Source organism: Microtus pennsylvanicus, chromosome 1 (genome assembly GCF_037038515.1).
Source record: "Microtus pennsylvanicus isolate mMicPen1 chromosome 1, mMicPen1.hap1, whole genome shotgun sequence".
Classification (NCBI taxonomy): domain Eukaryota; kingdom Metazoa; phylum Chordata; class Mammalia; order Rodentia; family Cricetidae; genus Microtus; species Microtus pennsylvanicus.
In genome coordinates this window covers 73,721,413-73,835,279 of record NC_134579.1, presented here as the reverse complement: position 1 = coordinate 73,835,279, position 113,867 = coordinate 73,721,413, and the positions used below count along the sequence as shown (strand labels likewise).

At 45.5% G+C, this 113,867-nt stretch overlaps 1 protein-coding gene across 6 annotated transcripts; it reads right to left on the bottom strand.

Moving 5' to 3' along the window:
• Window positions 1-12,244: 12,244 nt before the first annotated feature.
• On the bottom strand, window positions 12,245-103,078 carry Abcc5 (ATP binding cassette subfamily C member 5). Of its 6 annotated transcripts, none has more exons than XM_075968841.1 (30): window positions 102,959-103,071; window positions 97,333-97,513; window positions 77,693-77,850; window positions 77,350-77,505; window positions 76,643-76,790; window positions 71,941-72,174; window positions 71,634-71,807; window positions 70,934-71,081; window positions 69,391-69,539; window positions 68,511-68,618; window positions 64,685-65,041; window positions 60,665-60,736; window positions 47,889-48,013; window positions 47,700-47,772; window positions 46,211-46,414; window positions 45,202-45,345; window positions 41,521-41,623; window positions 38,768-38,952; window positions 38,200-38,346; window positions 37,843-37,972; window positions 36,822-36,975; window positions 35,740-35,868; window positions 33,108-33,294; window positions 31,691-31,780; window positions 29,732-29,921; window positions 22,560-22,719; window positions 18,150-18,228; window positions 16,432-16,545; window positions 15,614-15,778; window positions 12,245-13,607 (listed from the first exon to the last, which is right to left on the bottom strand). In XM_075968841.1, exons 2-30 carry the CDS (start codon window positions 97,459-97,461, stop codon window positions 13,506-13,508), a joined length of 4,314 nt encoding a protein of 1,437 aa, XP_075824956.1. In that variant the 5' UTR covers window positions 97,462-97,513; window positions 102,959-103,071; the 3' UTR covers window positions 12,245-13,505. The 6 variants fall into 6 exon arrangements, with proteins under 6 accessions (XP_075824956.1, XP_075824967.1, XP_075824975.1 ...); XM_075968852.1 differs by lacking the exon at window positions 102,959-103,071 and adding an exon at window positions 102,553-102,695; XM_075968860.1 differs by lacking the exon at window positions 97,333-97,513 and having other exon boundaries at window positions 102,959-103,061.
• Between the last annotated feature and the right edge of the window lie 10,789 nt (window positions 103,079-113,867).

Below are 113,867 nucleotides of genomic sequence, written 5' to 3'. Positions count from 1 at the left end.
TTCCTCTAAAGTCTTGTAATAAACCAAGATGCCCTCTCTGAGGCATCCACATGCACTTCTAAGCGACTTCTACCTGGAGGACTGGGAAGGATGTTGCGTTCTACTTAAACTCAGCAAGGTGAAGTCACTTGCACAAGGTGGGAATTTCGTACTTCAAACCCAGGTCTTCTGTCTCCAATTCAGTGTTCTCTCTTCATGGCTGCTTCCAGCTGGGGCAGAGGAGGCCCAGAACCAGCACTAATAAATAGAACTCCTAACTAAGAGGAGACGTAGAGGAGCCCAGAGCCTGCCATGCTTGTGAGGTTCTAATTCAACCACAGAAGATCAGACTCTCCCAGGCTGCCACCATTAGACAATCCCTCCTGTGAGTAGCTGCATCCGGAATCTCTCTCCCAGTGCCGGAAGATACAGGGTCCTGGGGATGACCGCTCTTTCCTCTCTGCCTACAGACTTGGTCAACCAAGACCCATTTCCATGACATTAGATAAGAGCAGATATGGAAGATTATAGCCTCAAGCATGATGGCAGCGGAGTCTGTCTCTCACTGTAGAGGCCCCCAATCCATGTCCCCCACCAGGCACGAAGAGGATCAACAGAGGTGCCCCAAAGGCAGAGAGGTAGACAGAGATCCCTGAACTGATCCTCACCCACGCAAAGAGGAGCTATTCCAGTGCTTCTTATGAGTTCCAAGAACAAATACAAGGGTACTGACCCCCCTGATTGTGAAGTCTCCAGAGGAGAGAAGCCATTTCTGGAGAAGGGTTGGAGACCTGAGGAGTCCTAACTGAAGAAAGGACAAACTCAGACCGTATTTGGTTTGTGACCTTTATGGACAGTGCTCTCTTTCCCTCTCACACACACTCATCGGCACAACAACACCGACACGCAGTGTCCAGTTGTGTAGTTTGGGGATATGCCGTGAAACCGGCCAGCCTGCCCTGACTCAGTGGTGAGAATCTTCAGGGTGCCTCACTGGAATGCCAAACTCACTCTGGAGAAAAGGGAGCCAGAACAACAAAAAACTTCTCCAAGATGCTATGCACCAAGGTGTATGAACTCAGGGCTCAAAATAAAATTGCCTCCCCAACCACAGTCAGTCCTACCCACAGTGCTTCTGCTGTTGGAGAATTCCGGGGCTTGGGGGCCGGAGAGATGGCTCAGCAGTTATGAGTACTTACCCAGAGGATCTGAGTTCAAATCCCAGCACCCATATTAGGTAGCTCACAACTGCCCCTAACTCTGGCTTCAGGATATCTGAAACCCTCCTCTGGTCTAGAATCAGATTCTGAAAATGGACTGAACTACCACGTGCTAGACGCAGGATCAACGGAGCCTATGGCAAGTACAGGGCAAAGCAATGATGACTTCCTGCTTGGACAGCATAGTTCAGAGTGGTGGTCTCGGGGTAGGATGTGAATGCAGGAATGGGGGATAGTGTAGATCTTCCCAAGGTACCGTTGCTTCTCTCTTTCAAGACAGTGTTTCTCTGTATAGCCCTGGCTGTCTTGGAACTCGCTCTATAGACTAGGTCTGCCTCAAACTCTGATTCACCTGCCTCTGCCTCCCTAGTGCTGTGATTAAAGGAGTGCACTCCACCGCCTGGCAAACATTGCTTTGCCTAAAGACAAATGCCAGTATAAATGGTACATGGCTGGTCCAGCCCTGCATTCTCCACTCATGTGGGGAGGGATGGCCACAGAGGTGTTTTTATCTCCAGTGCCAAACAGTTGCCTGGCACTTACTAGATGTTCAATAATTTTTTTCAATGAATATTTTTCAGGGAGGGGACATACTAGGGGGTCCAAGTACTGGGAAACTAGGCGAGAAGAAAGTGGTGGAACAAGAAGTTAGGCAGCTGAGGGTCCTGAGGGCTGGAGGGAAGCCCAGTGGGGGCGGGGCAAAACACACAGTTCTCAGCAGAGGTCAGAATGGCTCCGGGAGAGTGACTTGCTAGATTCTGTCAAGGGCATAAAAATGAGCCAGACCAGGTCCCCAAACCTAGAAACCAACTGTTCTACGCAGTCAGTATATTCACCCCAAGTATTTTGTGTCCACAGGTCTACCGAGACGAAGCTGGGCCTGTCTCGACAGGGTGATGGGGCTCCCCTTCCAGAAGATGCTGTCACAGAGCAGTGGGGACCCTGTCCTCAACCTGGGCAGCAGCTGACTAAGCTCTACCAAGCTGAGTCACCTGAGAGGGAGGAAGGGATATCACCTGAACCAAGGGGTGATGCTGTGCCCAGGCCAGAGAAAGAGTCTGGATACAGAAAACAATCCACGGGAAAAGGGGACCCCTAGTCTCCTTCCTGGGACCTGAAAGTGACTTCAGCACAGATCTGACCTCGCATGACCTCAGGCTTTGCAGGTCATATATGCTAACATCAGTCATATGTAGAAGCAGACGAAACTGTAGATAACACCTAGTCAAGCCCTGGCTGACATCACAAGATCAAGAGCAGGCTGGACTTCAGGGTCAGGCTGTTCAGGCATGACTTCCATGGGCTTCACCATCTGCTGGAAGGACCGCCTGACACGGTATCTTCATCAAGTTTCATGCCACTTAAGTCACATTTGTAAAATAGTTGAGAAACTTCAATTGGTCAGCCCCAAAATGCTCAGGACAGGGTTTACCACACAGGGTTTACACAGATTTGTTAGCAGAATCCCCACAGGTTGCTGCGTACAATCTCCGGGACTGGCCCAGACATGTTCTGCTCAACATTTCACTCCCTTCCCAGATCTACAAACCCAGATCAGTACAGAGGATCCACTGGGAACTTCGAGTTTAGAGGTTGGGAAAGCGGCCTCGGTTCACCTATACCTACAGGAGCAGAGATCACAGATCATGGGTGACTGAGAGAGCCTGGGTCTACCGTTACACTGACAGCCTACTATACTTAGAAACAGGGTAGGAACTGCCTTGAAATATATCAAATTCAGCCAGGAATGGAGCTGCGTGCCTTTAATCTCAGTACTCAGGGGTTGAGGCGGGTGGATCTCTATGAGTTCAAGGCCAGCCTGGTCTCGTGTAGCAGGCTCTGAGCCAGCCAAGGCTACACAGTGGACACTGTATCAAAACAAACATGCAAACGAAACAAACAACTCAAATGTAAAGTTGAACCCTGTGAGTTCGAGGACAGCCTGGTCTAGAGTGAGTTCCAGGACAGTCAAAGCTGTAACACAGAGAAACTCTGTCTCAAAAAACTAAAATAAATAAACAACATTTTTTGTGAGAGTAGAATCCCTGACCAACCTGCATTTTTTTTCCCTTACAGTTTATCTGATGGTTCAGGACTCTGAGACAGTTCAGAGGCTGTAACTGTAATATGAAAAAGAAAGAGAGGGGACCTTAGTCAGGGAGGAGAGAGGGAAAGGGTAATAGTGATAACAGTTGGTGTGGGATAATTGTCTGTATTCTGTCAATCATGTTTTAAATAAATGCTGATTGGCCAGGCGGGAAGTATAAGCAGGTCAACCAGACAGGAAGTAGAGGCAGGGCGAGGAGAACAGGAGAATTCTGGGAAGCCCATTCCTCACAGTCCTGCCCAGATCACCAAAGAAGCAGGATGTGACCTGCCCTGCTGAAAAGGTATTGAGCCATGTGACTAGCATAGATAAGAAAAATAGGTTAATATAAGCTACAAGAGTTAATAAGAAGCCTGAGCTAATGGGTCAATCAGTTTATAATTAATGCAGACTCTCTGTGTGATTTTCTTTGGGGCTTACCGGCTGTGGGAACTGGGCAGGGCATAAACCCCAACAAGCAAGCTTCTCATGTTACAAATAGTGATGACATACAGTGCCTGGAAGTGGCTGCGTATGGAGCAGGGTATGATGGATTAGCTCAGTGGTACGTGTTCCTGGCGTGTGTGATATCAGGGAGTTGGAGGTGAGCGGAGGGCTGCCAGTCAGGAAGACTAGGTCAGTGGCACCACTAAAGTAAAGAGTACTGTTGAGATTCCTGGTACGTGGGACATACCCAGTGGGTCCCTCGGCAGCTAGTGAGGGGCAGAACTATGAGAAGCCACACTCACATCTAAAGGTTTGCCCCTGTACAGGAGAGGATACAGATATAGAAGCCAGGAAAGAACTTTTTTCCATAGAATGAAGCAGGAGCGAGGTAGGAGGGGAACCAAGAGAAGAGAGAACGAATCAGAAGAAAGTGGGTGTAAACTGTAGCAACAAGTGGCCTTTGAAGAGGCACCCTCTGACCCTGGAGGAGGAACACAGTGCCTAGCAACAGTGGTTTTGGTCTAGACCAGTGAGGTGAGCAGCGCTTTTGTAGTGACAGAGAGGTTCCACATCTGCGCCATGTAACACGGCAGTCACAGGCCATCTGTAAAATGACCGCTTGAAATGTGACAATTAGCCTGGCGGTAGTGACACTCAGGAGGCATAGGCAGAGACAGCCATATTTCTGTGAGTTCAAGGCGAGCCTGATCTGCACAATGAGTTCCAGGACAGCAAGGGCTACACAGAGAAACCCTGTCTTGAAAAACCAAACCTAACCCAAACAAACAAACAAAACTCCCACTCTCCCCCCCAAAAAAACTGTTGGAGAATATTGTTTTAAGGTGTGGTTTTTGTTTATGCTGCATTTGCTTAACTTCGTGAAGCTGTGTTACTGTGCCTGTCTAAAACACCTGATGGTCCTAACAAGAGCTGGCTGGCCAATAGCAAGGCAGAGCAAGGTCAGGCAGGGCTGGCAGGCACAGAGAATAAACAGGAGAAAGGAGGAGAGAAAGAGCTACAGGGGAACAAAAGGAGGAGGACTTGGGGAGGGGGCAGCCACCACCCAAGCCACCCGGCTACACAGCCAGACACGAAGAAGAAAAGAGAATGATAAAAGCCCCAAGGCCAAAGATGGGATAATTTGATAAGAAAAACTGGCAATAAACAAACCAAACTAAGGCTGGGCATTCATGGCTAAGAATAAGCCTTCATGTGTGATTTGTTTGAGAGCCAGGTGGCGCCCCCCCCCCCCAAAGCCAGAATAGTAAAAGGCCCAAAGAGTAAAAAACAATATACAACAAAAACAAATGTTACAATTTTGATTTTCATCCCTTGAAATGGGGTCTCCTAAGTAGCCAAGCTGGCCTGTAACTTGAGATGTCCTTGCCTCGGACTCCCAAGAGCTGGGACTGGAGAGGGGTACTGCCACATCTACCCAAGCACTGAATTATTATTATTATTATTACTATTATTATTATTGTTATTTTGGGTTTTCAAGACAAGGTTTCTCTGTGGCTTTGGAGGCTGTCCTGGAACTAGCTCTTGTAGACCAGGCTGGCTTCGAACTCACAGAGATCCGCCTGCCTCTGCCTCCCGAGTGCTGGGATTAAAGGCGTGCGCCACCATCGCCCAGCTATTATTTTGGGTTTTCAAGACAAGGTTTCTCTGTGGCTTTGGAGGCTGTCCTGGAACTAGCTCTTGTAGACCAGGCTGGCCTCGAACTCACAGAGATCCACCTGCCTCTGCCTCCCAAGTGCTGGGATTAAAGGTGCGTGCCACCACTGCCCAGCTTTTTTTTAAAAGATTTTATTTATTTATTTATTTATTTATTTATTTATTATATATACAGTGTTCTGTCTGCATATATGCCTGTATTCCAGAAGAGGGCAGCAGATCTCATTATAGATCAAGCACTGAATTTTTAACTTAAAGCCATAACAGCAAGCTCTCAAAGTTTCAAGACAGTGATTATTTATTTTTATATATTTATCTTTTATACTTTTAATTTTTATTAAAAATAGTTTTTTATACAATGTGTTCTGCTCATAGCGTCCCCTCCCCCAACTCCTCCCAGTTCCTCCCCACTTCCCCACCCACCAACTCCACACTCTTTCTTTTTCTCATTTGAAACAAACAGGAAACAACAACAAACCCAGAATAGGACAAAATAAACAGAGAAAAAAAAGAGCCAAAGAAAAAATCACAAGAAACACATAGAGAGAGAGACACACACTCTCACACGCTGAAATCCCATAATCATAATATATATGCAAAGGATTAAAAAGGAAAGTGCAGACAAAGCACCATGTTCACCTTTGTCCTATAGTACTGCACAGATAAACAGCCTCCAAAAGCTCCAGACTTCATTTTGTGTTGGCCTCCTACTGCTGAGCATGGGGCCTGCCTTTAAGTGTGCTTTGTGTACCCCGCGGTATCCTGTTGGAGCAGATGTCAGCTGGTGACCGCCTCTGGGTTAGTGATGGGGGTTTGTGCCTAATTCCTCTCTCTGCCCTGGGACCCCATCTGGGTTACACCTGTACAGGCCCTGTGCACGATGCCAAAGTCTCTGTGAGTTTATATGTGCATCTATCCTGCTTCCTTGGTTTCTTTCATCCCCACTGGCTCTTACAATCTTTCTGCTCCCTCTTCCATAGAATTCCCTGGGACCCGAGGAGAGAGATTTGATGGAGACATCCCAGTCAGGACAGAGTGTTCCAAGGTCTCTTACTCTGGGCACTATCCAGTTGTTAGTCTCTGTATTTTATCCCTTCTACTGCAGAAGCTTCTCTGATGACGGCTGAGTAAGACAGATCTTTGAGTATAGCAGAATGTCATTAGAAGTCATTTTATGCTGTGTTCCTTTTGCAAAACAGTAATATTTGCCTTCCCCTGGGTCCCTAGGCTATCTAGTCTCAGATTCTTGTCAGCCAAACAGTGCCAGGCATAGGTTCCATCTCATGGAGTGAGCCTCAAACCCAATCAGACGGCGGAGAGTTGACTGCACGATGTCTGTGCCAATATTTCACCAGTTTATCATTCAGGCAGGTCACCATCGTAGGTCAAAGAGTTTGGAGCTCGGTTGGTATTGACCTTTGTTCTCTGATAACATACCAAGTGTCTTCCAGTACCATGAACTGGATGGAGTTGGCAAGGGTGAAGAATCTAGGTAGGCATCAACTCGACTTCTCTTCTATCAAAGCCTTATATGTCAAAGTCCTTCATCCGTCTAAAGTTGAGTTTTATGCAGGGTGATAAACATGGATCTATTCATCTTCTACATGTAGCCATCAAGTATGACTAGCACAATTTTGTTGAGGATGACATCTTTTTCCTAGTGTATATTCTGTCTTCTTTGTCAAAACTTACGTGTCTATAGGTGTGTGGATTTTTTTTTTTTTTTTGGTTTTTCGAGACAGGGGTTCTCTGTGGTTTTGGAGCCTGTCCTGGAACTAGCTCTTGTAGACCAGGCTGGTCTCGAACTCACAGAGATCCGCCTGTAGGTGTGTGGATTTATATCTGGGGCTTTGATTAGATCTCATTGATCAATGTGTATGTTTTTATATCAATACTATGCTGTTTTTATTACTACAGAACCGTAGTACAACTTGAGATTAAGGATGGTAATGCCCCCAGCAGCAATTTTATTATTGAAGATAGTTTAGCTATCCACTGTGTGTGTGTGTTTCCATATGAAGGTGAAAATTGCCCTTTGAATTTTGTGAATCATGTTGGAATTTTGATGGGAATTGCACTGAATCCATAGATTGCTTTTGGTAGGATGGTCATTTTTACAATCCATGAACATGGGAGATCTTTTTATCTTCTGATATCTTCTTCAATTTCTTTCTTTGGTGTCTTAAATATTTGATTATACAAGTCTTTCACTTGCTTGGTTAGAGTTATCCGTGTGTGTGTGTGTGTGTGTGTGTGTGTGTACACATACTGAGGCTATTGTAAAGGGTACTATTTCTCTGATTTCTCTGCCTGTCATATGTATATAGGAAGACAACTGATTTTCTATGTTATCCTTGCTGAAAGTGTTTATCTGCTATAGAAGTTTACTGGTGGAGTTTTTAGGGTCATTTATGTATAAAATTGTATTACCTATGGATACTTTGACTTCTTCCTTTCTAATTCTAACACCTTTGATCTCTGGCAGTTGTCTTATTGCTCTAGCTAAGACTTCGAGCATTATATTGAATAGGCATGGGGAGAGAATACATTCCTTAGTGGATATATTTTTAAGTTTCTCTTCATTTAGATTGATGTTACCTGTGGGCTTGCTGCAAACTGCTTTTATGATGTTGAGGTATGTCCCTTGTATCCCCAGACTCTCCAGAACTTTTATCATAAGTGGTGTTGGATTTTTGTCAAAAGTCTCTTCTGCATCTGAGATGGTCATGTGGATTTTGTCATTCAATCCATTTACATGGTGGATTACATTTATCGCTTTATGTATTCTGAACCAACCTTGCATTTTTGGAATGAAGCCTGTTTGATCACGGTGGATGATCCCCCTCCCCCCATGTCAGGGTTTCTCTGTGTAGCCCTGCCTGTCCTGGAACTAGCTCTGTAGACCAAGCCAGCCTTGAACTCACAGAGATGTGTTTGTCTCTGCCTCCTAAGTGCTGAGATTAAAGGTGTGTGCCATCACCATCCAGCTTTTGATGTGTTCTTGTATTCAGTTTGGAAGTATTTTATTGAGAAAATTTGCATCTATGTTTACAAAGAAAACCAGTATGTATTTTGGGGGGTTGGGGTTGGGTCTTTGTGTGGTAGGTATTAGGGTAACTGTGGCCTTGTAAAATGAGTTAGCCAATGTTCCTTCTGTTTTTTTTTTTTTTGTAGTTTTTACTTTTTGAGGCATGGTTTCTCTATGTAGCCCTGGCTGTCCTGGAACTCACTCTGTAGACAAGGCTGTTGTGCAGCAATATTTCTGTAAACTGTGAAGATGTGTCACTCGGACTGGTTTAATAAAAAGCTGAACTGCCAATAGGTAGGCAGAATTTCCAGGCCTAGAGGACGCTGAAAAGAAGGCGGAGACACCAGGAGATGTGGAAAAAGCAGCATAGCACTACAGAGTAAAGACAACCAAGCCACACAAAAGAACACAGATTAAAAGATATGGGTTAATTTATGTTATAAGAGCTAGTTAGAAATAAGACTAAGATATTGGTCAATTAATAAGTCTCCATGTCAATTGGGGAGCCAATGGTCCTGACAAAAAAGTCTGACTACACTAGGTTGGCCTTGAACTCAGAGGTCCACCTGCTTCTACCTCCCAAGTGCTAGGATTAAAGGCTTGAGCTACCATGCCTGACTTCTGTTTCTATTTTGCAGAATATTTTGTGTATTATTGGCATTAATACTTCTTTAAATGTCTAGTATAATTCTTTGCTAAATTTATCTGGACCTGGACCTTTTTGGGTTGGGAGACTTAACTACTGCTTCTACTTCTCTAGAGGTTATTGGTCTATTTATTGTTTATCTGATATTGATTTAACATTGATAGGTGGTATATTGTTGTAAAAGGCTGCTTGTTTGTTCCTGGCTGCCTAGCCTCAAAATAACCACACAGAAACTGGATTAATTAAATCACTGCTTGACCTATTAGCTCTGGCTTCTTATTGGCTAGCTCTTGCATCTAATTTAACCCATTTCTATTAATCTGTGTATTACCACATGGCTGTGGCTTACCGGCAAGGTTCCGTCTCATCTGTCCCTAGTGGTGGCTACATGGCATCTCCCAGACTCCTTCATATTTCTCCCAACATTCAGTTTAGTTTTCCCTGGCTATCTTTATTCTGCCATGCAAAGGCCCAAGAGAGCTTCTTTATTCATTAACCAATAAAAGCAACACATATAGAGGACTTCCCACACCAGTATATGCCTTAAGAAATTTATCTACTTCTTTCAGGTTTTCCAGTTTGGTGGACTACAGATTTTAAGTACATCCTTATACTTGTTCTGTAGACTAGGCTGGTTTTGAACTCAGAAATCTGCCTACCTCTGCCCGGAATTAAAGGAAAGTGCCACCACAACCCAGCTCCAGTATCTTTTATGTAAGAACTTAGTGCTATAGTAACTTGCCTTTTAAAACTGATTTCATTGTGTCCCATAGATTTAGGTATGCTGTTTTCATTTTCTTTTAATTCTAAAAGTTTTTAATTTCTTTATTTCTGTCTAATTTTTCATTCAGTAGTGAGTTGTTCAGTTTTCATGAGTTTGTAAGCTTCCTATTGTTGACATGCAGCTTTAATCTGTGATGGTCACATAGGATGCATTTGAATTTTCAGATAGGTGTTATTTGAATTTTCTTCTATATTTTGAGACTGTGTCCAAGTATGTTGTCAATCTTGGAAAAAGTTCCATAAACCACTGAGAAGATATATTCTTTTATGTTTGGGTGAATGTTCTGTAAATATCTGCTAGGTCCACTCGATTTGTATCATTTAACTAGAGCATTTCTCTGTTTCGATTTTACTGGATGACCTGTCTATTGTAGAGAATGAGGTATTGAAATTTCCCACTATCACTGCGTGATAGTCAACATGTTTGCTTGATGACTTGTGTGCCTTTGTGTTTGGTGCATATATGTTTAGAGTTACTATGTAGTGCCTTTCCCTATCTCTTCTGATTAGTTTTGGTTTGAAGCCTATTTTGTCAGATATTAAAGTAGCTACACCTGCTGGTTAGGCCCATTTACTTGGAATATCTTTTTCCATCCTTTACTCCTGATGTCTCTTTAATGGAAATTAGTGTTTCTTGTCGGTAGCAGAAGGATGGATCCTGTTTTTGAATCCAATATGTTAGTCTGTGTCTTTTTATTGGGGAATTGAGACAACTGAAGTTGAGAATTATCACTGGCAGTTTATTGATTCTGTTATTTTGTTGAGGCACACAAATGGAATGCCACTACACTTTGTTGTCATGCCCCCCTGCTGGTCTGGGATTCTTTACTGTTGTGTTTTCTTGGGTGTGGCTAATCTCTTCAGGCTGAATGTTTTCCTTCTAGCATCATATGTAGACCTGGATGGGTAGATGGATACTGCTTAAATTTGGTTTCATCATAGAATGTTTTTCTTTACCCATCTACTGTGACTGAAATTTTTGCTGGATAGAGTAATCTGAGCTGGTGGCATCTGTGGTCTCTGATAAGAGTTTGTAAAACACCTATCCAAGTCCTTCTGGCTTTAGTCTACACTGAGGAGTCAGGTGTTATTTTAATAACACCTTTTTAATGCTTTTGTTTCCTTTTTTTAATGCTATTTGTTTCCCTCCTTGCAGCTTTTAATGCTCTTTGTTTGCTCTGCATGTTTAGTGTTTAATCACTATGTGCCGTGGAGAATTTCTTGTCTGGTTCTATTTAGTGTTCTACATGCTTCTTCTACTTTGATAGGCACCTCTGTTCTTTAGGTTAGGGAAATTTTCTCTATGATTTTGTTGAAAATATTTTCTGTGCCTCTGACTTTTTTTCTGTTACTATTATTCATAGATTCGGTCTTTCAATGTCCCTGATTTCCTGAACTATTTTAGGCTCAACATTTTCTTTAACTGCCATATCCATTTCTTCTGCCTTGTCTTCAATCCTGAGATTCTCTCTTCCAAATCTTGGATTCACTTGGCGAGGCTGTCTCTGAGGTTTTTGAGTAATAATGATATTATCTAAGTTCATGATAATCTCAACTTAGTGATTCTGTTTTGACTTTCATGTCCTGAACTCTTCATTTCATTTACAGACTTCATTAAGGTATTTATTCATATCCTTTTTAACATGTGAACATATCATAATGGCTAATTTTGAAATCTTGTCTTGTGCTTCAGTCATATGGTATTTCCCACAGACTGCTGTAGTAGGGCTGCTAGGTCTGGTGGAGACATACTGACTTGGGTGTTAATGACAGTATTTTTCTGCTGGTGTCTCAGCATCTGGGTTTGGGATGACTGTAATTCTAAGTGTTGATGTCTGGTCTTGTCTTTGTTGGTTGTTAACATTCCTTGGTGTCTGCTGCCCTCTCTGGAGCTCAGGAAAGTGTTGTGGTTTTGGTTTTTTTCTGAGTTCCCACCATGTCTGTCCACGTTGGGTCCCAGGTAGAATGTGTTTCTAGGTATTAGGGGTTGACACGAAGGAATGGGATGGGCTAGATGGGGGGTGTGTGTGAGGGCACTCAGAAAGGAGGAAAGCTGGCTCCACTGCAAGGTTTGGTAGAGTTTCCAGGGAGTGAAGTCAGAAAGGGAGGACAGAGCCAGCCTGTGAGTGATCTGCTACAAGGCTAGGGATAAGGCTGGGGAATCTGCCGGTGCTTCATTTGGTGGCTACACCGAGGAAGGCAGGCTGTAGAGCCGTAAGGCCCATCACACACAGCTGGGGGTATTTGGGGCCCTGTGCCCCCTGCAAACAGCCCTTTGAACATAATTGCATCAGCAGGCGCTAGAACCCAGGGCTCTAGTACTGCAGAGCCATTCAGAAACACCTCGCCCCCTCCCAGAGAACTATTTTATACCACGAGAGTTTTACAAATCCAAAATAATTTTATTCACTTTTTCAGATTTTTGCTTTCATAAGGTGTTTAGCAAACATGCTAAGGCGACAGAATGTCCAGTTGGTCACGACATGCAACGCTGACCACTTGACTGATGACAGTGGTGACCACACCCACCCAAGCTACGGGCCCCAGAGCACAAAGGGGGTCTGCAGGAACACACCAAACCACACAGCAATCAGCAACCTGAGGTAGGTCTCTTTACAGTACAAAAAACTTCTACACCAGTGAGGACACTGGCTAGCAAGAGCTGCTGAGGGCCGCAGACTTTGCAGAGGACACTGACGTGAGGAAGGACGGACCCCACAATCCTGAGCCCTGTCACTGAACTCTGGAGGTGTGGGATCAGGCAAAAGAAAATGCCACCTACAACAGCAGCAGTGGACCCTAGAGCTGGGAGAGCTCTGTGGTGGCCAGCGCTAGGAACCTGAAGCATGGGACACTGGGAGCAGTCTGGATCTTTAAAAACAACAGCAGGAGGAGGAAGGCAGAAGGAAGCTCTCCCCTCTGAGGAATGCTATGGTTCTCATTCCTGAGAGGGAAAGGGGCGGGCTTTGCCCCAACGCTCTAACAGAAACAGGAAGTGACAGCACAGGAAAGCAGGAGCCCTGAGAAGCCACGGTGCTCTGCAAGGCCTCCCACGGCTCAGCCGCACTGGGTTCCCACCGGGAAGTCCAAGGAGCAGGCCAGGAGGGCTCACTGCTGTCGCGTGTCCTCTGGACACCTAGAAAGCCCAGCACCGTGAACCGAGCAGCTAGAGAACGAAACACTGACTTTCAACAGCTAAGAGCAAAAACGAGATCTCTAGTGCAGTCGGCTGTACAAAACGATAGAAATGAACGTGCACTGCCCGTAGCACAGTGCTTGCTTTAATAGAAAATAAACTGCTTACATTTTTCCTGTAAATATAGGCTATTTACAGAATTATATATAGACATAGCTACACATATAAAGCTTCATTATAGGCCACTGATACATTTATAGTAATGGTTCCCTGAACCTCTTAAGAGTGCAATTAAGAACAAAAACTAAATTTCATTTACATGAATAGGGAATAAATACAATAATCAAAATATGATTTTCCCTAAAAGTGAAACACACCGCTAATCCTGAACTGTTGTGTGAGAGATAAAACCGGGAAAGGCAAGGTTTCAGCAGGACAGGATGAGGGGGTCCAAACCAGGAAGAGAATGGCGACGCTCTGAGGAGAGACCTCACGGATGGCCTGAGTCAGCCCTTGACAGCCACCTTGTTCTCTGCAGCAGCAAACATGGCATAGAACCTTGAGCTGTCGTTGGACAGAAGGACAGATGGGGTGTCGAACTCCACCACCTGCAAAGAGGAGACATGTCAGGTGTGACTGGCAACAGTGGCAAACCTCAAAGCCCTGGGGACAGGACAGAGGAAACTGAACTGGCCTACAGCACCCAGGGAGCGAGAGAAAGGTCGGAGAGATTGGATATGTGCTTCCTTCACACACAACCTAAGTCTCTCGCCTGGAAGAGTATAAAGAAACCCATCGGTACGGCTCTCTAATACAAACTACAGGGAAAGTGCAGCTCAGGCTGAAGGCAAGCTGATCTGACTCCAGTCAGGAGAGGAAGCACTCAGGATGCTTCGTTGGCAGGTAGAAAAAGGAAGCAAGGAACGAACACATCTAATGTCTGTTTTCTTGGTTTTTCTACCTTTTAAAAGAGTTGTGTTCTATTTAATCTCTACATCCACAAAAATAGCACTTCATATCAAAGTTATAACAGAATCTTAGTACAAGAATCATTCAAACAAGAATAAAGTCCTAGCTAGATTTTTGTCAACTTGACACAAGCTAAAGTCATCTGGGCGGAAGGAGCCTCAGTTGAGAAGACGCCTCCCTAAAATCATCCCTGAGGCAAGCCTGGAGGGCGTTTTCTTAATCAGTAATTAATGGGCCCAGTCCATCGTGGGCAGTGCCATCCCCGACTGCAGGTTCTAGGCTCTATAAGGAAGCAGGCTGAGCATGCCGTGTGAAGGAAATCAGTATGCAGCACTCCTCCATGGCCTCTGGATCAGCTCCTGCCTCCAGGTTCCTGCCCTGTGTGAGTTCCTGTCCTGACTTCCTTCAATGAAAAACAGTGATGTCAAAGTGTCAGCTAAATAAATCCTTTCCTCCCCAGCTTGCTTTTGGTCATGGTGTTTCATCATGGCAATAGAAACCTTAACTAAGACAGATAATCACAGAATATTAATGTTAAACTGACTACAATATAAGGGAAAAAACTTAACTTTAAACTTTCTTGAATCGGCTTTCAAGATTAGGCAGAACCCACCCTATCAATGCTTCGCTCAATATGTCCCACAAATCAAGAGAGAGAGTGGCATCGGGGGAGTCACTGGTCTGAGTTCAGTGACAACTCTTCTACCTTCTGTGGTCCTGAGCTCACCTCTAACACACAGAATTCTCTCTGCTTCTTCTCACTGTGAAGAACTACTGAGCACTGAAGATGAGACATAGGCTCACTGAGCATGCCAGACTACACACAGTAGAAGCAGATATTATGGTGCTATCACTACTATATTTTATAATATGGATATATTATAATATATATTGTAACAAGTTACCCACCATACATGGCTTATTTCACACACACACAAAGGTATTTATCCACATCATTGTACTTAGCAACTAGCTATTGTGCAAAGAACTACAACAGTGAGCATTAATGGGGGCCTGAGGGTGAGTGAGCCTGAGTCCCTTTCTTAAGAGCTCTCCAGGGAGGCGGAGCTCATACAGATGATGTCAGAGATCTACTATAAATGGATGAATAAGGCCCCAGGTGTTGTGGAAGCTTTGACATTTAAATCATGTCTTCTTCTAGGGACAAGCAGGTTTTTAAGCTGGCAGATGGAACAGTCGTGTGAAGACGAAGGTGAAAATGCAGGAAGGATACATAGGCAGTGGCCCCTTAGTGGGAAGTAAAAGAAGGCTTGGCTACGACCAGACCGTGGGAAAGCGTGGAGAAACTGGAAGAGAAGTTTGGCACCACCACATGGTAGCATAAAGCAAACCCAGGGTGGCTGCTGCTGTGGTGGCTTTGAGAAATTCTTGTGCACGTGACCAAGTCACTAAAGTGCAGGTGCTGTCTGGCCTGCCACTGCTTATAAGTCACAGCAGAATAAGTCATAACAGCATCACCCGAGGCAGGAGGACCCTGTCTAATCGACAAGACCCAGAACTAAGCTGCCATGGCTGCTATGTGAATGCCCAGAAACATGAAAATGACAGGCAGTCCCTCAACGACAGGAGCCTCTTTTCTTCCCAAGGGCTCAGGCCAAGCTGAAGCTCCCGCGGAGCCTAATACCTGTCCCTGGGCCAGCACCATAATCCTATCAGAGCCCAGAACTGTGTGCAGGCGATGGGCAATGGTCAGCATGGTGCAGTCTGCAAATGCTTCCCGGATGGTCTCTTGAATCAGTAAGTCCGTCTCTGTGTCCATAGCAGCAGTGGCTTCATCTAAAATCAGAATCTGCCAGGGAAGCAGAGGACAAACAGATCCAATTACTGCCTTAAGCATCCTTGTTAATCCCAGTTCCCTAAAGTGTATTTCAGTATTTAAATCCCATACTATGTACTATTACCAATTCATAGGGTTGCACATAGATGTGAAAATGCTCCTTGCTTACAATTCACAAAACCCATGGTTTGCTCAATTTCTACAAAAGGAACAGACACACATGTAACAGTGATCTAATCCAACACTCCCACATTCTCCGTGTTCTCCATGTCTAGGTTAGCTTTTCTGAACATCCTTGCCTGTTCGTAAAATTAAAGGTTCATGAGGAGTTCCACCTGATGAAGTCTCCTTCAGCCTTTAACCTGCTGGGTCTGCAGTTCTACAAGTCCTCATTAGCCAGAAACAAAGTCGACCTTGAATTCCAAAGGCTTGGGGGAAGGTGAAAAACAAGGGAGGCAACGACAGGGAATGTGCTCAACACACATACACATCCAAAAACTTGAGATGCCTCAAACCGGTATGCCAAGTGGTGATAAGATTAACTTAGAAACCGCTGGTCAGAAAGTACCACTGGGCTCAGAGTCCAGCGCCTCTAGGCAGGGCTGCATCTTAGGGCTCCAGCACCTCACCGCTGCCCACCTCATGAAACCTGCTGTGACTCTCACCTTACAGTGACGCAGCAGGGCCCTGGCGATGCACAACAGCTGCCGTTCGCCAACCGAGAAGTTGTCCCCGTTCTCCATCACTTCAGATTCAAGTTTCAGAGGTAGCTGGGCAATCTAGAGAGAGGAGAGGGGTCAGAAGTGTGAAGATACAAACCACACCTTTAGAGGAGAGAGGTCAGAAGTGTGAAGATACAAACCACACCTTTCAGGGGTGGGGCTCACACCTATAAGCTAGCACTTGGGAGGCTAAGACAGGAATACTGCTTAAGTTCAAGTCAACATGCACTATACAGAGAGACCCCATCTTAAACTGCCCCACCCTTATAAGGAAATAAGTTATTCTGAAGCAGATGAAAAAGAATCAGTCTGATCATCTGAAAGATCCATGTGGTCACATGTGTACCAGGACCTGTATTTTCTAGGGCCATTCACCTTTGCAATATACTGTTCTGTTGGTTTCATACAGTGAAAATATCCCAGAAATTCAAGATCCCATTGGATGGTAGGCCCTTATGTTTGGTTCTAAAAGTACAGTTTTGCATGAGATGGGGCCCTACTCCCAAAATCCAAAGTCTGGCCCACGCTGGGAGCCTTTTCTTTTTCTAAGCATCATGGAACCCATTCTTCAAATGAAATTGAGGCTACTCGATGGAAGATGGAAGCAAGGCTCACCTAACTGACCAGGGCAGTGGATACTAAACTCAGGATCAGTGGTGCCATCTGCAGACTGGGGGCTGGCAAGGGTCTTCTGGGTCGTTCCACTACTCCCTTAATCTACGTTACACCACATGCTACAGAATCAGCAAGAAATTACAGATCTTTTGTGTATATATGGATATTACACTATTTCTGTTTTTTGTTTTTTTATTTTTATTTATTTTATTTTGAGATAGGGTTTCTCTGTGTAACAACCCTGGCTGTTCTAGAACTCCTTCTGTAGACCGGGTTGGCCTCAAATTCACAGAGATCCACCTGCCTCTGCCTCCGCAGTGCTGGTTTAATCAAAGGAGTGTAATCGCCCCACCCGGCAGATGTTATACTACTATAATAGATAGAATTATTAAGGTCTGAGTAGCGATCATTAATATATTCTTAGTCAATGGAGAGTATGGGGTCAAATATGGCCATGCGCAATGTGGGAGGTGGGGCTGAGAGACCAGCTTTAAAACTTTATTAAATTTGTGTATGTGGGGTGGGGGGAGAAAGAGAGAGAGAGAGAGAGATTCTGCAAGTGTGGAGTCAGAATATCTGTCGGGTAGTAGAAGATATATGGGAAGTAGTTCTCTCCTCCCTCCAGGTGTATCATTGAACTTGAACTCAGGTGGTCAGACTTGTTGGCACATGCCTTTACCAGTGGAGCAACTCACTGGAGAAGACACTGATTTGGGGGATGCATGGGAAATGCCTGCTTAGAAGTGTTCTTCTCCAGACCTCCTGGAGGAGGAAGAAGGGATGACTGCTGGAGAAGAAGGAGCCAGACAGAGGAAGGAGCAGCGAGCAGTGCTCCCACATCCCAGCCCGCGATCCCAGCACAGCCCTCCCTCAGGTAGAGGGACAGCAGGGCTCCCACATCCCAGATCCCAGCACAGCCCTCCCTCAGGTACAGAGACAGCAGGGCTCCCACATCCCAGATCCCAGCACAGCCCTCCCTCAGGTACAGAGACAGCAGGGCTCCCACATCCCAGATCCCAGCACAGCCCTCCCTCAGTCACACTTACACATTCTTTCATGTGTGTCCTCTCTAGTGAGTCCCAGATCTGGTCTTCCGTGTACTGGTTGAAGGGGTCCAGATTTGATCTAGGGAGAAGTGTAAGAGAAATTGCTCAGAGGCCAGTGTTTAACAAACCACATTCCAGTGTCTGTCTGTAGTTAAACAAGCACACACAGAAAACTGGATTCCAACTCTAAAGGTCACAGGTGTCTCTCATGGAGTCACAGGACAACACCTGAAACTGGGGTCCCTATTCTATAAAATCTAAAGTCTTTGATTTTTAATGCAAAGAACACAAGTTGAGAAGAATTTATAAATACAGATATGAAAACACAAAAGAAACACCAGTATGTTTTAATTACCTTCAGTGACACCTAGAAACATGATATCCTTCAGATTCTCTTTCTGTACAAATGTAGAAAAATGCCTTCTTCTTCACTTTTTATTACTTCTTCGAGAATTCCACATTATGTGAAATAAACACCACACACACACACACACACACACACACACACACAGAGTGGGACTTTGTGCCCACCTTCCGTCTTCATACCTCCCAACTCCCTAAGGACCACACAACTAGGTGTGAAGAACCACTTAGCTCTTCCTTGAGACCCTCTTAGCTCAAGCCATTCCTCTCTGACACCCACTGACCTCCAAACCCTCGGCACCAGGCAACCCACAGCCATGCTTTCCTAAGATCCAGAGAGAGCAACAGAAACCAAGGAAAGGAACACCCAGCCAACAAAGACAAGACCAGATATCAACATCTAATTTCACCTTAATCATCCCAACCCCAGAGGCCTACACACGAGCACAAAAACGGGATCATTAGCAGCTGCGACAATATGTAGCCACCAGAATGCAGTGACCCTACCACAGTAGGCCCTGAGAAATGCAATACAGCTGAAGTCCAAGACAAAGTCCTCAAAATAGTAACGTGAATGTTCTTAAGGACCTTAAAGATGCTATGAATAAATCCCGCAATGAAGTCTGTGAGAACACAAATGCTTGAATGAAACAATGAAAACACTTCAAGACATGGAAGTGGATTTTAACAAAGAAATAGGTTAACTAAACAAGGTCTACAGTGAGATAAAACTGGACATGAAAGATTTAGGCAGTCAAACAAAAACCTCAGAGGTAAGCCTCCCCACAGACTACAAGGGATAGAACAGAGACTCAGGCACTGAAGACAAGCTAGAAGATAACGTTGGATCCAAGTATAAAAACATCCAGGAAATCTGGGACACTGAAATGACCAAAACTATGAATAATAGAGATAGAGGAAGGAGAGAAAAACCTAGGTCAGAGGAACAAAAGTATTTAACAAAATCATAGAAGAAAATTTCCCTAACCTAAGGAAGGAGGGCCCTACAAAAGTATAAGAAGCATGCAGAGCACCAAACAGACAGGACCAGACAAGAAAGTCCCCATGACACATAATAATCAAACATTATACACAGAGAATAAAGAAAGAATATTAAAAGCTGTAAGGGGGGAAAAAAGCAAATAACATAAACACAGACCCATTAGAATAACACCCAACTTCTCAGTGGAGACTTTAAAAGCCAGAAGGGCATGAATAGATGTTCTACAAACTCTAAAAGACCACAGATGCCAGCCCAGACTACTGTGCCCAATACTACTCACAAGATGAAGAAAGAAAAAACATTACACAATAAACCCAGATCTAAGCAGTATCTATTTATTTACCAATCCTGTTCTACAAAAGGCACTAAAAGAAAAACTTCACCTCTACGAGGTTAATCACACCCAAGAAAACACAAGTAATAGACAATATTACAATAGACACAAGTAACAGACAATGCCAGACCAGCAAATCCAGAGGTGGGGGGGTGGCCCACAACAACAAAATAACAGGAATGAATGAACACTGATCACTGATAACTTTCAATATTAATGGCCTCAATTCGCCAATAAAAAGAAATAAATGGACAGAATGGATTAGAAAACAGGATTCACCGTTCTGCTGCCACCAAGAAACAAACCTTAATAACACAGACTGACGACTGACATCACCTCAGGATAAAATGACAGAAGAAGATATTCTAAGCAAACATCAAAGCAGGCAGCATCACTTTAATATCTGCCAAGACAGGCTACAAGCCAAAACTAACCAGAAGAGATAGGTAAGGACAGTCCATATGTGGGGACATGACAGCCAGACCTAACCCGATGACAAGGTGTCACTGCCTGCTCTATCCCAATCAATTAGACACTTCCCCCAGAGTTCTCAGACCTGTGTAATAATTTACACACGTAACTCCCCTGTGATGGCTGAAGAAATTTAGTATGGTACCTTCTCAGCAGTTCATGGAACTTCTTTCAAAACTGACTACACACTTGGACACAAAGCAAGTCTCAACAACTACAAAAAATTCTAATAACACTCTGAAATCTATCTGACCACCATGGATTAAAGCTGGATATTAACCACAGAAAGTACACACACTCATGGAAACTGAACAGTGCACTGCTGAATTAAAAAAGAAAAAAGATAAGACAAAAATTAAGAACAAGAAAACTTTTCAGAACTGAAGAAAACATGAACAATGAAAAGCATTCTAAGAGGCAAGTGCATACAGCACTAAGAACCTGTATCAAAATTCAGAGATCTGCTGTTAACAGCATACCTGAGACCAGGAGGAGGCTGCAAGAAATAATCAAACTCAGAGCTGAAGTCAATAAAATACAAACAAAAAACAATACAAAGAATTATGAGGGGCTGGAGAGATGGCTCAGTGGTTAAGAGCATTGCCTGCTCTTCTAGAGGTCCTGAGTTCAATTCCCGGCAACCACATGGTGGCTCACAACCATCTGTAAAGAGGTCTGGTGCCCTCTTCCGGCCTGCAGGCATACACACAGACAGAACATTGTATACATAATAAATAAATAAAATAAATATTAAAAAAAAAGAATTATGAAGTGAAGAATTGGTCCCTTGTAAAAAATCAGTAAGGCTAATAAACTTTTTAGTCAAATTAAATAAAAGATGGAAAGAGAAGATCCAAATCAATAAAATTAGAAATAAAAGCTGGGCAGTGGTGGCGTACACCTTTAATCCCAGCACTGGGAGGCAGAGGCAGGTGGATCTCTGTGAGTTCAGGGCTAGCCTGGTCTACAGAGTGAGATCCAGGACAGCCAGGGCTTCATAACACAGTGAAACCCTATCTTGAAAAAAAAATAGGCAATTTTATCTTTGGTATGTTAACAAATTTCAGAAAAAAACATATTTGAGACTAAGCATCAAAGATAGAAAAAAATGTTAAATATATCAAACTATGTGCTTGCCAAAGGGAGACTCAGAAGCAGAAGCTCTGCTCATTGGTAGAGCAGGAACTTTGCAGAATCCTGGGTTTGAAGTAGGGATGAAGTAGAAAAGACCAACTCTTAGACACAGGTTCATTTATTCACTTGAAGCATTGATTGTACTGTCCATTGCCAAGCATGACTTCAGTTGCTACCTGGAACACAACGACCTGGAGAAATACCTGAAGGAATATGCCATTGCCCTTAGCAACCTGACCCCAAAAGCTTACTTATACGTGTCAACTGTAATATACAGCTTTGAAAGCCATGCATGCTTCTGTTGGCCAGCCTGCTGGCTCCACCTTGAGGTTACAGAGGCTAAGATGAGCAAGCAAACTGGACTTAGGACCCAAGCCTTCAGGAGCTGTCCTGGCTTTGCTCCTCCAGTGACATCGTTCTGCCACTCTGACGGGTGTCAAGAGTGCTTAATAGCTGGGCGGTGGTGGCGCACGCCTTTAATCGCAGCACTTGGGAGGCAGAGGCAGGCGGATCTAGGTCTACAGAGCTAGTTCCAGGACAGGCTCCAAAACCAGAGAGAGACCCTGTCTCGAAAAAAGCAAAAAAAAAAAAAAAAAAAAAAGAGTGCTTAACAGAGATTCCCATAATGGGCTCAGCTCCCCGGCACAGGAAGAAGGCAAGAAAAAGAAAGCTAGTTGAAAATGAAAGAAACGACGGGCGATGAGTGGTAGCAATGCAGGAAGGAGCTCTCGGCCCGCGGAGAGGTGGCGTGACAAGACGGGACACAGAGACTAATGGTGGCACCTACCATTCGTGCCCTTATCACTGGTTAGGCTCAGAACCTACAGTGTGCTTAGGAATTTACTCAGTCTACACCACAACAGGCCTTCAGAATATCTCCATTTTAGGGGTGAGAAAACAGACTCAAGAGTGGTAACTTGTGGAAAGTTCACGGGACAGAAATCTGAGCCACACCTCTCTGCGCTCTGGACCCCTGTGGCAGAGCCAGGGTGCACCTAACTAAGCAGCCTGTGGAGCAGAAGCATCATCACTGCAGAGAAATCAGACTCCTGAGGAACACTGGACCCAAGGACATGGGGTTTCCACCCCAGGGGACGGCTCTTACCTGACAGTGCCGCTGAACAGGACGGGCTCCTGAGGAATGATGGACAGTTTGCTTCGGAGGTCAGCCAGGCCGATGTCACTGATTCTCACTCCATCGATCTTGATGCAGCCTCCGGATAACTCCACCAGACGGAAGAGCGCCATCCCCAGAGAGGACTTCCCTAATGAGTCAAACAAGCAGGACCGCAGCTCTATGAGTGACTTCTGAAAGACAAAACTAGCTTACTGTGGAAGCTAATGTCAAAAACATCTGGAGTCAACGAAAACCTAAGCCGCTGGGCACCGAGGTGAGGGGTTTCTTGACTGGATCCTTTGAGGCAAGACCCACCCTAAATCTGGATCACACCTTTTGAAGGCAGCCCACATCAAAGGACATGGAAGAAGGAAGTATTTGCTTCTTTCTTGCCTTCCCTCTGGATGGCAAGTTCACCTGTTCTGCTGCTAAGACATTCCTTTGCCTGTGTTAGAGCCTACTTCTCAGGGAACTCCATGTAGACTGATGGCCATCTGAGACATTCAGCCTTGTGGACGGAAGAACTACCAGATTCTTGGCCTTCCTGTCGTTGCAGCCACTGTTGGACTAGCCAGACTACAGCTAATGCCACTCTTATTAACTGCATATATACAGATATCCATCCCACCAACTCTGTTCCATTAGAAAACCCTGACTGTACAGATTGTGATACCAGGAGTGGTTCTAGAGAAACAGAATTCTAAGAATAGATTTTTTTCTAATAATTTTTATCATTTTCATTTTATGTGCATTTGTGTATTGCCTACACATATGCCTGTGTGAAGGTGTTGGATGTCCTGAAACTGGGGTACAAACAGTTATGAGTTGCCATGTGGGTGCTGGGTACGGAACCCAGATCCTCTGGAAGAGCAGCCAGTGCTCTTAACCACTGAGGTATCTCTCCAGTCCCCAGGATGGATGTTTTAAGTATCTGGAATAGGCTATGCAATTTGCCAATACCTACAGTTACTGAAGGCTCTTCTAGAGGAATGGAGTGCAAAAAATTCATGGTGTGAAGCCAGGCAGTGGTGGCACACGCCTTTAATTCCAGCACTCGGGAGGCAGAAAGAGGCAGATCTCTGTGAGTTCAAGACCAGCCTGGTCTACAAAGCAAGTTCCAGGACATGCTCCAAAGCTACAGAGAAACCTTGTCTCGAAAAACAAAAAACAAACAAACAAATTCCGTAATGTGAACTATTTAAGTAACTTACTGGATTTACACAACTCCACCACCCCACTCTACACACAGACTTCCCATATCCTCCTCCAGGATCTAGCCTGACCACTGCAACCATGTCTTTTCTGAAACCTCAGATCTATTCTGGGTTCCACAAGCAGTGCAGCAGCCTAGTCCGGGGTTAAGATCCTCCTTACCTAATCCCCAAACCATAGGACTCTCTCACATCATATTCAACCACACAGACCTACCCATCCCCACGCTGCTGGCTGAACAGGAAGTACATACTATGTCAACACCAATCTCCTCTGCCTACCTGATTTCATTCCACCCAAGCCATTTCCAACTTCCAGACCCAACCCACTTCATCTTCTCCCCAAGCCTGCTTCATCTGCAAAATACTCAGAACTAACAAAATAACAAAGGAAGTCCATATGCACAGATCTCGTCATAGGAACACCAACAATATGAAAGATGAAGTCAGTGTCTCCTCTCCAAAATCCACCAGTCTTGCAGAAATGCTTGCCGGTGAGAACTCCCCAGGTGAACTACAGGACACAGACTTAGGAGGACAATCCTAACCTCATAAAAACTGAAAACAAGGGGAAAGAGCTCAATAAACACCCGAGTGAATCCCAAAACACAGACACAGGGCTGATGGAAACGAGGGGGCAATCTAAAACTGAGAGGAGATAGAAACACTGAAGAGGACACAAGCTGAAATGAGGACAGAATTGAAAAACCCAAAAGCCCAATAAGAAAATGCAAAGGAATCCATTACAAGGAGAACAAATCAAGCAGAAGACAGAACATCAGCTCTTGAAGATAAAACAGAGGACCTAGACCAAATAACGGATCTGTTTCCCTGCAGAAACAAAATCCACCTATCTGCAGCCTGTTAGAAACACATCCTGCCTTAGAGTAAAAGGATGAACAAAAGTATTCCAATCAGATAGGACCAGGAAGCAAGGAGGCATTACTACCTTTTTTTGTTTGTGTTTGGAGACAGGGTTTCCGTGTGTAGCCCTGGCTGCCCTCAAACTCAGAGATTCACCTGTCTGTTGTGTTTCTTATCGTATTCTAGTAATAAAGTTTGCTTTGAGTCAGAGGACAGACCTAGCTGACCAAAATCAACTATAGAGGTCTCAAAGGACTGAGGAGCCAGGAAATAGTAAGGCAGGGTGAGAGAAGCTCTCAGCCCTTTGGAATGAGGAACTGAAGAGAGAGGAGGTCACTGGTGGCTTCTTCGGCACTTCTTACCCTGATATCTGACTACTGATTTTTTACTGAGAAAGAATAATTAGATAAACACTTCACTTGCCTCTGCCTCCCAAGTGCTGTGATTAAAGGTACTGCACCACCATCGCCTGGCTGGCATTGCTAACTTAATATATGACAAAATGGACTTCAAACTAAAACTAATCAGAAGAGGACAAAGGGACACTTCATTCTAATCAAGGGAGAAATTAACCAAGATGACATCAATATCCCAAACATGCACCAACACTGTGTACCCAATTTCATTTAAAAAAATCTATTATTCAATTTAAAGACACAGATAAACATCGTCTATTAATAGTAGGTGATTTCAATATGTAAAAGGTCAAAGAAATCATGGAAGAAATAAATTTCCTGCAACTAAATGAAAATGAAAATATAACACAACAAAACTTCTGAGATACACTGAATAGTCCTATAAAAGAATTTTATAGCTCTAAGTACCTACATTAAAAATCAACCTTCCTCTGAGGCTCTCTACCTGTTGTGCCTTCTACATCGCCCCTTTGCCAACCATAAGAGAGGGGTCTCAGCCTCCAAACCCTTAACAGCAGTCTGAATGACCTCTGAAAGTGGACTAATGGACCATCCAACTCATTCCTCTTCTTGCTACTCTAGACATTTTCCTGGGACTGTGATGGTCAAATTTGGTTGTCAACTTGACTACATCTGGAATTACCTAAAACCCAAAAATGGAGGACACACTTGTAATGGATTTTTGCTTAAAGTAGGAAGATCTACTTCTAATCTGGATCTTTGAGGTAGGAAGACACACTTTTAATCCAGATCTTGAGGTGGGAAGACATATCTTTAAACCAGATCTAATCTAGGCCAGGCCTTCTGCTGGAAGCCTATATACAGTATATATACAGCCTATATATAGTATAAAATGACATGGAAGAAGGAAGCTCTCTTTTGCCTGCTTGTCCTTGCCTTGCTAGCACGTCCATTCCTTCACTGGTATTAGTCTCCTTCTTCAGGACTCCAGCATACACTGAAGACCAACCGAGATATCCAGCTTCATGGACTGAACAACTACTGGATTTCTGGACTTCCTGTGCACAGCCAGCCATTGTTGGATTAGCTGAACACAAGCCTGCAAATTATTCTAATAAACCCCTTTCAATATAGATTCTGTATTATAGAGAGATTCATTCTATAAGTTCTATTACTCTAATGAACCTTGGCTAACTCAGAACTCACAACTAAAGCAGCTGGGCTAAGGTGTTTCTTTGCATCAGTTAACTTCTGTCTCACTAGCTCATTTCAGATCTGCTTGCCATCCTTGAGGACCAACTTCATGCTTTGGCTGCTGCACTACTACTCCAAAATCAAAGGGGACTGTCTGACTTCTGCTAAGGATGGGATCTGTGCCCTCATCCAGAAACAATGCTATTTCTGTACCAACAAATCCAAACTGCTTCCAGATGGGTTCTAAAAACTTAGGCACCAGACAAAAATTCAGTGCACGCCTCCGTCTATGTATGGGCTTTTGGTTCCCTCTCACTCTGGCTCCTCCCCTTTATCGCTTCTTTCTTCCTTATTATTGTCATATACGACATGTTGCTGTTGTTTAAACTTTTTAATGACGTTCCTCTTGGATCAAATCATTGCCATTACTAGTTCCACATTAGGGCACTGGCTACCTGGCTAGGTCCCCTACAGGGTCTCCTAACTCTCATCTCATTTTACTCTCTTGTCTCGGGCCCCCGTCAATTGACTGTTTGCAAAGGTTTCTCTGGAGGGCATGAGGGCAACTACATAATCCAGCACAGCCAACAAGTAGAACCTACTCGTGCCACGTGAAGTCAACCCGACCTAGCCTTCCACAGATCCTGAAGACAGACCCCAACAACCCAACTTTGTCCCCACTCAACAGGAAACAGCATCCATCCCCCTTTCTTTCTGAGGCTCTCTGGGTCTGGAATAAAGGGCTAATAACCCAGAAACCTCAGGTGAGCCAAGAGACTCCACAAAGAAGCTTGTGGATGATAACATCTACAGGCAGTTGAGGACAGAGGAAGTTTCTGATGAGATCATCAAATATTTCCAACACTGAGCTGCAGATAGAATCTTCCACCCCCAAACTTCCCTTTTCTGCCTATGGAGCACCAAGCCCTCCATGCCTGGGCACACGCTCTCCACTACCCTTTACTGCTCTGATCGAATGGCAATCTGCTTCTCTAGAGTCCGTCTCCTTTTATCCACAAGTATTCTAGCTGGTTTTGTGTGTCAACTGGATACAAGCTGGAGTCATCAGAGAAGAAAGAGCCTCAGTTGAGAAAATGCCTCCATGAGATCTAGCTGATAGTGGGTGATGCCATCCCTGAGCTGGTGGTCCTGGGTTCTATAAGAAAGCAAGCCGAGGGGCTGGAGAGATGGCTCAGAGGTTAAGAGCATTGTCTGCTCTTCCAAAGGTCCTGAGTTCAATTCCCAGCAACCATATGGTGGCTCACAACCATCTATAATGGGGTCTGGTGCCCTCTTCTGGCCTGCAGGCATACACACCGACAGAATATTGTATGCATAATAAATAAATAAATATTAAAAAAAAAAAAAGAAAAGAAAAGAAAGCAAGCCGAGCTGGGCATTGGTGGCTCATGCCTTTAATCCAGCACTTGGGCGGCAAAGGTAGTTGAATCTAAATTCGAGGCCAGCCCTTGTCTACAATGTGAGCTTCAGGACAACCAGAGCTGTAACACAGAGAAACCCTGTCTTGAAAAATAAATAAAATAAAAAAAGAAAAAGAAAGAAAGGAAGGAAGAAAGGAAGAAAGGAAGAAAAAAAGAAAAAGCAAGGTAAGCAAACCAGAAAAAGCAAGCCAGAGAATAGCTCCCCGTAGCCTGCCATGGCCTCTGCATCAGTTCATGTATCCAAGATTCGTCTTTTTTGAGTTCCTGTCCCGACTTCCCTCAGTGGTGAACAGCAATGTGGAAGTGTAAGCCGAATAAACCCTTTCCTCCCCAACATGCTTTATGGCCATGGTGTTCCATCGAAGCAACAGAAACCCTAACCAGGACACCTGTCACCTCAATCAGCCCCATCTAACCACCTGCACCTGAAGAGCTTCACCATTCTTCTCTCTTTGTAGCGGACCTTAGGGCTGGAGATGGGGCTCCTGGGCTGGATGAATTACTATCCATGGGTTTAACTGTGCCCGAGTAATCAAGGCCGGAGAGCAGCACTCACTGCCAGAGACAAGGTGAGTGCAGTTACCATAACAGGCACCATAGGCAAAGCCACGTCCATAACGGCCTGACCTGTAATGAACAGCGCGCAAGCCAAGTGATTTTTATGGTGGTATGATCTGTATAGACCTTTGGTGTTTCTAAATATGAACTAGATAAGAAGTCTACTGCATTTCTGTTTGATCTGTGGAAGCAGAAAAAGTCTTGAACAAACGAAAGAAAGGCAATAAGGAACCTCAGCCTGTGAACAGACTAGTATTTTTCCTTGAATTAAAAAATCCTCCCTCCTCACCCTCCCTAGCAGCTGGAAACCTGCACTTAGGCCTGGCAGTTACTTAAGTCTTTACTAGAAACCTCATGCAGCAATCTTCAGTTATCTCCCTGAGACGGCTGGGGCACCTGGCCAAGGTAGCATGACGGGTCTCCTAGAAGTGAATGACGGTTACAGCACAGGGCCTAAGCACGGGGAGGGGATGTGCCCGTAACACAGGAACGCATTTCTAAGAATAAGATGATGGAAAATGCTTGACAAGAAAGCCATTTTGTTTTCTTTCTGTTGAGACAAGGTCTACACCCAAGCTGCTTTGAATTGGTAGTGATTCTCCTGCCTCAGCTTTCTTAGAGCTGAGATTACAGGTATGTGCCACCAGGCTCGGCTCCAGGTCAAGAAAACAATTTCTGCCTTCAAGGGAACACAGCCCCTTATCTACAGTCACATGCTTCTGCAAACAGGAGGCTACAGTGACATCTTACAAAGGCCTGATCACACATTTTGACTGCAATACTTACTATTCAGGAAAAATCAATAATGCTTCAATTCTTTACAAACTTGAGATAGTTAAATATAAATTATGGTACATCCATTAAATAGAATGGGGGGCACTGTGTTACATAATAATCAAGACACTGATGGTTCTAAAATAATAAAAAACTCAAAAAGGCCACAAAACCAGTGTACAAAACAAACATACTCTTTCAGAAACGTGTGTTAATAGGAAGTCACTAATAAGAGCCCCACCAACATGCCATTAGTGCCGATCTGCGGTAACCGGTTCTGGTGCCACCAGTGCTTGTCTGCAGTAACCGGTTCCGGTGCCACCAGTGCCGATCTGCGGTAACCGGTTCCGGTGCCACCAGTGCTTGTCTGCGGTAACCGGTTCCGGTGCCACCAGTGCCGATCTGCGGTAACCGGTTCCGGTGCCACCAGTGCCGATCTGCGGTAACCGGTTCCGGTGCCACCAGTGCCGATCTGCGGTAACCGGTTCCGGTGCCACCAGTGCCGATCTGCGGTAACCTCTCTTCTACTGTCCTTTGCCATGTGCTCCAGGTACTCTGTCTGAGATATAATGAGAAAGCACTGTGTGCCCAAGAGCAAACTCAGAACGGTGGTTTCCGAGACAATAAGGACTTGAGCATCAGGGATTTGGTTTGTGAAGATGAAAGCAATCTTCGACACACTGCCAAAGGTTAAATGTGGATGACTTCGAACACTTCTCCAGGACCAGTGCAGTCCTTACCTGACCCTGTGCGCCCCACGATGCCAATCTTCTCCTTGGGCTTGATGGTGAAGGACACTTTCTTAAGGACCAGTGGAAGATTTTCTCTGTATCGCATTTCTGCATTCTCAAAGGTTACTTCTCCCTCCTGGGGCCAGTCCGGGGGAGGAGCCTTGTTCTTGATTCTCGCAGGTGCTTCCAAAGACAGAGTCTGAGGAAAGAGTGGGGGCTTCAGATTCTTGTGGCGCAGCAGAGTTTACCAGAGAGTAAAAAGAGGGCAAGCATAGCAGCCAAGGCAGTTGCCACCATGCATGAAAGAATATGTTGCCAGTAAATGCTCACACCCTAACAACCAAGACAGAGACATGGCACGGAGCCACTAAGCCACGGTCTGCAAGTGCCAGCTGGCACAACACTGCCGCAGACTGAGGGAAGACCTAAGGCTGGAACACGAGGCCTTCCCACTCCCCAACACATTTTCATTGAAATTCATTGAATTTCATGAACTGAATACCACTGGCCTGCATTAAAACTGGAGTAAGGTAATTAACATTTATTGAACATATAAATATAATCCAAGAACACAGTCTGCACTTCCAGCTTGCCACCCACAGCGGTGTGACCTATGTGGGCCATTTCACCTCTCTGTGTTTTAGTTCCTCATCTTCAAGCGGCACAGAATGGATCTGGCCCTGGCAACCCATTCCTGCTTCCTGTGTAATTCTGTCAGAGCATCAATGCTCTTGTTTTAAAAATTCTTTGGCAAGCACTTTTTGGTTTCATATCGTTAAGGTGAAGAGCACCAAATTAGTATTTGGGGTGTGTGTGTGCTTGTGTGTGTGCTTGTGTGCGTGTGTGTGCGCACGCGCGTGTTTGTGTGTGTTGGGGTGGGGAATGGAATGTGACATGGCAAGCTGGAAAGACTGTGCTGCTGTGTGGCACAGGCATCTGGGTCATGTTGTGGAGCGGCACCAGGAAGGCAATCTTCAAAGGAATCACTGGTTTGAGCAGTGTCCACTGTCCACCGCTGTCTATCATCTTGCTCTCTCCAGCAAAGGCCTCACCAAGAGTATTTTACTCTATCCACACATGCTCTCCATAGACCACAACGTTGGGCAAAGCACCAGCTAAACATAAAGAACAGCTGTTACCAGGTCCATCACATAGCTATCTGAACTTTTTATGAGAACAGTCATTTGTTATGCTTGAGAAATATCTGCTAAAGCTGGGCGGTGGTGGCACACACCTTTAATCCTAGCACCTGGAGGCAAAGGCAGGTGGATCCCTGAGTTCCAAAACAGCCAAGGCTACATAAAGAAAACCTCTGTCTCAATAAATACAGACATAGCTGCTGAAAGAGAGAAAGGAAGAAAGGAAGAGAGGGAGAGGGAGGAGGGGGAGAGGAAGAAAGGGGGAGAGGGAGAGGGACGGAGAGAGGAAAAGAAAAGAAAGGAAAAAGATGAAAGAGTGGCCAGCAAGATGGTTTGGCAAAGCTCGACAATCTCAATCGGATCCCTGGAACCCACACAGTAGAAAAAGAGACCAATAAAGAAATAAATAAATGTTTAAAAATCTCCTAAGGATCCCACAAAGCCAGTACGTGCAGTAGGATCAAAACCCAGTGCCATTGTTCTTGACTTCTCAGCAATCCTCATTGTCCGCTATGTTCAGAGAGTCAGGTTTTATCCCATGCTTTTTCAGTCCCAGTCCAGCTGGCCTTGGTGAGTTCCCGAAAGAACATCCTCATTGTCTCAGTGTGTGGGAGCCTAGGCTGTTTGGTTGTTCACCTTACTAGACCTGGAAGGAGGTGGGAGGTCCTTGGACTCCCCACAGGAATTCCCTTTTCTATTCCAAACACGCTGTTGAGACTACTAATCCTCTTAAGTAGAGGTGAGGCAGCGGGAGAACGTAAGGCTCCTCTTCACCCATCGTCCATGACGGAAGGAAAAAGGACCCCAGAAGGGGCCTCCTCATCCTGACCTTTATGTAGTGGTTGATCCTCTCCACTGAAGTGAATCGGGCTTCTGTCTCGGATGCCAGTCTAACTGTAAACTGGAACAGTCCTGTTAACTGAAAGTGGAAAACAAAAACCAAGAGAAAGTGTATTGGTACAGGTCAGGCAACAAGAGAGAACTTCCTACACCGGCAGGGCCGCGACACACAGAACAGCCAGAGCTCACACATGCAGCGTGAGGTTTTAGGCCCAGGTCTTTTCCTGCAGTTAATACCATATCACTACCCTCATCAAATACAGTGAGTGCTTAGTGTACACACTCTCGAAGCCAAAGGCCGTCTAGCCATCCATTTTCTTTCCAGTAACACAGGTCTGAAGCAGTGTAACTTCTGAAGCACCTATGTGACCTCAGCCTGTTGGTGGCAACCAGAACAAATGGAAATTTCAGCCTGTGAACAACGACTGACAACACCATGAGGAAAGGCTGCACAACCCGTGCCCCTCAGACTGCTCACTGCAGGACACACAGGCGACACCAGGGCATCCACGGAGACGCAGTTCTTTGAGCTCATTTGCCTCATTTTTCTCTTTATGATATGAAAAAGAAGCCAGAATCACACAAGAGTACAGTAGTGTAATAAAAACCCGAGCGCCAAACTCTTAGTAAACAACCGCCAGTGTCGCTCACGTACACTTTGTCACTCCTCGGTTCCACCCCCAGACTACGTGAAGCGGAGTCCCCATATTCTACCACGGCATCTTTAAGCGTCTTCTAAAATAAAACAACTCTAAAAAATACAACTCCAATACCACTTTTAAAATTTAATAGAGATTACTATGTGCACTGATGTCAAAATATCTTTAAATAGTCAGTGGTCAAATTCTCAAATTTATCTTGAGCTATCTGAGGACCTTTAGCCATCACTAGGGATGAGAAGGTCTGTGCCTATAATACTGGGAACAGCAAAAGTCTAAACAGAGAGTAGATGTAAACAGCAAAAGGGGGATGGCATACACTCAGAAAACCAGAAGATGCCAGGGATGAGACAAAATCACTTTTAAATGTTTCTTTATGAAGATAACATGTATCTCCCCCTCCCTTTTTTGAGACAGGGTTCTATTTGACTGTCCTGGAACTCGTTATGTAGACAAGGCTGGCCTAAAATCATAGTGATCAGCTGTTTCTGCCTACCAACTTCTGGGGTTGAAGGCATATAGTTCTGCCAGGCAATATGGCATACACCTTTTAACTCAGCACTCAAGAAACTGAGGCAGGTAGATCTCCGAGTTTGAGGCCAGAGCAGTCTGCAGAGTGAGTTCCATGACAATCAAGACAACATAGAGAAACCCTATCTCAAAACAAACAAACACATGTATTTCATTAATATACATAGCAGATTGTTTTAATTCTTGATTCTATCCACTTCCAGCCCAGTCACTGACCTGCACAGCATAGGAGATGGCAAGGCCGGCGTAGGCTGGAGGAATCTGCCCATGCATGAGGACAATCATCAGCCCAGTGGTGGTGATCAGGGCAATGCTGATGAGGTCCAGCCGCACTGCCAGCCACCTCATTGCGCAAGTGAACAAGAAAAAAGGAGCTTGGTTGTCATCCAGTAGCTCCTGATACCTGTGGTGAAGAAAAAGAACAACAAAGGGGTGAATAAAATACCACATAATCTGATAAAATACCACCTTCAGTGGTGGCTTGACACTTCAGAGTGCAGGGCAAGTACTTTCTGGTTTTCAGCCAAAAGAATGACCTGCAAGTTTCAGAAACAAAGGCCTCACAGAAGAGGACATGGTTCTAGTGCTAGTTACCCTTTGAGAAACAATGAAACTCACTTTGAGGATGTTAGGGGGGCAGGTATGGGGTGCTGCCGTTAATCCCAGCATTTAGAAAGTGACAGCAGGTGGATCTCTGTGAGTTTGAGGTCAACCTAATCTAAATAGGGAGTTCCAGACCAGAGAACATAATGAGACCATGACTTAAAAAGTAAAAAACTAGGGGCTGGAGAGATGGCTCAGTGGACTGCTCTTGCAGAGGAACTGGGTTTGGTTCTCAATACCCACAAGGCAGCTCACAACCACATAGTTCCAGAGGACCTGATGCCCTCTCTGGCCTCCAAGGATTCCTGTACACACACCGAGTACATAAACTCATTCATTCAAACACACACATGGGGACACACACATGTGTCACATGGACACACACATGTACACGCACACACACACATACACACACGCACGGGCATGGACACACACACACAAAGAACATTAAAAGCGTCAGCATACATGAAGAAAAACATCTACTACATGAGAGGCATGGGCAGAGAGGCCAAATTCAAATGCCTGTGCTGAACTTTAAAGAAATGTTTTAGGTCAGGGATCATTTCCTCAAAACAAAAGGTTTCAAAAGCAATCAGCGGAGTAGTCCAAGATCAGGAAAAGGAAACTCTCAGAGCGACTGTAGGATCGATGCTGAGTCTGCAAACATGCTACTAACAGGAAGTTGTTTCCCAAGGCTACAGAGCCAAGATGCGGTGAGCTGAAGCCAGGCAGGAGGGAGACAGGCAGCATCCACCAAAGAGGGCACATGGCCCCACAATCACCAGGAGGCTTAGCTCCACGGGTAAGCAGAACTCTAGAGAGGAAGTTCTGCTAGGCATATGTGTTTAGCTTTTTTTTTTAAAAAAATCACTTTTCTCCTTACAGTAAAATACAAAATCTTCAGGAAAAAAAAATGCAATAAGAAGAAAGAACAGAAAATGTAGAATTCCAGACATTAACATTGTACCACTCCACCCATAAAAACACTCGTACAGTTCATTATCTTAAATTAGGAAGGCTTTTTCTAAGCCATTCAGAGTAATTTTTCCTACTCTATTTTCCTCTACTATTTTCATGAAAAATGACTTAATTTTTAATAGGCAATATACACACAAGTACACGTGCGTGCACACACACACACATACACACAAGAGAGAGGTTTTTTTCACGTGTCTATGTGCAGAGTCTGGGCATGTGTGTACATGTGTGCACATATATGATGTGGGATTCCCCTCTGTATGCTGTGAATATCATTGGTTAATAAAGGATCTGCTTTGGGCCTATAGCAGAGCTATAGGGGAACAGAGCTAAACGGGGGAAAACTAAACTGAATGCTGGGAGAAAGAAGGACAGAGAGAAGCCATGTAGCCCCACAGGAGAAAGACGCCAGAACTTTACCCAGTAAGCCACAGCCACGTGGCAATACACAGATTAATAGAAATGGGTAAATTAATAAATAGTCTGAGTTAGCCAATAAGAAGCTAGAGCTAATGGGCCAAGCAGTGATTTAATTAATACAATTTCTGTGTGATTATTTCTGGGCTAAGCGACCAGGAACTAGTGGCCTGCTCCAATACATGTATGTGCATATGTGCACGTGTGTGCACACGTGTGCCTGTGGAGGCTTCAGGAATCTTCCTTCATCTTTCTTTCACCTTAACTACTGAGGCAGGGTCCCTCAATCAAACCTAGAGCGTGCTGACATGGCTAGTCAACCTCACAAGCTCACTCTAGGATCTTCTGTCTTAGCCTTTTAAGTGGCTGCTATCCCATGCCCATCTGTCAATTACATGGGTCCAAGGGATCTTAACCCAGTCCTCGTAACTGTATAGCAACTGCTAGACAAGCTATACATCCTCCTCAAGTTTTAAAAGAGTCACGACAAAAATATATGTCAGTCTTTTTCTTACCAACCTCTGGGTACCCAGCTCCTCTTTCCAAAGATAACTACTGTTACTTACATAACCTTTCAGAGATATCTAATTGTACACACACACATATCCTAAAAGGCCAGCATGTCATACATCCACATTGGTTCTGGTCTGTGTTTCTGTTGTCTCATTTTCTCAGAAAAGGTCTTACCAAGTGGCTGAGTTTTAATCAGAGACAGTTGGGTTACACCAATAATGCCTTTTGGGATGAGTTTTCTGATCCCAAGCTCTGGCCTTGAATGGCCTCTCACGGCAACTCTAACAGTTGAGATACCGGTTCCCCTTCAAAGACTTCGGCCCCCACCAACACTTACCTGTGTAGAAATTCCTGCCCTTTGTTATAGGCGTGGATAGTGGCGAGGCCCTGTATGCTGGACGTGATGTGTGAGAGGAAAGGAGACTGTGTGATATTGTCCAGGCGCTTCAGCTCACGAATCAGGACCCTGCAAGAGAACAGGCTCTGTGCCATGGCAGGAAACGAGCAACCACGGCCTCCTCTCTGGCCCTGCGTACGTCCTGTTCACCTGGAGACCATGTGCAGAACTGGCCCTGCATACGTCCATACGTCCTGTTCACCTGGAGACCATGTGCAGAACTGTCCCTGCGTACGTCCATACGTCCTGTTCACCTGGAGACCATGTGCAGAACTGTCTCTGCATACGTCCTGTTCACCTGGAGACCATGTGCAGAACTGTCCCTGCATACGTCCATACGTCCTGTTCACCTGGAGACCATGTGCAGAACTGGCCCTGCATACGTCCATACGTCCTGTTCACCTGGAGACCATGTGCAGAACTGTCCCTGCGTATGTCCTGTTCACCTGGAGACCATGTGCAGAACTGTCCCTGCGTACGTCCATACGTCCTGTTCACCTGGAGACCATGTGCAGAACTGTCTCTGCATACGTCCTGTTCACCTGGAGACCATGTGCAGAACTGTCCCTGCCTACGTCCATACGTCCTGTTCACCTGGAGACCATGTGCAGAACTGTCCCTGTATACGTCCATACGTCCTGTTCACCTGGAGACCATGTGCAGAACTGGCCCTGCGTACGTCCTGTTCACCTGGAGACCATGTGCAGAACTGTCTCTGCATAAGTCCTGTTCACCTGGAGACCATGTGCAGAACTGTCCCTGTATACGTCCATACGTCCTGTTCACCTGGAGACCATGTGCAGAACTGGCCCTGCGTACGTCCTGTTCACCTGGAGACCATGTGCAGAACTGGCCCTGCGTACGTCCATACGTCCTGTTTACCTGGAGACCATGTGCAGAACTGTCCCTGCGTACGTCCATACGTCCTGTTCACCTGGAGACCATGTGCAGAACTGGCCCTGCGTACGTCCTGTTCACCTGGAGACCATGTGCAGAACTGGCCCTGCGTACGTCCTGTTTACCTGGAGACCATGTGCAGAACTGAGAAGAGGATGAGCAGAGGCCCCACTGACACGAGGAACCAGGGGAAGACTCCTGCAATCATCCCGACACAGAAGAACACCAGGATCACGTTTTGGATGAACATCTCGGCCTGGAATGGCAGGCGCACATCCACTGCAGAGACCATGAGAGAACAAGTTTAAGACTCTTGGGGCCCATGAGCAAGAAAAAGGGAACTAAATTATTTAAAAAAATAATAAGGCCCCATGAAACTTCTAAGGTCTGTGACAAATTAACAGTTTTATCGAAGACAAATGATCCCAGTTGCTGTCATTTCCTTGTTTCCATCATCCTGTTCTGGTTTACCTTTTCCTGCTCCTGCTAAACTCTCCCCTCTACAAAGTATTCTATGTGTATGTAAAATACTTGGAAAATAAACATGCAAAAAGGAAAACAATGATCGTTTATGTTCTTACCAACACAAGAAAAGTTTAAACATATATAAGCATCAAAAAAGTGTACAGAACCTTCAACAGCAACATCTACAAGTCTTCTGGGCTACTGTCCCTACACCCCTTTCTGGATATAACCGTCTTGGGTACTGACGGGTACCAACAAATGCCTTACAGCTGTGTGTGGAGTAAGACAAGGTGCATAAAACACACTGTTGTTTGCTGCACTGCCATCCCTCAGTGAAGGTCAGGAGTATGATGGAAAACTTTGAGGTCTGGTGCAGCAGAGCCCATGCTGCATGCAGAAAGCTCATCAGAAGCTGCAGCTGCATTCTGGGATTGAAGACCACCCTTCCAAAGCCCCTCTGCTAACTTGACCCTCTGACTTTATGTTCAGGTCAGATAGGCAGAATGAGAACTCAAAACATCCCTGATGCAGATGCCAGAACTTTGTTTGCACTCTCAGGAGCACAAAGCTGCACGTTCTCTTTATTTGGGGTAGGGTGGGCGTGGGTGGCACCCAGGAAGGCAGGAGGTGGTGAGCACTGTTGGACTCCAGAGCAGGAAAGAAAGGACCAGTGAGAGATACCTTCATCCATGTCTTTGGAAAACCTGTTGAGAATCCTTCCTGTTGGGGTGGTGTCAAAAAACTTCATGGGGCTCCTAAGGATCCTTCGGAAGAGCTCATCATGGAGCCGGGAGGAGGCTCTCAGTGTGCCCTGGGGAGCAGAGACAAAACGATCATGGTCCAGAGACCTGGGTACTCAAGGAAGGCCCAATTCCTCCTAGTGCCGGTGACCACTCTGCAGGACACCCATTCCCAACACTGGGGTCAGTACAAATGGTCAGAAGACACAGGTTGGGGCCACCCAACTGCATACAAATGCCACACCAAGCCATTCACATGATTTGGGGAGGGGTACGCATGGCCCACCCACTGGTATACCTTGACAAAGACGACTCCTCGGATGGCTTTCAAGATCAGCATGACTGCCATGGAGAGGGCGTAGATGCTGGCATAGTACTGCATGTACGGATTGTCCTTCATGCTGTCGCTCACAGAGCTTCTATTCCCTTGAAATACTGTGGTGTTCTGTTTGGAGGTAAGGCACCATGGGTAAGATTCCTGAGACACCTAGGTCATTTTCAGCTCAAGGACAGAAACGCAGGGAATGACCTAGGACCTGGTCATGGCAAACACAAAGAACCTACCTACTGTACATAGCTGTTGTACTTACTGACTAGCTCGACAGCCCCTGGGGTAGCCAGGGACTTTTTCTATTCTGTGAGACTACGTCAAACATCCTTTCCCCCATCTGCGCACATCCCTGCTCACTGCTTTCTCTCCTTCAAACTGTCTTTCAACTGACACACAAAACAAAGTCAGACAGATTACTGACGTTTCTAATGTTTCTCTTTAGCGGAAACTACGGGAGAGCCCTAAGAACAGTCAGGGGCTGGGGAAACAAGGCCACATTTCCAGACACAGAAGTCTCAGAAGTGAGTAATCTCACCCCACTTCCTTGCTTGATCCAGTAGCTCAACCACCAAGTGCTGAAGGCAGTGCTGCCCACATTCAGCATGAAGAGGACCATGATGACCAGGAAAGCCAAAGGGCCCCCTGCAGCCTGGATGTAGACACCATAGACTGACCAAGGCACCGAGCCTTGCCCTTTCTCTTCCACCTGCACAAGCTGTCCTGGGAAAGAGGGAAAAAGCATGACTTTAGAAGGGAGGAAAACTCTATAGGAAGCTGTGGATTCGGTGAAGCACTACACCCCGCCCAAACAATCCACCCATCAGAGTTTAGTCATAGAAACCAGCTTTGGTGGGCAGCAGGAAGACCTGATGGGCCTGGACCTAAGTTAACTAGTCAAGCTATAGCCAAATAATGAGGCAACTGGGTAAGTTACAGCCAGCACTTCTCTCGATAATCGCCTGAGCACACCGGCAGGGGTTTTCAGAACCTAAGGTCTGGAACTGTTCAATTGGTGAATCCTAGTTTTCCCCAACTGGACTCTATTCCTTCCCCTCCTTTGGGGCATTTCCCCTTTAATACGGCCTTCAATTCAAGTATATAACAACAGAATAACAGAACCTACAGCCTCAAAGATCAGAATTATCTCCTCTCTGGCTGGCTGTAGTGGCACACGCCTTTAATCCTAGCACTTGGGAGGCAGAGGCAGACAGATATCTGAGTCTGAGGCCAGGCTGGGCTAAGCGTGAGTTTCAGGACAGACAAAGCTAAACAGAGAAACCCTGTTTTGGGGAAAATTTTTTTTTTTACCTCCTATCAAAACACTCATTCATTGCACATTTTTTCAGCACTGTCTATAAGATGAGGCCACACAGTTTCCTGCCTGTCAGAACCACATTGAGGACAGTTGTCATAGTTTGGCGGACAGGCCGATGAAACATAGAAACATGTACTAAACGCAATAACAAAGCCTACTCCATTCCCCAGGCTGAAGGCACCAGGATTAGGCTGTTTTCTAAACTCTCACTGATGGCTAACATTATGTTTCAAGTTTAAATTACTGTGCTCAAGAAGTCTATAAGACAAAATTCCCTCACTGGGCTAAGGAGGGATGCCTCCTGGAATGCTAAGGCATGTTAGGAACCATCCTGGCTTGTACAATTTTAATGAAACTGTTGTTTACGCAAGAAAATGGTCACAATGTTAACCACTGCTTCCACCTCTGTAAACAAAGCTGCTCGATCAAGATAACCAGGACTCCTGCTTGACTTATTTTTTGCTAAGGGCTTGTGACCGCACTTAAACATAGTGTAACCTTCTGACTGCAGGATGCATGCCTGCACATAAATGGAATGCAACCACATGCTTCTTTGCCTTTATAAACCCCTGACTCTCTGAGACTTGATGCTACATCCTGGGAATCCTGCGTCTCAGGTGCAGCCCTAGCCGCCTAGTATCTAAATAAAAAGCTTCTTTGTTAAGATTATTCTTGGTCAGACTGGTGAATCTCTGAATGACCCCAGACCTTTGGATTCCAGGAAGAATAAAACCTCACACGATAGTTCCCCACCCAGGAGGGTAGTTACCCACACAAGCAGGGCTGCAACATGGAACAGAAGTGACCATCTGTAAAAAACAGACAGATCCCCTCAAGACCCAGGACAAGGATGGGCAAGAACCACTGATGAGGACTGAAGTTCTCCCTCTGTTTAATCGGAAAGCTTGTGTCAGAACTCTGAGGTGAACATGGCGTCACTCAGTATCTCTTCCCAAGGAAACCATGCTGAATAACATCCTTCCTTAATTTCATCACTACTTGGTATACTCGGAACTTGGCTGAGCCGTTAACTGTTGTTACCAGAACCCAGGCTTTTGTCCTAAAAATTCTAGTTATTAGGTAAGGAGGTTCAATGATCTCTTTACAATGGCATTTCCTCCTGATTTCAAAGGTGACACACGCTTCAAATTCACAAACATGACAATGCCTCCATTACAGCAAATAGCTTCTGAGACTCTCAGGAAGTCCGAATAGGAAAACTGACACCTGTACCCTCTCTGGCTGCTCTCTGCAAACAGCGCCAGGACCAGGTAACAAGCCTGCCAGTCCAGCACCAGGACCAGGTAACAAGCCTGCTAGTCCAGCACCGGGACCAGGTAACAAGCCTGCCAGTCCAGCACCAGGACCAGGTAACAAGCCTGCCAGTCCAGCACCAGGACCAGGTAACAAGCCTGCCAGTCCAGCACCGGGACCAGGTGACAAGTCTCACAGTCCAGCACCGGGACCAGGTAACAAGCCTGCTAGTCCAGCACCGGGACCAGGTAACAAGCCTGCCAGTCCAGCACCAGGACCAGGTAACAAGCCTGCCAGTCCAGCACCAGGACCAGGTAACAAGCCTACCAGTCCAGCACCAGGTAATAAGCCTGCTAGTCCAGCACCAGCACCAGGTAACAAGCCTGCTAGTCCAGCACCAGGTAACAAGCCTGCTAGTCCAGCACAGGGACCAGGTAACAAGCCTGCTAGTCCAGCACAGACTCTAACACAAGGCACACTGGACACCCAGCTTTGAATGGGATTTCAATTCAAGTACAGAGGCAACTGGAAGGAAGCAAAGAAAGAAGGCAGGCACCTGGGTCAGCTGTAATCACCTAAGCTGACCCCACCCTTTGTTGCAGAAAGGTCAAAGGATCAAAGGTTGTCAGGCTTCCCTTGTTTGGGCACACCCCAAGGCACACCCACCTCCACACAGCGTTGTTCCTGATAAATGACAAAACTCTCACAAACGTCCTTACCTTCCTCTGACTTCACTGCCTTCTCCTTCTTCACTGACCCTGGTTTGGGGCCCTTGTCTTGTGATTTCTTCTGTGAACCACTAGCTTCCTTTTTTGAATTAATCTAAGAACATTGAAAAAAAAAACAACTCCAGTCATAAGATGTTTATTCAGATGAAGGTCTACAGGATACATTCTAGAGAACGATTCACTGACTAGAAATATAAATAAAAAATACACCCAAGTTCTTATTTATTTTTGATGCCAGGCTTCTGTGTCTAGTTCACATTAACCCTGATCTATTCAGCCTCATGAGTGGTGGGATCACAAGCCAGATGCCATGTCTGGCACACCTACATTCTTAAGAAAGTCACCTACAATAATCTACATTAATTTCTTGTACTAACTCAATCCCTTCAATCTTTTGGGATCCAGGTTCCTACCTTGATAGTCCACTGACATTTATTCTCTACTAAGCCATTCAAGACCTAACCTCCAAAACAAGATTATGTCAATAATAATTAATATACAGTCAGTATATAATTATTAATAATATAATTGTATTAATAATATTGTTAATTTTCTATAATTGTTATATTAGTATAAATCATTATTAATACTATTCTTCAATTTCTCCCAGTGATTAAGAAGCACTGGGGTCACTTCCATTCCTGTTTCTGACCTGCCACTACTCACTCAAATCCATAGATGCCACCATTTCCCTCTGCTACCACAGAAGAACCCCAAACTTTCCTGCTTGCTTTTGCAGGATCTCTGCATTCTGGCCACGGGGCTGTCAATTCCCCCCTCATTTCACTGCTTCCCATAGCTCCCATTCTCCAGCTACTTGACTTCACACCATTCCTTAACCATAGTTCAAATTCCCACTGCTGTATCTTTGTCCAAGTTAGGTGCCCGCCTCATTCCAATCTCAGACATGGACGTCCCTATTCAGATGGGTCAAATATTACGCCCTCTGAAGGCAACTTATGTTCCTCTGCAATAAAGCTCACACTCCCCAGTACTCTTAGCACACTGCAGTATCTGGTTAGAATTAACTGCAAGCATGAAAGCACTGGTCTGCCCTGCGTTAACTAACTCTTGCCTTCCAAGGCAAGGATGAGTTCTCACACAGGGTTATCCACTACTCCGTGCCTACTGCCAGAACTACCGAGGACAGGGCACAAAGGTAATAAAAAAGAATTCAACAAACTGAATCTGAGGCAAAACAAACAAAAAACCACCAACAAAAAACCCTATTCAGTGCTCTCCAAGTTCCTTCTACATCTTTAGAAATTTTCCTCTGTACAGGTCACTGAATTCAATTTTACATGATATTATCATATCCCCAGCAGGCTTACCAACTAGACTTTCCAAACACACAATGGTCTGTACACTGTCACTTGCATTTTAAATAAACACTGATTGGCTAGTAGGCAGGCAGGAATCATAGACGGGGTGACCAGGCAGAAGTAGAGGCAGGGAAACGAGAATTCTGGGAAAAGGGAAGTTTCAGTCTGCAGTCATCACCCAGACACAGAGGAAGCAAGATGTGACTGCCTCGCCGAAAAAGGTACCAAGCCGGGGGGGGGGGGGGGGGGGGGCTGGAGAGATGGCTCAGTGGTTAAGAGCATTGCCTGCTCTTCTAAAGGTCCTGAGTTCAATTCCCAGCAACCACATGGTGGCTCACAACCATCTGTAAAGAGGTCTAGTGCCCTCTTCTGGCCTTCAGGCATACACAAAGAATATTGTATAAAGTAAAATAAAAAAAAAATAAATTTAAGAAAAAAAAGGTACCAAGCCACGTGGCTAACACAGACAAGAATTATGGGCTAGTATAAGTTATAGGAGTTAATAAGAAGCCTGAGCTAATAGGCCAATCAGTTTATAATTAATGTAGACCTCTGTGTGTTTCTTTGGGACTAAACAGCTGCAGGATCAGGCGGGGCAGAAATCTCTGTCAACAAGCACCAGCGTTCATTTAAAATACATTGTGCCACAGCACTACAGTGAAAATTTAAAACTATGAAATCCAGATAGAGCTGTGTCTAGGACAGAAGATAGGATTCTAAAATACTTACTTCACTGCAAGAGTAAATAGTTCCATCTGTGGATCACTTACTTGGGGACGCAGATACGTATTAATGGATGCAGCCACCTTAAGTAGTTAAAACGATGTGTGTGTCAGGGTGCACGTGTGGAGGTCAGAGGACAACTTGCTGGGTTCTGGGAGTTGAACTCAGGTGGCCAGGCTTACAAAGCCAGTGAGATTATCCACTGAAGCATCCTGCTGGCCTCTTAAACAACATTTGGAACGCATACTTCCCAGCTAAACATTCTAGCTGTTTGGTGTCTAGCTTTTGTTCCTTGGACAATTTCATATTTTAGCTTCTCTCCTTCATATTTTCCCCTCCAATTCTACAGTGCTAAGGTAATAATCTGGTGAGTGTAAAGCTCCCCAGAAGTCATGGCGGATCATAAAACTTAAACCTGAATCAAAGTGTCTCTATGGATGTCCCTGACTATCCCAGGAAACCTGGAAATCTAAAAAACTGCCCAACAAATCAGGTATGGACGGTTAGCTGCACTGCCTATGAAATCACAAGAGTGAAACACTGAGGTAAGACACGAGAGAGGGTCCCAGGTAATGCCCTGTTACTTCATGTCAGTCTCAGAATGACCTGGCAAGCAACAAGGCAGCCTGAACCCCAGTGCAGTCACCCTCAGGACTGCAGGAGACAGGGATGCTGTCAGGAGGGAAGCATGGCCTCTGAGGCCGCCCCACACATGCTGTGTTTGTCCTAGCTTGGAGCCGCATGAAGGCACAGGAAGCTGGCCTCTGGGTGCTGCACAGGAGGTATGCAGGTGCAGATACAAAGAAACCTGGGATCAAACCATCCACATGAGCAAGCTGCTCAACCCAGCTGAGCCTCAACTACTCTCTAAGGGAGAGAGAACCATATTTAATGTGGGCTTCACCTGTGCATGCTATAAATGTGTTTTATTACCACTGGTTAATAAAGAAGCTGCTTTGGCCTATAGCAGGGCAAAATACAGCTAGGCAGGAAAACTAAACTGAATGCAGGGAGAAAGAAGGCGGAGTCAGGCAGATACCATGTAGTCACCCAAGAAGGAAGATGTGAGGTAACAAAGCATGAGCCTCATGGTAAAATATAAAATAATAAAATTGGGTTAATTTAAGATATAAGAGCTAGCTAGGAATATGCCTGAGCCACTGGCCAAAAAGTATAGTAATTAATATAGTTTTTTGTGATATTTGGGTATAGGTGACCGGGAAACAAAAATTCAGTCTCCTTTTTACACATATTTGGCCATATATCTCTAATACAATGCCAATGGAACGGTATCTCAAGGACGTAACCCAGAGCACCTAAGTGCCAAATCAAGGTCCAAGACATCATGGGTCATTTCCAAATGTACACAGCATTTAATTCCTTCCTGACACCTCACCTGTACATGCAGAGAGCCTCCCACCGCTTTAACCGTGGTGGAAGGAATCTAGTTGAGACCACTTATTAGCACACAGTCTCTAAACCTCACCCTCATCCTGCTCTCCCACGGGAGAACGAGCAGGTGAGCACAGCACAGAGGTCTGGTCACGGGACACCACAGGCTCTTTCCGTTTCGCTGTCATCATGTCGTCCTGAGCAGAAATGAGACCACAAACCCAACAAACCTTACCTCAACCGGGGGTGTCTCTCCCAGCAACAGGTTATTAAAAATAGCAGCGTAATCTCCGTTTAAGTTCATCAGCTCCTCATGGGTACCTCTTTCTGTAATACAGCCTTCTCTCATGAAGATCACTTCATCACAGTCCACGAGGTACTGGAGACAATGGCAAGGACAACACAGAATTGCTGATATTCATGCAAATACACCCCAATAGCCTCAATCAGAGATGACTCGGCTGTCCCTTGGCAACACAAGGATATTTTAGATTGTCAAAATAAGGGGAGAGATACCACTGGTATAGAGAGTGGATCAAGACCTGACTGCACAGAGCAGACCACCCCAACCCCCATCACACAAAGAGTCACCAGTCTTCGGTGTTAACAGTCTCAAGACCGACAACCTCTGCTTTAGTTTACTGCACCCTATGACACAGGCCAGATAGTATTTCCTATGATTCTGAGGGTGGAGCTGCACAAACTTCCCATTAAATTTCTGAGGACAGTGGCACGGGCCAGCCTGGTCTACAAAGCGAAAGCCAGGTCAGGGATAGACAGTGAGACTGTCTTGTATCAAATAATTCAAATCCTTTCACTACATGCAGAAGTACACAGGTTTTCTAAAGCAACAAGGGACACTGGTCCGCCAAATTTGAACTGACAACTCAGACAGCGACAGTCCTGAGCAGACCCGAGATGATAGTCTTCACGGACTGATGGAGGGAAATGCAAGCTGCTTGGTGTCTTCCCTACAGACGCGACCACGATGCTTTCTACCAGACTAACCCATTCCCAACCACACTCTATGTCTAGCTGCTCTTCTCAGCCCTTTTACTTGCTGATCTACACGCAGAACCAGTATGTTCCAAGGACTCATGATTCAGACAGCCAACTCAAGTATTGGCACATTGGTCACGAGGTTTTTTGCGAGGAAATGAAAACACTAGGAATGTCTAGTTGTCTCAGAGCTAGCTGGCCCAAGCCCTCCTCTTTGTACCAGTCTAGAAGAGAAGGTACCATACCTGTAACTGGTGTGTAACAAACAGAACTGTCTTTGACTTGAGGTGCTTCCGGATAGCACTGTTGAAGATGTGGTTGCCTACGTGGGCATCTAAGGCACTAAGGGGGTCATCCAGGATGTAGATGCTTCTGTCACTATACAAGGCCCGAGCAAGGCTGATTCTCTGGCGCTGTCCACCACTCAGGTTGGCTCCTCGCTCTCCAATCTATGAATCCAAAAGCAAAGGGAAGCCCTCAAATCCAGAATGGTCATCTTTCCTCTCCCCTACCCAAACTGACTCGATCTTCCTAAGGACTGGAGGGGTCCCGTCCCACAACCATCTAAGTACCAATCAAACCTACATGTGGCTTTGACACTGCCCAGGTCACTCTCTTCCTCACAAAGTTTTCTAAGACAAAAAGTGGACCATTCTTCATCCCTGCCTAAAACCCTTCAAGACCCCTGAAAGAATCCAAGCATTTACATACAACCTCCCATTCCCTGAGATTTAGGACATGGACACTAAGAACCCACATGACATCATCCCTTTTTCTGCACTGTGCCTGCTTGACTGTGGTGCCACCTCTTCTGGGAACCTCCTCCAACTTCTTCTTACTCATACCCATAGACGGGGGCTCTTTTTATTTTGTGCCAACTTATCTGGGTCTCTTACCCCCTTACCTACAAGCTTCTTCTGCATACAAACCACGGTCCTATTCCTTTACAATTCCAATACCAGGCAAAATAAAACATGCTATCAATCAGAGATTCTAAAACTTGGTATGTAGTTTATTAAAATCGGCTGATTAAGAGTATAACTTAACATTGTACATTTCTAACAAGTTTCCAAGTGATGCTGATGACCTGATCTGGAGACCAAGATCTGAAAGCTTAGAAGCTAATTAAACTATTACTAAATCCCTCTGGTTTGAGGGTTTAACTGAAGTCAGCTCAACAAAAGAGCCAGACACAAGAGCCTGCTCAGGACAGAGGACGGAGATTTATTCTAAGGCTCTCCTTACCTAGTAGAAGGCAGATGAAATGAGAAAGAAGCTCAATATGTAATTGCTTTACTTGTAGTTTAAAAAATATTTACTCAATTCTTTCCACCACCCCACATCTCAATGGGGTCTCATATTATAGCCTTGGAACTTGCTATGTAGACCAGGCTGGCTTCCACCTGCCTCTGCTTCCCAACTTCTGAGATCAAAGGCATGTACCACCATGGCCTGTTAAAAAATATTTAAACAGAGCAAAACAAAACTATTTGGAATCCAAACGTGATATGCTTAAGATCTGCATGTCATGTGTTTAGGTATATTCACTAGTATTTAGGCTGACCAACAAAAAGCCTTTCTGGCATAACGCTTGATGAAAGCAAAATTCCCCGTGTGGTTCTCTCCTAGGAAACACTCTCATAGGAAGGGGTTCTGCCACATCCACGCAAAGTCCTCCAGAGCTCTTCCTACAAACTGCACTACGGTGGCCTGTCAGGGGAAGAAGGCTTGTACCTCGGTCAGGTCGCTGTTGGGGAGAATAGCCAAGTCAGGCCGCAGGCAGCAGCTGTTCAGCACTGAGTTGTATCTGAAGGACACAAAGTGACAGCAATCAGGGACGTGGTTACAAAGAGCCTCCTGAGAGGGGCTGCCTTCTCTGACACACAGCCAAAGGAAAGATGACAGAAACCAAACACGTCTTACCTTTCTTCATCAAACTCCTTGCCAAAGAGAATGTTGTCTCTCAGAGTGGCATTGAGGATCCAAGCCTGCTGGGCCACATAAGCAAAGGTCCCACTGACTGCAATGCTACCCTCTAGAAGTGTCATCTAGGGAGACAGACATCATCTGTCACAACACAACATTGCCCGAGCCAACACAGCACTTCACACCATCAGTGGGGATGAACGGAGCCTAAAGTCTGGACCACTTTTAGGATTTTTTGGACATAACTCCAGATCACACATTGCTCTAAAGAAAGCTACAGCAACAAAGAAAACGTTAGCCTTACTCACGTGAGAGGGGAGTCTAGCATAACTCACACGACTGCACACGCACCCTGCACTCCGCAGCCCATGGCTCTTTCACACCCTCTACCTGTAAATTCATCTCACTACGAAAGCACAACTCTAATCTTGGTTGTCAACTTGACTGCATCTGGAATAACTAAAACCCAAGCAGCTAGGCACACCTGCGAGGGATTTTCTTGACTGGAGCAGTTGCTGTGGGGGGACCCACCCCATGCTGGGCACACAGGCTGGGCAGCCCACATGAAAGGACATGGAAGAAAGCAGCTTTTACTTTTTGGCTGCTTGCCCACTCCTGCTGGGAAGTCCATCCAGCCCGCTGCTGAGGCACTACTTCACTGGTATTAGGACCTATTTCTCTGAGATCCTAAAACAGACAGAAAAAGAGCTGAATCCAGCCTCCTGGACTGAATAACTACCAGATTCCTGGCTTTTCTGTTGGGGACAATCATCGTTGAACTAGTAAAATCTCAGTCTGTAAGCTACTCTGAAAAAACACGTGTGTGTGTGCATGTCACTATGTTAACAAATCAACCGCCAAATGGTACCTGGTTTTCTGTTGTACTTATACTTGTTTATTCTCTATTGTATATACATTTATTCTACCTGTTCCTCCTAGAGAACTAAAATTAATAAAGATTGTGGTACCATGAATGATTCTAGAAAAAAAAGACGGTAAGGATGAATTTTTTTAAGTACATAGAGTGTAGGCTTTGCAATTTGCCAAAATCCTACAGTTATTGAAGCCTCTCCTAGAAGCAAAGAAAGCACTAAAGACTTATGGTGTGAACTACTTGACAAAGTTATCGAGGTAAGTTTGATTGCCCTGGTTTGATGTGGGAGTGTCATATATCAATCTGTTGATTTCCTTGGTTAAGCAATAAAGAAACTGCTAGGCCCATTGGATAGACCCACCCTTAGATGGGTGGAGTAAACAGAACAGAACGCTGGGAGGAAGAGGAAGTGAGGTCAGACTCCACAGCTCTCCTCTCTAGAGCAGACGCCTCAGGAGAGACGCCATGCTACCTGCTCCAGGGAAGACGCACACCATGCCCCAGCTCTGACCCAGGATGGACTTAGGCTAGAATCTTCCCGGTAAGCGCACCTAGGGGCGCTACACAGATGATTAGAAATGGGCCAGAGCAGTGTTTAAAAGAATACAGTGTCCGTGTAATTATTTGGGGCATAAGCTAGCCGGGCAGGGCAGGCGGCTGGGGTATTGGGGACGCAACCCTGCCGCTGCCCATATTACTACAAATGACGCCCAGACGTGTGGCTAACTGAGTCCACAAAAAACCTGAGAAGGCTTAAAAATAAGGGAGAGAGAGTTTAACACAGATTTTTGCTGTTTGTTGGTGGCGTGCTGTAGAGAGATTTCCTGATTCGGCAACAGCAGCAGAAAAAACGCTGTGTCATTTCAAAGCGTGGCTTCCTGGGGCTGTGCCGCCAGTGCAAACTCTGGCTTTATGTTTGTGTTCCCGCTTGGGATCAGAAGGAGAGTGCTCTGAGACCTTGATGATGATTCAGAGCTCCCCGCCTGCTCCTGGGCAGAAGGCAGAATCAGGCTTAGGCAGGCGGAAGAGCATGGCGGATTCCTGCCGCCATACAGAGACGTGTTTTTAGACTGCGCAGTGCTCTGCCTGTCAGATTTGGATGTTACTTGGATGAAAAGAATTTCTGCGCTGCACGCTCAGTCTCAGAATTAAAGTGCTGAGTGCCGCTCCTACCTGGTAGCCTCAAGAGGCTTCCTGACTCAGCTTTAGCTGCAAAACCCTGCGGCTCATTAAGAGGTCCTGCCACAAAACACTTAAACAGTGTTGATGAAAAGCTGAACACATGCTTTTCGGTTTTCAGCCGTAGCAGGAAAAAAGCTGTGCCGTTTAAAAATGCCGGCTTTCTGGGCTGTCCTGCCAGGGCAAACTCTGACTGTTTGAGGCAGGAGGGCCGGCTACCGAGAGAGGATTTGAGTGTTGTCTGTTGTAGCTCGCTGGCTGGCAGGGACCTTGCAGCCTGTACCTCAGCCGTGAGGCTGGAAAGCTAAGGAATGGACTGGATCTAGCTGGCAAAGCCACGCCTTTAGTCCTACTGATATTGCTTGGCAAATTAAAGGCTCTTGTCGTCAGAAAAAGAGAGATATACAGTAAAGAGAGATTCAAAGACAGGAAATTTCTGAATGGTTTAAAGTGTGTTAAAAATATATGCAGACTAAAAGTTAAAATTCTTAAAGCAAACTTCTGTGACTTCAAGGTGTGGTAGCACACGCCTTTAATCCCAGTGCTTAGAAGGCAGAGATAAACAGATCTCTGTGAGTTCAAGGTGTAGTAGTGTACGCCTTTAATCCCAATGCCTGGAAGGCAGAGACAGGCGAATCTCTGAGAGTTCAAAGACAGCCTGGTCTACAGGGTTATTCCAGGTCAAAGATATATGCTCAAAAAGCAAAAAGTTAACCTAGGAATGTCACAGCTTAGATTCTTAAGCGCCTAGTGATTTAAAGGTTTAAATCAAAACTGCTCCTGGATAGTAAAAAATTACAGATTCACAATAGGACAGATTCAGACCACTAAACGAGTCACACTGTTGGATGAATGTACGTAGGCTTGGGAGAGAGAAGAAAAAGAATATAGAGAATAAAGTTAATGGTTTAAAAAGAAAAAAGTAAAAGTAAAGTCTTTAAAGAGACAGAGTACAGATAGTTATAGATATAAATAAAAATAAGCCGCGTAAAGATGGAAAATTCACAGAGAGTCTGGATTATGTACATTGTGTTTTCTTTAAATTTTTTGACTGTGAAGGAGCTAAGTACAGAGAGATATTTCATTATATTGGCTGCCAAGCTAAACCAGAATGGATATAAGGGTATTACAATTTCAGAATTTGGGTCTAAGGATATGATGCTTTGGAGAGAGTCTTCTTTTGTTTTCACAGAGGATGAGACTCTATGGATTTCTTCTATTCCGATTTGGTATGATGGACCACGTCCTCCTGAAGGGTTGCTGTGAACATCTTCAGAAAATTGCCTTGCTCAACTGCCAACTGAGATAAACCTGGCACACAGGTTACACCCTAAATAATCTGATTAACAGCGCCCCCATTCAGCAGGAAGCAGTTTGGAGAGAAAAAACTGCGCCCATGTTCCCAAATATTGTTTATAAATGTTCTTTTACATTTAAAGGGGGAAATGATATAGGTATGAATAATTTGTATTGATAGAGATTTACGGTCAATTTTGCTATATGTATAAATGTTTCTGATGTAACTTTACTTGATAACTGTTTTGTTATATGTAATTTTGCTATGTTAAGGTTAAAGCCTTCCTTTTTTTGTTTAAACAGAAAAAGGGGAAGTGATGTGGGAGTGTCATATATCAATCTGTTGATTTCCTTGGTTAAGCAATAAAGAAACTGCTAGGCCCATTGGATAGACCCACCCTTAGATGGGTGGAGTAAACAGAACAGAACGCTGGGAGGAAGAGGAAGTGAGGTCAGACTCCACAGCTCTCCTCTCTAGAGCAGACGCCTCAGGAGAGACGCCATGCTACCTGCTCCAGGGAAGACGCACACCATGCCCCAGCTCTGACCCAGGATGGACTTAGGCTAGAATCTTCCCGGTAAGCGCACCTAGGGGCGCTACACAGATGATTAGAAATGGGCCAGAGCAGTGTTTAAAAGAATACAGTGTCCGTGTAATTATTTGGGGCATAAGCTAGCCGGGCAGGGCAGGCGGCTGGGGTATTGGGGACGCAACCCTGCCGCTGCCCATATTACTACACTGGTTCACCTACTGTGAGAAACAAGGAATCCAGTGACTCAACATATAAAGCTTTTGATAATCTGTAGAAGCTCAGGAAGATAATGATGCTGGTTGGCTGCTTCTAGCATCTCTGGGTAAACTGACAACGGAAAAGAATGACTTCTAGCACTGCAGGAAGCAGTACAAAGGAAAAGAATGAACCCTGAAAAAACTGACTGGTTCCAGATGCAAATACACAGTCTAAATGTTTCTAGTGTGCCCTGGAAGAGAATAGGAAGCCACAGAGTTATTACAAGACTGGCTGAATTACAACAAAAATCCAAGTCTCAGCCTTGGAGGCTATCCGTGGTTAAAGGGCACTGACTGGTGACTCCGAACACTGTTCCGAAGGATGTGTCTCATCTGAGGAAGCAGTCTCTCCACCTCCGCGGAGGATGCATCCCCACCTCAACCCGCTTTATTGTCCTTCTCATCTCTGCCTGGAGAATTAATCCTACATTATCTGCAGAGTGCCCAGTGACCTTCCCTGAAGGAGATGTTGGGGAAGTGTAGAGGAGGTGGGAAGTGTAGTCCGTGAGGAGGAACACTACACTACCAAATAGTTTAATGTATCTGTTAATTCGTTCAACACAAGTCTGGGGAATATGTATGGGATAATGGTGGAGAAGGAACATAAAACTGGATCAGGTTGCATTTTTCAATATGGACGGACTGAGGGAGACTCTCGGTTTAACAGAAAGTTTAAGAAGGGTGCCAAAAGTTCCTTCACTTGGGTCCTGAGCATTCATCATAAGATGGCCTGTTGAACAGGAGCTAGAGATGCCTGAGATCCCTCACTTATTGTTGATGGAGGATGTGAAGGCTCAGGAAATTGCAAGGCTAGAATTTTCCACTGTGTAAAATTTTAATCCTCCACAATGAGAAGGCCCAGAAGATATGCCCAGCACTAATGCTATAAGGTACAAAATGTTGAGGGGGGAGAGGGGTGTTAAAACCAAAGCCCCACTCCCCACCCCCACCCCGTCATGGTGTCACCTGCATCAGCAAAAAGATGCCCACCCTGTTGTATATAAAACCTGCTTTTCTGGCATTTTGCTCTTCTGTCACCCCGCCCCCCCCCCAGCCTTGGCAGTTTGGTCCCCAATAAACCTTTTTTTCTACCCATGGAGCGGTCTTATTGCACCTTTGCTTACAGGAGCAGCTGTGCACTTGAAGAACTTTGTCGTCACCGTTTTCCTTGTGGCAACCTTAGGACTGCAGAGGCTGCAGTTTAATCAGATGAAATGAACGCACTGGGCTTATTTGGGCCCAGGAGTAAGGGGGGGAGGGGAGCCATCTGGCAACACTGAATTGCCAGAGGTAAGGTGATTGTAGTTACTATATTGGCAGCCCAAGCAAAGTGACGGACATAAGAAATAGTCTGACCTATGACAGGCAGCACAGCATAGGCAAAGTGATTTTTTTATGGTGGCACAATTCACATGAATTCTTCAGTCTCCAAGAAAGAAATAGATAAAAAGTCTATCATGTTTTTGTTTGATCTGTATAAGCAGAAAATTCCCAACAAATTAAGCTCACATTTGATCATAGCAATAGGGAATCTTAATCTTAGTCTACGAACCAATTTCCAGATGTGAGCCAGTTTGCAAACCCAGAACCCTGAGAATGAAGAACAGCCAGGTCCTTGATTAGTCCGCAAGCTCCCTCGAGGAAGAATCCTGATAAAATATCTAGGAGTTTTACTGTTTAACTTTCCCCCATCCTTCCCCAGAGGGACCTATGACCTTTTACAGGGCAAACCATACGCTGGGAGAAAGGAAACAGTCAGACTTTCAGGTGTTATGGATACCGGTTCTGACTGACCCTGATTCTGAAAGACCACAAGAAATATTGTGGCCATGCAGTCTAAGTAAGGGCTTAGGAGGTCAGGGACTGATAGAGTCTCAGCTAATGTCAGGGTTACAGTAGGACAAACTCATCTTGTAGTTACTTCCCAGTCCCAGAATGTGTGACGGGAATAAATACAATTAGAAACTCACAGAATCCATGACCTGTGGAGCGACAGCTAGCCTAGTTGGAAAGACTAAACGGAACATACAGGAGTAGCCTCTGCCAGGGATAACAGTGGACCAAATCCATGCTGCATCCCTGGGGCAATGACATAAGAATGCGAAGATGCAGGGCTGGTGGCTCCCACACCTCTCTTTAATACCCTGTCTGGCCTATGCAGAACATGGAGAATGCCTGCTGACTTACTGAATGAAGGGTCCAGTAATACAGGAATATAAAGTTATAGACTTAGAGAAATGAGAACAGAAGCTAGCAGCTTTGTCAGGGACCAAAGGTTAGCGTTTTTACAATGGCTCTCTGCAGCTGCGGGTTAGATTTTTACAATAACCTCCTGCCACTAACGACTGACAACTGCCATGGACCAAAGTTAACTTTTAATAAAGGTTTGCATGAGACTCCTAGCATACATCCCATCCCATAAACTTTAACTAAACATTCCTACGTGACTTTCAGCTTCACAATGTTTTGTATCCTTCCCTGCTATGGGAAACGGTTGTGCCAGAAAAGCTGCCAAGTTCTTTGCAAACAGAATTCTCTGTGAAGAGTATCTGCAGGCTTCTGTAAACAACAATTTAGCTAAAACTTTGTTAGTGAAATTGTAAGTCTTAAAATGCACCATGTCTCTGTAACTTTGAAACTGTAAAAATTCCTTTGCTCACACCTAATGGTTACTTCTTACTATAAAAAGGGACATGGAGGGCTGGAGAGATGGCTCAGAGGGTAAGAGCATGCCTGCTCTTCCAAAGGCCCTGAGTTCAATTCCCAGCAACCACATGGTGGTTCACAACCATCTGTAATGAGGTCTGGTGCCCTCTTCTGGCCTGCAGGCATACACGCAGAAAGAATATTGTATACATAATAAATAAATATACTTTTAAAAAAAAGGGACATGGAAACCATCCCCACTGCCACAATTTCAGAAGCCTGAACTCTGGCTATGGTCCTAGGTAAGCTTTGTGTACCCCATGGGTGATTTTTGGAATTAAGTTTGCTTCTGGTTTCATAGACTTTGGTGGTCTGCCCCCCATTATTTGCATGCCCCCAAACCCAAAAGAAAACTTAATAGTCGTGACCCCTATTGCTGCTGCTATACCAGATGTAGAGCCCTGACTTGAGCAGATTGGACTCATGTCTGCAATCAGAACATAAGCTCTCTTTGCTGCTCTACCACCATGCCTGCCCACCTGCTGCCATGCTCTCCACCATGACGGCCATGGACTCCCCTCTAAAACTGTTGGGAGCAAGCCCCAAGAAACTCTGTCTTCTATAAGTTGCCTCGGTCATGATGTCTCTTCAGAGCACCAGAAAAGGAACTAAGATAGTGGGCCTATTTGGATTTGGAGACAGCACATCCTCACGTGGTGTTACTCTGCTAGCTCTGTGTGGGGCCTAGAACAGGAGAAGCCTCCTCAACAGGTCCAGGCTGCTGGGCAGGCTGCTGGGCAGGCTGCTGGGCAGGCTGCTCTATTGCATGGACCATATTACTCAACAGACAAGATGGTTCTTGAGGAGCCAGTGACTGACAGGGATGCTGGTTGGAGCCTTTGGCAGACCCCTGGAAGTGAATCACAGAGGAGTCACTTAGTATTTTGGAGCCAGGCTCAACCACCATCTGTAGACAACTGTTCTCCCTTGGAGAGACAGTCTTTTGACTGCTATTGGGCATTAGTGGAAAATGAACATTACAACGGATTACCCACTACCATGCAACTGAGCTGTGTACCATGAGCAGGGTGTTATCTGACCCACGAGCCATGAAGTATACGTGCACAGCAGCAATCCTTTACCAAACAAAAGTGGAACATACATGACTGGGCCTGAGCAGATCCTGAGAACACAACCAAGATACAGGAAGTTACCCACTGCTTCTGGTTTCTACTCTGTTAAAACAGTCTGCTCCCAGCATGCACCTACAGCCTCATAGGGTGTGCCCTAGATTAGCTGACGAAGGAAGAGAAGACGAGAGCCTGGTTTACTCATGGTTCTGCACATTATGCAGGTACCACTCAGAAGTGGACAGCTGAAGCATTACCACCTCTTTTGGCAACAACCCCAAAAGACACCAGTGAAGGGAAATCTTCAGAGTGGGCAGAGCTTCAGGCAATACACATGGTTATACATTCTGCCTGGAAGGAGAATGGCCAGAAGTGTAATTTACTATTCATGATCTATATCCAATAAATTGACTGGATGATCATGAACTTGGAAAGAGCATAACTGGAAAATGTTAAGAAAACGTTTAGGGAAGAAGTATGTGGACAGATCTCTCCAAATAAACAAAGTATGTGGCGACACTTGTTGTCACATGTAAATGCTAAAAAAAAAAAATGACTTCAGCAGGAGGAGTTCAATAATCAAGTGACAGGATGACCTGTCCTGTCAACAGCCAGCTTTGTCCCAGCTGTCACTGCCCAATGGGTACAGGAACAAAGTGGCCACAGTAGCAGCAATGGCGGCTATATGTGGTGGTCTGAATGGAAATGGACCCGAAAGGCTTCTATGTGTGACTACTTGGCCCCTAGTTGTGGAACTGTTTGGGAATGACTAAGAGGTGTGGCCTCCTTGGATGAAGTGTCTCTCCTCCAATGAAATTTTTCTTTGATAAGAGTTGTTATCTTTGTCATGTCTCTTCCCAGCAATAGAACACAGGTAAGACACTATGCATGAGTGGAACATCAAGGATTTCCACTTAGCAAGGTTGACCTGCCTACAGCTGCAGCTGCGCACCAGATCTGCCAGCAGGAGAGACCAACACTGAGCACTCCCAATACGGCAGGCACCATTCTCTGGGGTGACCAGCCAGTGTCCTGGGAACAGCTTGACACTGGACCTCTTCCTTTGAGGAAAGGGTAACACTCTGCCATTACAGAACAGAAACTCACTCTGGCTGTGATGTGGGAGGTCATTTGTCAATCTGTTGTTTCATTGATTAATCAATAGGAAAACTGCTTGTCCTGATAGGTCAGAAAATTAGGTAGGTGGCGTAGACAGAACAGAATGCTGGGAAGAAGGGAAGTGAGCTAGACACCATGCCTCTCCTCTCTGGGTCAGACGCCATGGATCTAGCCGCCAGGTCAGACATGCTGAATCTTTCCTGGTAAGACACCACCTCGTGGTGCTACACAGATTATTAGAAATGGGTTAAGCAAGATATGAAAGTTAGCCAAGAAGAGGCTAGATATAATGGGCCAAGCAGTGTTTAAAAGAATACAATTTGTGTGTTGTTATTTCAGGTCATAAGCTAGCCAGGCGGCTGGGAGCAGGAACGCAGCCCGCTGCTCCTTCTACATGGCTCTAGATTTGCCTTTCCTGTACAGGATGCTCTGCCGAAACCACCATCCATGGACGATACAATACCCATCTACACCATAGTATTCCACACAGCACTGCTTCTGACGAAGAAAACCTCTTCACAGTCAGAAGTAGGGCAGTGGATCCAGGTTCATGGAATTCACTGGTTTTTACCATGCTTCCCACCATCCTGAAGCAGCTGGCCTGATAGAACAATCAAACAGCCTTTTGAAGACACAGTGCCAGCTCAGTTGCAAAAGGCTAGAGGCCTGGGTTAAGGTTCTCCAGAAGCAGGTATATGCTTTGAATCAGCATTCAAGACATGGTACAGTTTTCCTATAACCAGAATCCACAGGACCAGGAATCAAGGGGCTGAAAAGGGAACAGTTCCACTCATCATCCCTAGTGACCCACTAGGTAAATTTCTGATTCTGTTTCTGAGACCTTCGGTTCTGATGGCCTGGAAGTTTTGGTTCCAGATGGTGGGGCACTCCTGCTTGGAGACCCAATAAACATTCTACTGGACCAGAAGTCTAGAGCCCCCACCCCCAGCCACTGAGTACTTCTGGCACCCTTAAGCCAACAGGCTGAGAAAGGATTAACAGTGTTAGGAGGAGTGATTGATCCAGATTACCGGAAGGAAACTAGATTGCCTCTCAACAAAGGAGGCAAAGAGGATTGTGGGTGTCTATCCATGCAGGATGGCAAAAGGCACACGCCCTTCAGGAATGAAAGTATGGGTCACTCCTCTATGAAAGTCAAGACCTGCTGAGGTGCTGTCTGAGGATGGAGGAAATGCAGAAGGAGCAGTAAATGAAGGTAGTCATAAATACTATCTAAGGCCATGGGACCGGTTGCTAAAACTTAGACTATCACTGACATGAGTGTTTCTATCTTGTTAAGAATGTGCTAGTGAGTGCATGTATACATCTACATTAAATGGTACTTGTGTTTTATTTCTTCGCCATGTAATGTAACCTGGACTGAAATAGTAACAGCAGTTACCACACTATGCTATGAGACACCAAAAGACCAAGCATTCCTCAAAGGATATTGCCACCTAGTTTAAAATAGTTTAAATTATGACCTAGTCATTGTGTTTTCTACAGAAAGTAAGCATGATGTGACTGTGTCAAGTGGACTTCCGATGGGTAATCTTGTTTTTCAGCTTGACTACATTGGAAGCAACCAAAACCCAAGCATCTGGGAGGGATTCTTGACTGGATCATTTGATGTGGAGAGACTCACTCTAAATCTGAATCATTTGAGGGCTGGAGACCCACTCTAGATCTGGCTTCCAACTTCTGGTGGTAGCCCACGGAAAAGGACATGGAACAAGGAAGCTTTTACTTTTCGCCTACTTGCCCTCACTGTTGGCAAGTTCATTCATCCCACGGCTGAGGCATTACTTTGCTGGTATTAAACCTGTTTCAGGATTCAAATGTAGACTGAAGGCCACTGAGACATCCAGCCTGGTGGAATGAACAGCTAATGGATTCTGACCCTTCCACTGGGAGACAGCCACTGTTGGACTAGCCAGAAGGAACACAGCCTGTAAGTCATTCTAATAAACACATACTTATATATTATGAATATATATATATATATATATACATATATATCCATTCTATCAGTTCAGTTCCTCTAGAGAACCCTGACTAATACAACAAGCAAGAAGGCCTTTTTTGAAGTTCCCTGTGGAGGGTGCCATAAAAATTTACAGCCAGAGCCACCAGGGGAAGGTGGCCAACTTATCTACCTGACTCATTCAAGATGTTGACTAGACCAGCTCCTTCTGTGAAGCGAGGACCAGAGAGGAAAGAGAATTCCAGGTTAGCTAGCAATCGACGTGAACAGCATTTAAATAAGGATTAGCAATCTTCCTTCCAACATGCAGAGGCTACACGACGAGCCATGGCTTTGATGTGTTTTCCATCAGAGCCTGATTTGAACTGATCCAGCAGTTTTGCCATGGTTCCTTTGACACCAACAGCAGACTTCTGTTCTGAGCTGAGGATGCTAACGCTGTGAAGCAAAGCCTCATTAATCAGTGCATGGAGTGCTTGACAAATAAGCCTGTCCGGGTGAACAGCATCGCATGCAGCGTGTGTATGCAGGCTTACCTGTCTACAGACTGACAAGCAATCTGCTATGCACAAACGTGTTCACAAGTCTACCTCTCCTGGCTGCTCGTAGCAACACTGTCAGCTAAGAGCTACACTCTAAAGAAAGGGTAGGGAGAGGGAATGACCAGCACTATCTTCCTCCATGTCAGACAGGCTGCCAGGGTTTGTTCCACAAAAGCCAAAACCTACTTGGTTTAAGCTTAACCACTGCCCAATCACCCCCAAGAAAATGCAGCATCTTGTAAGCATTTGTAGCATTAAGTAGCACTTTGAAAATGACCTGTCCTGCTCCCATGAGCCCCAGTGTCATCACAGGTCCTCATAGGTCCTCAAATCCGGCTGATTATGAGAAAACACCAAACAGGCTTTTGCTTTTTACGAACACCAACAGGATGGGAGTGTATAAATAATAAAGCAGAACACAGTCCTGTGCTCGAGGAGGACCACAGCACACCATGATGGCTGGTACCAAAAAAGACAAGGAAACTGTCCCCAATATAGAGGTCTCACTGTCCTAACACAAGTGAGTTTCAGAAGGCCCCATCTATCAGGAGGTAGCAAAAACCGCACGCCTATCCTCATCTGCGTCTAAGTAAGCGGGTTAATCCTTGTTTAAAGGCATGCAGGTACCTGCTTTTCTCTGATAACTGGGTTCCATGCACTCGGAGAATCTGCGCTCACCCTTCCTCCCTCCCTCACAGTACAGAAAGCATCTGAGAGGCCCCCTACACTCTTCACTCGCTGTCTCCTGATGTACTTGAGTATCTAGATGACTGAGCCTCTCTCTGGAAATGAACTCCCTGAAGGAATAACTACCGTGGCTGAGGGTCAAGTGACTGTGCTTCTGAATCCAACTGTGGTGGCTCCCTTAATCACTCTGCTGCGGCGGGCAGTGTGTGGTCATCTCTCTTCCCTGCTACTTCTACCCCTCCCACACCCACGGCATCCAGTAGCTACTTCCTGGATAAGAAAAGGCACTGGGAACAAATGACGCAGGTGCCGCATCTATTTGCCACTCATGTGGTATTTATTGTACTGTACCCCTTGCTGATAAAAGCTGATCGATTAAGAGGCACAGCATAGACCACTGTCCCACTGTCCCACTGTCCCCACCTCTACTGACTCTTCAGTAGTTGAGTTTGTTTTTCCTGAGACATCTGCTGAGCAGAGCCTGAGAAAGAAGCAGGAAAGACCAAGGAAATAACAAAAATCTTACCTGGCCTAAGATGGCTGAAATGAGAGAGGTTTTTCCACTTCCCACACTGCCGCAGATTCCAACCAGCTTGCCCTGGACAAAGCACACAGAGAGGAGGAGGACATCAAACTACAGCCACTCTTCCTACGAACTTCCAGGGAAGGTTAATCGCTATATACATCATTCCAGGGAAGGTTAATCGCTATATACATCATTCCAGGGAAGGTTAACTACTATCTACATCATGGTATACCACAGGCCCTTGGAGAAAGCCAGCCTCGGGCCTACTTTAAGTAGCCAAAGTTTTGGGTTTTTTTATTTTTATTTTTGTTTTCCCAAGGCAGGACACTTTAAAATTGTTTCATTGTAATCTTTCTCCAGAATTTATTTTCAGTAAGAACTATATGTATTATATCCCATTAAAATATAATTTTTATTCATTGTTTTACTATTTTGATTATTGTTTTGTTTTTTAAAGGGAGGGTCTCTCTATGTAGTACTGGCTGCCCTAGAACTCGCTCTGTAGACGGCTGGCCTCAAACTCACAAAGATCTGCCTGCCTCTGCCTCCTAAGCGCTGGAGCTAAAGGCATACACCACCACACCTGGCTCAAAATATAGTATTTTTATACATCAAGCTTTTCTGTGAAATATTTTTCAAAACATGAGGAGTATCTACACTATCAATACCCCAGAAAAGTAGAACACAAAGTCTGTGAGTTTCTAAGTAGACATCTTCAGTGTCCTCAGACAACCAATATCAAGACCCCAGCCTGCAGATGCCCAAGGTCTGTGTGTCTGTATACCACGTGTGTGTCTATATGCCACGTGTGTCTATATACCATGTGTGTCTATGTGCATATGGCTTGCACACACCCTCCTAGCAACTTTAAATCACCCCTAGGTTACGTATAACATATATAATACAATGGAAACAGTTGCTATAAATTGCTTAAGGAATAATGACAAGAAAAAGAGTTGTTGTGCTCACTATATACAGCTGCTTCACAAATATTTCTAACCGGTTGGTTTGGATATATAGGTTTGCAACCAATAGGTATAGAGAGCCAACTGTCTAAGAAAGTAAGACGGTAAGTCCCCAATCAGTAATGCTGTAAGTTTTCAAAGACCATTGACTTTTAAATGTCTTTTTCTTTTTATCTTATATGTATGTGCATTTTGCCTTCATGTATGTCTATATACCCCTTGTGTGCAGAGACCAGGAGAGGATGTCAGATTCCCTGGAACTGGAATTACACTCAGTTGTGAGCCACCTGGCTTTGCTGGGCATTGAACCAGGTTCTCTGGAAGAGCAGCCAGTGCTCTTAACTATTGAGGTACCTCTCTAGCCCTGGCTGTCCTGGAATTCACTATGTAGACCAGGCTGGCCTCAAATTCACGAAGATCCACCTGCTTCTGCCTCCGTAGTGCTGGGATTAAAGGTGTGCTCCACCATTGCATGCTCAACAGCTGACTTTTTAAGAGAACTACTTGCTTGACAGTCCTATGTGATGGTGATCAAGGCCCCAAGAGTGGGAGGCAGGGCAGGGCAGTAGGTGACTAGAATTCCAACTCTACCCACATCTGCTAATTGTGTGTCCCAATGCTCCAGAGCACCTGTGTCTCTGTCTCCCTCACTGGGCTCTGAGCACCGGAGGAAGGTTAGTCACTGAATCAAGTATTCCGTTACAAAAAGGAAGAGTAAATTCCAGTTGAAGATGAGAAGTCATTACCTAAAAGAGCTGACCAGTGACACTGTGGAACTGCCCCGACAATCAGGAACAGTTATCAAATAAGACGCTTGCTGCTAGGAGTGAAATGAAAACCGACAATGAGCTGTAAGTGATGAACTGCACTGATAGTTTCAGGTGACCATCAAGGACTGTCTTGCTAAGAGCAGAAAGCTTTCTGCTGTCTCCTTGTGTCTGCCCAAGGCACCACTAGTCTCCCCGATGCTGCAATACCCTGCTTCAGAGCCTCCTTCCAGCATAGGAGATGAGCGTTTCTTACCACCTCCGTCTCCATAACCTTTGCCTACAGACTCTTGCCTTTCTCCTGCACTAGAGGAGCAGCCCTTAGAGCTCTCCCCATCTCCTACACTACAGGAGCAGCCCTTAGAGCTCTCCCCGTCTCCTACACTACAGGAGCAGCCCTTAGAGCTCTCCCCGTCTCCTACACTACAGGAGCAGCCCTTAGAGCTCTCCCCATCTCCTACACTACAGGAGCAGCCCTTAGAGCTCTCCCCGTCTCCTACACTACAGGAGCAGCCCTTAGGGCTCTCCCCGTCTCTTACACTAGAGGAGCAGCCCTTAGGGCTCTCCCCGTCTCTTACACTAGAGGAGCAGCCCTTAGGGCTCTCCCCGTCTCTTACATTACAGGAGCAGCCCTTAGGGCTCTCCCCGTCTCCTACACTACAGGAGCAGCCCTTAGGGCTCTCCCCGTCTCCTACACTACAGGAGCAGCCCTTAGGGCTCTCCCCGTCTCCTACACTACAGGAGCAGCCCTTAGGGCTCTCCCCGTCTCCTACACTACAGGAGCAGCCCTTAGGGCTCTCCCCGTTTCCTTCCTTGTCTCTTTGCACATTCTTCTGAACCCAGCAGGTCATGTGTAAGTCACAGCTACCTCTGCAAATCCACCACCACCCTTCTTCCTCCGCGGGTGACGCCCGAGTGTCATGGGAGACTCAGCCCCACTGCTCTTTATCTTCATGGCCTGCTGTCATCTTCCACACTCCTTGTGCATCCAGCACACTCCTGATGGCAGCCTCTATGCTCCTGTTATGCCCACCCCATCACCTTTTTAGACAGGGTGTCACCATGTATCAGGCTGGCCTCAAACTCATAGTGATTCCACCTGAGCTGGGACTACTGACGTGTATCACCTGGCCTGGCTAAAACACTCTTCAGACAGAGCCTCTCCTTAGAAAACCAGTTGGAAACGCGAGCACAACAGTCGCTATCCCAGTCCTCATCACAGCCTGACACAGAATGTTCCACTTGCTTCTTTGTGTCTGTCCACTAGAATGGAAATGCCAGAGAGGGAGCTGTGACTGCGTAGGTTTTGCTGCTGGACTCTCAACCCTCCAACAGTATTTGATGTAAAGTTGGCACCAGGCGGTGGTGGCGCATGCCTTTAACCCCCAGCACTCAAGAGGCAGAGGCAGGTGGATCTCAGAGAGTTCGAGTCCAGCCTGGTCTACAGAGTGAGTTCCAGGACAGGTTCCAAAGCTACACAGAGAAACCCTGTCTTGAAAAACAAAAAACAAACAAACAAAGAAAGAAAAAGCTCCATCTGAGGCCTCTAGATGCAGTCATAGTCTGACTCTTAATTAAGACCTCAACCTGAAATCTCTGTTCCAGCCATGCTTTGAGAGTCCAGGGCTGTATTAGCTGAGCAAGCTGTATTAGATACCCAAATCATCTTTCACTTACATTTAAAAACAATCACAATATCGTTGTTAAGAGCAACACTGAGGGAGCTAGAGATGTGGCTCAGTGGTTAGGAGCACATGAAGCTTTCCTGAGGACCTGAGTCCAGTCCCCAGCACCTACATCAGTTGGCTCACAACCACTTGTAACCCCAGCTACAGGGAACCTTCACCGTCTTCTGGCCTCCAATGGCACCTACAGGTGGACATGTAAAATTATAAAAAGAAACAAGGCAGCACTAAGAATACCCTTTCCATGTGATGTACAACCTGGTGGTAATGAGGATCCCACACAGTTACAGCAGTGGCTATGGTAAGAACAGCTTACATAGAGCAGCCAGAAGATCACACAGAGCAGGGGCTTCAAGAGCCACGTTAGGGCTTCATCTCCGCATTAGTAAAATGAGCATCTCAGGAGCTCATCAGTTATTAATCCTGTTGCTCATTATCTACTCTTGATGCAAAACCACTCACAGCCAGAGTACTCTGCTTAGAGGGAGGGTCCTGCAGAGGGGGGGATGCAGGAGACAGTGGGAGTGGGGTACAAGCAGGGAGGGTCCTGCAGAGTGGGATGACGCAGGAGACAGTGGGGAGGTACAAGCAGATGGCTCTCACCTCTTCAACTTCCAGGTCGATGCTGTACAGCGTCCTCTGCAGGCGCGGGCTCCCTGTGTGGATTTGCTTGCCTTCTTCCTCTTCCGGACTGGGCCGCTCATCACTATCCAGAAGGAGGTGTCCTTTCTGCTCTGCCAGCACCGCCTGGTGCTCAGTGTGTTGCAGCTGCCTCGACTTTTCTTTCTTGCCCCTGGTAGCCCTCTTGTCTTTTTTCATTTTGGGGGTCAGCTTGGGCGAGTTCTGAATACTGGAGTGGGAGGAGTCCCATGCCAAGGTGGCATTTTTCATCTCTATCTTGATGTGAGGACTGGCCGGTTTGTTGGTTATCATGTGAACCTCTTCCATTAGAAACAAACTCTGATAGGAGTTGTGAGAGAGGTGCAAAGGTGAGTCACTGGATCAAGACCAGGGAGACAAGCTTATGGCGTACACTCACGTAGCAAAACACATCAGGCTATACAGTGGAAGGAAGCTGAAGAGCAAAAGGTAGCTCATTAGTGTAGCCTCACCTCAGGACTGACACGGGGTCTCAGGGCCTCGTCCACTGACCTAACCCCCTAGGCAAAGTTACACACGAAGGTATCCCTGCTTTTTCTGCTGGCCTAATGTGGACCGAAGGACGCTTAATAACTGACGGGGATTTGGAGTCCCTCATACGATCACTCGTAGGTTCCTAAGTGATGGCTGGGAAACCTCAGGGGTAGGCTGACCCTGTACACAGACCGTCACCACGCCATTGTCCTTCCAGACCACTTCTGTAGAGCGAATGCCTGCCTACTGCCCTCATCCATGGCCTGGCACCTATTGAGAGAGGCTGAACTGAGACGGGCACCAGCCTAATTGTTAGGCTTAGAAAAAAACCTAAGCTGAGGGCCTGCATGGAAGAGAAGGTACCTCCCTGAGAACCGCTTCATGGGAGGAGTGTAAGGCTCTTCTCGCCGCTCCTATTATTTCAGAGGGAGGAAATGGAACATCAGACAAGCAAGCATGGCCGAAGTTAGAGCTGAGATTCTGATTCTGGTTATACTCGGGCCCTTCTTAAACAAGGAATTTTTACAGTGCTCCATCACAGAGGGACTTTCAGAATTTTTTTTTTAATTTAACTTAGAACATTTTAAAATCTTTCGAGAAGAGATGGCTTGCAGGATGAGGACCCTGCTTACTCACTAAGTACCCCAACTTAAAGTTCGCAGGCACTATGTATGTAATGGAGTATGTCATTTTCCCTTTCTCCTGGATCCCAGAATCTGCTTTCAAGGAGAAGGGTTAAGCAAGGGTCTCGCTGAACTGAACAAGGACAGCAACAGACATGCTAACACAGATGGGGGTGGGGAGCCCACAAGGCCTCACCCCTACACAAGAACTATAGGTAACTAGGGAATTCTAAAGAGTCGAGACATAGTCCTTCTCAGGGAAGAGCACACTAACTGGTTATCCAATACCAAATGGCCAGCTCTGAACACACACATAAGTAACATTATACAGACGGACCAGGTTGCATTTATATATTTAGGAATATATATACATCACATATATACATAGACACATATATGCATACACATACAGACAGACATATATGTATATGACATATATGACAACAATGAAAAGAACAGGCCATAAATTTGAAAGAGAGCAACAAAAGATATATGTGAGGGTTTGGAGGAAGGGAAGGGATGGGGAAATTATGTAATTATAATTTCAAAAATAAAAGAAATAATTAAAAATAAATAAATCTTAAAAGAAAAAAGGGAGGGTCTCGTGTAGCTCCAGCTGGCCTCAAGCTCCCTAAGCACCTGAGGATGACCCTAGTCCCTGACCCTCCTGCCGCCACAGCTGGGACCGCAGTCTCTCGCCCTGTAAACCTCCATGTGTCCTAACCATCCCAACTGCCAAATTCCCACATTGCCCAGAGAACCTTCACTGCGGCTAGAGCCTAGGGGACACCCCATCTGTGAACAGCTATGGAATTCGCATATCCAGAGCCTTCTAAACACTGGGCTGAGGATGACATCAACTGTCCTGACACCTTCAAAGAACAAAAGCACATGTGGATAAAACGTCCTCCATTTCCTTCCCTAACATGTCATTAGAAGGATGAAGACACGCCTCACTAACGGTTAGGAGAAACACTGGTGCCTGTTAGTGTGCACAGCTTTCCCAATCCTTCCACCTGCTTCCCACAGCACTGACACACCGAGTCAGACACTCAGCTGTGAGGTACACCCGCCAGGACAGCTGTCTCAGACACTGCCAGTGCCACTTTCCACGAGGGTGCTGACCACTGTCACCACTTCCGAGTCCCTCAGTGGGGGGTCCACCGGTAGCCTCAGCAGCTGAACTGTGAGCGAGCAGCCAGCCTGTCCCAAAACAAGGCCCTCTACAAACCAAGGGAGAAAAGCCGCGCACTTTGGCTCATCAGAAAACTCAGGTCAGTGTGGAGGAGCGGGAGTGTTCACGGAGCTGCCAGATACCACACAACACACTGTTACACTAGGATTCCAGCCACACAAAAACTCCTTTTCCAGTATAAATATGCCTCTGCCACCTGACAATACATGCTCTCACTTAAGAGGAGAAACTTCAAAAACTAGGGGGTCACGAAAATACTTTTTGTCTTTATTTTTTTTATCCAAAACTTGAAAAAACCCATCCACTACCAAGGATACAGAAGCAACGGGGACCTTTGGTCAGAATATTCGCTTTCTTCCATGACTGGATACTGTGGCTTCAGAGAATCAAAGCTCTGACTGACATTAAATCGACCTCATGTGACTCCAGCTCCTGTTTGAGCAGCCCGGAAGGGGAGAGGAATACAAGACAGGGGTACACTCTGGAGGAACGGTTTTCTCATGCAAGTCACCTGGTTAACTGTAGAAGGCAACAATGGAGATAATCTCTCCACGCTCTACAGGGACACCCCGGTCCTTCCCCAGCCTCTTAAGGTAGTGACATCATCCTTCCACCCTCTACAGGGACACCCCGGTCCTTCCCCAGCCTATTAAGGTAGTGACATCAACCTTCCACCCTTTATAGGGACACCCTGGTGCTTCCTCCAGCCTCAGGCCCTGGAGCTTCACTCTCCACATCATCAGAGCTGCTCCTAAATTCACCTCGCTGGCCAAGGGCGATAGATCATGGGGAGTGAGGCCCTGTCAGTGAATTCTAGCTCACACGGTGCTTCTCCTTGTTTAGTAGTAAATGTTAACCATTTTCAAATCAATGCCTACTTCCCTCCGCCCTCCCAGCAGCTCCATCTTGTGTTACGCAGTTGCATTATTTGGAAGGTACACAGAACACAAAAGGTCTGGTAACTAACCACGCAAGGAAGAGAGCTGATACTTACTTAACTGTACTTCTCAACATGAGCTAGCTTTAAGACTATTTCCATGTCACTGTGTTCCCTGCCTCATGTAGTGGCAATCACTGGGTAGGAAAAAGAAATATCAAAAGGACTCAGCATAGCGACCAATCCAAGTGGCAGCAGGAACGAAGAAGGGGGTGGGGGAATCCAACAGCCACCTGGCTGTGCTGGTCTATGGTAAGCCACTTAAAGGCTGAATAAATGACAATATATGTCCATGTTGGGCCTGGCAGAAGAGTTCCCTCTGGAAAGGGAGCACCGCCTAGAACCAGGCCAATCAGGAGAGATAAAAATACATTCATTTTAAAAGGCATTACTCTTGTCCCTTAATTTGGTTGTCTCTACCAGCTCCTAGGGCAAACCAAGGTCAAATGCAGCTGGCCTACATGGACTCTTGGAATACAGGACGCAGTGAGCTGTGCTGAGGATAGCTCCTGATACAGGAGAGGGACAGCAACCACTTACCTTAAATCTGTCAACAGCAACAGATGCTTCAGAGAGGGACTTCACAGAGAATGGTGTGACTTTTAAAGCAAAAGTCATGGAATTGAAGACAGTCACCACTGTGAAGGCCTTAAAACACAAAAAGAGGTGAGAGCGAGCCTCGTGAGGTTATACACTAGACAAGGCGGCACCAGTCTCCTTTCGGGAGGCAGCAAGGCTGGAACTATCAAATGGTTACACTAAAATAACATGTTTTGTGTGTAGGGAGGTTCACAGGTATCACAGTGCATGCGTGAAGGTCAGAGAACAACGTACAAAAGCTGCTTCTCTCCTCCCCATGTGGGTTCAAGTGACTGGACTCGGTCACTAGACTTGGTGGCAGGTGCCTACACCCACTGAGCTATCTAGTCAGCCTCAATTACATATTTTAAAGTTTTATTTTTAATCGATGTGTATACATATGTGAACTATGTGCACATGAAAAGGGTGTCCTCAGAACGAAGAGGTGTCAGATCTCCTGGAACTGGAGTCTCAGATGGTTGTAAGCAGCCCCTTGTGGGTGCTGGGAACTGAACTCCAGACCCCTGCAAGAGCAGTACATGCTCTTAACCTCTAATCCATTTCTCCAGCTCACATTTGTATTTTAAAGGTAGGGTTTTTATTTTATTTTGAATGAGACTTTCACTGAAAATTCTTAATAAACATGAAATACAGGCTCTTCTGTAGTCCCAAAGCTGAACCCAAACACAGGCTGACTGAAAATTAGCCACACGATTTCTATATAAGGGGTAGCTCCTTATTCTTCCACTTTTCAACTTAAAGACATGAATGAAAAAGCCACCTAATTCTTGGTAGCAGTCCCGATGCAATAACAAGAGGATCGTACGCAGTGTCTCCTCACCTGCGCGGCTGTCAGGTGGAAGCCCAGGCTCATGTGAACAGAGAATGTCACCACGCTGGCAATCACCACCACAATGGGGGCCACTCCAACGGTGATGCTCTGAAAGTACCCTGCTTTTTCCAGTATCCGACGCTCCTCCTCTCGGATTTCTATGGAAAAGCAATCCATCTTCAAAGCAGGTCAAAACACACTTTGGGATATTGTTCTCCACCACCAAAGAAGAATCAGGTTTCAACTACATTTTTTTTTTAAAGACAAGGCTTGCTATGGAGCATAGGTTGTTCTGCAATGGAAATTTTCCTTCTGCAGCCCCTCAAGAGCCATGATGTTAGGACACACACAGGTTTTTAAGTGACTCTTCAATACCTATGATGGAAAAATATCAATTCTTTTCTATCAGTTCTTCAGGTTGGACCTAGGGTCACGTGTGTGAGGCAAGCATGGTAAAGACCAAACCCTAGGACTATCAATGCTATCATTACAACTGAGGTGGAAATGGATCAAGTCATCAGCACACTGGTCCACTGCCTTCTGGTTGGCATCAGTCTGCTGGGTTTCAATGAACAAACCCTTTACTTGCATTGACACCTGGCAGTTTTGCTTACCTTCTTACTATTTATTATTTGCTTTGGGATGCTTAACAGCCTTATAAAATCAGAATCCAGATAAGGTCCTGAAGGTTTAATCAATGTAACCAAACCAGCTGCCTTAGAATCAACAGAATAATTTTTATTCTACTTAAAATGCAACAAACTGTTTACAGCATTAATAGTCAGTTACTATGTCATTTCATATGTCATACATGTTCATTAACAGTCCTTTTTTACTAAAATTAAAGTTTATATATTTATGTTATATAGTTATATATTAATTACAGTATATATATATATATTAATTACACACACACACATACACACACACTAGTCTGAGGTATCTTTAAACTTCTTCTTCTTAAATGCCACTCTGTCCCTCTCATGTTCAGACCTATGTGAATGCCAGTGCCATGCTAGCACAGGCTAGTACTAGGTACATACTTCACATGCTGTGCCTGTACTGAACGTGAACGTGGGGATGGAGCCGGCACTGAGAACCCTGTAACTGTATCAATCATTTTAAAAGCTAACAAAACGAGTCCCTAGTAAGTAACAGAGGGAGGCACAGAGTCCAGGTGTCTTGAAGCCCAGGTCATCCCTCAAGATCACACACCTCTGGCACCTATGCACCAAGAGGCTTAAGAGCAGGGCTCTTGGCAATCGCCCTGACAGTGCTTTCTGCAATAGCTTCAGTCGGGCCAGAAATCAAGTACTGGGTAAGAGCTGGATTATTACAGCTCGATTGGTATTTAGCATTCTAGCTGGCTTGGGCAAAACTCAGTTTCCCAGGTTCAAACCCCTAAGTGCTCTTTACACATAAAAGATTCTATAGGAAGACACTAGACATCAGCGGTCTCGTTTCTAATGTGCACAGGAAGCAAAGCACATGAATGAGCAGCCCACGGAATCCAAACTCCTCGACTGTACACACAGGGGATCTGTAAACTCACTTTGGACACTCTGAGAAAACGCCTTGACCCAGGCATACATCTTAATAAATTTAATGTAGGTGAGAACTTCATTCATCTTCTGGACACGGTCATCTGTGGCAGCTACACACTTTCTCCTGAAATACGCAGTAAGCCGCGACACGAACATCTGGAAGGAAAACAGCACCTGGTCAAACAAGCACCTGCTCGGACTGCAGCACTACTGCGCCTGCCCCAGCAGTCTAAGTCGAGAGGGCATATAATCCTGCGCCGGGGCAAACCAGATTTCAGAGTGGTGCTGCTTTTTAATTAAAGGGACTTCCTGGGTTACAAAATATTTCATTCTCATCTCCTTGGAGGGCAATGAAGGCAGTTAACCATCTGACCTCACAGACAGTGAGTGCCACCATGGTGGAATCAGGACAGTCACGTCAGCATCAGCTACACACGGGGCAACTCAATTTGACGGCTCCTGTGCTAGGAGGATGCTAGGTTCAACTGGAGCCTTCTGCTCCACCTAGACACACACTGCTTTCACACAGCGCCTGCCTTTTATGTAAATGACAGCTATTTCCCCTCCAGCCCAAATCCTGCCCATATGAACGCAGCACTGCCCAGCACTGGACTTTTCCCATGAAAAGTCCCAAAGGATGTGCTCGGCACAAGCACTTTGTCCCCTGTGAAGAAGCGACCAAGATGCGGCTGAGAGAGGCTCACTCACCATGGCCGGATAAAAGAGGATAAAAACAGCTGATCCCAGGAAGCCTGTTGGTCCCAGAATGATTACATTATAAATCATGCCCAAGATGGCAACAACAGGTCCTCCGGCCAGCAAGCTGCCCACAGCGGCCGCCTCAAACATCCTCTGCCCATCATTGGAGCAGATATTGATGAGCTGTAAGACAGGACAAACAGTGAGGGACCCTGTAGGACACGGGTCATTGTATTCAGGAGAAAGGTCAAGGAAAAGAGGAACTCAAGCTGAGAGCTCGCTATGGGAACAAGGCACACACTGGTTCTGAACTCACCTCACCCAGAGACTTTTCTTTAATGTTCTTCAACTTCAGGATCTTCTTGAATGCCATAGTCAGGATAGCCCCCCGCAACCGGACGCCAGTTCGATAGTTCAATGCCCAAGTCAGCGCAAGTGACCAGGAGCGTACAACTTCTGTCAGAAAGAGGCCTAGGACTAACAGCAAGCTGTACTGCAGGTTAGACTCTGTTGCCTGGGTGTACTCCAAGAGGTGTTTCACCATGAAGGCCTACAGGGAGAAACATACACCACTGTCAACGTCCCCCATGGTAACCGCACACAATGCCACAGTGTTATGTTAGGTTAGAAAGAGCAGGCTGCTCCACGGCACAGTGATCAGCGTGTAAGCAAAGAAAAAACTGTGATGTTGGACCAAATATTACCGGCAACCTGCCCGCAGGTGCAGGACACAGGGATCATTTGCTTTACTCCTGAAGGGCGCCACCATGACCACTACTCTTTCTAATGTAACATAAACCTGTCCATGAGCTGAAATTAATTCTAGACACATGGTCATCCAAAGGTATATAATGACCTTACTCCAGAATCTTCACACAGGGCTACATTTCTTTAAATGAAATCAAGACCTTCCTCTTGACACGTGCTTATTTGATAAGAAGGAACAGTGTACCTACAGTTGTACGGGGAAGAGTGAGAAGTGCAAAACATCCCTGAAAACAAACACGGGCAGTTTAATAGGACAGAAGAGAGCAAACAGAGCAGACTAGCAAACTCCAGAGACCCTCCCTCCAGCCCTCCCCACGCCCACGCCCTCTCAAAAACAAAAACATGTTACCTCAGGTAGCATATGTCTAACACCACCTGCAGGGAGGGAAGACAGCCAGCCCCCAAGAACCACGAGTGCACCTCCAGCTCTACAGGTCCTGCAACGCCGGGGCACACACTCACACAGGCACATTCAGCAACAGCATTAAATACCAGCATGTGGGAAGCAATGCACTTTTATTGAAAATGATATAGATATATGTATAAAGATACCATCTTTAAAGAGCATCTCACAAACACTGTACAATAGCAGGGGCATTGGGAACATACAGTGGGAACATACAGAGTCATACAGGGATAGCCATCACACGGGCCGTCTGGCCTCCAAGTTGTAACTGTACACAGTAGAAATACACAACAGAGCCATGTCTGCTTCCAGAGTCTGACGCAGCATATCAGGCTGGCAGCGTTCATCAGATGGGAATCCTGATGCTGCCGTCAAGGAGATTCTCTAGCAATAAAGACCTTGCTGCTAAAGAAAGAAGATTAAGGAAAAAAAAGAAAGAAACTAAAAATCCCCTAACGAGATACCCTGCATAAAACTGCAGGTGCTGTTGGCATGCTAAGCTGCGAGGCGACACTCTGCTCCAGAGCACAGAATTCTTGGGCGGCTGGGGCAGGGGTACTGACATCCTTCGGAGTCTTTTCAAGTCCTGCTAGCCAAAACTGATGTTGGCAAAAACCAAACCAAACTATAACAAAATCCAAACCAATGCCCACCTTAAAGGAGAAAAGAAATTAAACCCATGTACCCATCTACTCTGGTTCCTACAGCAAGGAGTGCTGGCTGGGTCTGTAAGCTACTAACTGACATAGGGCAGAAGCCAGCTGTATCAACCAATCATCCTCAAGTACCTAACACTGAATTCCAGAACCCAGATTTTGGGTAATTCTTCCTGTCAGTTTTCCTGAAAGTAACTATCTACTAGATCCCCACAGTTAGGGTCATGTCAAGCCCCAGTAAATAAGCAACCTGATCAAACGGGGGATTTCAGACTCTAAGAACTCCTGTAATCCAATTCTACTCTCCCTCAGAACTTTGAGACTCGCTCTTTGGTCCTCACTGCACAGATTTACTAGCAAGATTGGCTTTTTTTCCAGTATGCATCCAAAATGTGGAACTGGGTCCCAAGGCCAAAGCCCCTCTTCCTCTGGTGAAGCAACTCAGCAGGGTGGCCTGTGGTGAAGCACTCTCCCACACACAGCAGCAATGAGGAGGTCTCCAAGGAAGGCCAGCAGGTGGTCTGGAAGGACTCGGCCCCTCCTAGACCTTTAAGGTGCCCCTTTCAGCACAGGATAAGCAGTTAGCCCGCCCCAACAGGGAGGAGAAGGGAAGGTGAGAGACAAAGGCACATTTATACTATGCAAAATTTTCAAAGGGGGAGAGAAAGAGGTAAAGAAATGTCCAACACAGGGTTTTAAAAAGCAATGACATTTCAAATGTGCTTGTATGGGAGAAATAAAAGCAGGTTTTCATGAAAAATCCAAACAAACTCAGTTTTGTTTTGTTTTTTTATAAAAAATAAATAAAAAGCCCTAAGTTTATCATTCAAATCTAAAGCAATTGGAGGGACTGGCAACTGCCAGCACAGCTGTCTTGCTGTGGGAAGCATTCCCAGGGAGCAAACGTTACCTTACCTGAGCTCTTGGAGAGATTCTGCCCAGCTTGACTCTCTCATTCTGACCGCAGAATACAGCCATCCTGAAAATTCTAAAGAACAGCTTCTGTCACTGGTCCCACTACAGAGACGCTCCCCCCACGTCCAGTCCTGACAGCATCAAGCGAGCTGTGGCCGGAGAGAGGCTGGAGGGTGGGAACTTACCTCTCCCAGGGCTTCTCACTGTGCTTTCCCCCATAAAGCCTGGAGCAGTTAGCACTGCAGAGGGCAGGCTGCTCTTGGAGGACTATGACAGGTGCTAACTCTCTGGACACAAACCCTAGGTGAGGCCCGGCCTTCTACAACTATCTTCGTCTAAGAAGGCCCCAAAACATCTCTGTAAATGGAGTGATCTGGCTCTTACAAAGTCTGGTAGCGTGCTAACATTATCATGGCCCTGACACCCTACTTAGAGGGCTGGTTGCTAGCGCTTTAAAAACCTTGGGCTATTTTTGAGGTCAGCATCAAATGACCACGTTTAAACACACACAAATACAACTTAGTTGTGTTTCATTTGTTCTGTGTATGACTACCAAGGCTCAATGAGACCTAAAAGGATGTTCCATGTTTGGAGCCTATAATTTAGGGTAAGATTTTGGTACGAACAGAACAAGCCAATCTGGAAATCATGCTCAAACAGAAAATGTGCAAAAATCTAATATAGGATGTTCCTCAAAAGGACCCAGGTCCACCTACAGGAGGTTTGCAGACCACTAATGCTGATTTCATTTTTCTTTTTTGTCAAAACCAGCCTGATTCTCTAATTTCCAGTCAAAAAAACTTATCAAGATTAGGGTTCCAAAGCAGAGTTATATTGTTTACACTTCCACATCATTTTCATAGAGAGACAATGGACAAGCCTGCAGCTTTCTCAGGCCATTGACCTTTCTTCCCAAAGGGCAGAGTGAGGTGTCGTGTGCTCCTGTCCTGGAGAGGCCCTGGGCTTTCTGTGGCCACCTAGAACAGTTGTCCAGGTCCGCACCCTGCCTGCTGCATCGGAAGTGAAAGATTAAGAACTTAACAGACGCCTGAGGGAGTGACCTCCACGACACCAAATTTCGTTTTCTGGAGTAAAGATTTAATCCCTAAAATCCCTGGCTTTTTGTTTTCGTTTTTTGTTTATTTGCTTGTTTTTTAAGAAAAGGGGAATTAAGAAAGCCCATTGTGATTGTATGGACAAACGCTGCACACTCTTCTACCTAGATGAAAAAACCTCTGTGACAGTCAGAGCAGCCACCAGCCCTGTAGTGAAACAATGACAGAAGCTCTTCTTGGGGGAAGCTGGCTCTAGGAAACATTTGCCATCTTAGCTAATAACAACATTTCAGTTACATGGTCCCTTTTATTTAAAACTTATATACAAGTGTTAGTTGGTCAATTAAAAAACCTAATACCAAAACTTTTATTTTTTAAAAGATCACACATTAAAAAGAAGAAGGAAAAAAAAGAACAGGACACTTGAAAGGTATAAATTAGTTTTACCTAGTCACCATGCATCTTAGACACATACTTACCCCACCATGAACCTCCAGCTTACCACACACGGAAACGCACATCTAAACAGTACTACTGCTCCGATGCCTCAAGGCAAATATGCAGAGAATGAATTCAATCACAGTCTCAAGTGTCAGGCAGCACAGCAGATGAGAGAACAGTGCCCTGAAAACTCCTCTCCAAAGCCCCCTTAGCTACTGCACTGCCTCCACATAGGCTGGGAAACCACACTGCCACCCAGTGCCTGCCACAGTTAACGCTATGCAAAACTAGAACCGACTCTTACAAACCCTGAGAGCCTCCAGCTTCTTCAGGGATCATTTCTTAGAGTCATTGAACATAGTAACTGTACCCCTAGGCACCTGGTATGTCACCAAACTTGCTAGCCCGTGCCACACAACACTCGGCTTACTCCCTCACTCACAGCCCTGCCGCGACATCTCCATCCTGACTGAGGCTGCTGCATCATATCTGCACACAGCCAACAGGCAGGTCCTATGCAGGCCCAGGACCAGCTCAGATTCACCCAGCCCCAGGAAAACAAGCCAGTGCTTTCTTCTCCTGCAGCCCTGTGTCCTCATCCTTCTAACTGACAAGCCACCATTCACGCCCAGATCCACTGACCCTCTTCAGTAGCCCTAGAAGGACCTCTGAGGCTGCTTATAGCCCAAAGGCGATCACAACCTCTGCAACAGAACAGGGTTAGCGCTGGCCATGGCTGGGCCCCTGAGATGTTCAGAAAGGATAGTTAGAACTTACTGGTCCACTGAAGCCAGCCAACTGCGTGATCATCAGGCACATGATGGACAGGATGAGCCTGGTGCGGCAAAAGATCCACACAACCCTTCGCAGGGAGGCGGCGGCGGGCCCCACTTCATTCAGCTCTTCTTGCCACAGTCTCTCCAGTCTTAACAAGGGCACAGGTCCTATGTTACACATCTCCCCAGGAAAGGACACACCCTTGACCCCTCCTGCCGTCACAGGCTTGGACGCTGCATACACAAATCTCTCCTTTACAGTTATACACACAGCCTCCATCTCGTAGAGAAAAAGTCCCTCCTGGCCTGTGAATATTCACTCCCAAAGGGGAGTGTTTGCGGTATAGAAAACAAGGAGAGCAGGAGCCGTTCCCACCACCCTTCAATAAAGTGTGCGGATAAGAACTTCCTTTCTCAAGGGCTCCCAACCCTTTCTGAAGGATCCTGTGATAGAACACAATGCTACGAACTAAGTTTTAATGAGACAACCACCAAAAATGTACTGTCACAAGGCAGCAACAAAATCTCCCTGCCGGCTCAGGAAGAGAAGCAGGGCTAAGAGAGAAAGCCCTTGGTTAAAACACAATTAGAGGGAAACAGAGATACGGAAAGGGAAAGAGTCCACAGGCTATCCACCCTTGGCACTTCAGACTCCACGCTGCTGGCCCACCCACCTAGCTCAGGCCTAGGTGGACCAGAGGCGCCTACCTTCTGCAGTTCACATCAGAAGACTCATACTTGGACAAAGGCCACACGTCCTCCATTAACAGCTCCCCCTTCTTGTACACCACACAGGCCAGAGGCGAGAGCCATGAAAACGTCATGAAGGAGAAAAGTCCAGCATTGTCAACTGGGTGCTCGTGCCTACGGAGAGAAAAATCCGACCACGAGGTGTCAGCTCGTACTGAGAGGCTGAGTGCTTGTGAACGGTAGTTTTTGGTAAATAGCTCCTGACAAATATTAGGGCTCCCCAGCTGCCTTCACGCTAGCCCAAGACTTCAAATGCACTTAGAGTGCTTTGTGCATGAATCACTAGCTAACACAGACTTACTTGGAAGTGGTCCGGAAGGGCTTCAGGGCACTCAAGCCATGGTGGTACTTTCCCTTGGTATGCTCCTCGTCCAGAATTCGGAGGTGAGAATGCACGGAGACATCCAGGGGAAGGCCCTCAACTCGGGCTGCTGTTTCTAGGGCATCTTGGCATTCCAACTGTGATGGGGAGGAAAATGAGTAAATACAGAAGAGAGGCAGATCCACCTGACTACAACTCAAAATACACCAGTAGCAAAAGACTCATCAGCAATGCAAAACCCCACAACATGGGTTAGACATTGACTCTGCATGCTAAGAACTGATTGAAGAGCATTTGAAAGAACACATACACAGAGACAGACACACACACACACATGCACACACACACAGACGCATATACACACAGACACACACATACATGCACACACAGAGACAGTCAGACACACACACATGCACACACAGAGACGCATATACACACACACATACACACACAGACACAGAGACACACACCACACATACACACGCACACACATGTGCACACACATACACATACACACGCACACACATGTGCACACACATACACACACACATACACACGCACACACACTGTTTTTGAGTCTTTGGGTTTGCAGAACTGAGTAGAAAGTAGAGTTTGCATATTATCTCCCATTCCTTCCATCTCTTCCTCCTATATTAATAACTTCCATTAGACGGCACAACTGTTACGAGGACAGGCGAATGCTGACACATTAGCTTACATCCATGCTACATTTGGTTCATTCTTGGTTTTATACATTCAAGGTTTTATATTTTTACCGCTCATACCTTGCATCGTGGCTAGGGACATAGTTCATGGTAGAATGCTTCCCTAGAATGCATGAGACCCTGAGTTTGAACCCTAGCATGGTGAGGGAGGGGGCTGGAACACAAAGGCCCTGAATAATTCCCTACCACACACAAAATAAATGATTTTTATTTATTTTTTTAAGATTTACTTATTGCCGGGCGATGGTGGCGCACGCCTTTAATCCCAGCACTCGGGAGGCAGAGGCAGGTGGATCTCTGTGAGTTCGAGATCAGCCTGGTCTACAGAGTTAGTTCCAGGACAGGCTCCAAAGCCACAGAGAAACCCTGTCTCAAAAAAAAAAAACCAAAAAAAAAAAAAAAGATTTACTTATTATATATATAGTATTCTCAGTATTCTGGCTGCATGTATGCCTGCAGGCCAGAAGAGGGCACCAGATCTCACTACAGATGGCTGGGAGCCACCATGTAGGTGCTGGGAATTGAACTCAGGACCTCTGGAAGAACAAGCAGTGCTCTTAACCACTGAGCCATCTCTCCAGCCCAATAAATGATTTTTAAAAATCAAATCTTTGATCTTCTGTTTCCCAACATACACTGGTTGTCAATCCTTGTACCAATAACAGCAAACTGTATTGCAAATTTTCTACTACAAAACTTCAAAGTCAGTCCCAATTAGACTGAGAGGGAGCATGTTCTGTCTCCTTCTCTCATTCTGATCACATTCTGACACTCCGGAGACTGCCCAGAAAGGTACACCTTGAATAGGGGGAGGGGGTAGAACAGTGACCAGCCAACTGAACTGCCATAGAGAAGCCAGCAGTTTGGATGGAGAAGATGCGCAGGCAGGAAAAGGCAGGGACTAGAGTGCGAGCTCTCTTGGCTCTAGGACAAGGGAGGAGGTGTGTCTCTTGCATCTCCAACCAAAAAGCAAGGCCAGCTCATTACTCAGCCTCTCTGAGTTAGTGGGTTTTCACCCCATCCTCTGACTCTGAATCTTAATGAAAATAGAACAATAGAGATTTAATTGAAACCTACATATCCCTGCGGTGGCAGAGCTGGGCCTGAGTGGCTGGCAGAGCACTGACTGAGGGGCTGTGGGGCAGCAGACAATAATTAAATTATCGGTAGATTCATGCACAGCAGCTAAGCCAGCAAACCAACACCAGCCGACACATGTTCTCATTTACTCCACCGGGCAGGTTACGCTTTTCTGGTTTCCTTTTTCTCTCTTGAGCAGTGACACAGTCACAAGTGTTTCCAGTGATTATGGTAAGATAACACAAAGCAGTCTCTAATTGTGTAAGGCCATCTCTTTTCCAAAACATACAGGGGCCACTCGAATATCAGAATTAAAAATGGTCTGTGCATAGGAGTAACCTGGACGCCTCAGCTGATCAAGTCTAACAGCCTTAATTCATAGACTAATTATCTACCTAGACAGTTAAATGGCCAGCACTGGGAAATCACACAGTTCTGGAAATACGTTCACTTCCTCTTGTCAGTGGCAAGTTAGACTGGATTTCAAGAAAACAATAGCACAAAATAGCAAACGAGTCAACAGTTCACTCTGACATGAAGTCTTCACGAACAGTGGACAAGGGAAAGAGGGATGACAGATGAGGGCGCGGGCGCATGCCTGGGCTCTGCACGGGAGGTGTACGAAGTCACAAGCACCCACAGCTGCAGGGGACAAGGGACACGAGAACAGCACTTCACAGTCATAGTGAATACCTGTCACATGGACTGAATGTTGCCATAAAGCAAACCTAAACATTATTAAAGACTGGCATCATACAGTGTGTGCAGTCCACTTTAATTGATTGATTAATTACCTTTTGCAAGCCCAGTCAGTTTCCCCTCCCTCCCTCCTCTCCTCCCAGCCCCTCCCACAACCCTTTCCACATCCACTCCTCCCCCTTTCTCTTCAGGAAAGGGCAGCCTCCCGTGTATATCCTCAGCCATGGCGTATCAAGGTGCAGTGAGACTAGGCACCTCCTCTCCTATTAGTCTTTATCACATTGTATTTCAGAGTTTTGAACAAAGACTACAAGAAAACCCCCATACACTCAGAAGTTACATATAAACGACACGAATTTGCAATACATCGATTTTGATGGGCCACAGCTAAAAAGAGCACAGATGGAACCTGTGATTGCTATAAAAATTGTTCTAAGGTAGGGGTGGATTTTCTGCAAAGGACCAGAGAAAATATATTTAGACTTTGAACCAAGAGACATTTATGTAAGTATCCCTTTTATGAAAAAAAAATTCTATGAAGTGTTTACTGGTAAGATTTGGGTTATAATAACAGTATTCTTTCCTTCTGCTGTTTTGTGTATTTTTTCCTTTCCTTTTGAAACAGGGTCTTGTGTATCCCAAGATGGCCTTGAACCCGCTATGTAGCTGAGGATGACTTGAACTTCTGATCCTCCTGCCTCCACTTCCCTAGTGCTAAGGAACCACCGTGCCTGATTTAAGAGGTGCTGGAGACTGAGCCCAAAGCTTCTGACACTTGAGCTACCAACTGAGGTTTTTTTTTTTTGTTTTGTTTTTGTTTTTGTTATTTTTTTTTGAGACAGGGTTTCTCTGTAGCTTTGGAACCTGTCCTGGAACTAGCTCTAGTAGACCAGGCTGGTCTCAAACTCACAGAGATTCACCTGCCTCTGCCTCCCGAGAGCTGGGATTAAAGGTGTGTGCCACCATCACCACCTGGCCAACTGAGCTTTTTTTTTCTTTTAATATATACCTACTAATAAGAAAAACTGATTTGTTTTATGACAAAGTCACATTTCACCTATCTGGAGTTTTTAAAAGTTGTCTCTTTTATTCTTTTATAGCAATCAATTGCAACTCACCTATTACTGCTAGAGACTTTACATCTTTATTCTCAAGTATTTTTCAATTTATGAGTATGTGATTTTAATTCTTCACATTCATATCTCAGAAGATATTAGAGAATTATTACATTTTTCTCTTGACATTTGTCCTTTACTGTATAACTGAGTCACGTTTCCATTTGGAAACTGTTAAACGGGTATTTTTGAGAGTGAGTGCTGTCAAATGTTTCTCTCCTGCCCACCTGTTCCCAAATATGGGGTGGCCACTTCCCAAATAATCGACTCAGAGGTTTAATATTACTTATAAATGCTTACTCTTATTACTAACTAGCTCTTACATTTTAAGTTAACCCATATGTCTTATTTACACTCTGCCACATGGCAGTACCTTTATTAGCATGGCACATTCATCTCCTGTTCCCTCTGCATCTGGCTGGTGACTCCTGACTCCACCCTTCCCCATCCCATCATCCTTAGTTTGGTTGCCCCACCTATACTTCCTGCCTGGCTACAGCCAATCAGCATTTTATTAAATCAATTTGAGTGACAAATCTTTACAGTGTACAAGAGGATTATGCCACAGCAGTGGAGGCTATAGCTCAGTTATTAAAATGCTTGCCATGCAAGCAGGAGTCTGATACCCAGCATCTACATAACCATTCAGGGATGCGGATGCATGTGTTTGTGTTCTCAGGCTGGGGAGGCAAAGACAGGTTGATCCCTGGAAGCTTGCTGGACAGTGAACCAGCAAATCAGCAAGCCCTAGGTACCAGTGAGAGACCTTCTCAAGACATAAAGTGAAAAACTAGGGAAGACAGCGAAGTTTGATCTTGGGCCTCCACACGTACATGCACACACATGTACACAGCACCCAAAAATGCAAACACATATAAGCATGTACACACACACAGGCTGGGTGGTGTAATAGCTCTAACTTTTTCAGAATAGTTTTTGCTATTCTAGTTTTTTGCCTTTGCTGGGAAATGCAATTCTAGAGTCAGTAAGTTTTATAAACATCTCCTGACAGCACAGCATCAGAAAGAGAGAATTCAGAATGTGTCATGGTCAGGGTGTCTGTTGCATAATAAAACACTGCCCAAAAGCAAACTTGGTGTAGGAGGTTCTTCTGTCTATGTGTTGCTTTCACTGGTTGAATAAAGAAACTGCCTTGGCCTTTTGATAGGGAAGAGCTTAGGTAGACATGGAAAAGAAAATTGAATGCTGGGAGGAAGAAGGCAGACAGAGAAAGATACCATGAAGCTCCTGCCTGAGACTGACGCTGGTTAGAATCTTTCCCGGTAAGCCACAACCTCGTGGTGATACACAGATTGGTGGAAATGGGTTAGATCTGAATGCGAGAGTTGGCCAAGATGAGGCTAGATATAATGGGCCAGGCAGTGATTTAATTAATACAATTTCTGTGTGATCATTTCGGGTATAAGCTAGCCGGGTGGACGCAGCCCGCCACTCCTCCTCCTACACAAACTAAGGAGAAAAGGGTGTATTTCAGCTTACAACTTGTAGACCATCATCCAGGGGAGTCAGGAAAGGAACTGAAACAAAGGCCGAGGAGGAGTGCTGATTACTGGCTTGCCCCCCACAGCTTGTTCAGCCTGCTTTCTTATAGTATCCAGGACCACTAGGCCAGAGATGGTGCTACCCACAGTGATAGGTGCCCTCCCATATCAACATTAATCAAGAAAATGCCCCAAGGCCTGCCCACAAGGAAACTTACTCAGTTGAGGTTCCCTCTTCCCAAACGACTAGTTTATGTCAAGTCTACATAAAACTAGCCAGCACAACTGACCCCCTGTCAATTTCACATCCCATCTCTCAAACCATAACTGCTCTTTTCTTGCTGTCCCTAAGAAGTCACTATCACAATGTAAAACATATTCCAAACTTTAAAGGTCCCACAATCTTTACAAATTCAAACACTCCAAAAGTTCAGTCTCTCTAATATATCCAAGGTCTCATAACTGAGCTCCTGTAAAATCAAAACTAAGTTAGGTACAAGTTTTCTTAGTCCAAGAGGGAAGAACTAGGCACCGGACAATCACACCAAAATCCAACAGCATAAGATTCAGGGTCAGATTTCTGGGACTCAGGATCTTCTGAGCGCCACTCCACAGCTGCTCCACACCTTGGTGGTCATCCCATAGCACTGGCATCTCCAGACTGTGGTCTCCTGATGTAACTGGGCTGTACCTTCACCTCTCTGGACTGTCCTCTGGGACTCTGACTGTCTCATGGTACCAAGCCTCAACTTCTCTCCATGACGCTTTCATTCCTGGGCCTTCTACTCAACTGAGGCTGTACCTTTACCAATTACCTCTCCTAAACTCTTCAGGACCACAAAGTGCCAAGCATCAGCTATTCTCCATGAACCCTTCATGTCTTCAAAACCAGTATCACCCAGATGACGCTACACATTACCAAGTTTAGCTTCCAGCGAAAGGTGCAGCCTTGGCCCTGAACCACGGCTTCTGTATACCGCTTTGAGGAAATACTCCCAGATTTCACCCCAGTGATGCTGTGCTCTTCTAATCACCACAAATTTCTCAGCTCCAGCTGATCAGAACTGATTATTCCAGCAAAGCAAAAGTTTCATTTTAATGCCTCTGGTCTCTTTAGTCAGCAAATATTTTTGGCTACTGCTGACGAGAACCACAGACTCTTAAAACTCAAAGTGTACTATGGCTTCAATGGAGTCTCTAAAGGATTCTCGAACATCTCTCTAAAGCTTCACAGGTCAGGCCTCCCTCGCCTGCATTGCTCTCAACGTTATCTTCCAAACTCCCACACAACAACCCACTGAGCTCTGAGCACTCAATGGCCTTCCTACCCCAAAGTTCCAAAGTTCTTCCATAATCTTCCCCAAAAACAATATGGTCAGTGTGTCACAGCAATAGCCCATTTCTGGTAACAATTTCTATCTTAGTTAAGGTTTCTGTTGCTGTGCTATAACTCTGACCAAAAGAAGGTTGGAGAGAAACAGGTTTATTTCCACTTAAAGCTTGTCTTCGTTACTATTCCTTTGCTGTGAAGAGACACCATGATCAAAGCAACTTACAAAAGAAAGCATTTACCTGGGGGCTTGCTTAGCGGTTCAGAGAGTGAGTCCATGACCATGATGACAGGGAACATGGTGCTGGGGCAGCACCTGAGAACTCACACCCTGATCTAGACAGGAGGCAGAGAGAGAGAGACAGAGACAGACAGAGACTGGCCTATGTGGAATTTAAAACCTCAAAGTCTATCCCAGTGATACACTCTGTCTTAGAGTTTTCTTGCTGTAAGGAGACACCATAACTATGGCAACTCTTACACAGAAAATATTTCATTGGGGTGGACTTTACAGTTGAGAGGTTTAGTCCATTACCTTCAAGGCGGGAAGCATGGTAGCACGCAAGCAGACATGGTGCTGGAGAAGGAGCTGAGAATTCTGTATCTGGATCCACAGGCAGCAGGAAGACAGAGCCCCTGGGCCTGGCTTGAGCACATGAGACCTCAAAGCCCACCCCAGTGACACACTTTCTCCAACAAGGCCATTTTCTTCAAACCACCACACACCTCTTCTTATAAGGACATACTTTCTGATGGGGGCCAAACATTCAAATTTATGAACCTATGGAGCCATTCTCATTCAAACTACCACAAAGCTTGTGGTCCATCATCTAGGGAAGTCATGACAGGAACTCAAGGAAGGAATCTGGAAGGAAAAACTAATGCAGAGGCCATAGGAGTGCTGCTTACAGCTTTGCTCCTCATGATTTTCTCAGCCTGCTTTCTTATAGCACCCAGGACTAACCAGCCCGGGCATGGCATTGCCCACTGTGAGCTGGGCATTAATCAAGAGAATGGACCACAGGCTTGCTCATAGTACAGTATGGTGGAGGCATCTTCTCAGTTGCGGCTCCCTCTTCCCAAATGACTCTAGCTTGTTGACATAAGATTAACAGCACAGTGTATCATCCACTAGTACTAAGAAGAAACTGAAACTGTTTCATTCTCGTAACCACAAATTCCCGAGCACCTATGATATTTGAGACTGTTCCTGATGAGGGGAAGAAAACTTGACAATTCTGATGTGCAAAACCCATGACCTTCATTTTCTTCACTAGCCTTTGGCTAAGAGTAATTATAAAATACCTACTGACGGTCTTTTTTAACCTATTAATAGAAAAGCAAAGGACCCAACAATTTTTTTTGACCCGACAATATTTTAAAATGCAGATTGCATGGGTTTTGTTTCTTTGATCACATTTAATGACTATTTCCATTCTTACAGAATTATGCTATTTCCTGTACAGGCAGATACCAAACTCAAAGAAACTTTGAAAACTTCAAAGAGAGTTGCCAGGCAAGGCTGTTTCCTGTTAAGTTTTCTAAGTGGCATCAGTCATTTGACAAGACGGCTAGGGTTTTAGAATGTGGACTTCTTGCAATCTGTCCTGACAAAGGCAAACCGTCATGGTTGAGATGACACTAATCCTCAATATCCTATGTAATAATAAAATATGAATAGGGAGTCCAATAGTAAAGGAATAGAAAGGATTCTTTTTATCTAAAAATCAAAATTTGCCACTGTTGCCTCACTTCTGTTACTCTTCCACAAACACTTGCCGAAGGGTCAGCCGTGTTGTGTTATTGGGCACTGTCCATGTCAGACAAGGAGATTGTGACGCAAGAGCCACTCCTCTGAGGGAAGGACACGCGGTCCTGCACCTGGGATCCACTCCTCTGAGGGAAGGACACGCGGTCCTGCACCTGGGATCCACTCCTCTGAGGGAAGGACACGCGGTCCTGCACCTGGGATCCACTCCTCTGAGGGAAGGACACGCGGTCCTGCACCTGGGATCCACTCCTCTGAGGGAAGGACACGCGGTCCTGCACCTGGGATCCACTCCTCTGAGGGAAGGACACGCGGTCCTGCACCTGGGATCCACTCCTCTGAGGGAAGGACACGCGGTCCTGCACCTGGGATCCACTCCTCTGAAGGAAGGACACACAGTCCTGCACCTGGGATCCACTCCTCTGAGGGAAGGACACGCGGTCCTGCACCTGGGATCCACTCCTCTGAAGGAAGGACACACAGTCCTGCACCTGGGATCCACTCCTCTGAAGGACACGCGGTCCTGCACCTGGGATCCACTCCTCTGAGGGAAGGACACGCGGTCCTGCACCTGGGATCCACTCCTCTGAGGGAAGGACACGCGGTCCTGCACCTGGGATCCACTCCTCTGAAGGACACGCCGTCCTGCACCTGGGATCCACTCCTCTGAAGGACACGCCGTCCTGCACCTGGGATCCACTCTTCTGAAGGAAGGACACACCGTCCTGCTATGTTCAGTTACCTGGGAATCTCACCAGATGTTTAGATTCTAGAAAGAACTTTGGAATGCTAACATGAAAAAAAAGAAGGGTGGAATAGAAGGGAGGGAGGGAGGGAGGGAGGGAGGGAGGGAGGGAGGGAGGGAGGGAGGGAGGGAGGGTGGGTGTCTGAAAGGCTACCTGTCTACTCTGAGTTGGCACACAGAACTCGGCCCGTTACTGAAATGTCAAGGGTTGCCTCACAAGCAGTATGGTCAGCATCCAATGCTGTATGATAAATCACTTTAGAGATTTTTGCCCATTACACTTCTCCTTAGAGTCTCTTATGATTAACAGTTGTGCTGGCTAGAGTCATTCTGGAAGGGAACCTCACATAAAAATGCCTCCACCACACTGTTCCATGGGTAAGACAGTGGAGCATTTTCTTGACTCGTGACTCATCGATGTGGTGGGCCCGACCACAAGGTGGTGCCACCCTGGGCTGGTGGTCCTAGATGGTAAAAGAAAGTAGGCTGAGCAAGCCAGTGAGCATGCACACTGGGAAGAAGAAATCAAGTCAGTCACACTGCCATGCCCACCTATCGGTGCAAGTCACAAATAAGGGCAAACACATAAGCCAAAGAATGAACGTGGTATTGGCATGGTAAAATAGGTATTTTCTGCAGTCTGTAAACTGGAATTGCCCCATAATGAGGAAGAACTTATAAGTTGTTGTGTAAGCTTGATTCGAAGCAAATCAAAGTGCCTGTCACACCATGTGGGGGGTCTCGATTTCAATTTGTTAATACCATGATTAAGTTTCAAAGGATTAAACTGCAAATGAATCACAGGATGAGGAACTACTTGGAGCTCAGTGGTTAAGAAAGTGGTTCTCAGCCTTCCTAATGCTGCAACCCTTTAACACAGTTCCTCATGCTGTGGTGGCCCCGACCAACCACACGATTATTTTCGTTGCTGCTTCATTAACAGTAATTTTGCTAGTTATGAACGGTAATGTAAATATCTACTATTCAACCCTTGTGAGAGGGGTCGCAACCACAGTGGATAACTACTGACATAGGGGTTGAGAACTGCCTTTATTCCATGAGATTTGGGGGTTCCCAGGGCAGTTAAACCAGGAGGCTTTAAAATTCCATCACTACCTGCATTTCACTTTGTGGAGACTGGTTGGTGTATCGAGAACAGGGCCCTATTACTCCTTTTAACATTCTTCAAGTGATGTTAATATGTAGTTTCAGTTTCACTTGAAAACTACTAATTGAGATACTAAAACTTGCAAATGTTGGTCTTTTTTTTTTAAGATTTATTTATTATGTATACAGTGTTCTACCTGCATGTATATCTGCATGCCAGAAGAGGGCACCAGATCTCATTGTAGATGGTTGCCAGCCACCATGTGGTTGCTGGGAATGGAACTCAGGTCCTGTGCTCTTAACCTCAGTCATCTCTCTACCCGTGTAAATGTTGGTCTTGCTGAAAACTCCTTCAGGATTTTCAGTTTTTAGATTCGGAAAACAAACACAACACTAAAATAGAACTTCCTTCATGTAGAAACCAGGGTCGAGCGCAGGTCCTCAGGACCCTCAGTTGGACAATCAGCCCAGGGATTCTCCCTTCTGTCTCCCTCGCTGCTGCTGTACCTGGCTTTTCACATGGGTACTGGGAATCAAATTCGGATCCTCACACTTGCAAGACAGGCACTTTACCTGCTGAGCTACCGCCCCAGCCAGGTTTTATCGGCACCCAGATTGTGTACCTACTTCTCAAAACCAAATAGAAGTATTTCTCTGACACAGACTAGCACACAAATCCTTTGGGCAATATTTGCTCCAAAAGCAAACGTATCTTAATGTCGAGTTCAGGGACCACAGTCTATACTGTTGACTTTGACCAGCCATCTAAGCTCCTTCTGACGGTCCCATACACTGGGCCAAACTGTCGGCAGGCAAAATTAACATTTCAAAGAGAAGTCGACAGCTCTGTCTGAGTCATCCAACCCCAGAAATACCACTTGGAGAAAATCACACCACTCCACTCAGGTCTGCTGATAAACCCTGTTGAGCCACACCCTCAGGGAGGTAAGGCTGCGAGGAGGAGGACAGTCTGTCTGGCCTAGACGCTGAGAGCCTGGTAAATTGCACACATTTGGAAGTGTGTGCTTCAGGCCTTCATGAGTGGACTTTGTCAGTCATGGTTTTCTATCATGTCTGCCAAGATCAGGTTGATTCTTTGAATGACAAATGCAGAAAGTAATCTGCTTGGTGTCTGAAATATGTTTTTACTGCACAGCCCAGGCTGGCCTCAAATGTGGGATTATCCTTATACCTCAGCCTTCCAAGTGTGAGGATTAGAGCCCACGTCCAGAATCATGAAAGAGTCCTGAATCATGAGAGCACAGTAACATCTAAACAGCTAACTCTGTCTTTTAAAACGGAGGAAGGAAAGCTTAGACAAGTTTAATTCTACGAATTAGCGGACTTCAGTGGACCTAAAGAACTGCACGTCAGCACATTTGAAGCGTACAGAACCAACCATTGCAAAGGCTTCTGGAGAGACCATTTATCTTACAACTGACACAAGACTGCACTAGCAGAAGCTACCAAACACAGAACCAAGAGCTTACCGAAAAAGTTTCCACTGGCCATTTGTAATTTCCAAGTTACCTTAATAAACAGTGGCGCTTAAAGTTACTTTAAGAACAGGAAGCTATGCCTGGTGTGGTGGCGCACATTTTTCTCTCCCAGCACTCCAGGGGCAGAGGCCACATCTCTCTGAGCTTGAGGCCAGTCTGGTCTATAGAGTGAGTTCCATCTAGGGTTACATAGTGAGACTCTGTCTCAAGAGAGAGAGAGAGAATGAATATCAAGCTCCTTCAAACAGTTTTCTTTTTCTGTGGGACTCAGTGAGCTGTGGATATAGACAATCAATCCCCAAGCAGTTCTCAGCAGCAGCAGCACTGTGGTCATCTCTGCCTGGAAAGCTGGGACCAGCACTGAGACCCGTATCTGATGCAAGGCCAGCTACCGTGTCATTCATTCCCAGCAAGCTTAGGAGACTCCTGAGCTTTACAGAGCTTACAGATGCTTACAGGGAGGAAATGGGATAGGGGAAGGGGTTCTTATACTCCAGAAAGTGTAAAGTTACTGCAGACCAAAACAGAGAAAAATGCAGAGATATAAAATACTAATTTTTATCCTGCTGTCCTTCCTAAACTGAGCTGACTCACGGGCAGCAAAAGCAGAACAAAATCTTTCACCCATAAAAGCTTTTAGGGTCAAATTCCCTAAAACTGTAATGTCATATGAAAGCTTTCTATTGTCTCTGGGTAGAGAAGAGATTTATTTTTCTGATATAATCTTACATACTTCACACATGTCTATAATGAGCCCCTATTTCTTTATAAATGGCTTAGAGTAATTTCTGTAAGAGATTAGACTTACTTATATCCTTAATCCCTAAATTACAACTTGAACTCACCAAAATTATCTTGAGCAGCTAACTATGGAAACTACAGCCAATGCTAAGAATCTGCCTTGGTGCTAAATGAAGATCCCTGGGTTTTCAGATTCTGACTTTGTGACCTCCCTAGGTAATGCAGAATACTCTGGCTGGAAGGACAGTTCCACCAATGAGAAAAGACAATACAATCATGACGGCATATGAGCCCTGGCTGGCTTCTGGTCATTTCCCACTCTTACCTTTCCTCAGGTACCCGGACTTTAATCTGCAACCATCAAGAAGAATCACCACACAACCAAAGTTCAGGAAAGCCCCCCCACACACACACACAGCTTTATCTTGCTCAGGGAAAATGTACAATGGCAGTCAGAGCCTAGGTGTGTCTTCTTAAAACTCTTCTGTCTCCATGGTGGGGAGCATGCAGAGAGAGTTGTCTTGAGACAACAACCACAGGCAGAATGAGAAAGAGCTAACTGGCCCACCATCACTGACAGATCTTCAATCCTCCCCAGACAGTTCTACCAACCGGGGACCATTCTCCTTCAAATCAACAGACTTACTAAATAAATGAAAACATCACATTATAAAATAAAATAAATCAGTACTGGGGAGGCGCAGAGTGCTTGCCTAACGTGTGCGTCGCCGCAGGCCGAACACCAGCACGTCAAAGCCACGCCTCAGAGCTCCCGGACTCGTACTCTCCACGTGCACACATGAACACACGCCAGAAAGGGCTGTGCTGGAAGAACCGTGCTTCAGGCTAGGGACAATGTGCAGCAGTGGTCCAGAGAAACCTACAGCTGAGCTCAGACAATGCCAACCAACACTCATGCCTAGACTCAAGGCACTGACCACGCAGAAGACACCACTAACACGTGAGAGTAAAGGATGTCCACTAAGACTCGGGCTATGTGTGGCAATCCACACAAACTCTATAGTTCTAAAGGGTACAAATTTTGACCCTATTATCTCCTAGTATCTGTAATAAACTAAAGATATTTAAATGTAACTGATTAACAATTTTCCCCGACTATTAAAAAAAATCTGATCACACAATACCAAGAACTGTGTGAAGGTGAAGGTGTCATCAGGGACATATCAGGTCCTCTCCAAGCGCTGTCCTGCTCCTTTCTGCTGCTGACGTCTGTTTGGCTCTGTGGTCTGCTTACATGTTAACTGGAGAAGGAAAGTCAGCAGTGGCCAAGAAAGTCTTCTTTTCTGATTAGAAAAACAAAGTGCATCTGCCTTTCGTTGTGCAGAGAGACTGTTCTTCATTTCTGATGAGTGCAGGTTAGACCAGCACCTAAGAACTCTGACCCAGAACTGCTCTCTAAGGACCATGCGGACCTGATGCGCACGAAGTTGTAGCAAGAAGCTGTGCTCTGCCCAATCGGCTAGCTGTTCAGGGTTTTGTTTTGTTTTCTTTCTTTTTAAAGTGTATTCTCATCCTTAAAAACATTAATATCATTTCAAGTCTGAAAACTTCTGTCATTACGCTGGCTCTGCCATGAGCAAACTGACATTGCTGACAAGATTCCAGTGCATGTATTTGGGAAACCATGGCTTTGACTGGAGGTAGCCAAGAAGGCTCGAGATGATATGTGTACTTCTAAAGACACTGAACTGCTATACACCATCATTATAATGTACTTACAAAAGCAAGCTGAAAAAAAACTGGTTTTATTGCTTAAGTCAAGACTAAGCAGAATTTTTTTAAAGTATTTCTTAAATATTTTAAGCCAAAAATGTCAAGAAAATCAGGAAAATAGCAAATTTAAGAGATTGGGAAACAAGAAAAGAGTTCCTGAAATTTGACAGACTTCCTACCAATCTTCTGTTTAAAAAAAGACTTCCTGACCAACTTAGTAAAGCTGGCTTCATTGGCAGTTCCTCTCATCGACAGAAGAAAAATCCAGCGAAGCCATTGCACACCCTAGCCAATCACTTCAACAAAATGGGGAGGATTGGACATTAGTATCATGGGTTCCAACGTTTCCTGTCAAAATCACTCTTCACACTAGATGTTAGCCATCGTTCTTCACACTGGATGTTAGCCATCGCTCTTCACACTGGATGTTAGCCACCACTCTTCACACTGGATGTTAGCCACCACTCTTCACACTGGATGTTAGCCATCACTCTTCACACTGGATGTTAGCCATCACTCTTCACACTGGATGTTAGCCACCACTCTTCACACTGGATGTTAGCCATCACTCTTCACACTGGATGTTAGCCACCACTCTTCACACTGGATGTTAGCCATCACTCTTCACACTGGATGTTAGCCACCACTCTTCACACTGGACGTTAGCCATCGCTCTTCACACTGGATGTTAGCCACCACTCTTCACACTGGATGTTAGCCACCACTCTTCACACTGGATGTTAGCCATCGCTCTTCACACTGGATGTTAGCCATCACTCTTCACACTGGATGTTAGCCATCACTCTTCACACTGGATGTTAGCCACCACTCTTCACACTGGATGTTAGCCACCACTCTTCACACTGGATGTTAGCCATCACTCTTCACACTGGATGTTAACCATCGCTCTTCACACTGGATGTTAGCCACCACTCTTCACACTGGATGTTAACCATCGCTCTTCACACTGGATGTTAGCCATCACTCTTCACACTGGATGTTAGCCATCACTCTTCACACTGGACGTTAGCCATCACTCTTCACACTGGATGTTAGCCATCACTCTTCACACTGGATGTTAGCCACCACTCTTCACACTGGACGTTAGCCATCGCTCTTCACACTGGATGTTAGCCACCACTCTTCACACTGGATCTTGTTAGCCATCGCTCTTCACACTGGATGTTAGCCACCACTCTTCACACTGGATCTTGTTAGCCATCACTCTTCACACTGGATGTTAGCCATCACTCTTCACACTGGATGTTAGCCATCGCTCTTCACACTGGATGTTAGCCATCACTCTTCACACTGGATGTTAGCCACCACTCTTCACACTGGACGTTAGCCATCGCTCTTCACACTGGATGTTAGCCACCACTCTTCACACTGGATCTTGTTAGCCATCGCTCTTCACACTGGATGTTAGCCACCACTCTTCACACTGGATCTTGTTAGCCATCGCTCTTCACACTGGATGTTAGCCATCACTCTTCACACTGGATCTTGTTAGCCATCGCTCTTCACACTGGATGTTAGCCACCGCTCTTCACACTGGATGTTAGCCATCGCTCTTCACACTGGATGTTAGCCATCGCTCTTCACACTGGATGTTAGCCATCACTCTTCACACTGGATCTTGTTAGCCATCGCTCTTCACACTGGATGTTAGCCACCGCTCTTCACACTGGATGTTAGCCATCGCTCTTCACACTGGATGTTAGCCATCACTCTTCACACTGGATGTTAGCCATCACTCTTCACACTGGATCTTGTTAGCCATCGCTCTTCACACTGGATGTTAGCCACCGCTCTTCACACTGGATGTTAGCCATCGCTCTTCACACTGGATGTTAGCCATCGCTCTTCACACTGGATGTTAGCCATCACTCTTCACACTGGATGTTAGCCATCGCTCTTCACACTGGATGTTAACCATCGCTCTTCACACTGGATGTTAGCCACCACTTTTCACACTGGACGTTAGCCAAAGGCCCAGGAGTGGTCAAAATCACTCACTCTCTCTTCTTCCAATTTTTCTTTTTCTTCCATTTTAAACTTAGTCAATCTCAGACTCCTCGCCGCCCCGGAGGTACCCCTCAACCTCTCCTATTCCTCCTTCTTCACCTGCCTCTGAAAGCAGACCCCAGCTTCTCCCACATGACGCTCCCTTTATTTATTCCCTCTCTCGCCTCTGTCTAGGGTTTTTCTAAGTTATTTCAAGACTGATACAAAATAAGAATATAGTTTAAAGAAAAAAATCTCTTCTCAGCCAGGCATGGTGATACACAGCTCTCAGGAGGCTGCAGGCAGCAAGTTCCAGGACAGCGAGCACTAGTACAAAGACCCTGTCTCAAAACAAAACAAACAAACAAAAACAGAAAACAAAGGAAAGTCTCTCCTCAGCTGGGTGTGTTGACCACAGGCCTGAAATTCTAGCACTAAGGAAATAGAGGCAAGAGTATCAGAAGTTTAGACCAGCCTCAGCTGTGCTCAGTGAGTTCAGGATTGGCCTTGGCTATGTGAGACCCTGGGTGGGGGGGCAGGGAAGGAAAACAAAAGTGAATTCTCAGAGGCAAGGTGGTGTTAGGCACCTCTAATTCCATTATTTAGGAGGCTAAGGCAGGAAGATCAAAAGTTGCATGCCAGTCAGGGATATATGATACTGTCACGCCTAGAGGAACAGAAAAGAGCAAGGCCTAGTAAGCACAAGCCAGATACTTGGGAGATAAATTCCAGGTCCACCTAGTAAAGGCTGAAGACAAGGGTAGTACTGGCCTAGCATGCAAGAAATCCTAGGGTCAATCTCAATACTAGGGCCAAAACAAAAGGAAACCTTAAGATCTCTGTATTAAGTTCAAGGCCAGTAGTCATTAAGGAAATGCAAACAAAAACCAAACTGAGGCTTCAGAAGCATCTATGGGATTGGTTAAAATAAAAATGACAACCACCCCTAATACGGGTAAGAACACACAGGAAAAATGGATGACTGCATGTATGTAGTGACCTAAGCACCCTAACAAAGAACACAGCAACTTGTGTGTGTGCCCACAGGTGAACTCACCTGTGCCTGAGGGTGGGAAAGTCGCCCTCTATTCTGTTTACTTTATTCATTGATTTACATGCAGTTATAGAAAAATAACAGCAAAAAAAAATCCTTCCATGCTTTTTTGGTTTCCCCAGTATCAAATCTTGCATAATTTTAGTCCAATATCACAACAGGATTAACAACTCATCTCCCCAACCCAAACTGCTGAACTTTTCACAAATCATTGGGCTAGACCACTGTCAATCCTGTAGTGGTTTTCATTATTATTTTTATATAATTGCATGCAAATTCAGTTATCTCAAAATTAGTGATTTTTAAAATCTCATTCATTTCCAATGGCTTCCTTATGCCCATAAAAAAAGGCTTCTTGGCATGGCAAGCAGAAATGTCCCCAGTGCGCCCTTTTACACACCCCATGCTATAGACAACTAATCTAAGGGCAGACCACACCGCGCACCACTCCTAAGTCTTCTGTGTGCCATCTCACTTAATCCTACTGCACAAAGGTGCAATGGCACAAAGTCCAACGCGCCAGGCCCTTTCCAGTATCTCCATTGCCTCACCATCCCCATCATCCTTCAACGCTCTGCTCCAATGCACCCTTAAAACTTTTCTAGATTTAACTCCTGGACTATTGATGTCCTGACAAGCACTAGACATCCATTCAATAAATGTTCCACTAACACAAGATCTCAATCAGCAGTTCTCAATGTGTGGGTCACAAACCCTTGGGCAAACCTCTAGCTCCAAAAATATTTACGCTATGGCTCATAACAGTACCAAATTACAGTTATGAGGTAGCAACAAAAATAACTTTATAGTTGGGGGTCACCACCACATAAGGAATTGTATGAAAGGGTGGCAGAATTAGGAAGGTTGAGAGGCACTGTACCACATAATAAAGATGCACAGTTATAAAAGTCGCATCAACGAACACTAGATACTGAACGACGACAAGGCATTCTCTACCACAGTGGGGACAAAGAAGACCTGGTGAGTAAGCAGCGACTTTCAACCTCCGAAGAACCAAAGCCACTTCAGATTGATGAGACACCAGCGTCAGCTCCGAAGCCCACAGCCACCAGCACTCACATGGCAGAGGCGGCGGAGGCCCGAGAGGCGGCAGAGGCCCGACGGGAATCCACGCAGCAGAGGCCACAGGCGTCCACACGACAGAGGCCTGAGAAGTGTTCACGTGATGAAGACCTTAACAGAAACCGGACCTTTCCAAACCTAGACACCCTTCCAGACCACTGGCTTCTTCTACCAGTCCAGAAAAGATACAATGCTTTTTTTTTTAACCAGGAAAATAAAAAACAACACATCCACTAACTTAAAATGATTATCCTACAGCTATCTAGAATAATTATTCCAACTGCTCTGAAATCTGAGCAAATATCTCCAAACGATTCTTTTGTTCTGCTTCACTGAGACAGAAGGTGCCTGATAGTTTTATGTCAACCTTCAAGCTAAAGTAATCTGAGAGGAGGGAACCTCAATTGAGACAATACCTCCATAAGATCCAGCTATGAGGCATTTTCTTAATTAGTGATCAGTGGGGGAGGGCCCAGCCTATCGTGGGTGGTACCATCCCTAGGCTGGTGGTCCTGGGTTCTATAAGAAAGTGGGCTGAGCAAGCCATGTGGAGCCAGCTAGTAAGCAGCTCCCTTCCATGTCCTCTGCATCAGCTCTGGCCTGAAACTTGCTATGCAGACCAAGGAGAGCCTCCTGCTTCTACCTCTGAGTGCTGGGATTAAAGGCATGAGACACCATGCCTGGCAAAATAATTCCTGTTTTGAGCACACAAAAAAAAACAAAGCCTGGAGAAAAAACAAACTGTAGCAAATGAAAGAAGCCGAATGGGTCCTATTCCCTCTGTCCTCCCCCACCCCGACCTCTTTGTTAAGTAACGGGTACTGAACCCAGCCAGGGCTTTACACATGCCAGGCAAGCGTCTATCATTTGGCTACATCATTAATCAAGGAATTTTCAACAAGTGTGAAACTGGAGGTATGAAGAGGAAAAAGAGGGGATCCCGGCATGGTGGCACATGCCTTTAATCTCAGCAGCTTGGGAGACAGAAGCCGGCAGATGTTCCAGACTAACCAGGGTACACAGTGTGACCCCGTCTGTCTATCTGGCTGGGTGGCTCTCTCACACACACACTCCACACATACAGACGCTCACACAGGAATGCACACACACACACACACACACACACACACACACAATAACACTAAGAAGAAACAGACAAATGAACAGCACAAGACAACTTCTCACTCCATTGAACTGAATCAGCTCTTTCTTGTGGTGCTGGGGATGGAACCCAGAGCCTCGTGCATGCTAAGTAAGCATCCTCTCTACCACTGAACTACACTCCAGGTCTAAGGAATCATTAATTCTTAACACTGATATAAAGTCAATACAGAAAAATAAAATTATAAAATATGTATCATATGAAAAAAAAGACATGGTGTAGCCCAACAAGCAGGTAAAGAACGGAGTCTGGGGAGGGAAGAACTAACCGGTCTTGATCTCTGGAACCTGGATTCCTCACGGTCTCTGTGTGGCCCAGCTGCACTGCTTCTCTCCCTGACACTTCTGTACCCAGGACTGGGGATGATGTACTCCTTTCCCATGTCAATATCCTTCATCTTCACCAAGTGGGGTACCAGAGCTCACACTCCTCCTCTCACTGCAGAATTTCTGAAATCAAAAGCAGACATTTCCTGGTCATGATGAAGCATACGCCAGCGTGCCTCACAGCAGGAAGAAGGGAGAAAGGTACAGACACTTTCTCACCACCACAGTCACACACATTATTACAAACACTACTTCACTTTTGAAAGGAGAAAGGTTAGCACTCCAGTGTCAAAAAAAATGACCTAGCCAAGCACAGCGCCACACGCCTAGAGAAGCAGAGGTAGGTGGGTCTCTGCGAGTTCAAGGCCAGACTGCTCAACAAAGATTTCCAGGACAGAAAAAAGAGAGAGAGAGAGAGGAGGAAGAAGAAGAAAGGAGGAGAAAAAGAGAAGGGGAGGAAAAGAGAAAGAGGAGGAAGAAGGAAAAAAGTACCTTCTCCCAACTCCTAGGAAAAAATAAACTTAAAAAACATAAGCCTAAACCAGGCGGTGGTGGTGCACGCCTTTAATCCCAGCACTCAGGAGGCAGAGGTGGGTGGATCTCTGTGAGTAGAGAGGCCAGCCTGCTCTACAACTAGTTCCAGGACAGGCTCCAAAGCCACAGAGAAACCCTGTCTTGAAAAACCAAAAACAAACAAACAAACAAAACAACAACAACAACAAACCCACAAGCCTACTAGTAAATAAATACCTTCTTTGAGAATCTAAGGAATGGAGCCATGAGATGATTTGGAAAGGCGTTCTGAAAGCCCTTTCAGCTTCTTGCGTGTTTAATAAACTCCAGGACCTCTCACCTACCAAATTTGACTAGATGCAACTTACAAAGACACTTACCCTACCAATGATAAATCCCAGCCCTGCATTTCTGTAACTACCTAATGGATGACCTGATGTTATTTTAAAGCTCAGGAGTTACACAGCTAAAATAAAAACAAGAGGGTAACAACTTTAAACACAAATTCCCCATTTAGCATTTAGTTCTCAAGTCAGACAGCAGTAACACTGTACAAGTCTGTGAGCACACCAAAACCACCACCAACACTTGTATACTTCTAAAGGTGAATTCTACAATGCACAAACTATTTCTCAATAAAGCTGTCATTAAAAAAACAGTAACAACCCAGCAGTGGAAGCAAGCACCTTTAATCTCGAGAGGCAGAAGCAGTTAGATCTCTGGGAGTTCAAGAGTTCTAGGTCAGCCTGATCTACAGAGTGAGTTCCAGGGCTGCTAAGGCTACACAGAGAGTTCCTGTTTTGAAAAACTAGAAAAAAAAATAGTAACTTTAAGTCTGTAAGTACAAATTCTAATTAGTCTTAATAATAAAAACCTGGAGTAAGATTTCAGGGTAAATGCTGAAACACCAAAGAAGTAAAGCCACTAGAGAGACTTTTACCTCTACCAAATCCTCAGACCAAAGAGGGCAAGATCCTCGAACCCCTAAGTGAATGTCTCAAAGTCTCCTCCCGCCTTGTATTCCTCTCTCCACCCAGCCTTATCCCTTCCTGTCTCCACCTCCCTAGTGCTGGAATTAAAGGTGTGAGCCACCACCACCAGGTTCTGTTTCTCTTTGAGACTAAAGCAATCTAGTATAGCTGAGGCTGGCCTTGAACTCACAGAGATCACCAGCCTCTGCCTCCTGAATGCTGGATTAAAGGTGTGTACCACCACCGCCTGGCCTCTGTGGCTAACTAATGGCTTAGCTGTGATCTTCAGGCAAGCTTTATTTGTTAGATCACAAACAAAATATCACCACAAATAACAATAAATTAAATTTAAATGGGCATGGTGGTGCACACTTTTAATCCCAGCACTCAGGAGGCAGAGTCAGGTAGATCTCTGAGTTCCAGATAGCCTGATCTACAGGGCAAGTTCCACGACAGCCAGGACTACATGGTAAAATCCTGTCTCCAAAAACAAAAACAATATGTGTGTTATGAATATGTATGTGTAATGGATTAATTAAAAATGCTGTGGATCCCCAAGTAGCTGCAGTGGCAGAAATGCTGCAGGTCCCTGGGCAGCGGCAGGTAGAGGGCCATGTGGTGGCAGGCAGGGGGGCAGCAGGTCCTGAGAGCAGCCAGTCCTAGGAAGGGACTGCGCATGAGACCACATCCCAGGTCTCCGAAGGCTGCTGGTCCTGTGGCAGCAGCAGGCAAGAGACAGACGGATAGGCACGCCATGCAGAGTGAGGTTGGATATTTATTTAGTGGGTTATGGAAGTATGGAAGAAAAGGGGAAGAAGGAAAAGAGGGGAGAGGGGAGAGAAGGGAGAGACAGAAGCTGCCTCTGAGTGGGGGGGGGAGACTCAGGCTGCAAGCAGGAAGAAAGATCTGCCTGCCTCAGAGGATGGGGGAGTGGGCGTGGCTTGTCTCTTAAAGAGACAGAACAGATCATTACAGTATGTAGATTACCTTTTCTCTTTTTTTTTTTTCTTTTTTAAACAGTTTTGGTTTTTCGAGACAGGGTTTCTGTCTTCAAGACAGGGTAGCTCATGCTGTCCTACAACTCTCTCTGCAGACCAGGCTGACCTTAAACTCACAGACTCAACAACTGCTTCCCAGCCCAGTTTACATTTTACCTTTTCAAGGTCTCTTCGCTTCTTCCTGAAACCCAGCTCTATAGCTTTGCACCACTGCCTGTCTGGCCAATTCAAGTCAATATTCTGTATCAACTCTGGTCACTTAAAAAAAAAAGTTTGACTTTATTTTATTTACTGTGTGTGTGCATGCGAGAGAGGGAACTGAACCAAGTGTGTGCAACCACACGCACTGAGATCAAACGACGGCTTGCAAGAGTCGGTTCTCTCCTGCCATTCTGGTTCTGGAGATGGAGCTCAAGTCCTCGGGTTGGCAGCAGGCCAGCTCACTGGCCCTCTGGCCATTTCTTAAAAACTAAGCACATACATGTCCCTCTGTAAGTATGGCCGTGCTACACTGTAGTCCATAAACCCAGCTGTGACAGCCACTAAGGGGTGTGCCTCTTGGAACACAAAATTTTGATAACTGTAATTTGTTTTTGACACAGAGACTCAAGTACCCCAGGCTGGCCTCAAAGGTTAATTTTTGAAGGATGACCTTGCACTTCTGGCCTTCCTGCCTCCACATCCCAAGGACTGTGACTGTAAAATCGCACGACTGTCCCCCAGTTTATACGGTGCTAGGGATCAAACCCAGGGCCCTGCACATGGCAGGCAAGCCCTCTGACAACAAAGCTACATCCCAAGCCCCTGTTACTCACTTTTAAATTACCAAAAGAAAATATTTATTGTTCTTGAGATTTAAAAAAAAAATAAACCCCCTTAAATCTCCAAAGAGGGCTGGACTTTTTACTTTTCAGAATTTTGATACAGAAAAGGTGTTTGTTTAAAAATAGCATCTCCAATGAGTGGTGACGATCATGCCTTTAATCCCAGCACTTGGAGGCAGAGGCAGGAGGATCCCAGCCTGATCTACAGAGTGAGTTCAGCCAGGACTACATAGAGAAACCCTGTCTGGGGTGGAGGGAAACAGCACCTAGTCCAATGACTACACACACTACAAACAAAACCAGCCTACTAAGCAAAAACAGTGCCTGTGTCACAGAGGTCCCAGGAAGGCTAAGCTATAAACAGGCCTGGCATCTGCCAAGGGCCCCGCTGTCATCTGGAAGAAGAAGATTAGTGATACTTTAAAAATAGGCTCGAGGGAGCTGGGGGAGCTTGAGAAGGAGGCAGCCAAGGGAGCCCATTCACGATACCAAACACACCAAGAACAGAAAAAGGGTCTCCAGTATCTAAGACCCGAGAGGAGGCAGACAGTGTCAATCAATGGATTATGAAGCAGAACCTGTGGAGCGTAGACACTGTGGTAGCAATGACCCTTTTATGAGAGAAACAACTGTTGGTTGGGGAGATAAGATAGGACCATAGTGTCCTACTCTGAACTCCCCTATCCTTCCAGACAAAGCTGGTTTCTAGATGAAGGGCGTGGGAAACAGTGTCCTATTACTGTGAACACTCCAATGCTTTACTTTCAAAAAAAAAAAAAAGAAAAGAAAAGCACAGCTCTGCATACGCAAACACCTGAGTAGCCATAAAATTACTGCTTCTCCACAGTAAACACAAGGAGGACACCGTCTTCTGTGTCTGGGGTATGACAAGGACAAGGCACAGGAGCCGGTGGAGCAGCAGGGTTTGGGAAAGAAACAAGGCCTGAATATGAAGCTAGCAACTAAGGAAGGATTGCTACACCCGGCTCCCTCTCAAGCCCCAAACACTTTTCACTTCCTTATTTTCTGAACTTTTCCCTTGCAGTTGACCGGAAGTCTTTTTTAAAAACATTAATGTTAACTTGGGCTCAGTGATAAAGCATGTAAGTCAGAGGTTCTGTTCAGTCTCCAGGGATGCCAAAACCAAAGCTAAGGCCCAAGTATCAGCGAACTAGCAAAACCGATCTAAGTCAGTACTGTAAAGGGATAAACAAGAATAAACGAAGTGGGGACCCGCACGTTAGTGCCCCGACTCAAAACTGACAAGGTTGGGGTCACCTGATCAGTCTTTTGCTTAAAAATTCTCTTTCTACTGATTAAAGGGTAGCCATTGGCCCTCCATAAGGATACGACGGGTTCTGCAGGGGGGGGAGGGGCGTTGCGTAGGACTAGAGAACTGGAACTAGACAGGCTGGTGTTTCCAAGCGATGTTATCACAACATCCATCAGTAGGCTTCCAGCGCCTCAGGAAGCTCCTGCCGGCCCTGTAGCTACAGCAAGGAAGCTGAAGGATGCCCACTTACCACGCCCCCCAGAACCCACCTGTACCTCCAAGCTCCCTCACCTTTGACTTACTCCAGAAGCCAGTCAAACCTATCCATGTCTCCCTTCAGAACTCAAACTTCCCCGATCATCCCTGTGCCTATCTGCATCGAGACTTCCCTATCTGTGCGAAAACACAGGACCCAGGTGTGATAAACACAAACCCACTAGCAGCTCTGCGTGCCAGCAGCAAAAAGGGCACCGATAACTGGAGACCTGGGCTCCCATCCCGGCTCTGCCACGGATTCGCTGTGCGTGCTGATGTCACGTGCATTCACATAGCAGCTCGCAAAAAAACGAAGATAATGACTTACATCGTAGGTGGCTGGCACTGGAGCCTCAGGTCCCGGGGTGCTGGGGCTTCTTCTCTCTGGCCAACTCCGCCACCCCGGCCCTAGGGCGTTCCCACGCCAGCCCGGGCCTGGCGAGTACAGGTGCCAAGACTCACCCAGAGGGGACGCAGCTCCCCCTGGTGGCCGCGCTGAGAGCAGAGCCGGCCGTGACCGCCCACCAAACCTCCCCTCCTGCCGTCTAACACCAGGACCCCAGCACAGTCCGCCAGGTCGTCACCCAAGCCCGGGACCGCGCGACACCGGGACGAGACAGGCCTCGCTTCTCCCGCCGGTGTCTTCCCACCACCCACCACGCCCCGGGAAGCCCAAGGGAGAGAGCCCGTGACAGCGCGGACACTGCACAGGAAAGGCGAGAGCCATCACCTACCTGCACACCAACCTCCCCAAGGGAGAGCGGACCGCCCGGGCTCGCACGCGAACATCGGACCCGGAGCAAAACAAGCCTTTATAGCGGCATCGTCCTCCACACTGCGCAAGCGCGCTGCACAAAGCTTGCGCAAGACCGAAGGGAATCGTAGTCCCTTATCCGGCAGCCCCGAGCGCCGCACACCGCAAAGGACTACGTTTCCCAGAAGCACCACTGGTGCCCGGGATGGGGTGCAGGCTGCTCACCGTCCCCGCGCGCGTCCCATGCTGCCCCCATCCCACCTGGCCTCTGACCCGGTCTGGAATCTTCTCTGAAGTTCTGAGTACCTGGGGCTGGACGGGCAGGTCCGGATGGCCGGTGGTGCTGTATTCCCAGGCAACTGGAGATTCAAAGTAAGACACTTCCAAATACATGCGGCCACTCCACGTGCCAGAAAACATCGTGAAGGTCATTGTAGCCAGCTTCTGTCCAGCCCCAACTATTAGCTGTGGTGTCCCTTATCATTTTCACGTTAGCTGGTGCCTGAGTCCCCCGCATTCTACATGGATAGTATTATTAGCTCTCTTCTCTCACCAGTCCATTACACCTGCCTGGCTTCAAAGTAATAAAACGCCAGGATCACAGTTTTCAAAGTGACAAGGGATGTAAAAATGATGTGCTAACTAATGGATTTGTTTTTGTAAATGAAATTGAAGCCCGGAGGCGTTCGTCATTTTATTTATTTATTTATTTATTTTTTATCTATTTCGGTATCATAAGGACTGCTTGCTGTTGTTGAGTGCCTCCCCACCTTAAAGTGTCAGGGGCTTGTTTCTGGTTATCTATTTAAGGGACTTAAAAAGAAGGCTAATGAGACTGTCCATCTTCATACAACTACTTAGCTGGGGTGAACACTGACGTCGTAAAGCTGGAGTGTATACCTGACACACAGAAAGAGTAACAGACCAGTTCTATAGAATTAATAGGCTGGGAACTAGGGAGACGGTTCCGTAGTAAGAGTGCTTGCAGATGAAGCATGAGGATGTCCGTTCAAATCCTCTGCACCCAGAAAAAAAGCCAAGCATGGCTGGGCATTCACTGTAACCCCAGGGCTGTGTGGAGCAAAGACAGGATTGCTTGGGCTTGCTGGCTACCAGGCCAGCAACACGTTCAGTGAGAACCTGGTTTAAAAGAATAAGAGTGGAACAAGAGGACCCCCAAAGCTGTCATCTAACCTTCCGGGCGTGAATGGGCACTCACGTTTGCACCACACACGTGAATATACACAGATATACACAAATAAAATTACACCCTAGAAAGAGCATGGTATAGTGGCATACCTCTGTCATCCCAGAACTAAGGAAGTGAATACTGGGGCAATTGATGATCCATAGTAAAGAAAATCTCTGTTCAGTAGCAGGTTTAGGCAGATCAAATAGCTGAATGTGCAGAAAACTTTTGGAGAAAACATGAAATATCTTCATGAACTCAAGAACAGGAGAGAAGTTCTTAAGATAAACAAAAGGGGGAGATAGAGATGGGCATTGTGTTGTGTGAATACTGAGTGTCCCTCTCCCCCACAAAGTCTCATGATGCTAGGCAGTGTTCAGAGGTGGGGCTTTGAGGAAGTTGGATCCTGAGGACTCTGACCTAATGAATGGTTTAATCTTGACTGATTCACAGTTCCATGGCATTGTTGGGAGCTAGTGAGATATTAGGACTTTGAGCCTTGTTAGAGGGAGCAGTCACTGGCGGCATGCCTTTGAGGGATGTATGCTCTCCTTGGCCCCTTCATGTCTCGAATGATCTCTGCCAAGATGGTCAGCCTCGTGCCAAGCCCCGAGTAATGAACCCAGCCCACTACGGACCGAAACCTAAGCCAACATAAATACTTACTCCTTCAGGTTGACCGTTTCTCAGGTATTTGTCACGATAACAGCGGGCTGGCCATTTCTCACTATTTTAATATTAGAATATGTACAAGATATCATTAAGTGAAAAGATAAGCCACAATTATAACTGATTTTTGTTTGTTCTGTTGAGGCAGACTCTCAGGGATCTCAGAGGCTGAACTTGCTATGTAGGCAAGGGTAACCGGGGCCTTTTGGTGTCTCTACCTCCCTAGTGCTGGAATTACAGATGATGGACACAAGGCGTGGATTATGACTGTACCGTCATGACTCATTTTACACAGGGCTGGGAACTGAGCCCGGGGCTTGGTGCAGAATAGGCAAGCACTCTGCCATCTGACCGACATCCTTGTGAGTGACGATTTTAATGCAAAGAATTTCTATCACCAAATAAAAAAAGGAAAATAACGTAACTCGTTCACAGCAAAGACGGTAGTCACTCAGATTTGAAAAGACATCCAGGCTCACTCATCAGACCAAGGTTAAAACAGCAGTGAGAGCTCATATCACTCTGTAGAACACAAAAGCTGCAGATCCAATACCTTCATAAAAAATGCAAGGCTCCTAAAATTTCTCTGAAATACTTCAAATATTGGTTATTCTTTCTCTTAGGAATGGTGTGCCCTCAAGATGTACCACACAAGGTGCTAAGGGAAAAGAGCCAGGGGGAGGGGAGTTCTGCTGCAGAAGAGGGAACCTTCCCAGACAGTACAGAGTATTTTCCTTTTGCATCATAGAAAAGGCAACAAAGGCTACACAGAAGTAGACTCTGCCTGCACAGGTGCCCCATAATTACCTGTGTGTGCACCAGTGTGGAAAGATAATGGTGGCACAGATGTGCATGTAGCAAGTACGCCTTAAATTTGAAAACTCAAGTCCCATATGTCCCTACCTTGTTACTTCCCTTAGCAATGATGTGTGACTGCCTGCACCTTATTAATACTGTGTAGAGAAGAAATCTGGCTTGGTTACCAGATTTGTCACTGACATCACCCAGGTAGTTTTCAGGGACGTTCCATGCAGGTGTTTGTGGTGAGGCTGGAAATGTTGCGGGACACTGGAGCAGAGGAGGCATGGCTGGGTCTGCAGACATTTGGGGAGGTTCGCCCTGGGACAGACTAAGAATTGAAAGCAAATCCCTGACTCTGCTCACAGCATCAACATCTACCGTTTTATATCCAACTCAACCCCACCCCCATCCTCAGCCCCGCTCCCTTGTCCTTGACCCAGGTATGTAGAGCTGCTGTGCTTTTTCCACCGCATCCCTCCCTGGCTCTCTCTCTCTCTCTCTCTCTCTCTCTCTCTCTCTCTCTCTCTCTCTCTCTCGCATTCCTTTTATAGGTCCCTGCTCTGTCCAGGGATGCCAGTCCACCCTTAGTTTCTGACTGAGGCCAACATGGAGTGGATACTGGTATGCTTGACAGAACAGTCATGCAGAGTTTGACGTGAACACCTTCCACACACGTGGCAGCTACACCAACCCGTTCACACCAACGTCTCCCTCACTCTGTCTGTACCCTGGACGTGGTGGGTTCTGAACCAGCGTGGCAATGGTGAAGCACACCGCTCAGTTAGGAAAGGCCGGTCAAAACCACAATGCCCGTCAAGGTGGCTACTATTTCAACACACAAAAGCCAGGTGTGGCACTGCACACCTGAAGCCCCAGCAGAGGCAGGAAGAGTGTGTGCTTGACAGCAACCTGGACCGTGAAACCTGCTTCAAATAGAGAAAAGAAAGGCCAACGGATAACAAGATTTGGTAAATATGCAGAGAAGTTGGGACTCAAGCGTGCTCTTGGTAGAAATGTAAGGGCCGCAGACAATTGTATAAGAGAACTTGACAGTTGTTCAGAAAGCCAAAAATGAACTGGGTGTGATGACCGTCGACCAGCAACCCCAGCATTCAGGAAGTAGAGGCAAGGAGGTTGCTGTCAATTGAAAGCCAGCCTGGTCTACATAGTAAGACAATGTTGCAAATAATAATAATAGTAATAATACCAATATTGCCATCTATCTCAGTAATTTCATTTCTAGTTATATACTCAGGAGAACTGTGGGGCTGGAGAGATGACTCAGCAGTTAAGAGCACTGATTCTTCTTTCAGTGAACCTGGGTTCAATTCCCAGCACCCACATGGAGTTTCACAATCATCTGTAAGTCCAGGCTCAGGGGATCAGACATCCTCCTCTGACCTCTGGAACACAGCATTAGGGACATTATGCAGAGAGAAGTAAGCCAGCCCAAAAGATGGAAAGCCTATGATTCCATCATGAGACACTAGTCAAAAATCACAGAGGAAGGAAGTAGAATGGTGGTTTTCCAGGACTCAAAAGGAAGAAGAGGAAGTTTTTTAAATTGTTTTTATTTAGCTATACATATTTCTCCACTCCCCTCTCCTCATCCCCCCTTTTACCCTCTCTCGTGCCCGCCACACTCCCAGTTTACTCAGGAGATCTTGTCTTTTATTCCTTCCTATATAGATCCATGTATGTCTAGAAGAGGGGATTGTTGTTTAACAGGTTAGGGTTTCAATTTGGCAAGTGTAGTGCTCTGGCAATGGGTGGTGGTAGTAGTTGACAATAAGAGGAGTGGGTTTTTTGTTTGTTTGTTTGTTTTTCAACACAGGATTTCTCCGTAGAGCTCTGGCTGTCCTGGAACTCACTCTGTAGACTAGGCTGACCTTGAACTCACAGAGACCCACCTGCCTCTGCCTCCCGAGAAATTAAAGGGAGAAATTAAAGGCAAGTCCTACCACTGCCTGGCAAGGTGAGTGTACTTAATATGTACACTAAAATGGTTAGGATATCAAGTTTTATATTGGAAAATTTGTTTTTCAAGCTTTTAGTTGGAGTTACATTTTCCAGGGCAGGAGACATGACTGAGCATTGCAGTGACATCAGAGGGGGTAAAACCCATCCCCTATGAGACACTGCATGAGAAGCTGCCCCAGTGGGCCTTCCAACTGGGTTTCCACCTGTTTCCAACTCATCTAGATTATCTACCTACATTATCCAGTGACTTTTGGTTCCAAAAGTAACTGTTTGGTGGAATATTCTTGAGTGTGAGTTTGAGGAAATGCGCCATCGTATACAGGAAAAATCAACAGACTCGCTGTATCTAGAGGAGACATCAGGATGAATAAAGTTGTTTTTTAGGAGTACTTGGACCTCGAAGAAATGATTGTGGGAAATGGGGATAGTTCTCTGTTATCTCTAAAAAGCTTTCGGAAGCAGCTTTTCAGCCATTGCATGACTTTGGTCACGAGACTCTCCTGGCACACCTGGATATCTTGGATGATTAGGCACTATAAATAGTGCACAGTAAAGACTAAACGTACAGAAAATACACGTGCAGAAAATAGATTTCCCTTCAGAAAATAAATAGATTAGGTCAGGGGCTTTGGTATGATGAACCTGTCTTACCCCAAAAACAACTGTTGTATAACAATCAATAAATAAACCTTTGCATAGCTGTTCAAGGTTCAGTTCACAGAAACTGCTGCCAGACCGAAAATTAAACCTGGATTGATCCTCTTTCCTTCGATCAACCCACACAACGCAGAACAAACAGGCAGCTTTGGACCTACCTTCTTGGACTTAATAATCCTGAATGAAATATCATTTTATGATAAATGTGTGATACCCGTGTAATGAACACCCCCCTGCCCCAGAAGACCACCAGGAGTCCGAGTTCATATGCAAAAGCATAGAGCCTTTGTTACAAGCTCCAGCTTGGGCTCTGCATGCATTCCAACACAGCAGTTGGATCTGGGAGAGCATTGAGCTCAGCTATGGCAGGGTCTATAAGGAGTAAAGGATGGGGGAGTAGGGGAATTCCAGATTCAGATGGAGGTTAGTTTAGCCTTCAATGACAGAGATCTGAGAAGAAGTAACCGAAATCACAGAGGCTAGTTCATAGTCTTTACCTAGACAGAGACCCCAGGCTCCTATGGACTCTGTGGTGATGAGGGCAGAGGTATCAGGACAGCAGTCATGGCTGCCAGGCCCAGAGGATGAGAGGATTTCCTGTGGAGGAGGAATATGGGGAGACGGGCCTTGTCTTGTCTAGGGAAAGTGGGGCGTCAACTCTCCAGTGTCTTGCTTGTCCACAGTTTGGGCTGAGACTTGGCAGAAGGTGAAGCATTGGGGCGGTCTCGATCAGTGGTCGGCTGGTTAGCATTACCATAGTCCACGTGGAGCTGTTCATTGTTGTGTCCATTGTCTTCTTGGAGACCTTGGGACTCATGGAAAGGATCTGAAAGTCTCTGTCTGTCATACAAGTTTAAATATCTTAAATGCCATATTCAGCAAATCTCTGACAGTTTGAGGACTTGAGCCAAACAACTCTTGTTTGTTTTTAGTTATTGTTTTAGGTTATACCTTGAGCACATATAAGAGGTTAGATAAATTTTTTCTGTACTTGACTGCCTTACTCCTTAGCATGACTTAAAAGTATAGTTCTGAACATCTCAAGGCTTAACGATCTTTTTTTAGTTTTATTGATTTTTATTGAGCTCTACACTTTTCTCTGCTTCCCTCCCTGCCTTTCCCCTCCCCTTCAGCCCTCTCCCAAGGTCTCCATGCTCCCAGTTTACTCAGGAGAGCTTGTCTTTTTCTCCTTCCCGTGTAGATTAGATTCATGCATGTCTTTCTTAAGGTACTCACTGTTGTCTAGGTTCTCTGGGATTGTGATTTGTAGGCTGGTTTTCTTTGCTTTATGCTTAAAAGCCATCTATAAGTGAGTACATGTGATAATTGTCTTTCTGGGTCTGGGTTACCTCACTCAAAATGATGTTTCCTAGCTCCATCCATTTGCCTGCAAAATTCAAGATGTCATTATTTTTTTCTGCTGTGTAGTACTCCATTGTGTAAATGTACCACATTTTCCTTATCTATTCTTCGGTTGAGGGACATTTAGGTTGTTTCCAGCTTCTGGCTATAACAAACAATGCTGTTATGAACATAGTTGATGTCCTTGTGGCACGATTGAGCAGCCTTTGGATATATACCCAAAAGTGGTATTTCTGGGTCTTGAGGAAGATTGTTTCCTAATTTTCTGAGAAATTGCCACACTGATATCCAAAGGGGCTGCACCAGCTTGCACTCCCACCAGCAATGCAGGAGTGTTCCCTGTACCCCACAACCTCTCCAGCATAAGTTGTCATCAGTGTTTTTTATCTTGGCCATTCTTACAGGTATAAGATGGAATCTCAGAGTGGTTTTGATTTGCATTTCTCTGATGGCTAAGGATGTTGAGCATTTCCTTAAGTGTCTTTCTTTCATTTTAGATTCCTCTGTTGAGAGTTCTCTTAAGATCTGTGCTCCACTTTTTTATTGGATTATTTGTTCTTTTGGTGACCAATTTCTTGAATTCTTTATGTATTTTGGAGATCAGACCTCTGTCTGATGTGGGGTTGGTGAAGATCTTTTCCCATTCTGTAGGCTGTCTTTTTGTTTTGTTGACCGTGTCCTTTGCTTTACAGAAGCTTTTCAGCTTCAGGAGGTCCCATTTATTAATTGTTTCTCTCAGTGTCTGTGCTACTTGGGTTACATTTAAGAAGTGGTCTCCTGTGCCAATGCGTTCGAGTGTACATCCCACTTTCTTTTCTATGAGGTTCAATGTGGCTGGCTAGTAAAGAAGGCCTTTTTTATTTTATTTTTATTTTTATTGAGCTCTTCATTTTTCTCTGCTCCCCTCCCTACCTAAGTCATCAGAGAAATGCAAATCAAAACAACTCTGAGATTCCATCTTACACCTGTAAGAATGGCCAAGATCAGAAACACCAATGACAACTTATGGTGAAGAGGTTGTGGGGAAAAGGGAACACTCCTGCATTGCTGGTGGGAGTGCAAGCTGGTGCAGCCCCTTTGGATATCAGTGTGGCAATTTCTCAGAAAATTAGGAAACAATCTTCCTCAAGACCCAGCAATACCACTTTGAGGTATATATCCAAAGGATGCTCAATGTGCCACAAAGACATATGCTCAACTATGTTCATAGCAGCATTGTTTGTTATAGCCAGAAGCTGGAAACAACCTAAATGTCCTTCAACCAAAGAATGGATAAAGAAAATGTGGTACATTTACACAATGGAGTACTACACAGCAGAATAAAAAAATAACATCTTGAATTTTGCAGGCAAATGGATGGAGCTAGGAAACATCATTTTGAGTGAGGTAACCCAGACCCAGAAAGACAATTATCACATGTACTCACTTATAGATGGCTTTTAAGCATAAAGCAACGAAAACCAGCCTACAAATCACAATCCCAGAGAACTTAGACAAGAATGAGGACCCTAATAGAAGCATACATAGATCTAATCTACATGGGAAGTGGAAAAGATAAGATCTCCTGAGTAAATTGGGAGCATGGGGAGCATCTTTCTTTTTAATCTGGGCTTTTTTATTGTTTTTATTGAGCTATACATTTTTCCCACTCTCCTTTCTTCCTCTCCTCTCCCCTTCTATCTCCTCCTGCCACTCACACTCCCAGTTTACTCAGGAGATCTTGTCTTTTTCTCCTTCCTGGTGGGTCCATGTATGTCTCTCTTAGGGTCCTCTTTGTGGTCTGTGTTCTCCGGGGTTTTGGACTGTAGACTGGTTATCCTTTGCTTTATGTCTAATATCCACTTATGAGTAAGCACATATTATATTTGTTTTTCTGAGTCTGGGTTACCTCACTCAGTTTGGTTCGGCCCATTTGCTCTGCAAATTTCAAGATGTCATTACCGCCGAGTAGTACTCCATGTGTAAATGTACCACAGTTTCCTTACCATTCTTCCATTGAGGGGCATCTAGGTTGTCTCCAGGTTTTGGCTATTATGTATAATGCTGCTATGAACATAGTTGAACAAATGTCCTTGTGGTATGATTGAGCATCCTTTGGGTGTATGCCCAAGAGTGGTACTGATGGATCTTGAGGTAGATTGATTCCTAATTTTCTGAGAAACCAGCTTAGTCATCTTTAACAGAATTTTTGAATCGAAGCTCTTTATAGTATCAAGATAAGATTTTTAATTTAAAAAACATAGTCTACAAACAGACTTGGAATTTTCCTGTGTTAAAGTTTTGAGTTAACTTTTTTGTTACAAATATTAAAGACTTTAAACTATGTTCATTAATAAATTTATAAACCAATATTTTTTTGATTGTTCTGTTCTTATTCTTCCTGTCTGTCAATTTTTGATCCCAGACATAGAGACTTTAAAAGCAAGTCTGGGTCTGAAAATGATTGGGCCATAATCCAGTTCCAGAGCCAGCTTTTTAATAAATCAGAACAGTACAAAACAACCTTAATATTATCCATACCCAGTTGACATTTGAATCCCTATGACATTAGTTCCAATGACCAGAATGTCCAGAGGTAAATTCTGAGTGTAGGTGGCTGGCTGCCACAGTAACAGCTGAGCTGTAACCAAGGCATACAGAACTCAGTAAACTCACACATTCACAACCAGTCAGACATAAACATGTAGGGGCTACATTTATACATTTAAATTAAAACAGACAGACAACTTTTCCTTTTAGCTGTAATCTTTAAGGAGGGTACCTTGTTACCTGTTGGCTCCAGTTCCCTGGGACACTGGAGAAAGCTGCCCACAAACCCAAGTACTGCATTCTGTGACCACACATTGTCACTGAATTGTTTTAGGTTGCAACTCCAGGCAGCAGTGATATTGATTTCAAGGAGCTGTGGGTGCAGCTCCCATGGCAGAGCCAGCTTGTCAGTTTTTGTAAGAGTCTCACTCTTTTTTTTTTCATATAAAACACAGAACAATTAATCAATTAAACAGGACGACAGACAAACTGCCAGACATGGACACCCTGCTGCTTCAAGGAAACCAACAGAACTGAAAATGGTTGGGAGGGGGAGTACTTGGCTGCTGTCCCATGATGTCAGTTTTGAGTGTCAGACGCAAAACAAACAGTCCAAAAGCAACAAAGCAATGCAGATTCCTCCTGGCCACCGGAGGAAAAACTGAAACCAAGATGACAGCTTCTTGCCAATTGGCAGGGTGTGACCCCCACCTCGTCTCTTCAGAGAAACGAACGGAAACCCAGACAATGACTTTTTACCAGTTGGCAGCCATGACCTACCTTGTCTATTCATGGATCCAATCCCACCAAAAGGGTCCTGCGATGTCTCCCAGGCCCCCTCCCTGCGGTCCTCCTTACACATCGGTTTAGACCTTTACAAGCACTTCAGAAATGGGGCCAATCAGAATACAATGCAAGACAGAGACGGTCCAAGTTCATATGCAAAAGTAAGAGCCTTATTGCAAGCTCATGCTATGGTAGGGTTTTTAAGGAATAACGCTGTTCTTAATGTTCTGGAGTAACTAGTTCTTGTTTGTCTCAATTCTGATTGGTCCCCTGCAGGGTACAGTCTGTGGCTTTTCCTGGGTATTGTAAAGGTGAGGCCTGTCATGGCTGCACTGATGTTAAACCAAGCCTCTTCAAATGCATTGTGATGGGATGCACCCACTTGTTTTTCTGTTACCCCCCGCCTTTTCCTCCGGGCTCCAACTTTCAATTGCATTGAATAAAACTGTGGAACCGTTCTCTAGTTTCTTTTCTGTTGATATGACAAACACCATGCCCAAAAGGCACTTAAGGAAGGTTTATCTGGATTATACCTCCATTGCATCACTGAGGGAAGGCAAGGCAGGAAGCTGAAGGCAAGACTGTCTGCTACTACCCGTGGATTCCCTCCAGCTAACAGACTCACGGCTGAGGAGGTACCGCAGAAGCCATGGCTGGGAGCTGCTTGATGCTCACTTTCAGGCATCTAGCTTTCTTAAAGAGACCAGGACTTTCTGCCTAGGAATGGTACCGCCCACAGTGGGCCAGACCCTCCAACACCAATTAACACTCAAAACAAACCCCTCAAACATTCCCTGAGGTCAATCTGATGTAAGTTATTCTTCAGTCGAGGCTTCTTTTCTCAGATGACTCTCTATGGTGCTAAACTGACAGCTAAAGCTGACTAGGACACATTCCTAAATTAGACAAGTTCCGA

Bases quoted from the DNA above. Each gene is read 5' to 3' on its own strand.
- Abcc5 (XM_075968841.1), bottom strand. From the start codon at position 97,461: ATGAAGGATATTGACATGGGAAAGGAGTACATCATCCCCAGTCCTGGG. The intron at 33,295-35,739 runs GTAAGTGTTGGT...TCTTCACCACAG, and splicing joins GGGCAGGAATTTCTACACAG to GTATCAGGAGCTACTGGATG. The intron at 16,546-18,149 runs GTAAGTGTGACT...TCCTCTCTCTAG, and splicing joins GGACACACATGAAAGAATGT to ATTGCCCAGCTACCTCTGAA.